The following is a 118,704-nucleotide window of genomic DNA, read 5'->3' as shown; positions in this document are numbered from 1 at the left end:
ACTGTGAATCTTGGTTAATCACAGGTTTCATCAGTGATTCGTGATTATTCAGCGCATAATCAATCTAATCTTGAGAATTAATCACTGCTCTGCAAAAACTGTGTTTGTGATCAGGCTGCTCTGTTTTCTGGTTCTGTTTTCTTGGCATTTATTTGTTTTGACACTGTCAAAAGTTTGGAAAGGTACCAAAACAATTAAACCTTACCACCCTTCTTTCTTGGCACCTTTCTGTTGAGGTATGACGCATTCCTACCAGACCCCAGATGATGGAGCAGTACTAACAGCAGTCAGTTGACTAGTCCAAAGGATTGTCAGTGGTTGACAGCTGAAAGTAGTTATAATGGCAAACACCATACACACCAGGTCTAGATTTCAAGAAAATCATTTGATGACAGTTTTTTCAGTGATAGCACACTCAACTCATGTTAGAATAATGTTTTTATGAGTCTCTAATGTGGTCAGTTCTTTGTGATCTCACCTGTTGTTTTAGGTTTCTTATTATTTTGCAGATAATTAGGATAATTGGCAACAGAACAGTAACATGGCTGGGTATAAAAGGAGCATTTTAGAAAGGCAGAATCTCTCAGAAGTCAAAACAAGCAGAGGTTCGCCAATCTGTGAGAAACTGTCTAAAAAAGGAAGAATTATTTCATAAAAGTGTTCCTCAGTGTAGATGTGAACATGATTCAGGAATGCCGCTGTCTTCTGGCCCAAGGCTCATTTAAAGTGGACTGAGGCAAAATGGAAAACTGTTCTGTGGTTGTATTAATCAAAATTTGAAATTCTTTTTGGAAACTACAGACGCTGTGTCCTGCAGACTGAAGAGGAGAGGGATCATCAAGGCTGTTATCAGCACACAGCTCAAAATCTTACATCTGTGATGATACGGGGTTTCATTAGTGCTATGCAGACGACACACAGCTATTCCTGTCCTTTCCACCAGATGACACAACTGTCTCAGCTCGGATCTCATCCTGCCTTGCTGATATTTCTAAATGGATGAGGGAACGTCACCTTCAGCTCAACCTGCCCAAAACTGAGCTCATTATCATCCCAGCCAGTCCCACTATTGAACCGCAGATCAGTATCCAGCTTGGATCAAATAATCTCTTGCCCACTAAGTCAGCCCGGAATCTGGGTGTCATGATTGATGACCAGCTAACCTTCAAGCTCCATGTGGCCTCGATTGCTCGGTCCTGCCGTTTCGCCCTCTACAACATCAAGAGGATCAGACCCTACTTGACAGAGCATGCTACACAACTCCTAGTACAGGCTCTTATAATATCACGTATTGACTACTGTAACTCATTACTGGCAGGCCTACCTGCATGCACAGTTATACCTCTGCAGTTGATCCAGAACGCAGCAGCACGCCTGGTCTTCAACCAACCCAAGAGAGCTCATGTCACGCCTCTTTAATCTCTCTACACTGGCTTCCAGTTGCAGCTCGCATTAAATTCAAAACTCTAATCATTGCTTACAAAGCAGTAACTAAAACTGCTCCTGTTTACCTGGAGTCCTCATCCAGGTCTACACCCTTCTCGCCCACTACGCTCAGCCAGCGAAGGCGCCTGGTACTTCCAGCACATCATGCTCCTAAGTCACTAGCTCGACTCTTCTCCTCTGTTGTCCCTAAATGGTGGAATGAATTACCCAACTACATTCGATCTACAGACTCCCTGTCTACTTTCAAGAGAAGGCTAAAGACCCAGCTCTTCAGAGAACACTTTGCACTTAGCTAGGCAATTCTCTACTGTTGTCCCCAGTAGTAGATTGAGTCTCAGCCAGACTATTCTCCACTGCTGTCCCCAGTGGTTGAATGAGTTTCCCAACTATAGTTAGCTCGCACTGTCCTGCTCTACTTCTGGGATTTCTTTGCCCAGCTCTTTGGGAATGATCCAGCACTTGGTACTTGGTAAATAGTTGTTGTGAAGCCTAATGAATGGCAATTAGTGATCCCACATTTTCCTTGATTCATTGTTGCTGTCTAAAAACAAACAAACAAAAAAAAAAACAACAAACAAAAAAAAAAAAAAAAAAAAAAAAAAAAAAAAAAAAAAAAAAAAAAAAAAAAAAAAAAAAAAAAAAAAAAAAAAAACTACATAAACAAGGTATATTTTGGTACTCTGCCTTAAACTCTACACGGCAGCACTTGCGTCCAATTGAACCTGAAGCACTTGATGGCACTTACTGATGTTGTTTCTTCTTGTCTAGATCATTGCTTGTGTTGTTCTTGCTCTCAAATGTACGTCGCTTTGGAGAAAAGCGTCTGCTAAATGACATTGTAACATTGTCTGCTAAATGACATTGTAACATTTTTCCCCCATGCATGTTTAGATTGCTGGGTTTTGTTGTTTTAGTGTGGGCTGTAGTTTGCCGGTAGTCCTGTTTTCTCATTGTTTTCTTTTTCAATATTAGACAGTTACTTTATTTTTGGTTAGGAAGTTTTAGTTGGGGTGGTGGCTGGTCCCATGGCCCATTGTGAGTTAGCCACAACCACCACCCCTCTTTAGTTCTTTTAGGCCGACGCCTACAGCCCCTTTTTGTTTCACTGTTTTGAGTGTAACTGAATGCATTATTAGTTGTTTATCAATAAAGCTTGGAATTTCAATTTTGAAACTCGAGTTCTTTGTTTGTGTCTGTTTGTATTTATTACCGTTCTCTTTCTGTTCGAGCCTTATTTGTTGTCAATTAATTTAAGACACCGTAACACTGATATTCTGAGTTTTTTTCTTCGTAAGTTAACTTTATAATCTAAAAAATATATTTTTTCCCCAAAAATTCACTTTTTCTGCCCATAAATAAATGGATACTCTTTTTTTTACTTTTAGAGTGGCCAATAAACACTGTTGTACATTATGCTTCTAATCATGATTTAGAAAAAAAAAAAAAGGTATAAGCACCCCTTATTTTGACAACATTAGAGGGACAGGGTAATGTCTTGGAGTCATTTTGGCTGGCCGACCACTCCTGGGAAGGTTCACCACTGTTCCCAGTTTTCTCCATTTGTGGATAATGGCTCTGATTGTGGTTCGCTGGAGTCTTAAAGCCTTGGAAATGTCTTTGTCACCTTTTCCAGACTGACAGATTTCAGTCACTTTGTTTCTCATTTGCTCTTGAATTCCTTTGGATCATGGCATGTTGCATTTTTTTTTTTTTGAGATCTTGTAGCCTACTTCACTTTGTCTGACAGCTTCTATTTAAGTGATTTCTTGTTAAACAAATCAGGTGGTAACCAGGCCTTGGTGTGGCCAGGAACTGTGGTTAATCACAGTTAATTTGTGATTTAACAAGGGGGGGGCATTTACTTTTTCACATAGGGCCAGATAGGTTTGGATTTTTTTTCCTTAATGAATAAAATCATCATTTAGAAACTGAATTTTGTATTTACTTAGGCTGTCTTTGGTAGATATTAAAGTTGGTTTTGATGATCTGAAACATTTAAGTGTGATAAATATGCAGAAAACTCAGGAATCAGAAAGGGGGCAAATACTTTTTTCACTGTACTGTATGGAAAAAAGTGCATTTCCTTATGTTGGACAGACTTCATAGTTTATTGACAGATATACAGACATCAGTCACATACGTGAGTGGAAATGCAGTGTGTCTTTATCGTCATGATAAAGGCATATTTATGGTTGGTAGCTATGAGTCCTCTCATCTAACTCAAGGAAGCCATTAAGTGTGTTACACAAAATGCCAAACTGTCCCATCAAAGATCGAAGTTATTAGGTGAAAGAATGTTTTCAGACTTGAAGACACTCGATCATCCATTTTGTCCCTGTGAGTGAATGCTGGGATCAATACTAGTCTTATGGCTTTTAAGTTTGCTATATTTGCAGCACTCATGGTTCACTCTCACCTCTTGACCTGCTATTAATCCACATTACTGGGAGTGAGGGGAGCATTGCATGAGGCATTCAGCCTGTAATGAGGTTGATTTGTGCCTCCTTCAGCCTACTATTATAATCACTCTGTGATGTTTAAATGCGGCTTCTAGCTCTGACCAAACCAGCTTTAATTACACGTGCTTTGAGATATTCAAGCGAGACCAGTCTGGCTCATTCTCGCTCCCTATTGTTTGGTTATTATAGCTCTGTGAATGTATAATCAGCTATGTGCACTTGGGAGACAAAGGAAAGGAACAATGACCTTTGGGGTACAATGAGCTCCTCGAAAGCAAATCACACAAATTCCCCAGAGATTCAGCAATCTATTTCTGCCGAGACCACTGGTCACAGTACGTCCATCACTGCAGCCTCTATTTGACTTTACACACCAATTTGGATGTTACCTTCCAGGTAAATCACAATTCAGGAAAAGAATCATTTCACAGTAGAAGAGTTTCTTTGGTGCAAAGTGAGGATGACTTCAACAGGCTTTCTTTGGCACACAGTAGGTGGGTTTACTGTCTTCTAAGCTCCCTCTGTCTGTCTTCCCCACTCTGGAGAAGTATTCTTCTGCCTGAAAATCACAGTAAATGCCGACAGAATGAGTCAGCGGCGGGAAGAAACAGAGAGGGAGGATTTCTGTCACGATTTGAGCGACTGATAGGGTGTCACAGAAAAAGGACTGGTATCATATTGTCCTTGTTTCACTCTGTGTTTCCTGCAGGGCTTCTGTGCAGCTGTCAAATGACGTGCTATTATGTGACACTTATCTGACCTGTTTAAGTGTGATAAATCCTGTGTATCTTTTATGTGTCAGTCTCCTTTCAGGGAGACTCACTGTTTAACACCAGGCCTGTCTCACTTTGAAGACTTCACCCCGTATCTTTATGACATCGCCATTTGTCGCTTTCTTCTTCTAGGAACACGAAAGCCAACATAAAACCTCCTCTCTCTGAAAATCGACATAAATGCGGGACATTTGAGATGCCAAAGGACTCTAGGACTCATGGTCTCCTTGACAACAGTCTCCAAGCAACCACTACTCCTCAAAGCATCTCTCCAACCCCTTCTCTCTCTCCGCCGACTCCCCGCATCCCCTCTGTTTCCTCGCCAGTTTGCCTCCCTTTCAAGAGTCCTCCCATTTATCCTCTTCAGATAGTTACTGTAGCAGCATCAGGAGCTCAGCACCGCAGCTTTTTGATGTGATCTCACCTGATTGGCTGCAGGGAACAGTGCTCTCACCTTACACTGGAATAAAGTAGAGAGGAGGAAATGGAGGGATATTTTGCTATTGTTTCTGGAAGCTCCAGCCATGAACTAAAATGCTCTTTTAATGTATTTTGTCTTAGGATTAGACCAATTAAGTCATGGTTACCTGCTTGTGATTAGGTATCAATCCCCAATTATTTCATAATCTGTGGTACTTGCTGCAACAATAGCTTTGTTTGCATATCATTGGCTTAGGTCAATAACCACGTACATCCATTTATCCATCTATTTTTCACAACCTCCATTTTCCACATACAACAGCTGTCCACCGGCAAAACCCACTGTGGAGCAGTCGCTCCCTCTCTAGTCAGGCCTGCCCACAGATGTGGCTGGGCCCCAACAAACCCAGAGAATGGGCCCTCCCCAGTTGGGAGTCATTGATAGTTTCAATGCATGTCTTCATTCAGCAGTGGCTTTTAACCCATTTTTGCCACTGTACACCAATTTTGCCACACTTTAACCCCTTTTCACCACCTTTTTTTCTGCCCATTTTTGCTGCTTTTAAATTAAACCCCCCATCCATCACTTTTTCTACCAATTTCTGCTACTTTTAGCCACTTTCCACCAGTTTTTTATGACTGTTTTGCAACTCTTTTGGCACTTTTCAACTATAGTTGCCTCTGTTGACCCATTATTGTCACAATTAAGCCCTTTTCACCACTTTTCCCATCCATTTTTAGCAGTATTATTTGCCACTTTTCATCAATTTGGAGCAATTTTTGCCCTTTTCCTCTTTAAACTCTTAAACTTCTGAACCTCCTCTTGAACTATTTTTGCCACATTTTAACCCCTTTTCACCACTTTTTCCACCCATTTTTGCCACTTTTAAAAACAGATCCCATCTCACCACATTTTCTGCCAATTTTTGCCACTTTTTGGCCTTTTTTAATTAATTCCACAACTTTTTCTGACTGTTGTGCAACTTCCAACATTTATTTTAATCACTTTTCAACTATTATTGCCTCTGTTGACCATATTGCCACTTGAGACCCCTTTTTATCACTTTAAACCAATTTTCACCACTTTTCACCTCAATTTTTGAATATTTTAACCACATTACACAGAGTGCTATGCCCATTTTTGCCACTTTAAACTAATTTTGCAACTTTTTGTCTGTTTTTTGCTTTTATTATCCAAATTTTGCTAGTTTAAATTTTGTTTGCACATCTTAAAATCTCATTTCACCACCTTTTCACACATTTTTACCACTTGCAAATCCCATTTCACCACATTTTCTGCAGATTTCTGCCATCTTTAAGCCATTTTTTGCAACTTTTGAAACCCTTTCCCTCCCATTTATTGGCCACATTTCACAATTTGCTTCGCCAACTTTTGATACTTTTTCCCGTTTTTGCCACTATTTGCAATGCACATTTTTGCCACTTTTTACTCACTTTGTTCTTTGGCATAGAGTTGTAAAGACTTTTAATTTCCCACCATCCTCAGTACACAGAAAGAAGAGAAAGAGAAAGATCCAGAGAATCTGGAGAAATCTCTGTGCACAAGTCAAAGGTTAACATTCAATGCTGTTGATCCTTGGCTCCTCGGACAGCACAGCATTGAAAACAGGCATGATTATGGATTCAGGAACACTTCCAGGAATCACTGTCTGTTAAAATGGTTCACCATGCTTCCATCAAATACAGTTAAAGCCGTATCATGCAAAGAAGAAGCCATGTGTGAATGTGATCCAGGAGTGCTGCCGTCTTCTCTGGGCCAAAGTTCACTTAAAAATGGACTGAGGCAAACTGTTCAGATTGTTGCATGTTATTTTATGTACAGGAACAAGTACTCCGAATATTTCATCATTCTGAAGCCATTTCTATGATTAAAAAGTAATCGGATGCACAAAGAGTTTCTGTAGAATGTTGTTACAGTATTTTCAGCACTTTTCTTCCCACGCTGAAACAACCCTCAGGAGAGAGGTAGAGCTATTCTATGCAACATCAACACTACGTCTCGTTTGAAGACCACAGTACATAAATAATAGAAATATAGCCGTTTTCAAAAACATTGTGAGTCACAGCTGCAGAAAAAAAGCCATATCAGGGTCTCTTCTATTTAGCAGATGTACTGATGCAAGCTTTCTGTAAAGTTTGTTGTCTGCAGACGGATTATGTTTTAAGGTCGGCCACCTTTAGTCACATGGGAACCTATTCTGTCTTCTTTTGTATTCATGTATGTTAAATAATGAGCCAACGATTTAACATACCTCTATTTAAATTTCAGTGGCACTTTCTTTTAACGGGCCCTAATTATCTTGTCATTTTATTTTCATTTTCACTCAACCTTTATTAAAGTCTAAAAAAAATCATTGAGGCTAGACTAAAACATATGTAGTTTTTGTGAGACATTTAGAATACATGATATTTGTCAACTGTGGGTAAATCTGTCAACTCTGTCAAATCTGCAACTGAATCTCTTCTGCCTCTCAGTTGTAGAGAGCAGGGACCCCAGGTTTGGTAGAACACACTACCATGATTTAGGCAAGAAAATAAATGCTTGGACTAAAAGTAAAGACTAAAATGTGAGCACTTTTTATGGACTAAAATTAGACTAAAATATTTTCGGGTCGGTCAGGTCGGATCGGGTGGGTTTGTTCATTTGTTTGAAAAAAAAAACAAACATGTGGTTCAGATCTGATTAAATTGCAGCTTTCCTACAGCTACATATGAGCTAACAGCTGGCGCAGCAGCAGACATTTGATGCACCGGCAAACCCACCCATAACGACCGCAAAACCATGCCAAAGGAGGCTGGTGGAAGAGTGATAACATCTTTTTCATCATTAAAAGCTCTCAGTGTTGCCCTTTGCTTTTAAATAAAGAAATATTGTCCAGTTCTAATAAAACTGCTGCTGTAGCTACATCTGAGCTAATCACTCCACTAGCAGCCATTGTATACAGGCACTCACAGTAGCCTACAACTAACCCCTACCCTGTAGCTGTCACAAGTTCATGCCGAAACAAGTTGGCAGAAGAACAAAAATATTTTATATGATGAAAAGCCTTTGGTGTTGTTTTTACTCTTTATTTCACGTAGAAACATGGTCCAGTTTTAGTAAAACTGAAGGTACATACAAGCTAATCATCGCACTGGAGGCAGCCATTGCTATAACCTTTCAGTACAACTAAGCCCCACCCATTGCTACAGCTTCATTCTTCTCAATTTGCTAATTGGTCCAAACAGTGTTCAGATCAGTACAAATGTTGTAGATTGAACCTTTCAAGATAGATTTGCCTGACGACAGACATGGAGTCTGGCAAACCCGTCTGCTTTGGAAGGTTATTATTAATTATCAAGTATTTCCTTGTACTATTGTAGCAATTCTCTGTTGATAAGGTGGTGATTTATTTTGACCTTAACCCTCTAACTTTACTCAAACCCCTAACCCTTACCGCTGAAATATTTGGGCAATTCTCTGATAATTAGGTGGTATTTTTTCAAGTTATTTCTTAGAAATAAGATGATAATTTTCAACAGAAATTGCTTGATAATTCACGGGTAACTTATTTACTTTGGCCTACTAAATTAAAGGGAGTCCTTCCTGAAAAATTTTTAAGTAATTTCAAGGGTCAGGGTTAGGGGGTAGTGTAAAATACTACATAATAACCAGATAATTGCCTTAATATTACAAGGAATTATTTTAAACTTAATACAGTATTAGTAAGTAAATACTTTCTTAATATTATTGCATTATTACTTGGTAAAATGCCAACTCATTACTATTTAATGAAACTTATTTATGAGGAATTACAAAATAATTGCAATTATTACAAAAAAAAAAAAATAATGGGAAATCAGGGCCTACTTAGATAAAGTGCTACTAAAATTTCTCTCTCAACACAACTGAGGTAAAACAAAAAGCAGTTGTGATTTCCTCCATCACTGGGAGGCACAATGTAATGTTAAAAAATGTAAGGGAAGCATCGTTTTTGTGAAACAATGTCCTTGTTACTGAAAATCATCAAATATTTATTTTAGTGGAGAGACACAGCCCTTATGAGAAATGTTCACAGCATGCTCAGCTGATAATTTCTAAACTGTTTTTGTTATGACTCACTTAGGAAATAATTTATGCCTCAGAATGAATTAATTTTCAGCATTTTGAATGTTAACAATGTGTGGACGATTGGAGCGGGTTTAATTGTAGTTTAGTTTTTATACCCAGCTGAGAGCTTCAGAAAGCTCTGGCTCTCTCTTCTCTTGCCTCAGTCAAGTCAGCTTGTTTTATATTTTAGGTGCCAGATGCTTTCTGAATAATAGCTAGAGTTTAAATAGCTCTGCAGTATCAGGACACTCACAGATCTTTCAACATTCAGCAGTACTTAGACTCAAACATGTAAATCAGGAATCAATTCATTAAACATCCTAGAAGTCTAAATTTAACTGAATGCAATGATTAAGGGTTTCATAACTCACACCTGCATCAGGCAAATTTGGAAAATGCCATGATAAAAGGTTTATTTAACTTTGCGGTGTTTTTTTGGTCGGTGCATGCTGGTACCCCAGATGGTATGAGCAGTTGCCAAGGGCTATGTTGAAGGATTGTTGAAAGGCTGAATTATTTTTGGTAAAAAGTAAGCAATATAATAAAAAACAGTCCAAATACTTAGCTCAATGAAATAAATATAATCTATTAAGTGTACTTGACATGGTTTGGTTTGCCAGCGATAAAAAGTGTAAGTGGTTGGTGAAAATTGTTACTAAACAGGCTAATGGCAAATTGGTAAAAGCTGTTTGCAGTCATGTGATCCCAAATGTCCATCATGGGTCAGGTAGCCAGAGACAGCCATTAGGAATGAATGGGAATGGAGGAAGTTAGTACTTTACAGCTCTAAATTGATCTCCTTGCTGCAATCATCATCAGAAAATGTCTAAATAAAATCTCTACAAATGACCGAACAGTGGTTTTTACCACCGTTTAACCAACTTACCATGTGTAAAGGCAGTCAATGGTACAAATACTCAGTCCTGTAGACCTCCTGGTGTCTAGCGTCATCTTGCCAGATGAAGGGAGAGACTTAAGGAGTCTTTCACTGAACTAAGAGGCTAGCTGAGCCTCTTTAATGTAGAAAAAAGTGCACATTTTGTTGCAAACATGCTTTTGATTAAAACTATGTACTTTCAACTGAATAAACACTGTGATGCAAGCAAACAAAGCGACATTCAGAAATGAGCCTGTGCTACAAAACAGCTCTTTAATGTTGGCTGCAGTAACTTAGTCCTGTTTGAGTGCCAGTTTCCTTTCCTCCATCCTTTATCGTTATTTTATCCACATATATGAAGCCAAACTGTTACCAAATGAAGAGAAATTTGGGAGCCAAAAAAAAAAAAAACTACTGAGCTGAGGCAAATGATCTGGATCTCTAAATGGAAATTAATTTAGCAGTCGTAAACAGCTCAAAACATGTCCTTTTGTAAGCATTTTTCTATGCAGAAATCATTAATTGGCCCCCAATGGGAGCTCTCTGCTGGTGTGATGTCATCTGGAAAACACCTATAGCAGGCTTATTCAATTAGCAACCCGGGGGCCACATGCGGCCCAGAACCAACCCCCAAGTGGCCAAGCCTGTGATCATGCCAGAGATGCAGAGGGCAACCTGTTTCACAAGTTTTCATAAATTCCCACAGTATTTCAGACCATGAATGCAACACTCCTGGAGCCTAGCAACAGTCTACCTAGAATGCACTGCATCGTTTTGAAGTGTAGCTGGCGATGCTGACAGAAGTAACCCCAAAATACAGAGTATAAAACATGTCCTTTTCAACTTTTATGCACTTTAACATATCCCTGGGTAAGATGGGACCAAAATTATTATTTACAGAATTTCATTTTATTTTTCATTCTATTTATTTCATTTTTATTTTGAAAAAAAAAATGTTGCTACTACCTCAGGTAATGTTCAAATACAGCTCTGTTGTTGTGCTTTTATTGCACTTTTTGTTGTGCTTTTGTCACATTGCCAAAGTTGAAAGGGAGACTATGAATAAAAAGTGCATATTTTTCATCAAACTGATCTGTTTTGGTTTGAAATTTGATGTTAACAGCTGCTTACTGGGCACCAAACATGTCTGGACCAGCTACATTTCTCAATTTTAAAATTTGGCCCTGTTGAGTTTGTAATTGAACAGCCCTGGCCTATAGGTTCTCAACGTTGTAACGCCAGCCTACAAGCTTTTTTTAATGAGGAAAGTTAAAGAAAATGACCTTTCTAACACTACTGTAACCTGACACAACAGACTCTTTCATATATCCACTGCATTTTGCATCGATGAAGGAAACCCCAACAAAGTGCTTGGGAAGGACAGGACTCTTCAAAAAAAAAAAAAAACAAACCACTGAACGAACGTTCTGTCACATTTAATATGCACCAACAAGTAACATGAGCTCAGCAGGAAGGTGCTGTAGTAGTTACCGAATGGTGGAGCAAGCTGGTGGATCAAACTCATGCCAAAGCTGGTTGGAAGAAGAGAAAAATAAACAACTTCCTGCTAAGAAAAACTATCATTGTGGTTCTTTGCTCCTCTTTTAATCAAGAAATGCTGTCTAGATCTGCTGCTGCTAAATCAAAGCTAATCACTTCACTGACAGCAGTCATTGCTACTCAGCTTCGAGTACAAGTAAACTCTACTGGTAGCTACTAGTTTGATGCTGATTGGACAGGTCCATTCTCTGGCTGAGCTCAATCATTTTAGATTGAACTTTGCATGACAGATGACAGACTTGGAATCTGGACAATCCATTGGCTTTGCAAGGTGAACACTCCTGATACCTTGTCATCTACCTCTTTCCTTTCTCTTCATCTATCTCAATGGGAGCAACAGTGAAAAAAGGGACCGGGGGATGAGGGATGGACGTGTGTCAGGCTGCATTAAGCTGGGCAGCACCATGTCATACTGCATTGTTTGCAAGCTTTCATGATGCTACAGTAGGACTCGGTGTAATCAAGCTAATTTTGTCGCTCACTCAGTCGTGTAGCTGGGACATGATGTAGAACTCTGATGTTTTGTAATAAGTTAAGATGCCCAAAAATAGTGGATGCTGATTACTTCTTTCATCAAAAGCTGCTCAAGCAAAGATGCCAGAGTGTTTCATAAACTGAGTTAGTCACATAAGCAGCTGGCCTTGCTGTTTCTTTTGTGCAGGCTGAAAATGAAATAAGACACTGCAGTGCTAAACATTTCAGAGATGTGGTGTTTGAAGATGATTATTTAAAAGTCTGTATTTCAGTTTGCCGATGTCTGTATTTGATTGAATCCGTGTATCTTTTTTCACCACAGCACACTGGTTTTCTTTTCTGTGTGAAACCATCCTTAATACATGCAAGCAACTAGACCAACAGACCCCCTCACACGTCTCTGCTTCTCTGCTGGCTGACCTTTGACCTCCTCACTGTCACTCAAACCTTATTTGGGTTTCACTCTTCCTGACCCTCCTCTCTGTCTCCCTGTCCTCACTGTTGGAGGGAATGACCTGAACAGCCCAATCATGTCTCTCCTGACTCTTCAGTCTATTTCCTGTGAGTATCAGACTATAGTGAAGCAAAAGCATTAACCTGGATCATCAATATGCATTCCAGAGCATCCCCTTCCTTCAGCAGGATATTGCACAATCAAAAGTTATCTGACTTCACAATACTGCCCAAAGCAACGACCCAAAAATCTTCAATGAAACACGTCAACATGTTTAAAGATATTAAAGAAGTATTAATCTACCACTTTAGGGAACTGTACTTCCTGATAAATGGCTCCAACTATGATCAAAAGGACTACCTTAAAACGTGTTTAATAAAATATGGGTGTCACTTTTCCTTACAAAGCTAGACATGATGTTAGGCACTGGCAGAGCTAGGAGGAGGCTGACAGGACTTAGGCCTCTAGATCTTTAAGGTTATTTATACAACTTTAACTCAGTGCCATCCACTCTACCCAAAACATGAAGATAAAGATGTGACTATGAGTGCTCAGGTGGGAAATGGTCTTGGCATGGCTATATGCAGTATCATCAGAATCACTAACGTTCATCATTAAAGACGCTGTAAAGTGAAATTCAAAATTTGTGTCTTAACACTCTAGATATATTGGAATGTGGTTGCTGTAAACATGTGAAAACACTGAGATCTACATGTGACTGAATTCTGGATTTAGATGTTAGAAAGGTTTTCACCCCTTTCCTGGCTTGGCTTAATTGGGCGGGGCAAATATGTGGACTCATGATGTCACGGGCCCACAGTAGGCAATGACCCCGCCCCTCTAACACTACAATATAAAACCACAGAGCTGTTTATCTCAGTACAGTCTGTTGTTAGCTGATGTCACTACCTGCACTGAAAGTTAACAGTCAGTTAAATGCTGTTTTCTTGTTCACTGTGATGAAAATTTGCCAAATCTATCAGCTACAGTGGCCTACAGGTCATTGAAAGCATCATAACAGAGGTTTTAGCCAGAAAACAGACTTTGTCTCTTCTTCTAAGGTCAACAAAAGGTCAAGAGGCAGGCTAATGGCATGAGTGCTTTTCTCAATTCAGATTGTAGCATTTTTTTAATTGTGAGGATCAAATGAGTGGGCGTGGCTTCATCTGATTCAACAGACACACCCACACCATCCTGGAGCAGATTTTACTACCTCATTTTTCATGATTTTAAAGCTTGATTTTATAAAGTTAGAGATGTTTTATTTGACTTAAATTTGACCATTGGGTTTATAACACAGTGGCCTATATACAAAAAACCTAAATACAGATTTATTTTAACTTTACAGCAGAGGTGTCAAACTCAATCACAGAAGGGGCCGGATTCTGAATTATGGTCTAACCAGAGGGCCTAACAGGGTCCACATTTTCCCATTAACTGTCAACCTCAGTTTACCCAGTAATAAAACTGGGGTAAAAATCAGCACTGATGATAAACGATTTTGAGATTTAAAAAGTCAAAATGATAAGTTAAAAGGCTGGAATTCTGAGATAAAAAGTCAACCTTATTAGTTCAAAAGGTCAAAACACGAATGAGATGTTAAAATAATGCTTTTGAAAATCAAATATATTAGAAAGGAAAGTCACAATCATGTCTCTAAGGAAAAAATATCACTTAGAATTTAAAATGGTGCACCTAAAAAGTCAAAATATGAGTCAAAGTTTGAAAAAATGAATTGAAAAGGTAAAATTATTACATAAAAAGTCAAAATCATAAATTGAAAAGGTCAAAATATGATATAAAAAGTCAAAATAATAAGATTACAATGTCAAAATATGAGATAAAATGTCGAATTTATAAATTGAAAAAGCCAAAACTATAAGACAAAGTCAAAATTATAAGTTGAAAAAGTCGTTATGAGATAAAAAGTCAAAATAAATTGAAAATGGTAAAAAAAATATGAGATAAAAAGTCAAAATATTGAAATGTCAAAATACTGAAATAAAAGTCCAAATAATAGATAGTCATAAATAAATAGTCATAATTTTTTCACATTTTTATGACTTAAGGGTATTTGATATCCTCAAAATTAAGTGTACAATTTTATACTGGACAAAATCTGCAGACCTCATATTTTTGGGCCAGTTATAATAAGAATATGATATTATCTTGTGGGCTGGATTTGGCCCCTGGGCCTTGAGTTTGACAGCCCTGCTTTATAGGGTCTTTAAGGGGATATGGGGGGTACACCAGCAACGGGCACAGAAGAATGGCAGGCAGAACCATAGAAATCTGATTGTGATGTAAATTGGCCATGACACTGTCATGACTGAGCAGATAATTAGAACTGTCCAGTGTGTATCCAGATAATTTGACATTTCATATTGTTATCTGGGACTATATTCTCCTCTGGTTTAGATATGTGTTAGTAAGAATCAGGTGTCACAGTACTATTACCATTCAGTGGTCATGTGTCAGGATTATTTCAAATGTAAATCAAAAGGAGGACCCAAATGCAGAAATTAACTAGTTTTAATTTAAAAAAAACAAAACAAACTTACTCAATCCAAAAGAAACAAAAAACACAGTCCAAAAAAAAAGGAAACAAAAAACTCACAGGAGAACCCCTGGAGAAACACTAGGAGCTACTTGAAAGATACTCAGGGAAGACATGTGACAATCAAAGACAAAGGGAATCACAGAACCCAAACATGCAGGGAGTGATTACAAGCAGGGAGACAGGTGTGACAAACGAGACACAGGTGAAACCTGGTGAGGGTAATCACAGTGGAGGGAAAGTAAGGCAGAAAGAAACTGGAATCACACACAATAAAACAGCAAACTTCAGAAGAGAACAAGGAAACAAAACAGAGGGAGGGACAAGGATTACATGATAACACTAGATACTAGAAACTAAGACCTAGGAAGAACTATTACACAAAGAACACTGGGAGCTAAAACTCTAGAAAGTACAAAGTCAAAACCCTGAAACATGAGAGACTACAAACTAAACCCATACATTCTTTCTACAGTGTAAATACTATTACTCAGTCACTTAGCCCTCAACGTTTATCTGGTTTATAGCACATCACTATTTCAAAGGGAGGGAGAAAAGCTGTCAAAGAGGCATAGTTAGCCTCTTAGCTCACTACAAGAGTCCAAGACTCTTGTCTCCCTTTACCTAGACATGTAGTAGGAGGTCTGCAGACCTAGGTAATATATGATAATATGCTGGGTAAAATGGTCCACCAGTGGGAAAAATCTTTTTAAAATGCAGTGACCGTGTATGTATACATTTTGTAATGATAAGTGCAGTGTGCAGGTCCACATAGAGCTTTTTTTATACTCATTTTCTGTCTTTGCAGTGTGAGAACTCACACCACTACTACCAACTGTAACTCTGTTTCGATGGCAAGGGGGTGCTCAAAAATTAGGGGTAAGGGTAGAAATGCAACCAAGTGCAAATTTGCACAACAAAACTGGGAGCTATATTATGAATAATAATGCTTTTTAATCAATTACTTTAGTCTGATTTAGGCAATTATTGCTTGTTATCAAAAAGGGTAATGAATGGCATTGTTGTATGATGGAAGCATAAAAGCAATATAACTGTTGTTGATGAAATCTTCTTTTTCTGCAGACAAAACACAGCTTTTTGTGTTTCTAAGCAAAGATATTAAGTATAATTCATCCTGCCTTTGAGGGCTCATTTGAGTGGCTTGATTTCTGGGCTACAACAATCTTTTCGTTATGAAGTGTGAGGTTTTTAAGAATCAGTTGTATTGTGAAAATCCAAATTATTAATTCTTTTATGCCTCTTACTTATTGACAATCCATTTCCATTATTTATTCTATTTCAGCCAGAGACAGAGCACCTTTTTTTAGCTACTTCTTCCTAAATGGACCAACTGTCCTCAGAGACTGTCTTACAGTCTGTCCTGTGAGTCATCTCATGACCTCTTCTGCTTCCTCTCCACCAAAAAAAAAAAAAAGCCTGTAATGAGACGTTCTTTTCATAACATTGTCATAAAAAAGACAAGAGACTTATTCAGGATGCCAAACAAAACTTAATTTATTCTCAGTGGAAAGACAAGAGTGCTTAGTAGACGGTGACAAATGAGTGAGCATGTGTCTGTGATGCTGCCGCGCTCAAAGCTTTCCAAGCAACGTTTCCAGAACGTTCTCTTTTGGGTCACATGTGCGGCCAGCCCCCACAGAATTCAGTCTCAGCACACGCACTAACATCAGCAGGTTAAAGGAGATGAATGCGGGCACCAGTCAGCCACAGGTAGATTAGGTTTTCTCTTGTTTGTCCTTCAAGATCCAAGAGTCCAGAGACACTACTGAAGAAAAGTTCAGTCATCCCTGCTGACGTCTTCTTCCTTGTAGCCATTTCAGTCTATTTCCTGTCACTCCTCGTCCACAGTAAAGGGTTCTCTGTGCTGATTGCTCAGGGTGCATTCAGCGGAAATATGGCTTGGACGCTGAAGATTTCTATTCTTGTATAAAAATCACACATGAATATACCACGGGTGGTGTCATCACACTTCTTCAGATCGGTACGGGACACTAAAGGTGGATGAGGTGCAGAGAATGTGTCTTACAAAAGGCGAAGAGAAGGAGTACTTCTTATAATGAATAAAGGGTCCTGCCTTTGACATGGCATTGCTAGAGACACTAGCTAGATTGTGCATTAGCTATTAGCCACTGGGATACAGTCGGTCCAGTGTCACATACTGTAAAACCTACAGGGTCATGTCTAATCTGCATGCTATAAAAACAAGGTTTACAATAGGTGTACATTAGATTGCTATCAGTCTCTACATTATCAGTGTGTGCTACTTGGATGTGTGTTTAATTGTGAGCCCCTTCCCCCTTCAAATGTGTGAATCTGACTCCGTCTGCTTTCACTACATCACCAAACACATGGCAGCCATTTTCCTTTGATGTTATCCTCAGGGAGAAAAGCTCAAACGCTGCTTTCATTGCTCCAGGCTGCAACATATAATCTATGCACAAAAACTCTGACATTGTTGTTGTTTCTGCTGTACAGTTATCAACTACTGATCAGATGATGGAAAGTTAAAATAAAAAGAAACATTGGACCATAGTTCAAGGTAGAACAATGTATTTTAGAACCTATAAGGTAACTCAAGACAACATGCAGCATTAGCTTTTATAACTAGCTGACAATACCTTTAAGCTAGGAATTTTTTAGCTACATGTGAATAATGTGTCACCTAGAGAGGGTTATGTCAGTCAAAATTCAGTTGGATGTTGGACTAGCTATATTTCATAGTAAAATTATAAGCTTTAGCCTGTATTCTGTTATCAGCTAACAATAGCATTACATCCCTCCTAAGCAACATTAAGACCCTCAACAAAGCTGGGATGTATGTCTTTAAAGCCTATATTTAAATTCCATATCAACTGTGAAAAAACTGAATAGCCACTTCAGAGGAATAGGGAGCCAAAAACACATTAGTCAACCCATGTAGTACCTCACACAGCAGCTAGCTTGAGCATCCTAACACTAGCTAAGCTAATGTTACTGTTTAAGATGAAATGTGCCTTTGTGTATCTGAATTCCATTCCAACCCTGAAAAATAATGGACAGTTAAAATCAAGAGAGAAACTGAACCATATTTCAACTTTCAAAAGCCAGTTTCAGTTAGTTACACAGCAGCTAGTAACACCGCATTTCTCTTGCTAACATAATTGTGCTTTTCCACTATGGCTTTTGGCTGCAGCGAGCCAAACCAAGCCAAGCCATGCTGATTTGCTTTTCCATCACCAGTTTGGCTGAGCCAAGCTGCAGCGTGCCGCGCTCAAAGCAAGACATCCCCACCTCTAAGCACCGCGCTAACGCCAAAGCAGGGTGTGATTTGTCAGGGGGGATTTACCCCTTCTGCCACTGATACACCCTCTTCTTAGTTTTTGTTTTATTTGTAAAGCTTAGTTTTTAGTTTCACTTTACTAAAATGTTTTTTACATTTTAGTTTTACTTAGTTTTAGTTATCTATAGGGTTGCACGGTGGCCGTAGGGGTCAGTGCTGTTGCCTCACAGCTGGTTCGCTTCCTGGTCAGGGCTTTTCTGTGCGGAGTTTGAATGTTCTCCCTGTGCCTGCCTGGGTTCTCTCTGGGTTCTCCGGCTTCCTCCCACCACCAAAAACATGCTCATTAGGTTAATTGGTGAATCTAAATTGGCTGTAGAGATTGAATGTGAGCGTACCTGGTTGTCTGTCTATATATGTCAGCAGTGTGATTGACTGGTGACCAGTCCAGGATGTACCTCACCCTCTTGCCCAATGAGGTAGGATAGGCTCCAGCCCCCCTGTGACCCCCAGCGGGATAAGCGGTATAGAAAAAGGATGGATAGTTAACTACAATAACCTTGGTCCTGATGCATGCTACCCAGGAAATTTTTGCTTTGAAATACACTACTTTCATACTATACAAATGTAGATTTTTCATGCTGACAGATCAAATCAATAATTTACCTCCTAAAAACCATCCTATAGAGCCAACACTATTATTGATATCGGATTTCTTCATCTTGTTAAACCAACATGTTGAAAACCAAGTATTTTCACTTCTGTCTCTTAAAAAGTTGAACTTAGAGTTATATAAACAGTTTGATTTGGTCAGTTTAGCTACTGAATGAAATCGTCATGTTCTTTCATTTATTTATTTCTTTTGCATTAAGATATTATGACTGCCAGAGGATAACTACTTTTTACCCAGCTAACAGTTCAATTTTCAGGGTTTAAGCCCTGTAAGCCATCCCCTGGCTCCGCCTCTGGTCAGGAGTTACTTATTTTAAACAGGAAAATGACTTTCAGGTTGCCTTTTAGTCAGAAAACCATGCAAGCTCTAATAGCAGTTTCTTCATGTTTTTAAGACTTGCAGCCTGGAATAAAGCGATGCAATATTGTTCTTGTGATATCAGTTTCCCACCTGAGTATGTCCTCAAAGGAAAAAAAAGCTGCAGTGTTGTAATAATTAATTTTCTTTCTGCTGCTCGCATCAGGAATCGGCCCTTTCGGTTCACGTCTTTATCTATTTCTGTTTTCTCTCAAACCTCTGGTCTCTATCTCTCTCAAATTGGTTTCACTGATCAGAGGAAGATAAAGGCTCACTGTTGTGGTGCTGGGGGATTTTAGCTTCTTCTTTCACTCTCTGTCCCTTTTCTCCTCACTTGACCTTCCATCATCTTCTTTCATCCCTTGCAGTCTTCCACTTTTCCTTCTCTTGCTCCATGTCTTTCTCCTCCCCCTTCACCAACATCCTTCATCCTGGTGTGTGTGCATGTGTGGGAGTTTGTCTCTCTGCCCATGCGTGTTCATGTGTGTCACAGTGCACTGAGGTCGTGGCAGGAGCGAGACTTCTGGCGGAGAATCTTGCTGCCCCGGTGTCGACTCATTTCCCGGTAGCGGCCTCTCTCTCGGTCTCGACAGTACGAGCGAGGTACAAGCCCGGCTAGGAACCTTTTCGCACGACTGGTCAGGCTCTCCCTGCGGGCTGCTCCGGGGTCACCGTCGGTCCAGCCGGGGCCTACGCACTCGCCCCGTGCAGTTCTGACTGCTGCCTCTAACAGCTCATTGGTGCCGTGGTCCAGGGAGGCGGAGAGCTCTAAGTAGATGCAGTCGAACATCATCGCGCTGGACTGGGCCTCTGGTGAGAGAGAGGAGAAAAGGGTTTAAGAAAAATGCTTCACACACTGCCAGATGCAAACAGCAATTAAAGGAAGCAGTTTGAAATTTAAGAACAGAAGATCATAAAGCTAGTTGCCATCTGCAGTCAGTTTACGACCCAGCAGCTGTGTGATGAGAAACTTCACAACATCAGGCTTCTGCTTCCATAGCTTGCACACATCTGTTTATAAGACTCTATTAAACTATGAAGTGTTAGCTTGTCTCATCTTCTGCTCCACATGGTGACAAATAGAGTCAGTCTAAAGCATCTCACTTAGTAAAAAAGTAAAAAAGAGACACTCCGTTCTGTTAAGTGTACTTTGGTGAACGCTTCCTAGCCATGGAGGAGGCATAAAGGGCAAAATGTCTGCAGGAGACAATGATTTATCAGTGCATACACCTGAGGCTTGTTTTAAACTCAAGTATTACACTGCTCAGTTTCACTGCATGATTTCTATCACACTTAAAATAACCATTTAGTTTAACCAGACTTTCATTCCCTAACAGGCTTTTTATTATCTTATGGAGTCTGCCCATTTTTCATGGGGCTTAATCTGTTTGTATGTGACAGAGCAACCTCCATCTACGAGGAATGTCAGATACGGAAGAAGTTTTTAAGTGGACTCGGTGCTGCTTTTTATGTGGTAGGACTGGCTTTAGCTCAGGGGTGGAGGCAGAGCAGTAGTGCAGTGATCATTAACTGGAGGCCTGGGGGCCACATCAGGCCCCCCAGGACTTCCCATAAGGCCCCAAGGTGATTACTAAATCTTGAAAATTTCAGAAGGCAAAAACAAGAAGCACACTGGTATTTCTGTATTTTGGCAAACTTATTGTTATCTTGATTAAAGTTGCAGTTTTTCACATCAATTTTCTACTTGAGGCTCTTTGAGAGTGCAATTTTCCCTGCTGAGAATCTTCACAGAAAATCTGTTTCCTGCTTGGCCAATGACAACACAGCATATTAGCAACTGAACTCAAGACAGACATTAGGAGTGCTTCAGATATATATAGCTAAAATATCTCAGTCGCCCCCTTGTGGCCGGCTGCAGTGTAGGGACTGATCTCACCGTTTAAGGCAGGTGTCATCAAGTACATTTGCACAAGGGCCAGATTTAGTCTTGACAGAGTCTCTGGGGGCCGGACTTCCAAATAAAGAAAAATTAAATCAGTATTTTGTTCTGATTAACATATTATTTTATTAGTACATGTATTTTCTGTCAAATCCCACGACATTTTGAGGCATTACCAACGAGATCTATCCTCATCTTGGCTGGGCTCCTGAAAATCCCAGAGAATGGGTCCTCAACAATTATGATTTAGCACCAATATGAACTCATCTCATACACTTTTCACTAATTCACTGCTGCATTCTGCCATTTCTGCTACACTTTTTGCCACTTTTAACTATTTTATCACTCTTAAATCCATTTTCCTGCCTTTTCACTGTTATACCATCGAATATTTTGTATCATTTTGCCACTTTTAACCCATTTTTGATACTTTTAGCCCTTTTACGCCTTTTTAACCCATTTTTTGCAATTCTTTAACTCTTTTAAACCACTTTTCCTGCCTGTTTTATCCCTCCTTTATCCTGTGCTGCCACTTTTCGTCTATTTTTTTTGCCAATTTTCATTACTTTTTTTCACCATTCTTGCCACTTGTAACCCATTTTTACATACTTTTTGCCCCTTTTCCCTTTTATACTAATAGTTTGGCACATTTGAACCTCTTTTCACCACATTTCCTGTAAGTATTTGTCCCTTTGTGCCACTCCACAACCCATTTGGACGCTTATCACCTAATCCCTAACCACTTTATCTGCCCATTTTTGCCAGTTTTAACAGATTTTTAAAAATATTTACAAATAATGGCTGACAAGTGAATTTCTGTTACAACAGATCAAATGTTGTCATTCTAAAACTATTTGAATATGAATTGCTTTTCTGAATTTAATGATCTTCTGGGGGCCAGACAGGAAGCTATGGGGGGGCCTGATTTGGCCCCCGGCCGCCAGTTGATGATCAGTGGTTTAAGGCTTAAGTTCCATTAATTCTGTGAAGGAATGATATTTTTATAAGAATGTGTTAATTAGAAGACTTCAGGATAGTTCAATGTCCGGGCCCGACAGCGCTGGTAAACAAAAAGCTGGCTGTTGTGAAATTGTAGTTGACGACCCCTGCAGTGTTGGTTGATATCTCCCTCCTCTAGTCCACGTCCATTATCTTTGTGTAAGATACTGAATCCAGAATTACTCTCAAAGGCATAATCATCCGTGAATGGATGTGCATAAATGTGATTAGATTTTGTCCTGATGTGAAGTTGTGGCTTTGCATATTAGTTTGGCTCATCAGTGTTTAAACAAGTGTTTTAAAGAGTAAATGTGCCGTGCTATTTGAGTGGTCAGGAGAGCGGAAAAAAGAGGCACACAATGAATCCCTTGAGCCCTTTCACTGTGAATCATCATATCGGTTTTACTATGCACAGAAGTGCAAATGTTCTGTTTGTCTTTTTCAAACTCTGGCTCATTACTTGGAGATGGTTTGGGTTCAAAGTTTTAGACAAGGAACAGTTATTTGTTATTGGTTTTAATATTTTTTTACTGGATTATTTGATCATTGTGTTATTTCTCTTTTGAAAAAGGCAGCAATAAAGAAAAGTAGATCCAGAAATAGTCTCTTCTGTAGAAGAGCATTGGGATTTTAAACACTAAAATTGAACAATTGATTCATAATGACTGCAACAATCGTAAAACCAGGTTTATTCCTCAGTGTAATCGTGCCCTCAAGATCCATAATCACTGCATCCTGAGTCTAACTGAAGGTCATCCTCCAGACCTGTGTGTTTATCGACTGCAGAAGTTTGCACCGCTGAGCTTTCAGTTTAATAAGGGAGAAAGCAGAAGAAGGATCACTGCTGTACGTGAAGTTGACTCATTCTGATAAATAAAGGAAAAGAAAACACAGACATCCAGTGTCATAGACAGGAGAGAGGAGAATTAAATATCAGTCCCACAGCGAGGGACAAGTGGAGGAGGCGTGCAGCAAAAGTGATGTTTGCTTACAACACAGGTAGAGTTGGTTATTCTGGTGCTCTGAACAAAAACCAAGACAGAAAATAATAACAGAGGAATAAAAATAGCAGGACAAACTGGATCTCACCACAGAGGAGAGCTTCACCCACAAACACCCATGAATACATGTAGTTGACTCATTAATGCTTCTGCTACCATCCAGTCTGTTAATTATGAATGCTTAACAGAGATCAGGGAGGAAAATCCTCTTCTTCTGCTGTTTCTGACTGATTAGAGGGGCAGGATGGGGCATTTTGAATCTCTATTAGGGCTGGGCAGAAGTTGTGATATTTCTTTAACTTGAAATGTGTGAAAATACCAGTTCAATACAACCGTTTTGTTGCAGTTGCAAAGATTTTATGCACATAATGCAAACATGTAAGTGTCATTTTCTTTAGAATGGTTTACAAAATCCTTCCTTTTGTGTTTTATGTATGTTTTTTTCACAATCAAAACAAGTGACATAAAAATGGTAATCCCCTTTAGTAAATCTATTGATGACAAATTTGCATAATGAGCCAGATAACTGCACCTAGATATATTTTTCAATTGTTCTGCCCTTGTTTATTCTATCTAATATTGATGAAACTTAAAGACCCTGTAAAGTGAAATCCAAAGTTTTTTTTTTCTTTTTTCTTTTAACACACTGTAGTATATGGTTGTTGTAAACATGTGAAAACGCTGAGATCTACATGTGGCTGAATTCTGGATTTAGACTATTAAGGAGTTTTTCACCTCTTTCCTCTGCTTAATTTGGGTGGGGCAAATATGTGGGCACTACAATATAAAATCACAGAGCAGTTCATCTCAGTACAGTCTGTTGTGAGCTGATGTCACTGCCTTTATTAAAGGTTAAAGTCAGTTAAATGCTTGTTTTTTTTGTTCATTGTGAGGTAGATTTACCGAATTTATCAGCCAGCATCATAACAGAGATCTGAGCCAGAAAAAGGACTCTCTGGCACAGAGCCAGGCAGCTGCAGTCTGATCATAAGGTCAACATTCAGATTGTAACATTTTTTAAATCTGAAAGGATTGTATTTCTCATGAGTCAGCATGGCTTCATCTCATTCAACAGACACGCCCACACCATCCTGGAGCAGATTTTACTGCCTCATTTTTCTGCTTTAAAGCTTAATTTTATAAACTTAGAGATGTTTTAGTTGACTGAAATCTGATTTAGGAGTGCATAACACAGTGACGTGTCATACAACAAACCTAAATACAGATTTATTTTCACTTTACAGGGTCTTTAACGTTAGTTCAAGGAAGTCATGCCCTCAGCTACAATCAGCTGATACCAGTTAATGCCTCCCAGCTCCCACAGCCAATCACAGCTCTTTCTATAGACACAACAGTCTATATAACGACTTCTCACTAATCTCGCTTGCATTAATGCAGATGCACCACGCTGCTGCTGCTGGCAAAGCTTAACCTCCTCCACCCCAGCTGCCTCCTTTATAGCATAAAGCATGTTGCAACATCATTTTTAGATTCATGCTACTATGGATTAACTGCTTCTGAAACATTGTTTTCTGTTTTCAATATCTAGTGTCATTACTGTATCTATTCATGTGGGTTTCTAGCTATGTGCTCTTTTAAAAGTCAAAGCAGCTGCTTGACTAACCCAGGGAGCATCTTTGGAGCAGAGCCTCTCTGCAGAGTAAGACTGCATATCTATTTTGCAATAGCATGGTTGATGATAATGTTCCTGACTAAATGCAGGTTAAAAACACAGAATGATTTATTGCTTGAATTTGTTAAAAAAAATACACAAGATGAGGAACCTCAAAATAATTGCATGTTCAATCTCAATATTGGGAAAAAAAAATGCTATTAGGTTATTTTTTCAAATCCCTAATGTCCATACAGCATGGTTTTAATTAAACTGAATAAATTCTGTACATGTAAACATACAGTAGTTAGTGTCTGTCTTATTAAGAGATGGAGTTAATGTTGCAACCAGCCGAGCTGTGAGCTTAAATCTCCTGGCTGTGGCTCAGATGGGAAACTGTTTCTGTCTCAGCGTGACTCTCCTGGATGAAGACAGGTGACTTAAACGCGATGCTGACAGGATTCAGCATATCGGCTAAAACAGCATGTTGTTTCCTGGTCAAACAGGCTGCTGAGATAAGGAAAGGCTGACAGATATGGATCATTCTGCAGCAAACACCTTCATTTGCAGTTCGAATTGCTTTTTTCTTTTTCAAACATACCTCGCTTTTTTCTTCTTTCAGGGACGTTATCTAAGAGCTCTCGAGCAGCTGAGAGCAGAAAAGGCTTTCAGGGTTTACTGTTGATATTCATAATAACTAAATAAAACTCAGAAAGCATGAGCTGCAAATCAATGTAAAGTATCTGCAGCAGGAGGAAGACACTTCCGTAGATAGATTATTTTTGTAGCTTTCAGAGAGATTTCCTTTTAACAAGGACCTTGATTCATTTTTATTAATCACTGATGATTCATGCTTTCATTCAAACGCACAATAAAACCCTAGAAGCACTCAAAGTATCAACACAGAGTGATTAAAACAAACGAGCATACTGTGATTTTAAATCAAAGACGCTACTGAAGAGACAAAACGACATGTCAACATAATTCCTTCTCTTGTTTTCTGTTGCTTAATGTGAAGCAGTAAACTAACACTGACTGCTGTGTCAGAGGCAATTCTAAACATTAAAACAATTAGCTGAAATGTCAGATGTAAAGTGTTTGACCTATTCTTCCGGCTGTGTTAAATGAAGAAGCAGCACAAAGGATGATTGCCTTTAATAGCTGAGGAAGGCTCTTGTTTATGTTCCATCCAGGTGACAGGTCTGCTAAACACCACCGTCATTTATGTTCCTGTGAGTATATAACATGCAGCATTCAAGAGATTACAATAATATACAAAAATTAAACCCTTCTAATGCAGACCCAGGGGGATCCAAGTCTTTAGGGATGCAAAATAATCATGATCGGCTGATATTGCAAACATTTGTTTACCTCCTAATTAGACTACACATTCAGAAACAGTAGATGGGGTCATGGTATGTTGCAAGACCTGGTTTTAAGCCTCAGAGCAGATGAATAAATGGTCACAGCACTGAGATGAATCAGTGCATCTAAAAACAAGGTGTCCCTGACGAAGTTATTCAGTGTTTTAGAGGAGGATACATCCTCAAGGGAGAGAAAAAGTCCCAGAGTTTGTTCACAATGGATCTTATGAGTCACATAATCAGAAATCAGAATCAAATTTTTTGGTCAAGTATGCTTATGCAACAAGGAATCTGACTCTGGTTAGCTTTGCTTTCAGTGTGCAGGAATCAAGCATACAGGGCTGTTTTAAAACAAAATCAGGGTACCAGTAAAGAAGCAGGGGTTCACTATCTTAACCTTGCAATAATGAGAGCTTCTGAGAAGGACCCTGAAACCAAGGATGTGGTTGCTTTGTATTAAGATTGCCGTTGATGTAAGAAAAAGTGAAATAGGTGCAGGGGTTGGTTGCATCTCTAGAAATTTTGTGTATGACGTGTATAAAATGTCTCATATTAATCCTCTTTGTCAGTAAATGCTGTTTGATCATTTTAAAGAGGATCTTTGTTGCTTGGGGTAAGACCGTGCTGTACAGTCAAACATCAACTGTAAATACACTATACTTTAAGACACTACAGATGGTCTCCTAAATACCCTTGTCTCATTAAGTCCATTCTAACCCTTATGAATATTCTGTACTCTGGTAATTTCTTTGTAACCTGTCAAAGCGTTTTTTTTCTTGCTGCTTTTACACAGCAGGAGCACAAAGTGCAAGCAGCAGTGTGTCACAGGTACACAGAATACACGGAGCTAGATTTAGTCTGGATGTAATAATCCAGCCGCACAGCAGCTGTCACCTAATAGTGGGTGAGGTACGAGTGGTGGAAAAAACACAAATCCCAAACCAGATCAGCGGGGCTTATCCTAATACCTACCATCTCTGATTGAATTGAACCGAGTGTGTTTAACCTCTTAGGAGAGTTTTGGAGAAATTGAATTGGATAGGAGACAAAACAAGACAGGAGACCAGAGGAAAGAGGTTAAAAGCAGATCAGAGGGAGCTAAAAGAAATAAAAAAGGTACAAGGACAGGAAACACAAAAGGAGACAATGACACAAGGAGAGAACAGAAGATTAAATTGAAGGTAGAAGAGAAGAAAAAAGAAAGCTGTTGAGAAATAAGGAGAAGAATGAAAGAGACAAGTAAAAAGATGGGGCAAAATAGACCAAGAGAGGCAACATCGAGAGGAAGCAGAGAAACAGAGTTAAGGAATAACTTAAACTATAGCCTGTTGCTTATAAGCCTCTAAAAGATGGTGAAGCACAGTAGGGGATCAAGATGAAGACTGGAGTGTTTTTTAAAATAGTGTGATAGTTTAAGTTTAGGTGCATGTTCTGTAAGGGACTTTGAATTGCAGAGCTAGAAAAGTACAAATCAATTTGAAAAAGTTGGGGCACTGTGTAAAATGTAAATTAAAAGGGAGTGCAGTGATTTGAAAATCTCCTAAGACAGGCCATCTAAGCATCCTTGAAATAACACATTTGAAAGCAATCGATGTATATATGTCAAAATGATCTCACATCTGTCCTTTAAAATAGAATCAGTTCAACCTAAAGTTTAACTCTAGGCTTGTGGCAAAAATCCCTGAATGCATTCTTGAAATATTTTACAAAAAAAAAAACACTATAGTTCAGAATACCTCCAAAATATATACAATTTATCTTTGAGTCAGACTGGATAGTTGTGCAAAGCTTTAAGAAAATTCCTCAAAGCATTCCTAAGATATCATGTTTACAATCATAGGGTGAACATGAGGCCCATTACCTTGAACTTTGATCTATGACCTCAAGCATCTAAGTTAATTCATGAGTCAGAGCAGGCATTGTTGCCAAGTCTGAAGATGAGCCATCGAGGCATCCTTTAAATGTTATATTTGCAAGCAAGGATGAAGATTGACCTTAACCTTTGAACTAGACCATCCCCAATGAGGCCAGCCTTGAATCAGAGGAGACATTTGAGCAATCACATTTGCAAGCAATCAATGAATATATGTCCCAATGATCTTACATTTTTCCTGTTAAATAGAACCCGGTTCATCCTTTTGTCAGAGTGGACACTGAAGCAAAGTTTGAAAGAATCCTCTATAATATTCTTGAGAATTCACATTCACAGTCCTTCAGGTTGTCTGGCCTCTGGCTATTACTACAGAGGAGGCATTAGAAGAGATGAGGGGAAAGGAAAGTTAACAAGAAAAGAGCTGAATCCAGTAGAGGGTGAAGAAATAGACATCAAAAAGAGGAAAACCTGAGGACAGTCAATGGAGATGGAAGAAAGGTTGTGAGGAAAGAAGAGTGAATAACAGAACAGAAAAATGAAAAAGTGAAAGAGGCAGTTCAAACAAAGTCGAGGGGAAACAAGGAAACAAAACATGAGAGCAGAGGACACGAGGGAGATGGAATAGTTGGTTAAAAAAAGATAAAAGAAGAGGACAGAGAGAAAAATGAGACAAAGAAAGAGGCTTTTGCTGACTTATACTTAGGAAAAGCTCCAATGCAGTTAAGTTGTATTCCAGGTTGTTAGACTATATGTACAGCGTGGTAAAGCAACAGTTTCTACTGTTTCTACAATCTGCACTTTAATTCATGTGATTTGTTTCTGATATTGACGGACCACACTTGTTTGGCAGACCTGTAAGTTTAATAAATCAGTCAGTTTACTGTGATTGAAGAGAGATAAAAATGTTTCATTTATGATCTAATTTCATCCTAGCCCACAGGCCTGGACCACTGAAGACTAATTTATGTTTAATCTATCTAATCTATTCATATGGGACCCAGTTAACATAATTTTGTTCATAGACATACTGGAGAAAATATGGGCACAAATGGATTAATTGTACAAATATAAAGATCAACACATAGCTTGGTAGTATGAAAGACACAGTCCAAATGTTGTCCAACGATTGCTGTCAACCCCTTCACAAACCAAAATACTCTGCTGTGTGGAAATTCTGTAAGGTATAACTTCGCTCATGGTGCACATGTGTCTCATGCAGTCAACAGCCAAACACAACTAAACACATCTAAAACACAACTAAACACTCTGCCCGTGGGCATGATGGGAACCTTTGCTCACACATCCCCCTAGATTTAATATCGCAGTTGGCAGGGCTTCAACCCATCGACTCTGATTGCTGTGCTAATAAAGCCAGAGCCATGGCTAGTTACCTCTGCTGGAGTGTGTACTTTGAACCATTTCTTACTGAGCATATTCAGTCAGACGAACCTGGAAAGTTCTAGCACACGTCACGCTAAATCAGTTCAAATATTGCAGCTTAAAAAGGCATTTGCACAGAGGAAGAGGTATAACATCACTCGAGTAATGATGGCCACAACGAGTTCTTGTACCCATCACTATAAGGTAGAGGCTTGAAAATATGGAGAGGAGATTAAATGAGGTAAGGAAACAGGTGAGGTGAGGTAACACAAAAGAAGATCAGAGGAAATGAGAGACAGGAGGAAAGGAAGTAATGAGGGGCATCCCAAGGGCCCCTACCTGTGTGCTGACATGGAGGAAGGAAAGGAGAGAGACAAAGTGAGGGAGGCATTTTGATGAACGGGCAAAAACATGTGAGTCACAGAGAGTGAGGAAGGTGATGCTGAGACGGGATGACAGGCAGAGAGGCTGATGAGATGAACTAGGAGGAGGAGAGGCAGAGACAGAGAGACTGACGGATGGCTGGAAAGATAAAACGTTGACTAAGCAAACTGAGCCCAGTGCATATTAATCAGAGCACACAGAGGGAAAGACCCACACCACGGCCTTATTGAGCGTGAGATAAATATGTCCACAGTGTGAGAGGCTGTGTCAGCGTGTGTGTTAGAGAGATGTAGCAGAGGGAGGAAGGTGAGAGATAGCAGAATAAAAGTGTCACTGTACATGCCGTAAATAGACTTTATGACTCCAGCAGCAGGCTGAGGCTTCTCCAGCCTCTCCCCCTGTGTGTTTCTCCCTCTGTCAGACTCACATATCAACAGGAAAACATGCGGCCTATTCAGAAAGAACACAGCAACATCCTTGTCAGTTGCCTCAGGAATGGAGACGGGGCATTTCCATATCGCTGACCACATCTTTGCCCCGGGATTTTTTTTATTTTTTTTATACGAAGGGAGAACATGCTGAGTATAGGCATCTCTCATTATTCAGTCCTCACCCCCTCTGTCTATCCCCTGCTTCCACTCGTGTTATTAAGTGTAAACCCGAGCTGTGAGCGAACCTGAGTCGACAGCGTGTGCAGGCATCGATGTGCACACATTTCACACTCGCTGCCTATGTTTAACTCGCAGAACACAAACATAACAAACCAGTTTTGACCTCCAAATTGTGTGTTCAGAGCTTCAGCACAATAAACACAGACGCTCACACGCACTTTTCTAATCCTAGGTCTTTATGAGAACCCTCCACTGATGGGATTATTTCTCTCTGTCTCAGCCCTCTCTATTAACTATAATCACATCCTTGTTTCTAAAAATAAAATGACCTCCTGTAGGATTAGGCTTTAAGGCTATGGATGAGTGTTTGATAGTGAAGATACAACTGATGATTATTTCTCAGAATATATTTAAAATCTCTGATTTAAAAATGTTTTTTCAGACATAAACGATAATCCTTATACTCATTTTGCAATACAATAAGTGGAAAACATTAAAAACACGTTCTATACTTTTTAAAAATGTACTAACATTAGACCTAGTCCCTAAAGTTCAAAGGCTCAATGCTGATTTATTGAATCATTTCCATTGTCATCCTAAAGCTCTAGACAGCTTTGCAAGTCCATTTATACACAAATACCATTAAAGTTGCAACAGTTTATTTTGTGCCTGGGTACTTTCTACACATAAAACTATTGTGCAACATCCTGCAGTGAATAGTAATGATTTTAAAACAATAAAAAGTAACTTTCATGTTACAAGCTGTATTAAAAAATATCTTAATGGGCATACACTGTCCTGCACCTGCTCCCACTTGTTGCTTTTGTGCATTAGATGTAACATCCCTCATCCATGTGCTACCACTGTTTAGCAGAAGCTTCCAACAAAATAACATAAAAGGTGAAGAGAGTGTCACTGGATTTGGTCAGCAGGCCAGGGCTTAAAATTTTCATCCTTTAATTTTCATTTTTGACTGTTGTTTTGCAATGCAAACTCTTGGTGAGAGAGCGCAGAGAGTTGAACTCTCAGTGTAAAGCTAGGCATACACTGTGCGAATTTCATCTGATTCAGCCACAAATTTTGAGTTGCACTACTAACTCCAAAGCCACGGCAACTTTTAGTCAGATGGTCTGTCGTTTGATGTGTTGTGTACATGGGGATATGACTGACAACTAGGACCCCATCGCAGCCCGATCAGCTGCTCCAGACTGGTTTGATAGATTTCGAACATCTTTGATATTTTGATCTTAAAACTCCAGACAATCCCACAGTGAAAGCAGAAAAACGAGCAGAATCCTCAACTTGGGGGTATATTTTCCTCGGTAATCTGTCACACAGCATCTTAAATCATCATGACAAAAGCAGGAATGACCTTCTAATACCCCCTCCCCCAACCCTCCATGATAAAGGAAACAAAGGTACAGGAAATATTCCTAACTACAGACCTGCAGCTGACACTGATAGTGATGCTGTTTTTGTGTGGAAAGGAAACTCCACAGATTTTTTTCTCACTCCATCCTGACTTCACTCTTACAGAATAGACATTCAGGTTTAGCACTACTATTGGAACGTACAGTGTGAGCACATGAGTGATGAGTGATGGTCGTGATGTGCAACTGATGGGATTCAGTTGCACAGTATGACAATCTGCCATGACTGTCATAGAGTCAGCTTGGAATCAGTGTATGCCCAGCTTTAAACATTTCAGAGTTTGGAGAGTCAATTGATCTAAGCTCCATCCATTGCCAATTCAAGGCAGGGTGGAGCTTTCCCATCATGCCTTTGGGCAAAATATTTAGATATGTTTAGATGTGTTCAGATGCTGCCTGTTGTACACGGATCACTGCTGGGATTCCTTTGCTCTTATTGACAGATTATTTCTGTGTTTGATGTTAAACACTTCTGCACCATGAGTGAAGTTGTCCACTGAGTTATTGACTTCCCACCTGTGGCAAGGGGTGGTGGTCAGGAAAGTGTGGTGTACTGCTTCTCATCAATGGGTGTCTTCCAACTGTGCATTAGAGTAGAGTTGGTCATCCTGCAATCGAAATGCCGTGGATTCAATCCCCAGCTCTTCAGTCACATGTCAATTGGGCCTCAATTTTCTCCCACTGCTTCGGTGTTGTGAAAATGTGTATCGATGTGTATGAATGTGATTAGCTGATACTGATGGACAATTCTCCATAGCAACCCCTGCCATCATTGTGTGAATGTGGTGTGAAAGGGTGTGAATGGGTATGTGTGACCTGCGGTGTGAAAGTGCTTTGAGTGTTCAGACAACAAGAAAAGCGCTATGCTATGCCAATAATACTTCAAAATGTATCCATAGTAAGAGGCTATATGGACATCTAGGATATTGCTGATGATTTTGCTAAACTAAAGACTCATTGGATGCCATTCAGATGAGGATAAGTGCTTTTAAAAATGTATTTGGGATATCTGATTTGCTGCTACCCCTGTTTAAGAGTTTGTTATCACTTCAGAGTCAGGTCACCCCCAAACGCCTGTTTCATTTTGAACATGTGCTTTTATCTGGGTAAACTGTGTGTGCACCTCTATAGCTGGTCTGTTTTCAGGACATAGTGTTATTTGTTGACAATACTGGAGCTAGCTTCCCTCTTATCTTCTTTAATATTTTGCCTCTATGTGGAATAGGAGCTGCGAGTTGCAAGGTTATTGTTTTAATATTTCTCATAAAAGTCTGCAGTCATTTCAGCACCACAATGCAATGGACAGCTCCTCTGTGTTTAGGTGATAGTTGTCTCGGAACTTTGCAACGCTATCCATGGTGCTGAATGCTTCCTCTTTGACCTCTTTACTTTGCAAATACAGTTGATCCACAATTTGACTCCATAATCTGATTTTAAAAAGTTTTAAGGTTACATGTGGAAACCTTCATACTAACAGCTATGCATTAATTTTTGCTTATTTTAAAAATTCCTAGCATGAGACTGAATGGCCTTACATTGTGAGGACAAAAAGCAGTGAAGATGACTGTGGTTCTATCTCCCCTTGAAAAAAGAAATTAAAACACTCTCAGTCTATCTACTCATGACAGAAGCCTTTGTGTTCATAGGTTATTTGCGCAAACATCATGGCACTGTGCCAAAGACTACAAAGCCTGTTGGAGAGATAGAGGGCATTGTTTCAGCTCAGTACTTAGGTTGTTTGCCGATGACGCCATATTGCAGTTTCTGCACATAGAAACTCATCAGAATGCCACCGTTTTATGCTGTTTACAGCTGTGCAAACTGTTCAAATTGTGGGAAAAATCTTGAGTTACTTCTGAATCCTGAGAGTGTAGAACAAGTCTAAAAAGCTCAAAGAGAAACAGCATCAGCTATGGATATAAAGCCTCCATCCAAAGTCTTGGAGGAGTTGTGTCTGACAACACTCTCATATGGTCCATTTCCTCAGAGCCGTCCAGTTTGGTTCAGTACAGTTTGTCACAGTTTTGGCACCATAAAACCCTGATCTGGCTTGTGTTCCCGCAGCCGATGTCTTGGAAAGCCATGTCTTTTCAGAGATCTGGATCATTTGGCTCAACTCAGTAACAACAGTTGGTCTTTTGGCTTGCAACAGCTCTTCATAAGAGTCTGAGTAATGGTGGATGCCACAAGATAGGAAACTGGTCCCTTAGACAGCAGCCAACTCCCGTGGTTCACATAATACAGCCATTCCGGTGGAACCAGCTTGTTCGTGTATGATATCATTCCTCGATTGCTTATCTCACTTGGTTTATTTAGTCAGTAGTATAACACCGTTTGCATAAAATACATGTTTATGACAAAATGAGGAGGAAAAGCTGTTAATAGGGTGTAGCTAGCCTCATAGCTCAAGACTCCTCAAGGCTGTTGTCTCCTTTCATCTGGCTAGTAGGAGGTCTGCAAGACTGAGTAATTAGTGATACTGATTGCCTACATCCAAGCTAAATTGGTCAACCTATGGAAAGAGATCATGTTTTTGTAAGGTCGACAGATTGCACTCGAGGTCAGTAAAAAAAATTCTTATAATACCTGCAGTGTGCACTTCTTGCCCTCATCTCACATTCTCATGTCATCAGGATCACATGTATTATGTTGTATTGTTGAAGTCTACACGGCGTTTATAATTATGCCTGCACCAAATACCACTGAGATTGGGAATTAATCCCGCCTGATATAAGTCATTTCTTTCAGTTTTTTAAACCGATATTTTGGCTGTGAATATCAGCATATATCCACTTTACATTTTTGCCAGTTTATTTAAGGTTGGAGCAACAGACCCAGGTCTTTTTCTTTTGTTTATTCTCAATCTTCAAACTTGAGAGTGTGTTTTAAGGACTCAAGTTTGTATCTTTGTTCATCCTTATACATTAAAATGTGTTTAAATTAATGGAGTTTTGGGGTCTGAAATACATATTTGAACATGAGTATCGGCTAAAATAAATCTGTAAATATTGACATGTTGAATATCAGCAAAAAAATCCAATATTGTGCATCCTTAGTCCAAACTTACATTTGAGAGGTTCAACCTTTCTTTCTTTTTTTTTTAAATTTGGGTCATGATCTCTCATAAGGGGGTGGTGGTGGTGGGTCCTGATGATACCTGACCAGTAGACTATTCCTGCTCCAAACCACTTGGACAAATAAAAGATGCAGAAAAAGAAAGTGAAAAATAAAGATGAATGAAAAAGCAGGCTCAGTGTGAAACAGCCTTTAATGGATGCTCCACACTGAGTCTGAGTCATGGTTGGTACCACATACTGTAAGTATGCCTTATTATTTGTGCACATGTTGTGTGCGAATGTGACTGCATCTTTGCATCTTATGAAGGACGAGAGCCCTTCATAAAGCCTCACTGGGGCCTGTCGCTACCACCCTACGCCATCCATCCCACTATGGTATTTTTACTAATGTACAGCCTGAGTCATAAAGGCTAAGATGAGTGAGAAGAACCAAGAGAAAGAGCTAGAATTTAAAGCAGCTGAGATGACTGTGAGTCCTCATTTCACATCACAAAAAGTTCCTTAAATTTGTAAGGATAGAAATAGTTTAACTAAAAGCTGATTCCAGTGACGGCTCACATAACCTAAACAGATTCTTATACCAGGAAGTTAACTTCACCTTTTGGTGACAACAACTTTTACAGACTATAGATATAACTTTACAGCCTCTCCAGAGGTAAAAAAAAGTAATTTCCACATTACTGCACAAGAGAGAAATTTAAAAAAACTGAGTGGGCAAGAATCATTTTTCATTTACAAGGAAAAAAATAACCTCTCATAATATCCACGGAAGATATGGAGACTTACTCCATCTATGAATGGAGTTTAAATGACCTCCCTGATGAATAGAAGGACTGCAGCACTGATGTTCACCAGCTATATGTCCTGTCTTTGTAAAAACATCCTCATTCTGAGGTCTAAAAGCTCAAAGAGCTCTGTCAAGGACAACCAAACAAGCCTTACTCCTCTTCCTAAACACAAACTGCCTTCCTTACATCTCTCCACGCAGAGCCTCCCTCTTCATACGCACATTATTGTCACACATTCCTCCCTCCCTCCGTCACTCCTCTTCTCCTCGCCACTCTTATCACAGCCTTTGCTTTGAAGCATCCGGCTGAGAAGATGGAGCAGATGAGGCTGTATGGCTGCATGTTTGGGCGTCCTCTGTCTCTCTGTGTGTGCATGTATGGTGACTACAAACATACATAAAGATAGTCGAGGCAGCGGCAGCCTGTAAGAGCGAGATAATCCGGACAGAGATGTCCCATTTGGAGGAAAAAAATAGACAACAGAGGGAGAGTTAGAGATGGAGGCCCCTCCAGAGGATTAGACAGAAAAGAGGTGATGTTTGCCACAGCAGAAATGTGAGTGTATATTTGATTTATGTGACAGGAGATACCTTTAAAAGCTAAATGTGTGCTCTAAAGACTCAGAAATCGCAGGGATGACCGTGAAGCTTTGGATTTATACTGCACATAAAGCATGAATACAAGTTCAAATCAAGGTCAAACTGTGCAAATTGTCATTCTTTCCTCCCTTCAGCTGCAGTCGCTGTGCACCCACGGACTTTCTGAAACATTAATGATATTCACACAATGGGACAGCCTGCCAGTGATGCATAAAACATACCCTCATAAAGTCCAGAAAATTACAACCCGCCTGTATTCTGTTCTGCAGATTTCAAGCATTGCTAAACTGATTTAGGACATAGTGTGTTTCTTCTTCAGTCGATTTGATTTGCCAAGACCTGGCTCCAATAATGCATGCCAAAATATAAAATGACTAAAGTGAGCACTTAGATTCACATGATTTATTCATTTTGCATTTAAATTGTTAGTTAATTTACATATGCCTGCAAAGATAATCATCTGTGGAAAATTTAGGATTTCATGGCATCCAGCATGCAATGCCTTTGATACACAAGACTGAACAAAACTTTAAAAAGACTTGTAAAAGACTGACACCTTACATTCTCTGAAACACTCATGGTTTGTAGTCACAGATGAGACTTTGCAAAGATTGCAGGGTCACTATAACTGCACTACAACAATTCTATAAACTAGATTACTTTTGAAATTACTTCCATGGTGCCACTGATAAGAATGATCAACTTTTGAGCAGAAAACCCCCCCCAAAAAAAGGAGGAGAAATGGGCAGATTTTAAGAGAGAGTGGGAATGCATCTTGGGTACATTTCCCTTTATGTCATCAGTGTTCATTTTTACAGCTCTTTTTATTATCAGTGTTAACTATGGCTCCAAGTTCAATCAGATGCGTGGACTGTAAATTGACCAATAAACTGCCAAAATTGTATACTTTTCCTTTATGATCTCACTTCCTGTGCATTTTAGAGGATGGCCCTAAGAGGATTTTCTGTTCGTCTAGCCATGATACGGATGATTTATAAATTACCCCATGTTGTCATGTTTGGTGTGGGGCATCTGCATGGTAAAGTCTATAATGCACAAAAAATGTACATATTTCTGAAAGAAAACTTAAGGGTGCATGGCTGCAGCAATGAAAATGCATTAATTTTACTCCTGAAATTCATACAAAAAATGCAGTGTTGTGCACATCATGTTCTGCAAGTTTTTTTTGTTTTTTTTTACCTCTATGCATATAGTTTTTTGTAACATCTTTAGATCTGTAGCAAGCTGTCCATGACTAATAAACTAGTAAACAATATCCTGGAAGAGAGAGAAAGTCGAACATCCCTCCCGTTAATCTATGACAAAGGGAGACATCTAATGTTAAATATATAATATAAAAATATGAAAAATGAAAAGTGAGGTTAATATATTTTTTATGCAGTTGATGCTGTTGATGTAGTTCTGCGCTGTATAAATTTGATCATTATGCATCCACAACAGCTCTCCTCGTGCAGATCAGCTGTTGCAGCCTAACCACTGAATGTGGAGTGGCATATTTCAAATCATAAATTGTGTTTTGCAAGAAATGTACAGTTAAATAATACTGATATAAGATCAAGCACTTGCAAAGAGAAACTCTGCCATAAACCCTGACCAGTGAAGGGCTGCAGTGACGGTTGTCCGTCTGGATCTTTGTCCCATCTCCGCAAAGGCTCAGTCACAGAGCAATCATGAAGGTTGGGCTTGCAATAGAGTCCTGGTTGTGCCAAACTTCTTCCATTTAAGAACCATGGAGGCCACTGTGCTCTTGGGAGCTTTCAGCCTTCCCCAGATCCGTGCCTGTGCAACAATCCTGTCTCTGAGCTCTGCAGGCAGCTCCTCTGACCTCATGACTTGATTTTTGCTCTAATGCATCGTCAAGCCATGAGGCTTTCTATAGAGAGGTGTGCCTTTCTAAATCAAGTCAGTTTAACCAGAAGTAGACACCAATCAAGGTGTAGAAAAATCTCAGCAATGATCAAGAGAAGTGGGAGGAACCTGAGCTAAATTTCAATTTCAAGTATTTTTGCAAAGGGTCTGAATACTTATGTACATGTGATTTTTACTTCTTTTTAATTTTTTATAAATATGCAAAAATTTATAAAATTCTGTTTTCACTTTGTCATGTTGGGTTACTGAGCGTAGATTAAAGGGAATAAAAGTGAAATTTTTCGACTGCAGCATCAGGCTGCAACCTAACACTTTCTATCACTATTTTATAATGTTCTTCCTCCAATTCCTGTTCAGAAAAGTCATCCTTTTTATCATTTTTGTTTAACTTACTGTTCACTAGATTGGGGCTCCTAATAACCATAAAACTGTCCTGGCTTTTTAAGCTTTTAAATCACTAAAGCTCCCATTTTTCCATTACCATTCACTTTATGGAACATTTTCCCCCAGAAAGGAGCGGTGCTGGCAGTGTTTAGGCAAAGTGCAAGTCCTCCTAACAAGACTCGAAAAGACTTTAGGGGACACTGTGATTTCTGTTATTCCTTCCACACTCAATCATGGTAAGGGGCCCTCAAATCTAAAAGAGATTGTTGTTCTCTCTACTAATCTACCACTTTCTCCTCCATTTCCACAGCACAGGAGAACCCTACATTCTCTTGCTGACTGCTATGCTTACAAGTTTATGGCTTCCTGTTCAGTGAACAACACAATTTGCATATGACAATACTTAAGGCATAGGATAATATTAAACATGTTTGATTTTATCATTGGACAAGATGAAGAAACTCTGCATTTTATTCCAATTTGAACATTTCCTGTGACTTTATTTGGTGTAAGGCCAGCACTATACACATACATAAATAAAGTTATTGTATTTTATCATATTGTATTGTATTGTATTGTATTGTATTGTATGCCACACCAATTCCCCACAAAGCAAGAAAGAACATATGAAAGTTATGAAAATATAAAATAAATATAGTGTCAGGAGTTTTTGCAGGGACTGGGGAAAATCAATGACTCATATATTCAGTAGTCTTGGTACTCATTTGTCTAGGATGGGCTTGTCTGCGTGGTTTAATGACCTTTAAATCAAAGTTTAACTTCACTAAATAAATCTGATTGGACGTTCAATCATGCCCATATAAGTAAACTCGCTGATGCTGCTGTAAAAGTCAGAGATGATCAAAGACAATGAGAAGGATAATGGCCTGGTCTGACTTTATTGTAAGATGTAAAACATCAAACTTTTTCCATTACGAACTTTTAAATATGGCTATAAAACCAGAAAACCCAGCAACTTTTTAACTATGATCTCTGGGCAGAAAAGCCCTGTAAGCACAGAAGGTTTTAACGGCACTGAGCGCACCGGGAGAAAAGGAAAGAGAAATCACTAACATCTTTTTTGTGTACTGATGTGAACGGAGAAGAGTTGTGTACTTTGTATTCTTCATTAGCTTGCTCCCCAATCAGCAGTGTTTTCTTCTACATACACTCCCCGGAGTGTTTTGTGTAGTTTAAGTGCCGGATATTGGCTTGTAAATATTGGGCATTTTAAATATTCATGATCTGGTGTGGTTTCACTGCTCTTCCTAGCTCATCAGAGCTCTCTGCTGCTGCTTCAGACGGTGCATGCTGGCTGTGTGACTGCGGTCTGTCGTTCTTCACAAGTTTTACCTCAATAAATCTCTCTAAAAGTGGCTGGATTTATTGTTTAACTGAGCTGGAAGAATTCTGATAAAAATATTACAAACAGTGAATTCCTCTTCATAAATGTAGAACCACACAAACCAGAAGTGTAATCTGCTTTTTGTGCTCCCTCTGACTTATTTTACCGTGTGGCATGTCTGCTAAAACAAGGTAAATATGGCTCCCTTTATCCTTCTCTTTGCTAGGAGATGCACAAGACTTGGGGTAAAAACAGGCGAGCCCCCTGTTCTCTAGATTCTCGACACATGTGATGCCCTGATCAGCTGCATGAAGCTCTCACGGTCTGAAAGCCCTGCCTTGTTAACGTGCATTCAGGATAGCCATGTACCTAGTCTCAATCACCTGTTAACACAATTATTTTGTAATGTACACCCCACTTAAGCAAGGTTTAATCCAGCTAATTAGCACAACTGATGTGAGGTTACCCTGTTAAACGAATGAGGTAATGATATATTTCAGGTGATGTCCATAGTACATCTGGTTTGAAATATGTGTGTCTTGGAAAAACTTGGCATCAGATGATGCTGTTGAGTTTATTTGGTTTACATGTGAAGCTAGTGTCTTGGAGACCAGTGCCCCCCTTTGCCCTATCTCTTTTTGTCTGGTCTGTTGACCAAAAGTAATGCTGAGATGGTGCTTCCAGAAACACTACTGCCATGGCTCAAAACAGCTCCTCAGAAACCACTGAGTGACCCCAATGACCCCATCGCTACACCAGTTACTCTCATATAACAATGTTCATTTTGATATCAGAAATAAGCACAATTACAGCCTGCTTTAAAATGGACTTAGTCTAAAAAGACCATCTTTTAAGTAATCAAAGTTCAAGGGATGGATGCTTTTATAATTCGCCTATTTTGATGATTTTAAGGCAAAGAGTTACTCCTAAAGTTGCATAAATGGGGTTCACTGGAATTATTATCTTACCAGGAGGCTGAGGGCCTGACATAGTTCCAGCTCTATACCTGTTTCTAGTTTGAATTAATTTTTCCAGAGGTAAAGTAAGAGTTATTCAAAAATAGTCAAATGTACTCTTTTGAGTGTATTCATTAGCCACTGTCAGCATTGGAGCAAAATAGGAGGTTCTGCTGGAGTAAAACTTGAACCAGACCCACATCAGTTCAGCTGCCATCACTCATGGACGGTCACGGCTGCAGCTCATTGGCTGTCCCAGCTGAAGATAATCCTTGGCAATTAAGATCTCCTCACCTGGTTTCGGACTTTCAGACGCCATTGTACACAGCCTCTAGTTAGGTAACCTGGTTCCTCTTCAACCTTTCAATCTAGTGATTCAGAGAGTTATTCGCCTTGTCTAACTCCACTTTGTCCTCTTTTTTACAGTGTCGCCTCCTCTCTACCAGAGCTTCTGCCAACCACCAACCAGTACATTCATTGTTATCTACACTATTGATATCAAATAAACTCCTTTAACCTTGCTACCTTGCCTCGTGCTCTGCTCCTGGGCCATTGTGTTTATCACAATTGTTACTGTAATATAAGAACATTAAGTCTAATACCTATATGTATGCAAAAAACTTCTTTTTTTTTACTTCATTAATAGGTGGAAATGCAGCAGAATTAATTATTTAGACTACAGCTCTACATAAAGTCATACCTATTTTCTATATGGAGAGGAAATTATTCTATAATGAGAAGGAAACATTTCTATAAGGAATGACAAACAGCTCTATACAGCAGATCTGAAAGGGTTAAATACAACACTGCATTGAGTAAACTATGTTCTGTGTTTCTTTGTATTGAGTATAGTTGCTGTAGAGCTGATTTTATTTTGTTCATCCCAGAGTACATAACAAAGTTATAATAGTTTTTTCATTTTTTCATTTTTCATTAGTTTTTTTTAAATTTTGTTTTTACTTTTTGTTTTAAATTTCAGTTTGGTTTTGTTAGTTTTCTTTTCTGGTTTGTTTGTTTAGTCTAGTTTTCATTTTGCAAAAAATGCTTCGTTTTAGTTTAGTTTTTATTAGTTTTAGTTTCACTGGCAATATGGGGAACTTGTTAGGGGGGAGACGCAAAAAAGCTCTTTACTTTTCTCTTTAATTATTTCATTTTTGTGTTTGCATACAACTCAAGACCCAAAATTACCACTGTAAAAGTATCTCCAATCAAAATCAGTAGTTTTTACACTCTCCAGGCTTGGGTGGCCATGTCATTCATAATGCTGTTGTCAAAGACTAAAACTAAGGAGATTTTGTCTCTAATTTCATTTCATTTTAGTTAGTTTTGTCAGCACAGAATTAAGTTTCAGTTAGTTTTCGTTTCTTTTGTAAAGCTTAGTTTTTATTTAGTTTCAGTTAACTAAAAGGATTTTCACATTTACTTTTAGTTCACTATAATAACCTTGGTACATAATCACCATTTAGAGTTGAATAAAAACACTTTTTCAAGTTAAAACAACTCTGGAAACAGTACTCTGCAAGCAGAGTGAATTTTTTTCTCCAAACAGATTTGGACTGGCGACCAGTCCAGGGTGTACCCCACCTCTTGCCCAATGAAAGCTGGGATAGGCTCCTTTTGCCCTTAAGACCTATTGTTGAAAGTGTTGCGGTTTGACAGTATTGAATAATTCAGAAGCCAGTAGATGACATTACAGAGACTACGTTCATGTTTTATAACAATCTGTGGTAAAAACTAGTCCTCTTTACCCAGAGCTTTAATCTCTTTTTGGAAGAACTCTTAGAAAGTATTCATCCTCTGCAAAGTAAAACTGAATGGAATTTGTAAGTCTGAACTAATCAGCGACTCAACCACTGATTGATAGTTCCTACCTGTAGACATATTTCATGGAAATCTACTCTATTGGTTTGTTATGTTTTAAAAGCAGTGCAGTAAATCACTCCTGTTAATCTCAGCACAATGGAACAGGGCACAGTTACATTTACAGTCTCATTTTCTTCAGTGAATGTTGACACATTTGTGACTTAACGCCTTAAAATAGCCACTAAAGAGTTGAAATAAGCTATTTATGTGTTTTATTTACAACTAACCCTGGTCGAATAGTGGTTCTGTTTCTTTTCTTGCATACCCAGTCCCTCTAAAAAAGGCCAAATTAGGCCCAGGGGTAGTTTTATTATAGGATAATAAAGATAAGACTGTTTGTGTTTCCTGCTCTTTATGGCCATAATGGATGATTGTATTTTACTCCCGTATAATGAGCTTGCAAACAGAGTATTTATTCTTGGATACTGTAAACAGAGATTGATTTTCCTGAATCAAGGATGGATCCCACAAGAGTTTTTCTCATGTCTGCTTGTAAGGAAGATTTATGGTGTAATACTGTGCTACAGAGACAGATGAGCTGAGCCAAACAAAGTCAGGAGAACAGGGTTTATATGGGGAAGAGACGGGTAACTGCACAGAGCACACAATGGGGGCTATGGGGAAATGTGCTTGAATGTGTTTATCATCTTCACATTTACATTTTAAGCATTCAGCCACTCTTATTCATTTAAGTAGGTAGGAAAGGCATCAATATGTGTCAGGACTTTGTAACTTAAAGACATTTCTCATTGCAGATTTTCCACTTGAAGAGCTGCTTAAAAGGAATCTGAGGACGGCAATCAAGAGAGAGGATTTCAGATTCCCCTTTTGTGTTTCTTTTTCCTTGCATCATTCAGCAGCCCGTCACTGCCCCAGTCTGTTTTATCAGCTGAATCTGTCGGATGCCAGGCTACCTGTTTGCTAAGCTCAGCTTTTCTGTCTCACTTTGACCAGAATAAAAACTCCATGGCTTAGCTGAAATTTTTGTCATCAGCTGAACTTTCAGTGTTTCAGGGTGACCCATTTTAAACCTAGAGCATGCAAAAGGAACCTTAAACACAGGGAAAGCACCCATTTTTCATCTCATGTATCTAAATGTCTTTCATTTGTATTTCAAAGGCCTGTCAAATGTTTCTTTAATTTTTTGAATCACACTGAATATCAGACGTAAACAATGATTCACTGCATTTTTTAAATATTTCATTTTACCATTTAAACCTTCCTTATTAACAATGCAGAGCAATTCTTACCAGTGTTTTGATTTGGGAATCAAATGAATACAAAGAGAAGCATGATCTTGACTTTTAGATGGATTATTTAAACGAGTGCTGCACTGCTACGCCACTGTAGTCAAATTCAATGGCTTAGAGGAAACAACTTCTAAGAGCTTATTCTGCCAAATACAGACTATTTTTAATAGGGTATCACTGCTATATATTAAAGACCCTGTAAACTGAAAATTAATCTGTATTTAGACTTGTTGTATGACAGGGACTGTGTTATTAAACCCTCAAAGAATTTTAGTTGTGAAAAACATCCATAAGTTTATAAAATCAAGCTTCAAAATCATGAAAAATTAGGCAATAAAATCTGCTCCAGGATGGTGTGGGTGTGTCTGTTGAATGAGATGAAGCCACACCCACTCAGGAGAAAGACGATCCTCTCAGATTTAAAAAATGGTACAATCTGCTCTGTGATTTTACATCATAGTGTTAGAGAGGCGGGGTCATTCCCCCCTATGGGCTCATGACATCATGAGCCTACATATTAGCCCCGCCCACATGAAATCAAGCCAGGAAAGAGGCAGAAACTTTTTAACAGTCTAAATCCAGAATTCAGTCACATGTAGATCTCAGTGTTTCACATGTTTACAGCAATCATACTCCAACATATCTAAAGTGTGAAGACAAAAACTTTGGACTTCACTTTACAGGGTATTTAAGACGTATGCAGGAGTGCATGTACAAAACAAACCCCAGATAAAAAAGCATTTTCACTTTTTCAGAAATAGCAATTGTTGCTATTTATGCTGATTTAAAATGAAACTTGTAATATCATGAGTAGTAAGTAGTAACAGCAACATGGATACATCATAAAAAGCTGTCAGAGTGGCTCTTTGCTCTTGTCTTCATAAAGAAATGTGGTCTATTTCTGGTAAAACTGCAAGCCATCCGGGCTAACAGCTGTAATGGAGGCTGTCATTGTGAATCGCACACAATAAACTTAACCCTGTCTGACCACCAACCACCCCGTTCTCCTCAAATGATGCTGATTGGTCAAAATCATTTTCAAAGGTTGTGGATTGGATCTTTTCAGGTTGGGTTTGCTTGATGACAGTCTGGCAAATCCCTCTGCTTTGCAAAGTAGCTCATTCCTGTATATATTTTTAAAATAATGGGTAATATGTACCGTTTAAAATAATTCTGTTTTTCTATGTTTTTGGAAAGCATCCTGCAACCCTCACCATGGTGTCTCACGACCCCCTGGAGGGCCCTGGCTCCCACTTTGGGAACCACAACTGTTCTTGAAGTCTTTGCCATTTCTGAGAAGGTGGTCAAACTACAACACAACTCTAGATTTCAAAGCTTTCTGAAACATTCAACATAATGTTGTGAATACCACAAGAAGGCAGGGTTTACGGTCTTTTCTTGTAGTAAATATGATTCCAAAAATCAAATACAAGGTTATGACACAAACCCACGCATGGAAAATGTACTTTAGATCAAAAAGTAAAAAAAAAACAGTTAAAAGTAATGGTACGGAACAAATACATGTTTGACATCACAACACGCACATTGCAATTAACACAGTTACCACTCAAAAAAACATGCAACCTCTTTTCTATGGTACAATTTTGTTCCAGGAGTTCAAAATCTTGCAAGATGAAATCTCTGCAACAGCAGGTGCAGCAAACTCATACACAACCCTACTGGAGGAGATGAAGACTAGTTTCACAGCATGCCACTAAAGTAGTTGGTAGAGAATATTTTTGTGGGTTTTTTTCACATTAAATGAAATAATGATCACATTTTGGCTGATCTGCCCAGTACAAATTCTGTGAAGTCTTTGAAAAGTTGGGTGTTCGGAGGCTGTTGGTGATGATGGATCTTTCAGGGGAGTTTGTAAAGTAGGTTACTTCACTCAGAGCGAGTTCTTACTGGCAGCAGCAAACACTATGATGTGATGTGAGCTCAGTCTCATCTGTATTCATGCTGCTTCCTCTGCATTCTGTTTGAAAATACAGCTTTTACATTGTTGGCAGGTCGCTTTCATCTGTGCCTCTATTATCTATTCACTCAATTAAATGACATTGTGAATTTATTCTTTTAATGTGAATTTAATAATGCCACTTTTATATTTGGTAGAGGCTGACAGGTTTTTGTTCGTTTAATGAAAAAGTGGCAGCAAAATAGAAAAGTAGTGCGTAATTGTCGCTCTAAATAACTGCAGAGATGACGAACATTGAACTCTATATTAACACAAAGCAGAAAGTGAGTGGTTACTGAACTTGAAAACTGATTTAATGAGGTTTAAATTAATGCCCAAAACTATTTGAATATTTGCAAAACTGCAGACAACTGTGTCATTATTGTCATGTTTTTAATTGCTAAAAGTATGCTCTATTGTCCCAAAGGTTTTTTCATGCTTTGAGCTGCATGTGTAAAAGAAAATAGCAGACTTTTTACCCTGACTTCTACTGAACATTCTTTAGCTCCTGAGTAAGATTACAGATCCACAAAACTTGTGCAATAATGCAGCAGGAAATAGATGACATCAATGTCACACATATGGTGTGCAAACAGTAGAGCTGGACTGACTGTTGTAATGTGCACATGTGCAATAGTCACAGGGCAGGATGAGCAATGTTTGTCATGTGACTTTTAGCATGTCCTGTATTGCATCTGTGCTGTTTTGTGGAAACCAAAGGCACAAAATTGAGCTATTTTTTGACAAGTCTACAACTTAATGTGATGTGATGTGCTGCCATCACAGATACACCAGCATGACTCTCGAGGCAGTCACTCAGTCATATGAGGGCTGACTTTAAGTAAGTGTTTTGTCACTATCAGCAGCACCTCAACCCAATACTTGGTGTTCTGGCCAGTAAGATGTGCTGCTGATTTTTAACATTACAGCTGCATGTGTGCTGCAGTGTGTGACAGTCACAGCAGCTGAGCTTTCATCTAGTAAGAAGCTATAGTCACAGGGATGATCAGGTAAACTGAAGATACACTACAAGGAAAAGGATTTGGCTGTTTTATCATTACACCAACTGGGACTGTAGTGCTACTGCATTCAAACAGATGTACTTTAAGGCATTGGTTCCCAACCTGGGGTCTGGGATCCCCCAGGGGGGGCGCCGAAGATCTTAGGGGGGGACGTGAGGCTTTGTCTGCTCTGAGGCTGCCAAAATAAGATTTGCAAATATTGACTAAAACCATTATAAAGCCGTTATTTAGTAGTATATATAAAGGTCTTTTGATAGGAAAAGCATGCATAGGCCTGTTGGGGGGGGGGGGGGGGGTGAAACAGGGAAACATTTAAAATCTGTGTTGATTTTTGGCAGCAGTGTGTCATTTTTTCTTCTCTCTTGGGTCCTGGGGGGGCTCCGCTTTTCATAGGTACATGTAGGGGGGTCCAAGGAAAAATGGTTAGGAAACACAGCTTAAAGGATACTTTGGGATTTTTGAAGTTGGGTGGTATCAGTAGAGATCCCGTGTTACCTGTGGTGTAGGTGTGGAAAATGCAAACCCATGCTCTGGATCTCTCCTGCTCAAAACTTTCACATGAAGTTTCTCTGTGCTCTCTTTCAGCCCGCTGACTCCTCATCTGTATGTTTCTCTTGTTCTCATTAAGCTACTAGGATAAAACGTTCCCATCTACAGCCATTATGCCACGGAGCTCTCTGAGCTCGTAATAACCACAGGATCAACTTTCACAGAGATCACTTGAGGCTAATGCCACTACTATAGCCAAGTACCTCATACGACCCAACTTCAAAAGTCCCAAAATATCCCTTTAATATGAAGTTGGACCCTCTTTTGCAGCTGTTAACAGCCTCCACTCTTCGTGGAAGGCGTTCCATAAGATTTTGGAATGTTTTTGTGAAAACATGTGTTCATTCATTCTGTAGAGCATTCATGAGTTTAGACACTGATGTTGGGCAAGAATGCCATGTCTTTATGGTCCTTGTTTTGTGCGCTCCGGCACAGTCATGTTCACAGTCAATAGAAAAGGGCCTTCCCTTAACTGTTGCCACATAGTTGGAAGCATTGTCCAAAATGTCTTGGTATGCCTAAGCATTAAGACTGGCCTTCACTGGAGATAACAGTCCTAGCCCAAACCCTTTACGCACCATGTGCCACAGCAGTTGCTGACCCTGCGCTGTGATTTTCAATGGCCTTCTGCTTCATGGCTGAGTCACTGATATTCCCAAATGCTTCCACTAAGACCCAAATGCGACAAATATATTGTTTAATTGAAAATCTAGTCAATGTACATAAAAAGACTGCATTTATTAGGTATAGTGTCCTTTATTTTTATAAAAAAATAGCAAAATAAATATTGCTGAACACCAAAATATCAACATGTCAGTTTTTTTCCCCAAAATTGTTCAGTGTGGATGCTAGCTGATTCTGCTGTTAATCTGTTGCACCTGTTCATCCCTATCAAACAGTGAGATCTTCATGAACATAGCAAAGCTGCTTCATACTACAGATGTTGTAAGAGGGCTCCTGTAAAAGAGTCAAACAGGCACCTTTATTTATGGGATCATGGGGTCTTTGGGTGGACAATGTGAAATGTGTCTGCTGAGTATGGCTAACATAAGCAATGCTAGTGCCTCTGTACGTTCAAAATATTTTAAACAATCTCTTAGGAAATTAATATTTCTTTTCCTTTATGTTGGCCCGAGCAAACACAATTTCTCACAAGCTCTAGAACTTCAGAAGTTAAAGCTGCAGCTTAATAACAGAGGGGTGCATAAAAAATCTCTTTAATATCAGCAGGACAGACCAGGCTTAATTCTCTTTGGGAATAAATCTTCAGACAGCAGAGATTACAGACAAAAAGTTGGAAAAGAACTTTAGAAGAAAGCATGCATAAGAAGCAAAATCAAGTAATGAAGTCTTAGATTTTCCAATCTTCACTGAAATCACAGCAGTTAAATCTTTAATGGCCAGTCTTTTATTCAATGCTAGATTTCCTTTGTAATTTTTCACAGATAAAGACTAACGACTATGTTTACTGAAAACTATGCATCCAGGTAATTACTGCATCTGGAGCTGCTTTAGTATAAATTTCCCCAAATGCGTGAAACAGCAGAACAGGGCTGCTGATGGACGAGCCTCCATACAGCAGGGAAAATCAATCAGTGTACGTGCTCTCAGTGAACAAGGATTTTTCCCACACAGTCGGTAACCCCACAAAATGAAGTCACTCTTCAGCATGAGAAGGTGAGCCGGGACAGAGGAGGTTCAAAAAGTAATTTCCTGTGACTTTACTGGGCTCATTTGAAGCTAAGCTCTGAGCCTTCGCTCTTATGGGAGAAGTGAATGTGAGCATGTATGATGACAGACTGCTTCACACACAGTCAGCCAAGTAAATACAGGAGACATCTTTATGAGCCACACTATCTGTTTGTTGGTAACGCAAATAACTCTTCTTGTTAGATCTGGCAACACAAATATCCCTTCTTACATGACTAGAGCGGTTTATTTCTCTCGTCTCTGCTGGTTGGTGGACTTTAAGCTGCCACCACTCTGTTCGACCAGATAAGCAACAACTTCTATCGCCTTTTTTATGTCCATATTTTTGTGTTTATTATTTCTGCTTCGCCCACCAAATGTCCATCTTCTTGGACTTAACCTGACATTCTATTTCAAGAATCCTTTAAGTCTGTTTTGTTCCCTGTTTCTCAGCATAAAAATCTACAGTGAATTCAGAAGGTGTTCAGTCCCCGTTTATATTTTTTCAGTGTTGTTATGTTGCAGCCTGATACTACAGTTTGAAAGACAGTTTTTGTTCTTATTAATCTACACTCAGTACCCCATAATTATAAAGTCCACATGGGGTAGAATAAAGTGACAAGACATGATTTGGAAAGGCATACAGCTCTCCCAAAACTCCAAATGAAGGCTAAGTGGGCTTTCATGTCTTTTGTACTGAGGAGAGGCTTCAGTGGTTCCCACACTTTTTCTGTCGGCCCCCTAAAAATTTTGTTTTAAGAATCCAAGTCTCTGAAGATGAAAAATTCCCTGGAAATAAAAATATAATGGCATCTTTCAGATTTATACACATTTTCCTGCAGTAACTTCAGTGACCACTGGGGGTTTATTTGGTGCTACAGATCTTCTTGGTCCTGGGTGCAACTATGAGTCTGCTGCTCTCTGTTCATTTTTAGAATCAAGTTTTGATTTGTTTTTGTATCAATTGAGGCAACAGCTGAAAAACAACTACCTCACACTGGTAGGATGTTACAAAAGAACAGAATGTGGCCAAGGCTCTCAAGCTTAGCAGTGGATACTGCACTGCTTTTCCACTCCAGTCTAAGATGAGAAAATGTCTTGGACTTGAACTGCAATAACATTGTTGAATCTGAGGTGACATCAATGAGCTCCTCCTCTTCTGTAGTGCTGAAGCCATCAGCTGGTGCTGCTTAGTCTTGTCTTGCCTAACCCCCCCCCCCACCCCCGTCATGACGGACTTTGGAAAGCCCTGGTCTAGCCAATAAGCCATACAGCCCACATCAGTGGAGGGCTGCAGTGACGGTTGTCCCTGAACTTTATCTCATCTCCACACAGGATCTCTGAAGCTCAGTCACAGTGACCATCATGGCCTTGGTCACCTCTCTTACTAAGGCCCTTCTCCTGAGAGCTGATCACTCAGTTTGACTGGGCGACCAGCTCTTGGAAGAGTCATGGTAGTGCCAAACTTCTTCCAATGGAGGCTTATGGAGGCCACTGTGCTCTTTGGTCTTCCCCAGATCTGGGCCTTGCAACAATCCTGTCTCTGAGCTCTGCAGGCTTCGTTGTCACTCTGATATGCATTGTCAGCTGTGAGGCCTTCTATAGAGGGGTGCATGCCTTTCAAAATCAGGTCCAATCAATTTATTTTACCACAGGTAGACTCCAATCAAAGGGTAGAAACACCTCAGCAAAGATCAAGAGAAATGGGAGGAACTTGAGCTACACGATGGGATACTGAGTGTAGATTAATGAGAATAAAAAAAACATTGAAAAAAGTGAAGGGGGTCTAAATACTTTGTGAATACACTGTAAATAACAGAGGAATATAAAAAGCCCTTAAAGCAGGAGTGTCAAACTCAATCACAGAGGGGGCCGGATTCTGGATTCAGGACTAACCTGAGGGCCAAACAGGATCACCATTTTAACCATAAACTGTCAACCTCGGTTCAAAATTTATAAGTTAAAAAAGGTCAAAACATGAAATTGAAATTGAAAAATAATGTTTTTTAATGGCAAAAATATTAGAAAGAAAGTCAAAATCATGAGTTTAAAAGGTCAAAATATGAAATAAAATTTGTAATCATGAAATTAAAGTCAAAATATGATTCAAAATTTTAAATTGTGAGTCTAAAAGGTCAAACTATGGGATTATGAAGTCAAAATTTGGAGTTGAAAATATGAGGTAAAATACAAAATAATTGGTTAAAAAGGTCAAAATATCACTTAAAATTAGAATTATGAATCTTAAAGCTCAATACATTATACGAGAAGTCAAAATTATGAGTTGAAATGCTAAAACTATGAAATTAAAAGTTAAAATCCAAAGTTTAAGACCTAATTGTGAGATGCTAATTTGAAAATGTGAAATTAAAACACAAATTAATTTCTTTTCCCACATTCCTGACTTCTAATTTTAATGTTTTTACTCCTTACTTTTTCAGATTTTGTGACTGTGAAGTTTATCTTAAATAATCAAGGACAAAATCACATTTTAATACTTGAGGAAATCTGCAGACCTCATACTGATGGGCCAGTTATAACAGAAATATGAGATCATCGTGCGGGCTGGATTTAACTGTTCCACGGGCTGGATTTGGCCCCCGGGCCTTAAGTTTGACACCTGTGCCTTAAAGGGTTAATTTCAAGAGTGCTGCAATTAGGTGTCAGCTTTACACTTTTGTAAGTTGCTATTCGGCTGTCGTCTTCGCCTTTAATCCTGCTGTCAACTTTCTTTGTTGGCCAATTAGCTTCAGTTTCCCTTACCTTCATCCGTGTCGTAAGCCTCAGACTCTGGAAGCAGTGATGTTGAACGTCATTTGGCATCTCTTTTTGATGAAATATCAATATTTGGCATCACTTACAGTTGTATCACATGAATCAGGTCAGTGATAATGCTGTATAAATATTTTGTCCCATCCTGTCTTCCTAGTGGATAATATTATGAGTAATGGCTGGAGACAGACTCAGATTTAATTCAATTCTTGCATGCTTAAAAAGGCTGAACCAGACACCACTTATGATACTCTTCATTATTTCTACATGACCACTGCTTCAGAAAGCAAATAAATCCATACCTGGATGGACTTGCCATGTCTTTTTACGCCTGCTAAGCTGGAACTAGACATTCAGAGTCCAGGAGACGCCGTCAGCTGACAGTTTATTGTGTACATGTATGACAGTTTTCCATCAAAGACTCCAGCGTTCCCGCCCTCCACCTACCCTCTGAGCTGATTTCTCGGGAGCGGACGAGGTCGCTCTTGTTGCCCACCAGGATGATTGGTGTGTGTGGCTGGGACTCCCTGAGGAGGAGGCGGAGCTGGGCGGTGCGGTGGAAACTTCGCCTGTCAGTCACGGAGAAGACGAGGATGCACACGTCGCACTGCAGAGTGGACAGGTCCTACAGATGCAAACACAGAGGGGCACATTAATAAAACAACACCTCAGAGGGGGCAGATTAGTCCTGAACACATGAGGAGGAGATCCAATGACAGCAGGATTAGTGTCGAATGTCTGATACCTCACACAAAAACCAACAATCTTTAAACCTAGAGTCTACCTCCAGCCTTTGTTTTGTTGTTTCAGCTGAGCCACTGAGAGGACATCAGAGCAGAAGCCAGGCAGCCACCACTCAAGTTTTTATCCTGGTCCCATAGGAGGACATGGACGAGTCTTTGCACAACTTGCCTGTATGCACGTCACGCTTCGCTTTGAATCTCCTGACCCTTTTAGCAGTGACCAGCTACATCCCGTCGGGGCTTCCTGTCACAGACGCTCAATTAGCTGGAGTGGTTTTTGCAGGGAAAAGCAGCTTGAATCAGCCAGGGACCATCTTTGTCCTCTCTTCCTGTTTTCCTGCTACATTTGCATACCACTGAATAAGTAAGATATGTAATAATGAGGTCTCCTGGATAAAAAAAAAACAAACAAAATAATAATAGCTGAACAGACTTCATAATTCAATTCTTGTCTGTTTGACCTTTTACTTATCTTTGCCCCTAAATAATATCATTGTCTGAGTGGCTGAGCTGTAGAGACCTAAAAGGCAGGGACTTTGTGGTTCAGGATTTAGTGACTTTGAATGCCCTGAGGATGTGAGCAGCAGAGTAGAACATTAATCCTGAAGCTTTGGGTGATTTGGATTAGGTATGCACCATTTGTGCCCCACAGAATTGTAGTTTTTATGTGATTTACTTCTTTTTGTTCAAAGCATAGACAAAGCAGACCATACTTTAGCCAAGTGGCTTTTTCCTTCAAGGTGCTCTGACATCTTCTATGAGAACAATAGATCAAATAAGTGATTTGTATAAAAGAGGTCTGTTATGACAAGTTCACAATGAATTATCACCCATTTCCCATCAGTTTCAGAGTGTTTTCAGCTTACTGTTCTATTTTTAAGACCCCCAAACTCAGCTTTTATTGCCGTCATCAATCCTGTGTGCAGCAGGTAGCTTTATTCAGGGGGAAAAGCTCTAAAACTGTAAACCAGTGGCAGCAGTGGCTTTAAACTGTGGTTTAGTGAGAAATACCTACGATAAGTCAGCCATTCTTTGGGCAACTGTCTCAGTGGGTAGAGCTGGTCTCACAATCGGAAGGTTGTGGGTTTTGATCTCCAGCTCCTGCAGTCACATGCTGATGTGTCCTTAGTTTAGACAATTAAACCAAGTTTGCTCACTGCTTCTTCAGTGGTGTTTAAATGGTTATGACAATGGCAACCTCTGCCATCAGTGAATGACTACGTGAGTGAATGAAAAGGTAGTTGTGGCCTGCGGTGTAAAAGTGCTTGGCAGGCAACTGGAAACGCTCTATTTACCTTTTACCATTGATGAAAGCCACAGTAGCTAGCTCCTGCTTGAGTGCCAGTTTCCTTTCCTCCATCCTTTGTCGTAGTTTTAGCCACATTCAAAAAGCCAAACTGGTACCAACTGAAGTACCGTTTGGGAACCAAACAAACTGTTCTACTGCGCTGAGCTAAATGATCTTAATCTCTTAAACGAGATGGATTCTTGCCACAACGAAGAAGACTGGATGGACATCAGCTGAGGAAACCTTGGCAAGATTAGAGTTCAACAATTGTCTTAATTCTTCACAGCCATTTTGACAACTTTGACAACTACACTTTACTTTTCTGTTGTCCTTTCTGTGCATTAAGACCTTTGAAGCCAAAGAGGTTAAAACAAGAGACATTTTACCTGAAGTTGAACAATCAATACAAACTATTTTTCTCCTAAAGACAGAAATCTGAGGCCAGACAAACAGTGTGTGGTTCTGTGTCGATAAAACAGAGAGCCATTAGCAGACGTACAGAGAAATGGTTTTACATCCAGACGGGTTTCTTGTGGTGAAACACAGACTGCATCTTCAAATACATTCTGAAATATTACCACAAATTGTTTCTGTTTGTGTTAAAGCTCAGAGGCTTTTCACTTCACTCAACTATAAAATTGCCCACAGAGACTTGGTAAAATTAAATTTCAGGATTGGTTTGAGCTCAATCAATATCTTTCTGTTGTGTTATTTTTAAAAACAGCACATTTTTCATTTTTAGGAAAGCAAAGATGATCAGATTATATTTGAACTGGAAATAGCCCTCTCAAGCAGTAAACACTGGTGAATAAATCAATATGAAAACGTGTTATACCCTACAGATAACCCAATCTGCCTCCAGAGCAGGACTGCATTTTTGTGCTTTTTGTGCGTCTGTGTGTTTGTGTGAGAGCGTGGATGCCCTTGCCCTACATCCACAGCCCCGGAGGTAACTTCCTGCCCTCCAGAGAGATTCAGACGCTTGAAAAATTCACGCTGTCTCACGCAGCCAAGTAGTATCGGATCAGGCCCCGGAGCAGGAAATTCACGGGGAGCCCCTTGGCACTGCGTGTGTTTGACGGAGAGCAGGAACAGACAGCGAGCGGGGAAAGCATTGGCGTGGAAGCCGGCTAGGCCACCTGTCACTGTCTGATTCAGGGATGAGGAGGAAGAATGAAAACAACAAGACAGAGAGAGAGACAGAGTGAAAGGGAGAGGAGGAGAGCAAGTAATCTTTAAGCAAAGGAGTACAAACATAAAGTGGGTATCGATCGAGACACCGTGATGGAGCGTTTTAGGAGGAAAATTGTGAGAAGGTAAGTATCCATCCATCAAACAGAGGCAGAGCAACTCAGGACAGAGCCAACTCTTTCCCTCTCTCTCCTTCTCTAGATTAAGCAGCTCCTCTCTGTCCTCAGAGAGCAGGCCATCTGTCAATACCCTCCACACATACACACCCACAGTCATTCACTCAGACTAAAACAGGAACACAAAAGCCAAGCCCACATGAACAATAATCCACAAAAATATCCAAATCAGACTTAAATACACCCAGATCACAATGTAATCAGGCATTTTAATGCATCTTTTTATAGCCTGACAGAAAAGGTTCTTTACCCTGGATGCTTTATACTAAGAATGGGTGGTAATACAGTAATACTGGGGTATTTAAAAACAGCCAAAGTACTGCTTTGATTACCTGTTGGTCCAACCTGCTTCTTGTATAATGTAGTGTTTAAACACCTGGCTGTAATACTGTATACGGAAGGAACATTTGGGGAAGGTTGGACAAAGACTATCCAACCTTACTATGCTATGCAATATGGCCGAAAGTGTGCCGTAACCAGTTAGGGGTGTGCACAAAGACCCAGCCAATGATATGCTTAGTAGTCCAGAATTACCAGGATTCATAAGTATGTAAGTCAGAGAGTTTATAGCACATTTAAAACAGCCTTATCTCCATCCAACCAAAGTGCTTCCTAATGTAGGCACCATAAAATAGTGAAAAAACAATACACAGACATAGTAACAATGCAAATTTGGCACAAATAGATACGTTTTTTGCATCAAAATCCAGGGAAACTGTGGGTTTTGAGCCGAACCTTTAATGAACATACGTGTTTGCATTTCCAATAGGGCTGGGCAATTAATCACAAATTAGACTAAAAATTGCAATATTGCCTGCTTCAATTTACAAATCGCAACAGTTGCAATATTTCTTTAACTTGAAATGTCAATGCCAAATCATTTTGCCCTAGCATATTCTATCTTATATTGTGTAGGTTATAATAAAGAATGATTTATTGCTTGTATTTATTGGAAAATATATAATACGAGAAACCGAAAAATAATTGCATATTAAACTGCAATCACAATACCGGGGAAAATACTCACAATAAAATTTTTTTAGCAGTCGTTTGCATTATCTTTTGGGTACAACGGATTCAAATCTCAGATAAATAGCAGGGAGTTAAACCATTAAGATACAAAAATTAGTTATAACCTCTTAAAAATTATTCTAAAATAAAAAGGAAGCAGGAAACCCAAAGTTATCAGCATACATTTCTAATAGAATTTAGATTAAATGTGGAGCTTGATCAGTTCTTGTTTTAATTTTACCTGATTCCTTTACCAATATCAATACCGGTATTATTAAATTTATTCAGACCTGAAAATTTCAGTCCTTAAAATACAAAATTTAAATTTTGAGAATGGACAGATTCACAGATTTCAGTCCTTTTGTGTAAGGAATCCTGATGAATAAAGAAAAGAGTTCAGCTTTAGGTCTGTTAGCCAGCCTCAACTCCACTAACTTATTTGTTTGTACGGCCAATATTTACAGCTGAAATTTCATATATAATTTGATGTATTTTAAATTCTAATTACTGACACAGTGCAATTAACTTTCATACAGAATAAAGTTTTCCACCTTGCTTTGAACACATGAGGCAAAGTCAGGTGTCTAATGGCAAAGATGAAGCGAAAAGACCGATGCAGCACAACTACATCCTGATCTGAAAGTCAGCAATCTACTCTTTGTTGTAGACCATGTCCTGCAACAGGCAGGAAGTGACCAACTTAGTGGATATCTTCACTCATGGTGCAGAAGTGTTTAACATCAAAGACAGTGACAATCCACCAAAAAAACAGAACAGTGTTGTTTAGGCGACGACAATGTATAAAAAGTATTAAAAAAACACAACAATCCACAAGAAACATGGCCAGAAGAACCCACAGCATCAACAGGCAACATCCAAGCACAATTAAACACATCTAAACACATCTAAACACACTGCCCAAGGGTATGATAGGGACTTTCCACACACTCCCCTAGATTTGAAATCGCAGTGGATGGAGCTGACTGTGCTGAAAGTGGGCATGCATTACCTACATACATTTTATTTCCTTTTTCTCAATCAGAATACTGCCTAAAGAGCTGAATACTATGACATTTACTTTGCTTGTTTTCATCCAGGTAGTAGGGCTGCAAGAGAAAGTCATATTAACCAAACTACAGCCAGTCTATACATAGCTGGTACAGCCTGGACATAATATTTAACCCACACTGAAGTCTGACTGTAAATATCCATCAATCTATCCATCCATCTATAATCTTTACTGCTTATCCTGCATGGTCACTGGGGACTAGAGCCAGTTGCAGCTGTCACTGGGGGAGAAGTGTGGTACACCCTGTCATCAATCACAGCTCTGACATATAGAGACAAACAACCAGCCATACACTTCAGGCACCAATTAGCCTAACATGCTTTTCTCTGTGAAGTTCACAAAGAAAGAACTTTGGGGGAATTTGAACAGTAACTTTTCTGCTGTGAGGCGACAGCTCTAACTACCACATCACTGTGAAGCCCTAACTGTAAAAGTGTGTGCTATGAAAAATATTCCATCTTTTCTTAGGGGTTGCAAAGCAACATAGCAATATATATTTTACCCACATTTTAAGTGAGACCCTTTTCTTTTACTAACACTGGGGAATGATCTTCTCAGCAGTTTCCTGGAGGACATCTATATGCTTCTCATTTCTTCCACGATAATTCCTTTTTCCAAAAACCAAGATAATTACGAAACACTCCAACTCAAATAATGCTTCCTGATTAATATTCAGAGCACAACTTACAAAGCTGGCTGTATTTTGAAATTATGAATAAATTATGGTCTTATTTTGGATGAGAGTTTGTTGCTTTGGGCTCTTTGCTGGCGCAGCTCTGCCAGATATCTTATGTAGTAGCCCGTCATTTATGACAGTTTTTTAGATGAGATACAAAACCTAAGGTTACTCCATCACTGAAGTCATCTCTGCAAAACACTCTAAAAGACTTCTACAACATTTACATGATTTAAATGATAATATAATTATATGTCATCTATTTTTCTAATGCAATTTCAGCAATGTCCTGCACATCAGACAGACAAACATCCCAAAATCATATCTATGGCTGGCTATGTGCCTTTCAGAGGCTCGAATCTTTATAAAGGTTTGCTCCTGCTCTTCATTTATGAGGATTTTTTTGTCTGCTACACATCCAAATTCCAAAAAAGTTAGGACATTGTGTAAGCTCTGAATTAAAGCAGAATGTAGTCATTTGCTCATTCTTATCAAGCTATATTCAATAGAATTCAGCACAAGATTTTAGTGCTTAAACTGAGAAACTTTCATTTTTTACTGCTTTTTTTACTCACACTTTGTATTTGACACCTGCAACATGATCCAAAAAAGCTGAGATAGGGGCAAGAAAAGACTGGGAAAGTTGTGAAATGCTAAAAAACACCTGGAACATTCTAAAAGAAAGTAAGTAAAAGGTTTCAGGTGATAGTACCATGACTAGGTAATGAAAAATCACTCCTTAAATGCTAAAAAAGAAAGTGATCTTTTACCCCTGACTGCAGTCAAAAGTAGCATCATTCTGTGGTGCATATTACAATGTAGGCTCAGGAAAGGCTTTAGAAAACCATTCTGAGTTAGTGCATCACTGTATCTACAAATGCAAGTTAAGACTCTGCTATGCAAAGCAAAGCCATGTATCAACAACATCCAGAGGCACTGCTGACTTTTCTAAGCCCAAGCTCATTTGATATTGACTGATTTAAAGTGAGAAAGTTTGCTGTGGTCAGATGAGTCCACATTTGAGATTGTTTTTGGAAATGAGGGTCGTTGAGATCTCCGGGCTTAAGAGGAAAAGGACCATCCAGATTGTTATCAATGAAGAGTTAAAATTCCAGCATCTGTGATGGTAAGGGGTGTATTAGTGCTCAAGGTATGGGTAACTTGCACATCTATGCAGGCACTGAAACTGAGTTACATCAAGTTTTTGAAGCAGCACACAGTATGCTTCATCCAGATGGATGCTACTGCTTATTTTAGCGACACAATGCCAAGCCACATTCTGCAGGAGTAACAACAGTATGGCTTCACAGTGAAAGAGTGCAGGTATCCCAGTGGCCTGCATGCAGTCCAGATCTATCTCCCAGTGAAAATCAATATCTCCCATTATCAAGTACAAAATACAACAGAAATCCTGCAGTTGTACATGAGGCAAGAATAGAAAGAGTTCACCTTTCAATAATTTAACAATGAAGTGTCTTTAGTCCGCAGAAAAAGTGATGTATGCTCCTGTCCCAACTTTTTTTTGTCTTGCAGGCATCAAATCCAGAAAGTGTGTATGTTTTTCTTCTTTTAAATAACGCCCCTACTTTTTTGGAATTGAGTTTGTGTCAATTAGGTTTTATATTTAGATTCCATTACATGAAATAACTTGCATTCATAGCTTCAGTAAACAAATCAAAAGAAAGGTGCAGGTGGATTATGATATTATGTACATATTTTCATAAGGGCCGAGCGCTGTTTCTGTCCCCTAATGGCTCATATATCTGCAAATATAGATAAATCTATAACAGCTGCCTACATTAATGCTATCATAATACAGTTAAGATCCTCGTTTCCACATTATGTTTTTTTTTTTTTTAGCTGCATTAATCACGCTCTTTCACCTTTGCTCACCATATGTGCTCCCTTTTTCCCTTTTGGTTAACTGTAGTTGAACTCCTTCTGCAGCTGCAGTGGTGAAGAAACAATATCACTGTGTTTCTGAACAGAGGGATGGCTTAGTCAACAATTCAAAAGTAGTATGCACCTAATAAGTCATTTCACTTAGGGCTATATCCTTTGAGCTAATGGTATCATATTGCAGTATTACAAATCAATTACAAACCAAAAGTGATTGTGCATTTAAATGTGAATTCATAAGTGACAACCCTCCTTTCCCCCTACAACAAACATGTGAAAGCATACTAAACTAAGCATGAGATTAAAAAAAAAAAAAAAAGTATTTTTATGAGTCTGTGTTCACCTCTTTGGAACTTCACCTGGAGTTTTAGGTTTCATTTCTCTCCTGTTCTCAATAAAAGCACTGATAAAAATAACAACTCTGGACGTTTATTGTGGAAAACGTATCAGAAGTAATATGTTTATCATTGATTTAACTTTGCTTTCGCAGAAGTGCTGATGACTGTGCAGCGCTTCAGTGTTTACATCTGCTTCTCTGACCTTGTTGCCTGCTTCTCTGGATCATCGTGGACTTATAAGAAGCACGTTGACACCTTTAAACAGTTTGAGATGTTATAAAATGAATCGCTGCAGTGCTGGGTTTTAGTCAAACTGAGTTGATCCGTTGCAGCTCATAGCTTGTGTTAAAGCCCCAGACAGGCCAACGGAGATGCTTTGTGATGTGGTCACACTCGCTGTATGTTGCTGCTATTACAGACATCAATCTGACACAAATCTGGCTTGTTACATAGCTGTTCTTTAGTGTCAGAACAAAACATGCTGATGATAGGACTCAGACTGAGCTGTTGTCTGTCATATATCACTCTGCTAAGCTAATGGCGGCATTAAAGATGGCCACCTCTAATATCACTTACTCCTAACCTTTAATCAAATTTACAATCAAACACTTCTTCTTCACATGGCAAGATTTTTTAGACTACACTCATCCAGTGGCAGAGGTGACAGGCAATTACATACAAATACTGAAATAATTCATGCTCCCCTCAAGATTTTTTTTTTTTGCTTTCAGGTGCCATAGAGACATCAGCATGATTTTAATGTAATACTGAGCACATAAAAACTTTTAGACCCTCAGTGTTAATGTAAATACAGCCTTTCCTGAGAACTGGTAAAACAATGTAAATGGATTTTAAAGTGGAAAAATTTTAAACTATTTTTTATAGCGTATCCCCAGAACTAAACTGTCACCTAAGTGCTTTGAGTTTGAGCTCTGCCCAACACATAAGTATACAGGTGCAGCTCATCAGACTGATGCTTCTCCAGAGTCAGCAGAGCACTATACAGGAGAGTGCAAATAACCACAGACCTGTGGGAGAAACTGAATCCAAAACTGCAGAGCCTTCTAAATGGGTGGCAACTGACTGCAGGCCGGTGAGCACGGCAGAGGACTTGGGTCTAAATGATGTACTCAGGCTGGCATATGGAGAACAGATAGAGTACTGTGAACAAGTATTTGCCCCTTCCTGATTTCTCACTTTTCACAATATATATCAAACTTAAATATTTCAGATCATAGAATTTTATCATGATAACACAGGTGCATACAAAATGCTGTTTTAAAATGATGATTTTATTTATTGAGGGGAAAAAAAGCCAAACTGAACGGGCCCACGTTTTACCCAGAACATCTAAAGACCTGCAGGCCTCGCTGGACTCAGTTTAGGTCATTGTTCATGATTGAACGATAACAAAGAGACTGAGCAAAAATAGCACCCATGGGAGAGTTTAGAGGCCAAAACCACTGCAGACCAATTCCAAAAAAATCTTGATGCTCTCCAGGACTTTTGGGCAAATATTCTGTGGACTGATGTGACAAAAGTTGAACTTTCTTGAAGGTGTGTGCCCCATTATATCTGGAGTAAAACCAACATAGCATTTCATCAAAAGAACATCATACCAATAGTCAAACATGGTGGTGACAGTATCATTATCTGGGGCTGCTTGGCTACATTAGAACCTCAGAAGTCAGAAAATTCTGAAGGAGATTGTCTGGACATCGGTTCAAGACATCCAGCTCAAGCATACTTGGGTTATACAGTAGGATGATGATCTAAAACAAATCAGCAAGTCTACCTCTGAGTGGATTAAAAAAAACTAAAAGAAGGTTTAAGAGTGGCCTTGTCAAAGTCCTGACTTATATCCAATTGAGATGCTGTGGCATGATCATAAGCAGTAACCTTGCGAAGCAGATGGATTCTCCCACTTCTGTGTTTCTCACTGGCGAATCAATCTTGCAAAGCTCCCGTCTGTTTGGGCCCGGTTACAAAGTGGCAGGACCAATCAGTAACGAGGGGCAGTACTTTCAGGCACGGCAGAGTTGTGACATATGCAAGCAGCAACAAGAGGCCAGTGACATTATGGTGGAAGACATTAGCGTGGATGCTGCTAAAGCACCAGTTTTATCAGAACTTGATGACATTTCTTCATTAAAAGAAGAACAAAGAACAACATCGAGTTGTTTTCTGTTCAAAAACGACAAAAGTCGTGTACTGATGTGTCTACAGTCACCATGGCGCAGTTCTCTGTGGAGTTTACTCATTGGTAGCGGCTAGGACGTCACATGTTTTGTTGCTCTGATTGGCCCGTAAAGATGTGACAGACAGAGCGTTCATCCAATCACCTTCCGAGTTTTTTTTCAAAGGCTCTGCCCCTTCCCAAACAATGTCTATGAGTGATTTTCAGATGGATGTTTGAAAGGAATCCATCTGGCATGTCAGGTTACATAAACAGGCCAATCATGCTAAAGCTCCTATATATATTCAAACAAGAAGAGTTACCCAAAATTCCTCCCCAGTAATGTGAAGGAGTCATTGCCAGTTATCACAAACACTTGGGTTCAGTTGTGGCTGCCAAGGGTTGCACAACCTGTTTTATTAGGTTTAGGGGGCAATTACTTTTTCACATAGGGCCAGGTCAATTTGGATTGCTTTTCCCTAAATAAATGAAATCAGCATTTAAAAACAACTCCTTTTTGTATTTAAATGGGTTATTTTTGTCTGATAATAAAACATTGGTAATCTAAAGCAATGAAGTGTGAAAAATATGCAAAAAATCTAAATCAGGAAGGGGGAAAATACATCTTCACAGCATTGCATATGCAATGATATAGAAAATATTGATTAATCACAATTAACAATCAAAATTCTGCAATTGATTGCAAGAAAAAACCTGACAACCCTTATCATGTTAAAATAATGCTGATAAATTGATTTAAGGTGCCAAACAGGAAGTACCCTCATGTTAATTTTGCCGCATGTTTGTGGGGGTTTTACAGAAAAAGTTAAATGAATAAATGTTCATTTAAATAATATAACAGGATTTCAACAGCAGAGCCAGGAGGCTTATCTGCAATAAAACATCAAAATACAGGCTTTGTTAAACTTAATTTGCTATGTAGTGTCCTATTTCTGCTGCAGATGTAGATAAGAAGAAACACATCCAATAAAAGTTAAGTGGAATCATGGTTTTCTACTTCGTCAATGCAACTTTCATGTCTGACTTTTCTGTTTGTAGAGATTTACTCTGTTGGTCCAGTGAGAGGATGAGGCTGAACTTCTCTCAGCTTTCAGCACAGTTATGGATGGAAAAAAAACAGCCTTTAACAAATCATCAAAGTGGAACGGCCTCAGAATGAATTTTCACATATTTCTAAAGCCTTTTATTAATACAGAAACAATATTCATCATACACACATACTGTTACAAGCACTCAAAAACAAACTCACGCACCAGCCTGAGCCAGTCAGGGCCCGGCATCAGAAGCCATTAACAGCGAGGGCGATGAATCACTTATCAGACTACATTTGCATAACATGTCGTGGCTGTGTGAGCACTCAAACTATTATTCCTTCCAGTTGTGAAAAAGGCGGCAGAAACACGGCGTTTGCCTGGAGATTAAGAGTGTGACTACATGTCATTATACAAAGCCCTCCTCGCTGCCCTGGAACACTGAACCTAAACTATTTCAATCTATTAGCTTCAAAGCTATTCACTTTGCAGAACAAGACACACGAGTAAAGCAGCTTACGGCCTTCACATGGAAACAAAAGGTCAGACTACCCTCCACCTGCCTGCTCACACATCAGAGAAGAGGAAAATAAGGAACACTCATGCTTGGAGTTTACAATACCAAGCTAACTTTTCATGCACCAGGATGGTCCTGATAGTTTTAAACTTTGATAGGATATAGTAAAAATCAAACAATACCAATACCTAATTAAATACCAAGGCAACAAAATTAACAGCCTTAGGCATCAAATGTTGGGTAATTCCTAATCTCTATTTACAGATTGTATGCAGAGATGTAAAATCTGCACACAGCAGTGGGGATTTTCAGGATGTTACGTTCCCTGGTTTCAGTTTGAAGTGCCAACTACATTTGTAGGCTGAGCTGTATTGATCAATCCCGTATCAGCAGGCTTTGGTGTATACAGATAAAACACTCAGTGTTGACAACAAACAGCAGATCTTTATCTGTTCTAACCAGCTCCCATTGATGATATTCTAATGATTTATTCAAAAAATCATCAAAAAAAAAATTAAAAAATGATGTTTTTTTTTTATGTTTTTACTTTGCCTCCCTCCTTACAAGCATACACAAACACTTCAAGATCATACCAGGGACGACAGCCTGGGGATATGGTTTGAACGAAAGAGTCCACAGGTAAGCCTCAGCCTCTTAAAGTTATTGATATTATGATAACTTATAAACATTTGTCACTCACTCATTCAACAAGCTGTTAGTTCATGCTTGTTTTCAGACTGACTTGCACTCACGGATGAACACACAAACTATCTCTCCTCTCCGTCACACACACACACCCAACTGCTCCTCTAGCCCTGTGACTACAGCTCACGCTTTTCCTTCCTCTCTCCTGTTTTTAGCAGACATTTAAAACACAAAGTGAGGCAAATATCATAAATTATATGAACGCCTGACAGTCCATTGCTATTGTTTTTATGCAGACTCATATTGTGACAGAAACTAAACTAAAGATCTGCTGGAGTTTTTACGTCAGCGAGCTATTTATAGATCGCTAGTGTCTCATCTCCATCATTAGGCACGGTTGATGATGAATAAATCTACTTAATTTTTTCACTAAAAAATCAGAAAATAATCAGAGAAGTACTAAATCAGTAAATTAGTAAATTAATTGCCAACACTTTTAATTATCAATTTTTATCGATCTAATTGATTCGTTGTTGCAGCTCTACTCACATGAATTGTCAGAGGTTTGGTTATAATGTTATGTAAATTTTAAATGTCATATCTAATCTATTATTGCCAGATTAACACTGCACAGTGAGTGCACTGATTTGAAAATGTGTATAAATGAGCTGAGAGCTGGCATGGAATTTTAGTGTATCCTCCGTTCACATTCATATTGATAAATGTTGATGTGTGCATGGAAAAGACTACACCCAGATTTCTGCTGTGCACATGTTTGATATATGAGGGCCAGTCTGATAAAGGACTGGGCAGTGGTGTACAGTATTACGCACAGTCTGTGCTCAAATACTTGCGGTAGTTATGCCTCAGATACGCAGCTATTAAAATAAAAATAATACAATACAGACATTTAAACTTTAATTTTTCTATGATATTTGTCTCCCTTTCATGCAAAAATTCAACATCCGGGCTATATCCAAAGTTAAATGCTCTCTGCTCTGTCTAGGTAGCTTAATCAGCTCATAAATACACATGCACTGACACAGCTTATCTGGCTACATGCCAACAAGTAGGAGGGAAACAGAAACTGTGCACGTTTCTAGGATTTTCTCTTTTCGTTAGTTTTTTATAATAAAGGTCAGTTTATTCAGCAGTGAATTACTTTGATGAAAAAGTTACAAAAACAGATGCCACATTATGTCACTCAAACTACAGACTTTTCTGTTATGCATAACCCTCAAAGCTGATCCTAATGTGCCGTATCTTACTGTTCCATACATCTTTAAGTTTCATACCATAAAGCATTGTTAGCTACCCTCTGATTCCCAACCCTAAAATATCAGAGACTGTATCAGTTTAAGCATGGTATAACAAAATGTCAGAGTACTGGAAAGTCAGACCAACTTAGTGCACAGTTTTTGGTTTGCAGTCTGACTCTGACTGCCTTTAAGAACAGAATTAAAGAGCAGGTGGATCAATAAAAAGCAGGGCTGATGAATGGAGGAATGAAGTTTAAAAAAAGAAAAGGGAGAGAGCAGCAGAAGAAAGAAAAGGAGCAGAGAAGCATCTTGTCTGGGAGCTCAGTCAGAATCTGATAATTGGATGATGAAGCTTAGTGTGAATGCTGAGTTGGTGGGCTTGCTCTTTTTCTCTCACTTACTTCTCACTCTGCTGCACTGAGACAACCAATGCTACCCCGCAGAAGAGTGTTACAGAAGAGTGTTACAAAAGAGCGTTACAGAAGGGTGTTACAGAGGCCATCTGGCCAAGCAGGGCACACATAGACACAAACAGACTCACAAACACACCTACGTAAGCTCTGCAAAGTGGAGCAGTGATGAGTGTGGATGACAACATCATCACCTCATGCAGCTGACATCATAGCTTAGTTAAGAGTCCAGGCTACTGGATGCCATGATCACCAACAACCTCCCTCATGTGCACATAAAGAAAGAAGCTGAAAGTCCCTCCACAGTCCAGATTCCACCATTAATATGTCGGTATGTGGTCTCTGCCCCGCTGAAGTATCCATTAGAAAATCCCTGGACTCCTGCAGGTTTAAGAGACGCTGTTCTGTGCTGATCTCTGACCCCACATGGAGGGAGGATAAATGAGGATTTTCCTAACGGAAATCTGCTGAAAACTAAGGGTGTACATCTCCTTTAAGACAGACAGATTCTGGACATACGCGCTGCAGTTTGATTCTCAAATTGAAGTCAGTAGAACTAGAAAATATGACATGCTAACACTGGTAGTTGTATACCAGCTATTATAGGAGACTGATATGCATGTGTATGATAGTCTGATTTAGAACTCTAGAATGTTCCAAACTCTTGTGGTAAAGTGCCAAAATCTGAGTTACAGTTTGGTTTGAAAGGTATCAGATTTGTGGGTAGAACCATATTGGTTTCGTTTTTCAGTAAAATCCTTGCACGCAGGTCCCCATAATAGAAAACTCATAAATGGACTTGAGCTTGTATTGCATTTTTCTAATTGTTCATATACTCAAAGTGCTTGTTACACTGCCTTACCTTTTTACTTATTTACATATTTACACACTGATGGCAAAGGTTGCTCTATAGAGCCATCAGTATTAGCTAATCCTACTGATCCCATTCATTCACATCCATCCCGAGATACCTCTCTTACAGTTGGTTTCTTGTAGGCCTGTGCTCAAAAAATCTGACACGTGTATTTTAATCAGGTGTTGCAGAAATGATATGGTTGTAAATGCTGAAGTTGGTTTCAAAATACCCAGCCATCATGGTGCAGTTAAAAAATAGCCAGCAGGTGGCAGCAGACACTTTACTGCTAATGCCATGCAAAGCAAAGATACTGGGTTCAGGCACCAGAAAGTCAGGAGTTGGACATGAGTACTGCAAGCATTACAGTAAACAAGGTAAAACACTGCAGCAACACCATTCTTCATCGACAAACGACACCAGGCTAGTTTGCAGTTAGCAACAACTGCTAGGCTTACTGAGCTAGTCTGAATGACACAAGTCAAAATTTGCCTTAACTTCTAAACAGTATTGGGGTATCATAAGTAGCACTTTTTGCTTCATTTGCAAAGACTTGAGCTGTTTAGTGTCCTCACTGGTTGGTTTACTGCAGAAACAACTGTGCCGTTTTATACAGATGTAAAGCAAAAAAGTCATTCATCCAAATGCAAGTGGGCTTAAAGTAAAGTGAAACCACATTATTATATAAAAAGTATGAAAAACGACAGCAAGAGAGACAACAGAGAGGGCTATTTCAAGCTTGAAAAGTTAAATATTACTCTACTGGCATTTAATAATAGCTTGATGATTATAAATATATTAATTGAGTCTGATCTCAGGAGATCTGCGTTTAATGTTATATTGTACCATGAGACTGAGAGATACCCAGCCATTGTTACTGCAATTAATGGCAAAACAGTAATGGTAAGCAAACATTAACCCCTCATAGTATATCATCTTTAACCCTTTAAATCCTAGCGCATCGCCGACAACGCGCTGTTGAAGCACACTTTTCATGACCATAATTGCATGACTGTTTGTGTTATCGGAAAAATTCAAACAGTTTCTGAAAACTGAAAGACTCTGCTTCACAGCCAGCATGTGGTTATTACTGTAATTTCCCCCCTTTCTCACTAAGATTCTAAATTTTATAAAGTTCCCCTGTTTTTTGTGTTTTTTCATTTTAAACTGTTAAAACACTCTTAACATGCAGTAAAATGTATTTTATCCATGTTAATTTTTTTCCGTTGTCGAGTTATGACTATAAGGTTTTTCTCCGTTTTTTAAACGTATTCGGCCGGGAGCTCCTCGTTTTAGCTCTCTACAGTCTCATCTACAAACCGGAAGTCCCAACATGCAGTAAAAAGTAAATAACTGCCATATAGTAAAAGTTCTAAGTATTGTGGAAAAATGGGCAAAAGCACGTACTCACAGGACATTTTCTGGGCCTTTTATGGTTAAAATAAGAAAAGAGTCCAGAAACTCAGGTTTTAAAAGGTTAAACATGACTAAAATTAGAAATGAGAAATTATGGATGCATGATATTACAGGCATAATAATAGTACTGGCATATATGAAATGTCTGCAGATATACCACCCTCTCCTTCCAGTCCCACATGAAGTCTGTCACCAAATCTGCCTTCTATCATCTAAAGAGCATCTTCAGACTCCGACCATCACTCCCTGATTCTATGGCTGAAACACTCATTCATGCTTTCATAACCTCCCACCTGGACTACTGTAATGGAGTCCTGTCTGGAGTTCCCAGCAAAACTCTGGACAGGCTTCAGTACATCCAAAACTCTGCAGCTAGAGTTCTCACCCGCACTAGACCCTGGCAACACATCACTCCGACCCTCATCCACCTCCACTGGCTCCCTATCAAGTCCTGCATCAACTACAAAGTCCTCCTCCTCACATACAAATCTCTCCATGCTCTGGCTCCTCAGTACCTTTCTGATCTCCTACATCCATACACACCATCCCACAACCTTCGATCTTCAGACACCGGCCTACTTTCCATGTCCAAAACCAAACTCCGAACCTATGGAGATAGAGCCTTCAGTGCTGCAGCTCCCACCCTCTGGAACACTCTTCTTGCAGACATCCATAGCGCTCCATCTCTGGACATTTAAAAAAAAAAAGTCTCAAGCACCACCTGTTCACCACAGCCTACAGTCTTCACTAAACCACCCCTTACAGTCATCCTTCCCCTCACATAGTTTGTCCATGTCTATGTGTCCCTGTAAGGCGTCCTTGGGTTTCTTGAAAGGCGCTATATAAATTCAAGATATTATTATTATTATTATTATACCATGCCATACATACTGGCATACATGTTGGAATGGTTGGGTTTGTTTAAATCTGAAAGGATAAGCCTCTAAAAAAGGGGCAGAGCCGACTGTATGCCAGCAGGTTGTCGTATCTGCTGTTTGTAGCTCTCAGGTAGGCAGAGACCTGGTTTACTGTTAGCATCAAAATTATATATGTATGATGAACATATTTCAAAAACATTTCATATTTTCAACAGTTAATATCTGTATTTAAAAAGAACAAATCAAACATTTATGGTAGAATTCAAAGTTTTCTTGTTTTATGTCTGTTTGTGAAACAAATACACCTTTATAATAAGAGGGACAGACCAGTTTTAGAGAAAAACTGTGTTCATTACAGTTATATCAGTGTCAGTATCTGCCAAAATGTGTTTGGAAGTATCTGCATAGCAGGTATCGGAGGAAGTCCAAAACCAGGCGTCCCTATCTGCAATTATCCAAGCCAGTTTACTAATTACAGTTTCAATTCACAACAAAAAAAATATGTGCGAGGATGTTAGAGAAACTCAGCTTTTCACCAGACCTGATTTTAGTTCACACTGAGTGCTCTTACAGAAATGATTCGAGAATTGACTCCCAGCTGAGATGAAAACAAACAAACTGTTAAAGTATAATAGCTTCTGTGGATCAGGGCCAGAAATGAGAAACCCCAGAACTACTTCTCATAAGGCTGCAAAAACAGGAAACAGAGAGAAATTTCCTGGGAAATAACTCCCTGTAGACAACACCAAAAATCTGTCCCTGCTCTGAGAAGTGGACTGTGGAATGATGTTTTTATTTCCACTTAAATGAGCTGAGGAATGTGGTCAAGCAGCGATTATAATCTTCCAAATTACATTCTGGACTTTTACTCTAATTTGTTCTAACGTAAAAAACAATCCTGTCCTCCAGGGAAGCGGATGATAAACACACACATACATCACTGGCCCACATTTTCCAGGCCTGAGGCTGCACCTTTAGTTTGTCTTTGATAAATATTTAAATTCAAAGCTATTGAATAATAATGCAAGATTTTGGCAAATGGGCAAATAATCAGAGAAAGGCATAAGAAGGTCCAGTAGTCCTCAGTGACCTTAATCTCACTTTCATCCTTACATACAAAGTCCAGCTGGCTGTTTGAGAGATACATTACACAACCAAAGTCAGTCTACAGGCAAAGGACAGAACAGGCATGCTAGGTCAAGGCCAAGTGTGCCAGTGTTTCTATTTCAGGCACACCGATGACTTATTTAAACCGTCCAGCCCCCGTGACATCAACAACACTCACTACATCCCAGCGTCTGGCTGAGCAGACTATCAGCCTTCTGTGCTGTGCTGATGCAGCATGTGCACCAACATACACAAGTTTGAAAGCACAGTAAATATATAGTAGCAATGCTTTTTAAATGATGATTTCATTAATTATGAGGAAAAAAGCCATCCAAACCTGCCGAGCCCTACGTAAACAAGTAATTGACCCCTTGTTAAATCATGAATTTACTGATTAACCACATTTTTTGGAAAGCTGAGTTCAATTTTACAAGCTGCACACAGGTCTGATTAGTGTGAAACCAGTTGATTCCAGAAATTGATTAAATAGAACCTTCTGACAAAGTCAAGTAGGCTGAAACATCTTGAAAATCAACACATCATGCAATGATCTAAAGAAATTCAACTACAGATGAGAAACAAAGTCACTGGAAAGGGTTACAAAACTATTCCTAAGGCGTCTTTACTCCAATGAACCACAGTGAGAGCCACTATCCACAAATGGGGGAAAACTTGGATCTGTAGTGAACCTTCCCAGGAGTAGCTGGCCTACCAAAATTACTCCAAAGGCCCATCACCGACTCATCCAGGAGGTCACAATAAACCCAGAACAACATCTAAAGACCTGCAGGCCTCACTTGACTCAGTTAAGGTCAGAGTTCATGGTTTAAAAATAAGAAGGGGCTAGGCACAACAGGAGAGTTCCAAAACCACTGCTGTCCAACAAGAATGCAAAGGCTTGCCTCGCATTTGCCGAAAGTCTCTTGATGATCCCTTTAGGATCTTTAGGGAAAACATTCTGTGGACTGATGAGACAAAAGTTGAACTTTTAGAATATAATAATGGATGGTTTTGAATTGGCTTTTTAAAGTCTGGACTTAAACCTGAGTGATGTAAGTTCTTTGCTGATGATGTCACACAGCTAATCCCCCCATACCCATTAATGCCTCATTTCTGTCCCCAACTTCTTGACCCCAAAAGCATCATCAGAATCAGCAGACAGCAAAGAAACTATACTTAGGCATTACCTTAAACAGTCTGTCTTTTTTCCCTTAATAAATAATAATATTAAACAGCATTTTGTATTTACTCAGAACACCTTTGTTTTATATTAAAATTTGTTTGATGATCTGAAGCAGAAAGGAAGGGGAAAAATACTTTTCTCAGTGTTTCTGCGCTTTACAGTAGCTCTCCTTTCTGTTTGTTTTGAACCGCTTTCTTCACTCTGCTTTGGAAAATTACAGCTCCAGCCAAACCTTCATGTGTCAATCGGCTGTGAGTCAAGCCAAGAAAGCACTTGAAGGAACAATCGCTGAATGTGGCTGTAACAGTTTTTCATCTTTTTTGGCAGTTTGTGTTGCAGGGGGATGACGAGGCGCTGAGCGAGCCGGCCAGAGAATGCAAGGAGCCCCGACAGCCAGCAGCGTCGAACGTTGACTGATCTTATGCGTGAGTGAGTGATTAAGTCAGCCCTGAATGAGCGCATGTGTCTTTGTTTGTTGCCATGGTATCTTTAGGTGTAGGTTAGGGTGCCCCGTGGAGAACGCTTCCAGCTCACAATGAGGCCAGAAGTCTCCTGGGATCGGTGCTTAATGCCGTGCCAACTCAAGGCCACAGAGCACGTTGGACAACAGCTGGACAACATCTGTGAGCTCATCTGACTGTGTGTGAGGAAGTTCGTATCTATCTGTGAGCATTAGAGCAAAAAAAAAAGGCAGAAAAACATGAGCATAATTTGGCGGATAATTTGGGATGCTGTCCAGTTCTCTCTGCCTCCCCCCACTGCTGACGGCCCTGGAGTTATTCCAAGCTTCCCGCTGGCCTGCGTCTGTTGCTGAAGCCTTAATGCCCTGCCTAGTATTAACACGCACAGAATAACAAATGTAATTAACTAGCAGCCAGATTTTAAACATAGCAGAAAAGGGCCAGGAGAGAGGGAAGAGCAAGCAGTGAAGAGAGGGGACAGACATAGAGATTTGCAGCTGAAGACAGCTGCAGTAGAGGAAATGTTTTTATGGTTGAAAAGGAAGAAGAGAGCCAACAGAGAAGAGATGAAGAGGTGAAGAAATGAGCCGGCTTTCAGTGGAGTCCCCCAGAGCTAAATGTAGCTGTGTGTGAATAATTCAACCTTAAGGGGAGAGCCCCAGAAGGCCGAGTGGACATCTGGAATAAGACGCATCAGGGATGATCCTCCCCTCACTCTAATTAGGGGGCTCTCCAGCTCCATCTCATTATTATTGTGTTTTAATGAATGCATGTTTTATAATTTTCACATCATGTGCTCGGTGTCACATGACTTTTTTAACGAGCTGTTACTACAATAGTTTGGGATTTTTCATTAGTTTTATTTTTATTTCATTTTTTTGAGTTTCAGTTTTGATTATTTTTTCCTCCTTGATTTTAGTTTATTTTATGGAAATACTTCATTTTTGCTCAGTTTTAATTACTTTTAGTGGTTAATTGAGTACTGATCAGGGGCAAAAGACCCAAAAGGGCCAAAAAAAGCAAAGATCTTACAATTTTTAAAAGTATATTCAAAGAGGCTTTCTTAGTCTTCATTTTATTTATTCAATTCAGTGCAACTCAAGACCTACAACTACACAACATAGACAAAAGTATTTGGCCACACTTGTTAATTATTGAATTCAGGTGTTTCAATCCGACCCGTTGCTACAGGTGAATAAAATCAAGCACCTAGCCTAACATTTGCGATTCAGCATGAGTCATTCTGAAGCTCAGAGACTTCTAGCATGGTACCGTGATGGATGCCACCTATACAACAAGATCCGTTCATCCATCTTCTATACTGCTTATCCCGTTGGGGGTCAAGGGGAGGGGGGGCTGGAGCCTATCCAAGCTGTCATTGGGCAAGAGGCAGGGAACACCCTGGACTGGTCGCCAGTTAATCGCAGGGCTGTCATATATAGACAGTCAATCAGGCATGCTCACACTCACACCTACGGCCAATTTAGAGTTGCCAGTTAACCTAATGAGCATGTTTTTTGGTGGTGGGAGGAAGCCAGATTAACCAGCTAGGCCTTTCAGACTGGCAGGGCTCTGTGCTGGTTCTGGTTCCTGAACCTAATTTGGAACTGGCCAGCGCGTTCAAACCAGCGAAAAACTGGTTCTGAACCTGAAAAGTTGGTCCTCAACTGGAACCAAAAACAGTTCTTTCTTGGAGACGTGACATCATCAGTGGGTGTATCCCACTCTAGGTTGTGAAGACGAGCAGAAAATGGAAAAAAACTGCTCTGCTGGGGAGACAAAATGCTTGGTTGTAACCTGGGCATCGACAGAATTCCAGGTAAAGCTGGAGAGTAGAACAAGGAAGAGGAAGTTATATGCAGAACTTGCGCAAGAGATAGTGAAGGGCTGGGTTCACCTGAACACCAGAACAAATAATTAATAAACTCAAGAAACTGAAGAAGAAATACCAGAACAGCAGGAAGACCTGGGCAAAAGTGGAGCTGGATGCATGTCCATCATGTCCTTCACTTTGGTTCTGCTTACACTGGTGTGAACACGGGCAGGGTCACCAGAAAGAACCATGGTTCTGAGACTCCACAACGGAACCAGAGCTAGAACCAGAACCGTGTCTGTCTGAAAACACCCAGAGAGAACCCATGCATGCACGGGGAGAACATGCAAACTACGCACCGAAAGGCCCTGACCAGGAAGCCAACCAGGAACCTTCTTGCTGTGAGGCAACAGCGCTAACCCCTGCACCGCCGTGCAGCCCTGCAATAAGATGGTTTGTGAAATTTCTGGATATTCCACAGCCAACTATAAGTGATGTAATAAGAAAGTAGAAGCATTTAGGAACAAAGGTCACAAAGCTGAAGACCACGTAAAATTAAGGCTCCTGCTGCAAAATAGTCGCCAACACTCTGCTGATTCCATCGCTGAAGAGTCCTGAACTTCCGCTGACATTAATGAAAGCACAAAAACTGTGCAATAGAGCTTCATAGAACAGGTTTCTGTGGCCTTGCAGCTGTATGCAAGCCTGGCATCAGCAAGTCCGATGCCAAGCATCAGATGGAGTGGTGTGAAGCACACTGACACTGTGGAGAAGTGGAAACGTGTTCTTTGGAGTGACCAACGATGCTTCTCTTTTTGGCAGTCAGATTGACAAGTCCTCCAACTGGAGGAGGGATAATGGTATGAGGCTGTTTTTTAGGGTTTGGGCACAAAGCAAGGACTATAAAGACATGGTTTGATGAGTTTGGTGTGGAAAGAACTGACTGGTCTGCACAAAGCCCTGACTTCAACCCCACTGAGCACCTTTGGGATGAATCAGAATGGAGATTTCTGAGCCAGGCCTTCTCATCAAACATCAGTGGCTAACCTCAATGCTCTACTGAATGAGTGGGCACAAATTCCCACAGAAACACTCCAAAATTGTGTGGAAAGCCTTCCAAGAAGATTGGAGGCTGTTGTAGCTGCAAAAGGGGGACCAACTCCATTTTAGAGTACATGTAATGTACATGGAATACGATGCCAATACAGTCCCCGTTGGCGTAATGGTCAGGTGGCCAAATACATTTACAGCGTATGCACATACTATTCATTCACGTGTGCACAGAAACTTGATGCCAGTCCTGCACAAGTTCATAAGACACTGTTCAAAGAGCCCATTTCTAACTTCTAAACCATAATGCCTGAAGAAAATTTTGTGTCACATTTTATTTCATTTTAGTTAATTTTGCAATCATAAAACACAGTTTTAGTTTTTTTGTACAATATTGTTTCTAATTTGATTTTTAGTTTTAGTTTTAGTTATTTCATGATAACAGCTCTGTAAAAAAGTCAACTGCAGCCAAAAGAAAAACTTTTCAGCTCAAAAACCATCATCACAGGCTCTTTTTAACTCGTCTCAGCCAAATGGTTGATGACGCATAGCAGCAGCAATTTAAGCACTTGCCAAAATGTTCATGTAGATTTGTGTTGAATCAAGGTTAACAAGAGACTGATTTCCTCTTTTCTGGATGACGGAGCTCTAAAAAGCTCAAGTACTGTGAGCACAGCTGTTCCTGCCGGATCCCCCTGTACAGTGTAACACACAGACGCACACTTCTACACACAAAAAGGGAACACACTCTTAACACTCGAGTGCACACAAATAATTTGCCCATCAAAGAAATTGAACAAATGGCTTTTCCCATTTCTTCAGTGCGAGTCAAAACCAGAGGAAGTTAGGCACAGAAAGACCCAGAAGCAGTCTAATCCGTCTGAAATAAACAAGACAGAAGGAGCGGAGAGTGAATCTGACAGCCTGTTACTCACCTGTTTCCAGTTGTCATAAATTATAACTTTGCTGTCTTCGTCGTCGACTGTCACATTGCACTCGTAGCCTTCACCTGTAGGATGACACAGATGTCAAACACATCAGCTAGCATGAGGGGGTGAAAAACAACCTGCACATACTGCCTGGCATCACCATTATATACACAGAGCAACGGTAAATTAGGCTAGTGTGCAGCAGTGAGGCTGAGAAAATTGCACTATTGACTAAATGTCAGCGGTGTAGCTGCTGCTTAACAAAGTTGACGAGTTAATCTAAGTTTATAAATGATCTTGACCTACTCCAGAAATCTTCAATCAGCTTTCTGAAGTTGTTCAAATTGGGTCGTGTGGCCACCTGTCATTTTTGGAAAAATGTCGTTGCAACCAATTTTAGACATTTTGATCTTTCTTTTTATAAGAACACTTTATCCATCTACTTAATCCCAACTATTGTTATGAAAGAATAAACAAAAGTACTGTAGTGTGCATTTCAGTGGTTTCCATCTATTTCTGGCATCCACCTCAAAGCCAGTTTCCCTCCTTCTGAAGATATAAAAGCTGAAGAAATGAGTACAGATATTTATACAATTCAAAAAGACTCAGTGATTCCCCAGAACAGCTGGGCACTACACTTTCTAGCAAAAGTCTCTCATACTTGAAAACACTTTGTTGTGGACTTTCCTGGCAAATGTTAGCAAGGCCATCCATAAGGGGGGAGAACATGGGGGACCAAAGGAGGTCAGCATGAACCATATGGTTAAACCACGATAACTCTATCTAATTTCAAAGGTGCAAGCCTGGAAGAGTTCTTTAACTCATGACTCCATTATTAAGTCCATGATAGCTTTAAACAGGGTCATAGAAGCAGGTATAAACATAGTTGCTCCATACACTCAGTGGCACGTATGCTAAAGCTATGTTAAATCAATAATAAACACATAAATCTGGTGTTGTCAGAAGCACCTTGACACACCTCAGCAGGAGAGAAATGAAACTTAAATTCTAAGCATAATATGTGACCTTTAAGAGTTCAGGAGTGTTCAGGTGTTAATGCTCTACATGCTGGATAACAAAATCTTGTGTTTAAATCTATCTGCCATCTTGATTCCACTGGCAACTAAATCATTTTAGCCCTGACTGACATCAGACTTAGTACTGTCAGATACATGTCACCATCATGTAAACATTGGTACAGATGTTTCTTTTAAATACAAAGTAGCTTTTATGTTTTTTAATAAATCATTTTTAATCAATGAACTTTTATTTTGCCTTTATGGAAACATGTATGTCTTGTGCCGCCCTTTTTATGTTTTGTCATCTGGACCTTGATTGTGTAATAAAGTCTGAAATTGAAAAAACGAGGTTGATATGCAACCTTTGAAGGTACACTGTGAAAAACAGGAAATATTTGTGACCTACCAGTCAGATTTAAAGTTGTGACGCTTACTTTCAGTGGTAATTGTGGCAACATTTCAATTTTTTAAAAATGTGTATCTGTTATTTTGGTCCCTTCTGTGGTACTGTGGAAACATGCAAACACAAAAATACAAGATAAAGGTGTCCATAAAGGCTCATCATAAATAATAAACTCAGCAAGTAACATTTGCTTTTCCCATTGGCAGATTTTTTTATTTCATTACAAGAAATTGAGACCTTCTTTGTTTTTCATTTCTTGACATATGGTAGGTTTATTTGGACTTTAAATGTAACTTAAATAGATAGACAATGCACTAGCTCTGAGGATTTGCAGCATATGATAGCAGGATCATACCAGTTGGTTGGATTTGGAGTTATATTACCAACTGTATCACTACAGAACCTCTATGGCACAAAGGAACAAGATATTTCCAGGTTTTGTCATGAATTGGATTCAGTAACATTCATAGAGAATAAAGTTTAGACTCATGCCAAATTATCTTTCCATGTAAAGTCATAGTTAAACTGCTTAAAAGGTGAAAGCTGTATTTGTATTGTTAGTTGACCCCATCGGTATGCTGTAAGCATATTCCTACCACAAAGTATGCAGTAGCTTTTCAGTGACAAAAACCACCTTTAAAAAGGTTAGTGAAATCAGCCGTGATGAATGACAGGTCTATATTGAGGTTTGAGCAAAGCTCCTGCTAATCAGCACCTTTCACTGATAATTACTTGGTGAGGGCATATATTGATTGGTTAGGTGGTATCTCGCTCACAGCGCTAACTCTGTGCTGCAGCATCTGCTCTAAACTACCATAAAAGTGATAATGAAGAAGGTGTTGATGAGTGTTTTTTGGCACTTTATAATTTCACCGTGTAGCTTGTGGAATATTTTAACACATTGATGAAATCCAAGAGGGAGACAAGAGCACAATCTTAGCTGAGTGTATCAGCCTCTTGGATGAATGTTCTTCCTTTGTGCATTTATGATGCATGAATCCGAGTGTGCCACATGAGCAATGATGAATACTGCATGGTCTGAGTCAGGGGCACGTCAGCTTTGTGCAGTTGGATATTTCAGTGACACTGGCGCATCGATTGGCAGGTTGAGGCCAAGAACTGATTACTTTCAGTGTCACGGTGAGATGTATGACAGACAGACTGACTGAAAGACCAAAGAAGCCCAGAATCAGGAGATATGGTTGAGGCTGTTTTAGGCAGCTTTCACAGGAAATGAGCAGCATTAAGGTTGTCAAACTTTCACCAACCTAGTGTTCACAAATGCATGGACAAGGTTTCCAGTATGAGACGAGATGTGCCTGATTTTTGCAATGATGCAAAGGTGAAAGAAGGCTGTCTTTAAGACATGCTTTATGTGGGTGTTGAGGGACATATCCTGATTAAATAGAACTCTTACATTTCTCACAGTGGTGCTGGATGCCAGGCTAATCCCATCTAAGACAGTTATGTCATTAGAAAAAGCCTCACTGAAGTGTTTGGGGCTAAACATAATAACCCCAGTCTTGTCTGAAGCAGTGCATTTCTGGTCACCCAGATTTTAATGTTGTGTAGGCATGCTTATGGTTAAAATAACTGATTGCTGTCATCAAGCTTCATGGAAACATACAACTGAGCGTCATCTGCATAGCACTGAAAATCAATGGCATGGTTCCTACTGGATACACCAAAAGAAGGTTTCATTATGGCTGCAGTGTTTTCCTTCCTATGGAGGGTATTTCAGTTTTAGCAGAGAAGACAGAAAGAAGTTACTGAAATGTAGATGGAGATGAGTTTAACTTGAATGATGTGGGAAGAACTCTGCAGCAAGAAGGTATTACTTCCAGAATGCATTGCAAAAACATGACAGCCTATGTTAAAGTACTGAACCTAATTGGTTCTTTACACAACACTGTGTTCATTTAAAAAATATCAACATTTCTTAAAATGCAGGGTTCCTTTTAAAATGCAGGTACACATATTCTTATTCCTTGTTTTTTCTTGAAATAGTTCATTTCTTTATATACTGTAGGGAGGGTGAATTTTTCATGTCATGCATTTGTCATCATTCTGCTCTCATTCTGCCTATTTTAGCTTTTTGTGAATGAAGAAAAATATAAAAGCGTAAAATAGGCAGATATTTTTTGTATGCACGAGAACTAACAGGGTCAGGGTGTTCTACGGCAGCTTTTCAGATTTTTTTGGTCATTATTTTCATATGATGTTTGTTCCACTTTCAAACTATGAACTGTAAGTAAAGAGCTCTAAAGGGCCCTGGAAGGGCATTTGCCATCAGAGCCTCTCGGCTTTGGCCTCACCTGCCTGAGGAGATAAGGTGTGCAGAATCAGAGTCTCCTTTTAAAAGTCACTTTAATGTGCTGTCACCTTCACAGCTGCACTTCTAACCTCTCTTTTCCTTTATTCAGATGCTGCTCTTGATCTTTCGATCAGTTTCCAGCCCTTATTCTTATATTCTGTTCCTATCCCCATCTATCGATTTTATTTATCTACTTATTAATCTTCCCCTATTTCTCTGTATTTATCTTGACCTTGTTTAATTGACCCTGATGTGATGTTTCCATTTTATAATGTTTTGATTCTCTTTTACTGATTTTACTTTTAGTTTTTTCTATACTGTCTTGAATTTATACTTAGGCTGCCTGTCAAGGCATGCCCCTTTTTAATCCTTTAATTTGCATTAAGTCTCAATGACTTTTTCCTTGTGTTCCTGCTTTTGTTTTGTCAAATCATATTCTAAAAATCTGATTTTGAAGCCACTGTTCAAAGAACCTAAGGATTATTTTTATTAAAGGTGGGTGAATGGTTACTCTATTTTAAAGGTGCAGTGTGTAATACATTGCCTGACAGCATTTAGCAGAACAAACTTGGTCTAGATGGAATACAATACTTTTAAGTTGCCCTGTTTAAATTAGTGTTAAATCAACTGAATATATGAAATGGTTTAATTTTATTAACTTAGAATGAGCTTTTTATTCATGCAAAGGAAGTTCCCCTCAATGGACTCTGCCATGTTGGATTTCTGACCAAATAACATCCATCCATTTTCTATACCGCTTATCCCGTATGGGGTCGCAGGGCTGAAGCTTATCCCAGCTGTCATTGGGCGAGAGGCGGGGTAGACCCTGGAGGGAGTGGTTGCAAGTCAATCAAGCATGCATACTAACACTCACACCTACAGGCAATTTAAAGTCACCAATTAACCTAACAAGCTGGTTGGGTATGAAGCCAGAGTACCTGGAGAGATCTACAAATCTGACAGGTATGTCGCTTGTATCCCCAGTCACACACACCACCTTTGTGTCCCTTCTCTACTTTCCTTATTAAAACTCCAAAAAGGTTTTATGTCTTTTAGAATTATTTTAGAAGGAATGTAATGTATTTTAATATTTTTTTTTTAGTTCTGTACTTTGGTTTTGAAGCACTTTACAAGCAGGACTTTGAAAGATGCCCTTTAAATAAATGTCTATATATTTAATGAAGTTATTATGTTTATAATTAAGAAGGATACTTTGCAGTTACTCCCTCCTTTGCCCTGAGGTGCAAAGAATAAAACATCTGTCTACTTGTCCATTAAATAAAAGGGTTAAAGCTAGGAATTGGTTTGCTCTGCTGAGCACTTAGACATTGAAAATTAATTTTGGCATTTGCTGACTTTCAATTGGCGACATTGGCAAAAACATATGAAGTGTCACTTTATTAAGCTTAGAGGTTCTGTTTGGCACATTGAGTCTGATAGAGCTGGGCTAACTTCAGCTTCAGGTAAGCTTATTGGCTGATAAGCTTTAGATGTTGGGTACAGAGATAAGAGCAGTATCATCTAACTTTTGGCAGGTATTGGAGTATTTTAATTTAGCTTTTCCAAAAATAAACTTTAAGACTGATTAAAAGGCCTCCCTGTTCTGACAAAGACACACAAACAACCCCACAAAACCCCCTCCACCCATCCCCGTCCAGGTCTTTACCACATGCTTGTGTCTCAGAGTCTATAGAGAGCGATCTGTCCGACTGCCCGGCCAAAGACAAGGCGAGTGATGATTTCCCCACACCGTTCTGTCCCAGCAACACTATCCTCAATGCTCCACCGTGGCTGTGGTAACTTGACTGGGCAGCTGCTGATTGGCTGAAGGACTCATCCCGAGGCACCCCTGTGTCACTGATAGGCAATGTGGCGGGTTCGTCCAAACCGGGGATCCAGTCGCAGTCGTCTGATACGGCCTCTTCCCTCCTCAGCTGGTGTTTGACGGGTAGGGGTGTGCTGCCACGCCTGAGGGGGGGCGCCGTGGTGAGAAACATACTGTACTGGAATGACACAGAAAACAAAAAAGTTTAGGTCTGAAGTGGGTCATTAAGTGAAACACATGGGGCGTTTTGCTCTTTAAAACAGTCAAGGACAGTCCAAAGAGGCTGCAGATCTACCTGTGACACGATCTATTCTGGTGTATGTTATCACGGAGGAGTGGGGGAGGGGTGTTTCCAATGTGTCTGTGCAAAGAGGAAGGAGCTGAGAGGATGTGAGGCAGATATGTGGCAAAGATGCTGTGAAGACTCCCAGCATGTCTAAAGAAAACTGAAAAGAGAGGGAGGAGACATGGGGAGTGAGTTCGTGTGACTGCAGCGGCGTATAATAAGGTCATAAATGTGGTCAGGTGAATCTAAACCGTCGTGTTCCCATGACAACTGGTCAAAAACAAAAAGTCTCAATCTCCCTCCCTGGAGATTTAAAATGGAGAAAGCAGTCAGCGATTCTCTCCAGAACAAGAGTTTGGCTGAGAAAAGAGTGTTTTGTTTGTCGGTCTATTTGCATAATAGTGTGTGGGCATGCAGCCACAGCAGGTCAGCCATAGATGACCCTCATCAATATTAATGCAGCAATTAATCCAGCTCCAGCCACACCCCAGGGTGTCTGTGGCCTAGCCTCTGCCTGTGGCAAAGCTAAGTGGAGTACTGATGCTTAATTATAAAGGAGGGAGACAAAAACATCAACACGTAAGGATATAATGCGGACCAATCGAGCATCCTCACAGAGGAGAGTCTCAGCGATAACAGAGAGCTGAATCAGCAGCTCTCTGACACATTGTCAACAAACACTGGCGATTATAAACTTCACACAGTCAGGGTTTATCTCAGGACAGGTGTATTACATTTCATTATTGTGTGTAGGTGGAGAAGTTGGGACAAAGTCTACTACAACAACAAAAAAAATTTTCACTTGTTTTCCTTGAGAAATTGTATTGTAATGTTACCACTGACACTTTGTTGGCTCTCTTATTGATTTGCTGACCCACAAATTGGAGAAAAACTGGGCAACTTCCAGTTAGACAAACTTTCTCCAGGTCCATGTCTTTTCAATTAGAGATGTCCCAATACCACTTTTTCCTTCCTGATACAGATTCCGATACCAAGGTGTTGGGAATCAGGAAATAAGGAGTACTATTTAAGATGTATATTTGACTCAGAACATGGCTCAACAAATAGAACCACAATGTATAGCATCTCTATGATGTTTTTCTGCTGATTTTTTTGAGTTTTATGACTGAATATTAAATTAACAATAGGGCTGCATCACAGGCTCTATCTCCCTCCATAATGCTCTATTCAGGCAGCATGACGTTAACAGCTGACAGACACTCACAAAGGGTAAACAATATGGCAATTAGCATTCAAGCTAGTGGTAAAAAATGATCGAAATTGGATTAATATGGAAAAAAATATGTTCCATATTGCATTTACTGGTGTGGATTTAATCATTAAAGTCCCAAAAAGTCACACAAGTTCCAGGTCTGCTAAAAATGCTGCCACAAGGGATTCAAAGGCATCAACATCAATGGGAAGGCACAACAGCTACAGTAGCTTCAAGTGGAAAAACAAGCAAGAGGCAATGATTTATGGTTCAAAAGTTATCTAACTTTTGATAAACTGTGTCACTTCTTGTTGTGTACGACAGCACTGGTCTAGAAGGGAATTTAACGATCACATTCAGAGAAAAAAATGTCACGCAGCCACCAGTCTTTGCTGCTGCAGTGGTCCTTTGCTTTTTCTTCGCTGCTCTATGCACGGTCGCTCTTGCATGCATTGGTTTCTGGCAAGGAAGAAGAATATAATCTGTTTTTTAACGCAAACATTTAGCATGGTTAAATGGCAGTCGACTCGTGTACTCACTGATACCCAGAAGTGGAAAAAGTACCAGACTCAAGTAAAAGTACAGTTACTCTGGTTAGAGTAGAAGTACTCACCAGTATTTTAAAATTTACTCAAAGTACTGAGTACTGAGTTGCTAGTTTTGATATCCAAGGTGCTTTCACAGTAAAATATGGCCTGTCTTTAATGTGCAACAACAACAAGAAAACATGGGCCTCCAACCAGGTTACTTACTATAAGGTTAGATCTAACCTAAAGTACAATGAAACAGCAGTTTTTGGAAGAAATATGGAATCCTTCTCTCACTATGTGCATGTACTGACTGTCACGTGTTGTGAAAGCCAAACAACTGGTCGATTTCATGTTGGCAGAAAGTTTGGACCTCCTTGTTGTGGCTTTTATTGTTTATTTTTTTTACTCAGTAGGCTACTGTATGCTTTATAAAATGTTATTCAGTAATACTTCACTCAAAATATACTTAAGTTAAAGTCAAAGTAGTGATTTTAAACCTACTCAAACAAGTACAAGTAGACAAAAAAGCTACTCAATTACAGTAATATGAATAAATGTAATAAGTTACTTTCCATCTCTGCTGATACCAATACCAACATTTCAAGCAGTATGGACGTATTTCTGATACTAGTATTGGAATAGGAACAACTCTATTTTCAAAGTGTTGCAGTGAAATTGTGGCCTTAATTCGGTTACCTAAACTTTACAAAATATGCTTGGGGTAACTGGAAGAGCTGCTGATGTAATCCACATTGTTTTCTATCCTTTTCCCTAAACCGAAGCTTAATTAGGAAAATTAGCATCTTGGGATTCAATGTTTTTGACAACCACACTGGCAATTCTACCCATTAACAATCACAAAGAATACTTTCATAGTACTCACAAGGTAGGAAAACATTTTCAACACTGACAATACGTGATCTGCTAACGCTCAGTATCTATAATGTAATGAAACTGGACACTTAACAATTGGCTCCAAGTGTTTCGTCGGTAGCATGTTAACGGGTATGGATTGAATGGGACTGGAGCAATCCTTGGCATCAGTGTCTGAATATAAAGTGAATGTGTGTGAATGGGTAGCTGTGACCTGCTGTGTAAACACACTGAGTAGTCAGATGCCCAGAAAAGCTTTATACAACTCAAGTGCATTTACCATTGCATGTAAAGTATGCATAGTTTAATGTTAATGTTGCTACTATGTAACGTTAGCAGACTAGTTCATGTACATCTTAGCAACTTTAAAAAGATTATGCTAGTCCAGTAGCACAGATCATAATATTTGACAAAAACAAGCCTTTGTTGATGTGCCACAAGCATTAGACATCAGTAACATTTTTCACTATTTAAACAAGTTCCTAGGGACTTTGAGTTATCCTCATACAACTTACTGTAGCTTTATACTTTCCTTGAGGGCAACTTTAAAAAGGAATTTAATCAAATAGACAAGTTAAAAATTTAGTAAAATCGAGGCGTTTTCTATTGTTTTCAATGAGAACAAGCTGCATTAACAGATTTTTTTCTAACCTTGTAACAGTAACTAAGGAGGGCAGAGCCTGACAAAGGGTCATACTGCATACTTTTAACCCAGAAAGTTTATTCTAGTAGTATCATTGCAATAGAAAAGGATGAAGTTTGTTATACTGCACAGGTGTTGTGTATAGCATCATGTATAAGAGTACATTAATTAATGTGCAGTGTAGTGAGGCGCAGTACAACATATTTCAGTATACTGTGATTGGCATTGTGTTTTATTTTGTCATATAGTAATAGGCAGCAAAGTGTAATGTGTAAAAACATGTGATATAGTATTTTATAAAACATAAGATCATAATTTAACAGGTAAAGAGTATTGTGTGGGTTATTGTAGCATAGAAAAATTTAGTAGAGGGACGTGTTGGTTTAGTACATGATAGTGCTGCATAGTATATTACAGTAAAGTATAGCACATTATTCTGCCTTGTCATGCTGCAGTATAATATATGATAGCCTAAGTTATACACCGTTTTTTTTTAAATGTATAGTAGTTTATTAGTTTATGGTAGTTTATAAAGAGGCATAGTACATTACACTACACTTTAGTATGATATAGTATAACTATTTTAAACCATGATCTAAGTTCATATTGTGTATAGCGGGTTCCTTAATATCAGAAAATTTGACACATTGGTCAAAATGCCACATTGAGCTGTTAATGTCAGAGTGAAACACCTGCTAATGAGTCCATTACTTCTAAATGTGGCTGCTCATTGTCTAATAGGACATAAATTTAGCTTTTTTTCTAATCTTAGATCAAGGTTCAGAGCCTGTCTTGGTATAAATATCCTCATAAATATCAATTCTGAAAAAAATATGTACTTGTAATCAGTTTCAAATGCTCCATGAGAGATCAAGAGATTAGTTTTTGCTATTTGTAAATGCATTACTTTTATATAATCCATAATGTTGTGCTTTCTATTCTACTCTGCATTGTCATTGCCCTGCACTTCACAGCAAAAAAATGTGTTGCTTTATTTCCCTTTGAAGTAGTGTTGTACTCAAGACCACACTATCCGAGACCAAGACTTGCCCGAGACCAGAGTGCACTAAGACCAAGACAAGACCAAGACCATTAAAATCAATAACATAAAAAAAGGAAACATGACAAGGTTGAGCAGTTAAAGAGCAGTCTCTCTTTAACTTTAGTTTTCTTTTTAATACATTTGAAAGATAAAAAAAAGGTGTCTGCAAAGTAAGTGTTCAATTATTTCTGACTAAAAAATAAAATGGACCGCTGTCCAAGTTTCTGCACGTGTAGCTATTTGCTGTTTTAATAAGTGATCCTCCTTATTATCAAATTAACGAAGTCGAAGAACAGCAGATCAGTGCTGTCTCGGCTGGTCTTGATGGAAAATCACGAGTCTGGCCAGTCCAAGACCGAGACAAGACTGAGTAAAAATGCTCTCGAGTCCGAGACAAGACCAAGACATTCAAAATGTGGTCTTGAGACCAGTCTCAAGACCAAGACTGTTCTCAAGTACTACAGTACCACTTTGAAGAGACACAAACAAGGTTTGTTTCCTATGTTGCAAATGGAAATATGGATCAATGAGTGCAAAAAAAGATACTCTGAAAATGATCTTGCTCATGGTTTATTTACAGTAAATTCAACCCTTGACAACATAACTGCAATGGAGGCTTTAAATGGCCAAAATTCAAGAAACTCAATAAAATATATATATATTTTTTGGTAAGTATACTATTGTAAAGGTTCGTATTGTATAGCAGGCAACACTTTATTTTAGTGGTAATAGCCTTGTAATTTTGTTGTGTTAAGTTGTAAATATCAAGTTTTTAGATAATAATTTGGCATTTTACCAGGGAGGAACTTGGAATATGGTAATATTAATAAAGTATTTCCCTAATAATGATGTATTTATTATAAAGTAATTCCTTAAAATACTGTGGTACTTCTCTAGTAATTAGGTGGTATTTTATCCTAACCCTAACCCCAACCTCTAACCTTAACACCCTAACCCTAAATTAGGGTTAGGGTGAGTCAGGAAGGACTCACTTTGATTCAGCTTACATAGAAAATTTTCATCTTATTCCTGAGAACTTACTTGGTAGAAACACCCCTGTCAGAGAAATGCCACAATATTACACAGGTTAGGGTTAGGGTTAGAGGGCTACAGTTGGGGTAAATACTACGTAATTACCAGAGAACTAACATAATATCATGAGGAATCACTTGAGAGTTAATACATTATTACTAGGTAAATATTCCCCTAATATTACCAATTATAACTCAGCAAAATGCCAATTTATTAATAATTTTGTTTCAAAAAAATAATGTCTGCATATAAAGACAACAGGCTTATCTGACTTTACAAAACAAAAAATATAGTTTTTTAAAATTTGTATACATTTTGAGTGTTTCTCAGCCAGTTGGTAGGGGGTGTGCAGTCAATTAGAAATGGTGTCAGTCGTTCTAAGATGTAACGTGTAGTCCTTATTTTGATGTTGGACCACAGGAGCTTGTTAAGGCCAGGTATGAATCAAATTTCCACAAAAAGTTCTGGAGATCCTAGAAAACTTCCTTTTGAATATAAATTCCCCAAAACATGAAAAACCCTAAATTCCCTAAAAGTTCTAAGGCATTATCAAAAAACTTCTGAGCAAGTTAAATAATCCCTCATACATCTCAGTAATCTTCTCTGAAAAAGCAGTAAGATTTACATTAAATTATCACCATGAACATTCCTAAAAAACTTACAAGCAAAATTCCCTAAAATGTCTGATAAAATTCACAAAAAAAATCCCCCAAAATTCCACAGAAACTATGGTAAAGAAAGCCCCCACAATATATAAATAAATTCCTCAAATTCCAATGAAAATACAGAAAAATTTCAAATGACTCTGTCCTCTCAAACTCTACAAAATATAAAGACATATTACCCCAAAATTTAAGAAAATTCAGGAAAATTTCAAAGCGAATTGTCCAGACATTACAAGTAAGTTACTTAATGGAAATTTCAGACAATTATCTCTAAAATTTGAGGGGCAGAATTTGCTTCTATGTTGCAGGAAAGTTAAAATGTAACAATGTCCTTGTATGTGCACACAGGGTCTCAGGAGGATATACTCTTGAGAAATTATTAGATAATTAACTCTTATTACTACAAAAATACTTTGTAACAAAGGCCCTATTGAATATAGTGATTTAGTATAATATAATATAATATAATATAATATAATATAATATAATATAATATAAAAGTATAGTATAGTACAGCACTGGTTTTCAACCTTCCCAGCCCACGACCCCCAAAATAAAGGTGCCGGAGACCGAGGACCCCCGCTGTACCTGAAGGTGGTTGAACACAGCCATGAACATTCAAGAATAGTCATGTGCAGACAAGGCTGCCCATGAAGAGGGATAAAGGGGAAGGTTTCTGGAACCCAGCCAAACTGGGGGCCCATGGAGGTCAGCAAAATCATGGCTGATTGTGAGGTTAAGCTGTGAAAACCATATTCTATATTTGACCTAAATAATAACCACTCTTATCACAGAAATAAATATCTCTATCTATTCATTTATGTAGTAAATAGCCTTCTTAAAATGAAAATAACTTTGTTAAAAACATATTTCAAATGGGGGAAAACTTGCTTAAATTAGTTAATGATGGCAAAAATGTGGTGATCTCATCTGTTCTGGTTTTATTTTGGTGATTTCCAGTTCCGTTTTGCTGGGTTGTTGTGGGTAACTTTACTCTGCTTCTTTGAGGCTGCTTCCCTTCCCCCGTGGCGCTGAGGCTAATTGTTCACACATGAGACTCCTCTGCAATCAAGCTCGCCCTGAAGAAGGCTGCAGACTTTCGCCTCAGCGCCAGTGTATTGTCGACCTCTCACTGTGGTACATCGGTACATCGGCTCCTTCTGGTTACCTCCTGTGATCTATTTTGAGTGAAAACTATTGAACTGATTTTAACTGTGACTCTCCTCTTTTTCTTCCAGTGCCTCATTTCTGCCTCACGCTAGCCCCAAACCCAGCACACTCTCACTGGATCCCCTCACTATTCTGGACTTTTGGACCCCCCCCCCCAGCACTGTTATCTTTGTCAATAAATCTGTTAAACCGATCATCCTCGTCTGCTTCTGGGTTTTACTCACAACCCACACGTAACAAAAAAATTGTGAAAAAAGGTGTTGAAATTGGATTTTTAAAAAACATAAATAGATTCAACTGGCAAAAACAGGCACAAAAAGCAGTAACAGGGGATTTAAAAATGGCTGAAAGTGCTTAAAAGTTCAAAAAATTGGGGGAGATAAGGTAGATTGGGATGAAAAATTGATGTTAACTGGCAAAAATGGGATAACTGTGGTTAAAATGGGCAAAAAAGGGGTCCAAAAAGTGGCTAATAGTGACAATAATGAGGCAACAATAGGCAGATAATTGGTTTGGAGGTGACAAAAACAGGCAGAAAAAAAGTGGTGGAAAGGCTATCAAATTGACACAAATGGGTTTCAAGTGACAAAAATGTGCTAAAATTTGAGGTAAAAAGTAATGAAAAGGGTTCAAATTTGGTAAAATTGTTGTAAAGTGGCAAGAGAGTAATTTAAAAAATATTCTTAGTTTTTCTTAAGGCATTTGGTGACCCCCTCCAAGTGTCTCGCGACCCCCAGTGGGGTCCCGACCCCAAGGTTGAGAAGCACTGTAGTACAGTATAGTATAGCATAGAACATTATTGTACAGTATAGTGAAACGTATAAAATATTTCATAGAAGTATTCAGCCATAAATCATAGTATAAAATAGTGAAGTATACTGTGTCATACAGCATACTATAGTATAGCACATCATTCTACATTACTGCATGTTATTGCATGAAAGTGTAAAGAAGTAGTAAGTAGCATTTCAGTTGTAGCCTACATTATCATGGTCATACTTAAATTGCCTGTATCCTGTAGTATTAGTACCTAAGTAGTCCATATGGTAGTATCTATTTAACTAATGCAGCTGAGGTGTGGCTGCTAGTGTCAGTTATAGCTGCTTATTCACACTACCCCACTCACTCACACACACACATCACTCACACAGGCTCAGTGAGGTTGCTCAATTAGGTTAATTGAACGAACTAATCAATTAAGCATGGCCTTTATAGTTAGCGGCGCTCAGGGGAGCTGTACATGCAGAGACAGGAAACTGTGACCGCGGGCTGAGCCGGCGTGTCAGGGGTTAATCTGCTGCTCTCGCCAGGCTGTCGACAAAAACTAGGGCAAACAACAGTGCACAATACAAAATTAATACTACAGGCAATGTTTTTATGCTCCCCTCGTTACAGCCAGATTACACCGCTCGCTGCTCCTCTGCCTCGTGCAGCCTACTTCTGTCTAAAGCACTTTTAATTCTGCTGAAACATGTTTACAGAGCTGCTCATTATGCCTCATTATAGACGATCTATGAAATAATCCATGATGGCTAAAATGGTCCAGAGAGGGATATCGATGGATCGAGCACCTTTAAGAACTGTAACCCTGGTTCATACATTATAGAAAGACTCACTAACCCTGCATATAATGACAAAAGATCCAATAAGAGGGTAAAAATAGCAGCTGTGAGGCGCATAAAGGTTACTATGAAGTCACTGCTGAGCGGCACAGACACGCTGTCTCCTCATAAAATCAGAGAAAAGATGAAGAAACGCTCCAGAGTCTGACCTGAATTCCCCCACAGAGACACCGTGACAGAGAATCCAAAGTGTGCTGTATGTAAACACTGATTAAATCCCGTGTTCTTCTCTTAAAGACAGATAAAGAGGGTGTGTGTAGTCTGGGCTATACCTGGCGCGCGTGCTATTGTGCAAAGCGCACGAGGTGGCTTCCATGGAGATGGACGATAAATGTCGCCTTACCTGGTCAGCCATGGTTATCAATAAGTCTTCTCTTTGTGGATGAAGTGCTGTTGTAGTTGCAACCGCCTCCTTTTGCCCGGTTCAAGTCATGTGTGCTGCTGCAGACCTCGTGCCGGCTTCACACTCACAACGGCGACTCAAAAGAGACGCACCACATTTCACCTAACATGATGTTTATCTCCATAAGCCGGCGCGTAAAATCCTCCTCTGGTGACAGTAAAGAGAGCTAAGGCGCATGGGAGATTTGAGAGAGGAGAGGAGGTGGTAGTAGAAGTAGGATGAAGGATAGATGAAGAGGCTACACCTGCGTGTCCGTAAGGAAGAGGAGGCGACTTCCTATAGGAGGAGGAATGAGGAAAGCCATCAGCACAACAACACATCCCCTCCTCTTCTTTTGGTGTCCCAGCGGCCAGTGCGCTTCCCTCCCCACCTCCACTAATACCTGCACCCTTCTCTCTCTCTCTCTCTCTCTCTCCCTCTCTCTCTCTCTCTGTGTAGATATATTGGGGGCGCGTCCTTGAGTCACTCTGAAGTGATCTATGGGTGGTGTTGGAGGTGGAGGGATGTATAATAAGGGTAAAGCAGTGACCCTTGCCTCTATCCTCCAGGGTAAATATCAGCCCGGATGAGCCGCTCTCCTTCAGATGTGTGTCTTTGTCAAACACCGTTGGGGCTTTTCCCGGTGCGATTATTATAGACAATCAGGTTTTGTAATTGTGGCGTGGCGCCACCACTAGAGGGAGCCAGAGAGACGCCTCCTTGAGTAGATGCTGACATGGAAAAGAGGTTTTACAGCTTCTGCTACCTCAAATAGCCTGAATAAAGAATATTTTCACACTAGGACCACTTGTGATAAAAACGTGAATGCAGGATGATTTAAAAGGATTTTAGACCACTGAAATTGTTGGTATTCTACCCCCAATTCCAAAAAAGTTGGAGCACTATGTAATGACAAAAGAATGCAATGATTTGAAAATCTCATAAATACAGATTTTATTCACAAAAGAACACGATGTTAAAACAGGGACATTTTACCATTTCAGGAAAAATATTAGCCCACGTTGCATTTAATGCCAGCAACACATCTCAGAAAAGTAGGGACGGGGCTGTGTTTACCGTTGTGTATCATCCCGTCCTCTTTTGACAACTAAACAGTCTGCAAATATCTTAACCTGACACACCAGATGGATTTGTTTCAAGCTTCAATAGGAAACGTTTGGGAAAAGGCAGAGGCTTTGAAAAAAACTCGGAGTGTGACTGGATGAACGTTCTGTCTGTCACACCTCTATGGGCCAATCAGAGCGACAAAACGCGTGACGTAGCCGCTATCGAGCTGCGCGTGCGCAGCTACCAAGGAATGACGCGAAACATGGCGTCCAAAGACATGTAAGTACTTGACCTTTGACATTTTTGAAAAGAAAACAACTCACTGCTGTTCTTTGTTCTTCATTTAATGAAGAAATGTCGTCAAGTTCTGATTAAACTGGTGCTTTAGCAGCATCCACGCTAAGCTCTTCCACCAATCACCTATCGCTGTTTTCTGTTTACGTCACAACTCCGCTGCACCTGAAAGTACTGCCCCTCGTCACTGATTGGTCCTGTCACTTTGTAACCGGGCCCAAATGGTTCAGATGGGAGCTTTGCAAGATGGATTTGCCAGTGAGATACAAGGAAATGGGCGTATCCATCCACTTTGCAAGGATACAAATATCTGTGAAGTGAGGAGACCAGCTGCAGAGGTTTTGGTACAGGAATGTTCTCTGATATAGGAGTCTTGCTGCTCAACAGTCCTGGGTCTTTGCTGGATTTACGTTTTATGGTGCGGTAAATGCTTTCTATTGGTCTGCAGGCTAGCTCGGCACTCAGACTCTTTTACTGTGAAGCCATGCTGTTGTCGTGGATGTGGTATGCAGTTTAGCATAGTCTTGCTGAAATATGCAAGGCCTTCCCTGCAAGACACGTCTGGATGGGAGCATATTTTGGTCCAAACATCTACATTCTTTTAAACATTGATATTCATTTTCCAAATGTGTAAGCTGCCCTTGCCATAGGCTCTAATGCAACCTCAATACATCGGAGATGCCAGCTTTTGAACTGTGCTCTAATGACCAGCTGGACGATCCCTTTCTTCTTTAGTTCACAGGACATGGTATCTGTTGTTTGCAAAAAGAACTTCAAATTTTGATTCCTCTGACCACAGAACAGTTTAACATTTTTCCTCAGTCCATTTTAAGTGAGCTCTGACCCAAATAAGACGACGCCGTTTCAGGATTGTTTTCACATATGGCTTCTTCTTTGCATGATACAGCTTTACAATGATTTCTGGAAGTGTTCCTGAGCCCAGGCAGTGATTTCCAGTAGTCAAGCCTGTTTTTAATGCAGTGCTGCCCGAGGGCTGAAATCCAATATGGTTCTACAATTTTTAGATGCAGTTTTTTGCAGATTGGTGAACATCTGCCCGTCTTTACTTCTGATAGACTCTGCCTCTCTGACACTCCTCTTATACCCATACCCTCTTACCCTCCTATACTGATCTACTGCCAAAATTAAAGTACCAATATTAGATTGAAAAGTGTTTTATTGTTGTACTAGTTTTACAGTCAAGCTAATGAAATTAGTTCAAAGAAAATTATTTTTAAAACTAAAAATAAAGACTTAATTTTAGAGCTTTATATTGACTAAAACTGAACTAAAACATTTTGAAGTTTTAACTGACTACAACTTGACTTTTAGCACTTGAAATGACTCAAATGTCATTGATTTCATATGAAGGCTAAAACCAAATTTAATTTAGCGGCCAACATTGATACTGGGCTAAACCTGGCAGCTAATTAGCTAATTCCTGTCTCAAAACTGTGAAGTTTTTACTTTTTTGTTGTGGCAATGGGGAGCTGGCAAACAGCTGACACATGACAAGTTAAACCAGCTGTGCAACAACAAGAGGAAATTTAGGCCCAAGGAATAATCAGAAAATGAACCAATTTTAAGAGTATAAACCATAAGAGAAAGTATTTTATGTCTCTTAAATTATTGACAGGTCTAGACTTTATAGATAAAAGGACAGGATGCTTTTTAAGGAGGGAAAATCCAGTGAGAAATTGCAACCTGAAACATTAAAACTTACAGCTTACTTGAGCTTTTATTGTTCCCTGAAAGAACAACCCTGATCATCATCATGATTATTCAATTACTTCCAACCAAGCAGCCTGAGTGAACAGTAAGAAGCAGAGCTGATTAAGAGACAACATTACATTTAAAATTTTAAACTTCATTTCTCTTTGCATCAGCAGAGTTGATTCAGAATTCAGATCAGTCCTGCAGTGTTTGCTCTCCCATTAAATGTCTGCTGTTGCACTGTTATAACAGCGTTCAATCATAAACTGTGGTGCTTAACAATGACATAGAACTGTTAGCATTAACACATTAGTCACAATTTATTAAGTTCCATATTTGGTGCACTAATTGCATGCGTTATTTCATTTGATCAAGCCACTGCAGAGTCTCCCTGCAGTCACAGTGATGTAAAATAACTCCACCACTGCTCCTTAAAGTCTCATTTCACTTTAAAAACCTCAAAGACAGGTCAGTGGACAAGTCAGAAGTCACCTGCATCTTATGATATCAAACATTTCATTGTTCCCTTAGTTTTCTTTTCAATCTACAACAAGTTCCTTTTTCTGTAGTTGTCATAATCCTCAGTACACCTAAAATTCCTTATTTTCTTCCAAAATAAAAGAAGGTCTGTATCTACACATGAAGTCAGTTACCTCTAGATTAGAACAGCACAAACACCCAAAATAAGATGAAATTTGAGATTAATCAAGATGTAATCATAAGTGTGGGTGTTTGGGTGTGTTGTGTTTTCCTTTTTACTTCATTCACATGTATTAGTCAAAAGACTGCATGCATAAACACAAATCTCTTTACACCCCTACAACCAAACAAACATTTTGGGGGATTTTTATACTCCATTTTGGCCATCCTATTTGCATTTTAAATACTCAGATGATCACTTAAAAAAAATGTTGATGGACACATTTGAAGCATATTTACACTATAGTGACAAAAGTATTTGGCCACTTGCCCATAATGTGGTGACATTTTATTCAAATACATATATTTTAATACGGACTTTGTCTTCTTTTACAGATTTAAAAGTTTCAACTCTTCTTGGAAGGCTTTCCACAATATTTTGGAGTGTTTCTGTAAGAATTCACAGCCATTCATTCTGTAGAGCAGGGGTTCTCAGCTGGTGGGTTGGGACCCAAAAGTGGGTCACAAAGCCCTTTTTAGTGCATCACAGATGTGTGCCTGGGAAAAAACTGCACCAAAATGAGACTCTATAAAACATGAATGTTTTGTCCTGTTTCATTGTTTTGTTACACCTTTTGTACTGTCTTAGGTCCAAGCTCTATTATTTTTTATTAAATATATCTGATTGACCCAAATAATCTCCAGAATTTGGGTTGCAATTCTCCATGAGGAGTTGATGGTGGGTCCTGTGACCTAACCAGTTGGGAACCACTGCTGTAGAGCATTTATGAGGTCAGGCCCTGATGTTGGCTGAGAAGGCCTGGCTTGCAATCTCTATTCCAGTTCATCTCAAAGGCATCCGACGGGGGTAAAGGTCAGGAAAGTCAAGTTATTCCACTCTAAACTCATCAAAACATGTCTTTATAGTCCTTTCTTTGTGCACAGTGATGTTTGATTAGAAAAGGGCATTCCCCAAGCTGTTGTCAAAAAGCTGGAAGCACAGCATTGTCCAAAATGTCTTAGTATGCCAAAGCATTAAGATTTGCTTTCACTTGAGATAAGGGGCCTAGCCCAAACCCTGAAAAACAGCCCCATACCATTATCCCTCCTCCACCAAACTCCACATTTGGCACAATGCAGTCAGGCATGCAACATTTTCCCAGCATCCACCAAACAGAGAAAAGTGATTAATTCCATGAAGCTCCCACTGTAGTTTTGTGCTTCTGAAAGTGAAATTTCAGAACTCTTCAGCTATGGAATCAGCAAGGTGTTGGCGACTTTTACGCACCATGCGCCTAAGCAGTTGTTGACCCGGTTCTGTGATTTTACCTGGTCTTCCACTTTGTGGCTGACTTGCTGCTGTTCCTAAACGCTTCCACTTTCTAATGATATGACTTACAGCTGACAGTAGGGATAAAATTTCATGAAGCTTCTCATGGAAGAGGTGTTAAAGTACGACAGTACCATGCTAGAAGTCACTGTTTAAAACACCTGAATTCAATAATAAACAGGTGTTGCCCATCACTTTTATCCATATAGTGTATACTGCCTGCTCCTTGAAGCCTCCCGGTGCAGGAGGCCTCACACAGTTACCTACCTTTGTGACAGAGGTATTGAAAGATTAACCAATGTGAATTTAAATGTGTTTTACCTTGTTCTTGTTTATTCCTGATGACAGAGTGTTTAAAGGTCACTCCTGTGCGTCCTTTGCTTCGTTATAATTCACTCCACATTGTGTCTACTGTTTCTATTTCAAGCTCACAAAATGGCCAAAAACAAAATGATAAAAGCTTTTTTTTGCAGAGAGGGACATTTCTGATGTTTTCTACCACTCAGTTATCAAGTCCATCTGCAGCGCTGTCTGAATCTGTGGCTGTGTGCATTAGCTAACTGGCACTCTGACTGGAAAATTCATCACTTCAATTTATTTATGACACGCCATTTCAAACTGACAACATCTCAGCCCCTGATCATATCAGTCAATTATGTGGGGGATAAAATCTGCCCACCACAACACATCAAATCTTCCCTCCACATTCTGTCTCCGAGTTTAGAACTTATTTGGTACTCTTGGTGCATTTCAATGAGAAGTATCGGCTCGACTCAGCATGACTTTAATCTGTTTGATAGCAGGTACTTGGTTTTACATTAAATTATATCCTTTGGCCATATCTTCTCGTCTGTCATCATTGCAGAGCTGATGACGAAAGGGGCCTGACTCATGTTTTCCCACTTGAGATGCCCTCAGTGGTCGGCAGTGTCTTGACGTCACATGGTAGCAGTGTTGTGAAGATCTGATTTGGTTTTGTGGTAATACTCCATAACAAGGGTAATCTGCTACATTTTTCATCAAAGTAATCCAGGCTGTACAGCTGCGTTGCCTCACAGCAAGAAGATTCCTGGCTCCAGGCTTTGTTGGACAGGTCCTTTCTTTGCAGAGTTTGCTTGTGGGTTCTCTCTGGGTACTCTGGCTTCCTCATACAGGCCAGAAATGTGCTTGTTAGGTTAATTGGTGACCATAGGTGTGAGTGTTGGTGTGCCTGGTTGTTTATCTCCATCTCAGCCCTGTGATTTACTTGCGACCAGTCCTGGGGGTACCCCTGCTCTCACCCTATGACAACTGGAATAAGCTCAAGCCCTCCATACCTAAAATGGGACAAGCGGTGTAGATAATAGACAGAAACAAAAGTGTCTTCTCCTTCCTGATTTGTTGCCAAACAAAAAGAAATCCCCAAATATATGCACTGTTTCTGTTTCTCTCCTTCTTGTTGACATGTAGCTGCATGCAAATGGAGGGTAAGCACAGCTGTGTCAGTGAGTGTGTGGCTAGCCTATTAAAATGGCAGAGTGGCCAGCATTTCACTGTGTAGTTATCCCCAATATTCTCAATGACAGGATCAAGAACATCCTCACAAGATTTGAGTTCAGACACTCTTGTTATATAGCTGGCTGTGCCTCAGAGCCTTCTCAATAAGTCATACTAAATTATTCACAGCCTGCGCGTAATGAACAAAGATAACGGTAACTCTGTATGCCTGAGCTGTAAAAGGTTATCATATAGGTCAGGGATGGGCAGCTTTGGTCACCAAAAGGCCACATTAATTTCATTGTCTATGCCAAAGGGCTAAATTTTTACTCCATTTGACCCCCTGTGATGACTAATAATTCGATAAAAGGAAGAATATTCTGCTTTCAGGATAAATAATTACAACAATATGTATGTTTTTAAACTCAAGTGCAAATACTAATAGTTAATTTAATGATAAAAATCAGTTCAAAACTGATTTTTAAATGTAATGGACATGTCAGCTACACGTTTTCTATCGAACATATTTATTTCTATCTAGTGCATTTAGTGATGCATATGAAAAAGTTTCAAGAAACACTTGATGACAATTAAAACTAAAAAAAAGAAACTAAAATAAATAAAGACAAAAAAATTGAACTTAAAAATAACTAAAATAAATCAAAAGTTGAGAAATAAATGTTTTAATGAAACAAAAACACAGAAAATAAATTGTAAAAAAAGATAAGTAAAAGAAAAGAAAATGAAATTAAATAACTACAAATAAAATGAAACAAAAACAAAAGAAAAAGGTGAAAACAAGTTTACATTTTTTTAGATATAATTTTTAGAAAATGAACAGTTTACCAGTAATGGAAAAGTCATAACAGAAATATTTCTGTTATCATGCTTTCAGGCAGATTTGTCCTGTTTTCTTAAAGTTTATTACATATTAGTATTTGAATTGACTTGTGGTTTTTTCTCCTAGATAACATAAAGAGTTACTTTTCTCAGTATTAAACACTGTTAACACTTTAATCTAACAAGTAATATTTAAAGTAATGCAGGCAAACACTGATTATACATGTCAAATTGTCGATAAAGTTAATTTAGGTAACTTTTGGTACTTTTAGGAACAAATCAAGAAAAGATTTGGTCAAAAAGAGAGCAAAGATAATGTTGAATTTTGTCTTTTGTTGTTGACTTTCTGTCCAAATCTTTACAGTTTATTGAATAATGGAAATTAAAAGTCACTAGTCCATCTATTTTCTTTCAAATGAATGCTACCTACTATATATGCTTTAACTTAAACTGTTGTTTTATTGAATGCAGATGCTTCTCTATAGCTTTGAAGCACCTCACTTGTTTACTGCTGATGCTTTAGGGATGTCCTTGCTGTTGATGTTGAAAGGTTTTAAATGTTTTTATTCTCCTTCTCAAGGTTAGTCCTGCATTCACACCACATATTAATGCTTTCTTCCATCTATAAGCTTCTTGACTAATCTCTGTATTCATTGAATGCTTTTCCTCCAAGCACACCATTAACAAGGCTTATGCCTCTTTGCATGCACATTGCTGATCCTGTTGCCGCAGATTAGCTTACAATATTGTCAATACATTTGTGTGCAATCCACGCTCCACCTTGAGGCTGACCTGATGTCTGCATGTTTAATGCTCATATATGCCATCGGATATAAAATGGTTTAACATGTATTAGACTGCCCTACTTACAGACTGGTAGGTGAGGTGAATATACTCACTAGGGGGAGAAAAATGACCCTTACTCCTAGTGTAAACAAGGCTATTTCTCTGGCTCAGGCTTATTTTATTTAAGATGGCTTTTTACCATGAGACATGTGAATGTTTAATGCTTTTCAGAGGCAATGAGCTTTATATCACATAACATAGGTTAATGAATTAATGGACTGAATCTACTGATTCATTTATAACTACTTGAAGTGACCTGTTGGTAGGTCTTCTTTCATTGTGTTATGCAGGAATATTAATCATTCACAGTCAATTAAGACATTAGCCTACAGAAACCCAGTTTACTTCACCCTGAGACAAACTAAGAATACAATTAAGTGAATTAAAAATAGGCACCAACTATGTAAATGAAAATTCCTGGCAGTATTTTTATACAGAAATGCCCTGGTTTTCATAAATTTGATTCAGGGTGCTAAAGTACAGGAAGTATGGAAAAATATGTCTTTACAGGCTTATTGAATCAAAAAGTTACAAAGACTAGAAGTAGTCTATTTTACTCAGAACCTCAGAAAGTTTGAAAACACATTTCTAAATATTCATTAAAAGCAGTCAAATAAAATGTATAACTGTTTGCATATTGTATCACCAGCAGTAATATTCAGTGGTTTAACTTTGTGAGCAATCTAGAGGAGTTAGCCAGTAAAGAGAAATATTTGTTTTCTGACTTTACTGAAGACAAAAAAGACCTTAACAATCAGGATTTTAGACGATTTACCTCCCAGGGCAGAAACACAAACAATACAAGTCTTAATTAATGAAAGCATATGTCATTTCTGCCGCACCTGATTGACAAAAATATTCATTTGATCAAGGAAAACAGAAGGTAAGATATACAAGTCAAAACTGTTGATTTCTTACATGATACAAAACTTATAGAGTGGGCTACATTTCTTAAACACCTAACTGTCAGGCAGATAAAGACATGCCAATATGTCCAGCTGGGAAAATGTAAATTAATGGTAAATTATTAAATATTTTATTTTCCCAAGAAACGTTATTTATGAGTTGCATAAATAGTTTTAATATAAACAAGAAGTCATTTTTCTATGACCGACTTTTTTGTGAGTGCATACTCCTTCCTGCTCAGTGCCGAGGTTTTTATTGATGTACATAAGCAGCACATGGCTAATTAAATATTCACGAATTCAACACAACTGTAAGAAGCTGTACTGGCCTTAAGAGAGTCGTAAATCTACATGTGGCCAATTCTCAAACAAGTGGGACTGTATTCAAAACGGATTCGAGTTAAGTAGGACCACATGGACCTTTTTGGCTGTGGAGGCCAGCCCACAGTTCATTACACGAAGCTGGTTACCATGATCAGGGCTGTCCAGGCTAACAGCAGTGAAGACATAACTTCAGCTGCTGAAGGGCTGAATTCATCAGCTTATGAGGATCAGTCTCGTCAATGGGTAAGCAACAAAGTTCATTTAAAATGCAGAGTTTTAACACGGTGTCTGACACTATCCTGCTGATGGTTAGCGGGTTGGTACAACGATTCGTTGGTGTTTTCTGTGACGGATATTTGGCTGTTAGCTGCTAATGGTGGCTGATGGGCTATGGGCTAACTGGGAGCTAAGGTGATAAGCTATGTGTTGTTTAAGGTACCAAACGCAACAGAACGGCATATGCAAGGAACAGTTGGTCACATTTTATGATGTTTTATACTTAAAATACTTGCAAGTATATGAAATTATGACTTTTCTAAGTCATTTTCAAGTTCCGGTCATGTGTAATCTGTGTCATAAGACAGGCTGGAATGACAGGATGGACAGCTCGAGTTACGGTTTGATTCTGTTGCTACGGTTTTGGGCTCAGGTCAGGTTTTATACAGACATATGTGGCTCAAGCCTTGCTCAAATGAGATATAATAGTTGATTAAAGTGTTTGTATTTTTGTCTGTTATTGCTTTTAAATCCAAGCTGAGGTAGGTCAGCTACAGGAGTCTCCGTGAACTCTGGTCCTAAGTTCCCATTTTTACTCTGTTTCTGAAGTAGATATTAGACATGGGTAAAATATCTTTAATTTGTGAAATATAACTGAAGTCGTGGACCTCTGATTACGGTACCCTTGTGGTATTATAACGTTTTTATTCCAAACTTCTCTGCTGTTGTCACAGCCAGCAGGTGGCAGTAGATGCAGCACTTTCATCACATGGCCGCTAAAGATGGCGGCGCCCGCAAATCAGCCACAGAATTCGTTTATAGTAAACGTGATGGAATAGGACGTCCTGGTTCAGTGTGCTCCTTTCACTTAATGTCCTTAAATTGGACTTCCTTTGGTGGCATAGATGTGCAAGATTATTGTATGTGATAGAAATAAGGAAAATTGCTGTGTGTAATGATTTAAACAGAATTTGAAAGTGTAGGAAAGTTTTCACAGTGTAGTTTAACTTAAAAAACTGAGGTTAACCCAACATAAATGTACAAGTAATGATTGCTCAAAAAATGATTCTTCTACTTAAAAACATTGGCGTACTCAGTTTTAACAAAATTTTTTCGCAGTTTCAATTCATTTGGTTTTACATTGCAGATATCCAACTTGTATGAACAATTTAGGAGTATTGCTTGCTTATTATAAGACACTTTGAGTTTATTTTCTGTAAAATCACTGACAGATATTGTCAGCCATGGGTTGCAGTTTCGTGGGTTTGTCTCTAAGGTGCAGTTGCTTATTTTGGCTTAGCTTGCACCCTGTGTGAACCCCTCCACCCTGTCCGCTGGTTATCGCCAGCCCTCCTGTTCCCCTACAGTCACTTTTTATTTATACATAAGGAGGGTGGTCCTCCACAGACTCATTTACATAGCACCACAATGTTTGTACTGAGCCACAGATAATGCTGCATTCCATTTCCTTCATACAAGTTCCTCTGTGTTTCTGAGTCAGAATTCTCACTTGAGGGGAGGATTTATCCACCTGGCATCTTTAAAGCTGGGCATGCACCGTGCAGTTCATTTGATTCAGTCATGAATTTTGAGCTGCACAACTTACTTGGTAGTCATGCCTGCTTTCAAGATAGGGTGTTGTTTGTCGTGCTGTGTATAGAGGGATATGACCCCCAACCTCAACCTGACGGTGCAACTAGCTGCTTCTGAGTGGTTGGATGGATTTCTGACATGTTTGATACTTTGGTCGTACGACTCCAGACACTGCCACAGTGAGAGCATAAGGTTGAGCAAAATCATCAACTTTGGGTAGGGATGCACGATATTAGATTTTTGCCAATATCCGATAAGCCGATATTTAAAGATTCATTTTAGCCAATACTGATATCGATACCGATGTTTAAATATGTTCTTCAGACAAGAAATTTCAGTCTTTTTGGACACTTTAAGGTTTGAGGATGACCAATAAAACATTTTTAGTCCTTAAAAACACATTAAAGTTTAAAGAATGAGGATAAATAAAGAAAAAGACCTCACCTGACAAAGGTCTGTTGGTTCAGCCTAAAACTCCACTAATTTATTAGCAGGGTCCAAAACTAAAGTTTTTACCAGCCAGGCAGATATTTTACCAGCCAACCAAATAAAAATTGCTTTTAAGTGTTGTAATTTGCTATCAGTATTATTTAACATGTCATTGGGTCTTGTATGTGATTCTCAATCAATATTTTAACAGTATGCACTAATACTAGCAATAATGTATGCTAAAAGAGACCAAAAGTGAGTAAAAAGACCCTTATTATGTGTAGAACAACAAATGAACTTGCTTCTGTTGATTCACGTTTTTATAACTTCACAATTCCAACCCTCCTTTATCTGGGCTAGGCAAAATGACTTAAGAGATACTCTGGCAGAGTAACTTTAAATTTTATTTTTTGTTTATCATTTATTTATTATTCTATTTTTCTTAGAAGTTTAGTTTTCTTATGTTTGGTTTAGTTGTAAACCTTATGGTCCACTTAAGAGCCTACAACAAATACATTTTTTTATATATACAGTGCTTAACACATTTATTAGACCACCACCCAAAGTAGGGTTTGTGCCACAGCTGCCCTAAATTAACAGCATTGGTAAAAACTGGTAAAACTAAAATCATTTTTTATGTTTCTGCAATGGTTAATACACCAATATGTAGACGCTCTTTAACCAAAATGATATTTTTAATGCTAAAATATAATTATTATTGTTATCCATGAATTTTCAAATTTACTGATTTAGTGAAAAACTGAAAAAATAGTAAAGCACATTAATATTTCTTGATTAATATGTCAAATTATAGTTATTTACTTGCATTCCTGAACAGACAAATGAGTTGTAGTGGTTGAATGTTATGCTTGATTCATTTCTGACTTCTCAGAGAAGCCCTGTGAGCCAGCTCAAATTTGGGTATAAAAAGGTGAATTCAGTTTTAAAATTCCTCATTCCTGTTCAAAATGGTAAAAGTGGAGAGCTCACTGAAAATGAAAGAGTCCGCATTAAAGCACTTCATGATGCTGGATGGTCTCTGAGACAGGTGGTCTAATAAATTTGTTAAGCACTGTATATACAGTCTTCATTAACAATCTAAATGGTCCAAAAAGAGACAATAGAAAAAACTGTCAAGGCGCCTTCCCAGCGCGGTTGATCTGTAGTCTGGACATGGAGGCGTGAGCATCTCCTGCTCTGACCGCGGCTGAAAGGGACTGCTGGGTGAGGAGTGGGCTGCCTGTCAGTGCTTTGGGGCAGGGTAGGGCCCACGGCAGCAGCCGCGGCCCAACAGGCGCTACAATGATACTTGCTTTCATGTCAGAGTCTTCAAAAGTCTCCAATAACACCAGGCGAAGACACTAGATTTGTCGCCAGTTGCTTTTTTGAAAAAGAGTCACTAGAGGGGTCTGAAAACTCACTAAAAAAGCGACAAAGTCGCTAAGTTGGCAACACTGCAAGGAGGTGCAGGTACAGTAACAATCAGCTATCCACCTCGGCGCGCTGTGAATGACGTCATGACTGACGCACTTACGTGACCAAAGATCATCTCGGCCTGAAATGCACATTACTCTGCCAGGAAACCAGGCGATACCAGCATCGTTCTCCAGTAACAAAAAAATTTATTTTTTGCTGGTAAAAAAAATAACTCGCCAGAGTGGCAAGTAGTCTTAAAAATTTACCAGCCAGAGACAAAATCTACCCCTAACTGGCGAGTGGCAAGTGTTAGTTTTGGACCCTGTTTATTAGTATATATGGACATTCCTAACTTTGGGGTATACTTTCTTGTTTAAACTGTCAGCACAGCATCATGAATCATCATGTCAACAGTAGGAATGACTTTCTAATGCTCCTCTCCTAATGCCTATCCACTGACCTGCAGCTGACATGGATGGCGATGCTGTTTGTGTGTTAAATAAAGCAGAGAGGAAACTTGAAAGGATCTCACTTCAACCTCAGTGTATGAGACTTTTCCTAAGGAAATTGCACAGATTTTTGTCGCAGTCCTGACTTCACTCCTACAGTGTAAGTACTCAGGTGCATGACCATTGGACCGTTCAGTGTGAGCACACAAATGGTGCATGATGACTGTGCATCAAGTGATTAAGTTGCACACTATGAGCCGACATTCCACCATGACTGTCATTGAGTCAGCTTGAAATCACACAGTGAATGCCCGGCTTAAAGATGTTGTTGATATTCCAGCTTTTTCACACTGCGCCTTTAAAAACTCAACCTGCGAGCAATGATGAACACACAAAGTCATAGTACCTTTCTCCTCAGTGAGGCTAGCAGATACTTGACGATTTTAAAACAAAGTAAGACAAAAAAGATAGTCATTTTACAGGTTTAAGCACATTTTAATTCATTCATTTGAAGAGCTTGTTTTCTCATAGGTTAAATCCCTTGTTTCTCCCATGAGATCTGGCCACTCTGCAATTTACTCTAATGAGTTTTTTATACCACATTAATAGAAAAGATACCTGGGTTATCCATGAAAAAGAACTTTGAATATTATGGTATATGGTAGAGGGTGTAACGGTTCACAGAGGTCAAGGTTCGGTACACATCTGGTTCATTGATAAAAAAAATTGCCCCTCACCTATTAGCATTACGTTTTCATTTCCTTACATTAGTGCATACCTTTTTTACATGTTCAAAATAGACATTTGAATCAATCAGTCAGTCCTTTTTTGTATCTAGTGTTAATTAGAGCTGTCAGTGGTAGTTGGTACAGCCTGTGATATTTCAAACATGAAATAAAAAAGTAGAAAACAAAAAAACATAATGCAAAATGAAAGGCACCACAGAAAACAACCTTATATCTCCTGAATTGATAAAGTAAAAATTAACATAACACAAAATGAAACTTAAAATGTGTGCATTGTAGAGCAATATATCAAATTTATCATTACGAAGTGTGCTATCACACCGTTTTTAATAAAAAGCCGGTGCAGTGGATACTCATGCAAAATCCTGACTCACGTTTGTCGGTAATGGATCACAGACTTGCTCATGTAAACACAGGAAGAGACGTTGCAACGGAGTCTGAGCAGGGCGCTTAATAAGGCTTTGTTGCCAGTGTTTCTGCTTCTACCAGTCCAAGTACAGTCATTAAAATGTATTAGCAGTGGTAATATCATTGACCCTCTCTGCTTTCACATCCAGGAGCTTTTTTCTTGCAGCTTGCTGCAGAAGCCAGCCTAGAGCGGACTTTTCTTCTTCGTGTGTTTTAATATGCCGGCTACTTCCTCTTTGTTGATGGTTTAATAGCGGTTAGCAAACACTTACTGGCATCACTGCCAGTATTGTATTATTTTTTACCTCCTTTTTAGCCGTTCAGAAGTATACGTCGTGGAACTACGTGCACCGAACTATGACCCTCAAACCATCATGCAAAAATCGTCACACCCCTTGTAAGTTGATTGGCTCATTTAGCTCATTGACTCACTCCACATTCACACACTGATTGCAGAGGGGGCTGTGGAGTATTAACTAATCCCACTCATATGCACTCATACCCATTTACACACCAGCAGCAGAAGTGGGAGCAAATTGGGGTCAAGTGTCTTTCCCAAGGACACACCATTATCATGTGACTGTGGAAGATGGGGATTTAACTCATGACCCTGAAACTTAGATCGAGGTGAGTATAATCCAAAAAAATATGGGAAGAAAACTAATACAGCCATGTGACATCATTAGACTGCACGATAATAGCAGCCTACATGTGAACCTTTTCTGTGAATTTTCTCCAAAATGTAGAACTCCATTGTTTTATTTTGCATAACTTTAATATATTATACACTCATGTGAAGTTATTGATTGCAATATGTTTTAACATGCAGGAGTTCCAAGTTTACTTCATCACTTGTTATCAGGTAAAAGTATGAAAAATGCACATTACACTGGAAAAAAAAGAAAACCAGCAATCGCGTAAAGTACAGTGCAGAGAAGATGCCACTACCATCATTCAAAGGTCTTTTCATTTAGCCAGTGACCCCTTTTTATGGTCCTCTACATTAAACTTTCTTTATAGTGGGTAGAAAGTGTTGAATGAGTGAGTGATTCCAGACATATCCTCCTCGTCTATAGCTCTTTGTCTTAAAGAAACCCTCTCTTTGGGATTTAATCAGTGTTCAGTGACAGAGAATGAGTATTCGTCCCTTTATGGCCATTAAGAGGTAAGTGCTCGTTCACCCTTGTCACACTTAAATAATCAATACTGCTCCTATATGACCATTCAGACAGAGGAGTCCCTCCTCTTCTAACAACCTCCTCCCCAATCAGCTGTATATTAATCTCCTCTCTCCTCAGTTTGAAGCCCAATCTGCTAACTCGGTGTTTTCACAAACTACATAGGGCCTCCAGACACGTCAGAACTCAGCAAACACACTGAAAGAAAATGAGAGAGATCCTCTCAATGGGCCCACTGAGCATGACTTATATTTAAGGCTTTTTACTAATCTGCAGACTTAATTAAGTCTCATCAGGACATCAGAGCCTCGCTCTGTGTGAGCGGATCACAGCGCAGACAGATGACAGAGATAAGTGCTCTCATTAGACACCGAGGCGGCATCCACGAATACTGCCAGTTCCCCGCTAATGGAAATACTCCACTCTGTCATTACAATGTGCAGTGGTGCATTCTGGGAGATGTCAGGAGGTTAAGAGGTAACAAAGGTAGGATTTATGCCTGACAGTAAGGTGAAAGCCAAAAGGTCAGGGATTACTTTATGTATTTTTCACGGTCACGCTATAAGAGAATTATTTTTTTACATTCAGTGATATGAAGCTGGTTTAAGCCATGTATCACTAATATTGACTGCCCTTATATAACCTATCTCTACTCTATAGTAACAGTTGTTTCATTATTGATGATGCCATGCAGAAACCCCTATTATCTTATATTTTCTCGCCAGTGTTCAAGAAAAATAAATAGAATAGTCAGTGTTGGACGAGCTACTGGAAAAATACAGTGAGCTAAGCTACTTTGTTTCTCTACAGAAAAAAAATCAAAGCTAGCAAGGTATACTACAGTAACATGGCAAAAGTAGCTAGCCACATCTAAGCTACTTTTTGCTTTCCCTCCATTTCTTCTTCAACTTCTTCATATAAATAGTAGTAGTAGTAATCTCAGTAGTAGTAGTATTCTCTGTACTGAGCATTAAATAATAGAGTCTGGCCAGTAAACTTCAAAAACAGATTCTTCACCTGAGTGAGATCTGAATATCCTTAAACAAGTTCATTTACTAGAACTGGGTGGTTATATGCTAGTGATGGGAAATTAGGCTCTTTTCAGCGATCCAGATGATTTAGTTCGGCTCAGCAAGAAGAGCCGGCTCTTTCGGCTCCCAAATGTCTTTTCATTCGGGTACCAGTTAAGTTTGTTTGACCTGCTAGATTTAGCAATGTCATGACATATGATTGATATTGGTGCTGGTGTTTTAGTCCAACAAAGCTCAATTTTTTGAATTGATGAAAATAACATGCTATTATTTTTTAAATATACTGCCCCCCCCCCCCCCCCATGAAACCTGCTCACTAGCTGGGCTGTATGATACACCTTTTATTAAACATTAATCTTTATACAATCAACCTTGTGCCCCTAATGCAGTGATACTCAATGTTTGGCTCTTTTGTGATGATTTGTGGCTATTTTATTTCTTAATTTGAAATATTATTCCCCCAGAAAACCTTAAAAAAGGGAAACTATAACTCAAAAATTAATCAGTTTGTTTCCCAGACTTATACAGAAGCCTTTAATTGTCAAACTTAATTGTCCCATTTTTGCCCTTTTTCACCATTTTTCACCACTTTTCACTGAATTAAGCTACCTTTGCCATTAAATACCACCTTTTTTCCTATTTTTTGCCCATGTTTGACACTTTTTCCCATTTTTGCCCCTTTTCACCATTTTTTCCCATTTAAAGCGACCTTTTGTAATTAAATACCACTTGTTTCCTCTTTTTTTGCCCTATTTTGTCACTCTTGACTACTTTTTTGCCAATTTTAGTCACTTTTCTCTCATTTTTGCCATTTTTTTGCCACTTTTGGACTATTTTTTGCAACCTTTAACTTATTTTTTATTGCTACTTCAAGCTGTTTTCTGCCACATTTCACCACTTAGATTGTGGCTCTTGCAAAGGTATTTTTCATCAAATTTGGCTCTTTGGTTGAGCAGGGCTGAGTAACACTGCCCTAATGTAAGATGTGGAAGTGTATGTAGAAAAGACCATTCCTGCTAATCAATCACATAACATACAAAAAAATAATCAAAGTAATAGTTATAATGATATAAAACAGCTCTTGAACAGGATCCGGTGCTTCTCTTTCACATAAAAGAGCTGTCTCTTTGAACCGCTTCATTCATGAACGACCCATTACTATTATATGCCTCCAAGTCCTTGCTAACTATTGCTGGTGTTCTGTTATATGTCTCTTTATGTTTGTATAAGTCCAGAGTCATGGCTCTCACTATGGCTCAAAAGTGGGTTGCGAAGCCATTTTCAGTGGGTCGTGGATGTTTGCCTGGGGAAAAAAAAAAGCAAGAAGTCTCTGATGGTCTTTCTTTTTGTAGGCTATGCCTCCATCTGGACAGCAGTTGTCTGACAGCTGTTGCCCAAACTTGCTTGTTAGGTTAGTTGATTACTCTCTATAGTGGCTTTCCACACTGAGGGCCTGGTCCCGGATCTGAGTACACTTGAGCCTAAAGTCTGGTTTGTTTCAGTCAGTGTGAATGTAAATGACCTGTGCCCGGGTGTTGGGCCCACTTGGGGAAGTGATCTTGGTCATGGTTCAAGTGGACTCTGGCATGGTTCAGAGGAGATGTGAACACAACCGTGCCCAGATACAGGCCAGAGAGTCATATCAGCTTTATGATGTCATCATAAAAGCTAAACTTCTTTTCCTGGCAGTTGTTTCACATTATTCCTCAATGAGAGGTGGAAATCGTCAGAATCAAGTCAACAACCGGTCTGTTATGACTCACCTTACCGACGAACAGAAGTAGAAGTCAGTCGAGATGAGATGCTAAGTCTAATTCTCCTGTTGCCTCAAATACCGCTGTATCTGTGGATCGCGAGCCTATATAGGACAATGAGCTGGATGTAGATGTGTAAAAATGAAATGTGACTTTGCCTGCATCTCAAAAAGGGATTTTAAAAACATTCATGGCAGGATGGACTTTTTGCCCTGTCTCCTGTCTAAACTGATGCAGCACCCTTACTTTCCATTTCCTCCGATATCTCCTATCTTTTCTTCTTTGCAATAACTGCAGCGTAACCAGATGGTCAATACTCAGCTCAAAGTTCTCACTTCACAACTTAACATAATGGGTTAAAATTTCTCCCTACAGGAGTTTGTATAACTCACTAAGATCATGTGCTGTTAGACAGATTTTCTGACATGTGGGCAGAGTTTGAATTCTATCTTTCTGTCTCATTAAAGTCTTTATGCTAAGCTAAGCTAGCCATCAGCTGTTGTAGCTTCATATTTCCCTCGAAGATGTTCGTAATTTTGCACATTAACCCGAGCAGAAAGTGGTTGAACCCTTGCTTTAAGTATGTTTTGGACCAAAATATGGAGCCATTTCTACTTTAGCTGCCAGAAAAACACATCAACATCAACATGGCAGCTCAAGTGATTCAATCTTTGTTCTACATCTCTCTGAATGAATAGACTCACAACAAAAATCCACTTACTTCAACAGAGGTAATTTGTCAGAGTGCCTAACAGCTGCATCTGCATGACATAACCTTGACATGCTGATATTAAAACCCCTATAGATGGGCCGCACTTTTGCACAAGTCAATTTCCTCTGACATTAGATGTCAAAACCCTTTTTATTGTATTCAAGCTCCAAACTAGACAGGTCAGGGTTTTATTAATGCCCCTCATAAGTCAAACAGGCCTCTTTTCACAGGCTTGTTGAGATGACATTGAGGAGCTTTACTGGGTGCTTTACTGGGAGGCAGGCTGTGTCCCTTCAGTGTCAGACAGCTTAGTAATAGGGTTATGAGGTTGTGTGTTTTGTTGTAATCTGCTGCCTGCTTTGTAATGACTTCCTATGGAGGCTTCTAGAAACAGACAAAGCTCTTTTCCTGTTGTATATTGTAATAATCACATGCCCGTTTTCTATGAGTCCATGATGGTTGCCTAAAAGCTCCACAGAGATTTTGACTTCTGTTTGCTCGGATGCCTCATGTCAGTCAGGGTGAGTTCAACAGACATCCTTCACCCGCTGAAAAAAGGCTGTTAAGATTTGTGCACGTCCCTTGTGGGAGCTCTTAACACGTCTCTTTGAGTTCACTGACCTGGTTTTTGCAAACGGTGATGTGCTCTTTGATGTAAAGATGGAATACAAAAGAAGCAGCTGGTTTATCTGTATTTCATTTGAAACGTATTTTAAATGATCAGCTCTTCAAGCGTCATTCTTTCTGAGCGGTGAATTGCCTGGCGTCTCTGGCATCCGTCATGTTTTATGGTACAAAGCTTTCAGTTTATGGTGCACATATGTCATTTATCTAAGAGTCTCATACACTGCTGCCTGGAGCCGTTTCTACATTTATGGTACAGCTTGGAAAAAGCACAAGGCTGTGATAAGCATCCAGCAAACACAGCAGCATGTTTTTATTGTACAGCAGCATATTTCTCACAACAAAGACAACAGATCAGATTTTAACAAGACTTTTTTAGTATTTTGACACATTGTGAAGTCACAGCTGAAGTATTTAGCATCATGAAAACATATTTTATAAGATGAGTGAATGTTATTACTGTTAAAACACATTTGGACTATTTTTTTTTTTTAACATTTTTATGATATTTGTTATGTTTTAACAGACCTTCCCATATTATACTTTGATATGTTAATGATGTTTCTCCATATTTAAACAAGACTTTTAATGTTATGATCAGTGATTTTGATGTTGTGACAAGATTGCTTCATTTTGCATTTTCACAAAGCAGATGGATTAGCCAGACTCCACTCCTGTCATCAGGCATATCTATCTTAAAAAGCTCCAATTTGGAACATCTGTGGAACATCAGGTCTGAAAACGGATCTAACCAATCAGCATCCTTTGAGGACTCAGAGGTGGTAGCTACAGGTGGGGTTAAGTTGTACTGAAAAACACTGCTGCTAGTGTTAGCTCAGATCTAGCTATTATACAGCAGCATTTTTAGCAGAAATTAACCCCATTTCTTTATGAAAAAGGGGCAAAGATCGGCACTAAAAGCTTTTTATGTTGGAAGTTGTTTCCACTTTCATCCCGACCTGCTTCAACATGAGTTTGCAATAGTTACAGGCATGATTTAGTTGCACTGTAAAGGCCCATTTTTGCTCCACGTTCGAACCACATACAGATACAGCTGGACCTTTCAGTCTGTACTCTTCATTCATTTCATCCATCTCTCAAAGCTTCTGCATACGGATCAAATGTTGCAACACCACTGCCAATCATGGGGCAGTGTTGAGCAGTGTGGCCAACAGTTTAACCCAGAGTAGGAAACACAATGTAGAAGAAACATTTAAAAGCACTTTATCAAGTTTTCTGAGGAAATATAGACAAATAATGAGTGAGTTATTACAAAATACATTCATATCAGTGATGTTAGCTCACTTGGGCACAAAGACAGACAGCTACAAGAGTAAAGCTGGGCAGAGGACGGACCGTTCTTTCTTCAGTCTATGGGATGGATGGAGCAGCTCGGTGAGAGATGACCACCTCTAGCAGATTAGTTTTCAGCGTCCACTCTAAAACAATAACTTTAGGTTTTCCACGTTGGAGTATATTGTTAAAACACTTGTTATGTTACAGTACAAATAGTGTTTGATTGTGTTTTGATATATTTGATAGTGTTTTGATATTGAGAGATATATATCTAAAATTGAGAAGTTTCGAGGTTTTACAATTTTACATTTAGGAACATTTTTCTGAAATTGTTCCACAATTTTTAGACACAGTTTTTTTGCAGATTTGTTGACCTTCTGCCCATCTCTACTTCTGAGAGACTTGTAAGATGTTACTGACCTGTTGCCCGTTAACCAAATCAGTTTCAAAATGCTCCTCCAGCTGTTTTTCATTAGTACCACTTGCTTTTCCATCCTCTTTGTGGCCCCGCCCCTACTTTTTTGAGATGGGTTACTGCAATTAAATTTAAAATTAGCAACTTTTTTCCAGAGATGGTAAAATGTCTCAGTTTCAACATCTGGTATGTTGTTCATGTTGTTTTGTGAATAAATGGGTTTGAGGTTTGCAAATTATTGCATTCTGGTTTTATTTAGCTACAGTTTACACAGTGTACCAACTTTTTTGGAATCGGGCTCTTACAATTTATGATTAAGTTACCTCACCATCACATAATTTCCCCCATTATACTACAAGATATGATTAGATAATATATTTTAATATACATTATACATTCCTATGTAAAATGCTGAATATTTTGTGCTATATGATTTGGCTCATGTTTACAGTGAAACAAAGTCATGCTATGAGAAGGAAAGCCTTGTAACTGAGTAATGTGTCATGATTTAATATTAAAATGATTAATCCTATTCTTAGCCTGGTGGACTTAATCTACCCATACTTTAAGCATGTTTTGACTCATGTATTTAGATGCTCAGTGTTTTTGTTGATGTGAAGCATGACTCTTATGTCTTGGGGATATGATTCAGCAAATTGTGTCATTCCAGCTTTACTGAGTCAGCCTATGTGTCAGAGTTTGATGTGTGAGCGCAGACGGCTGAGGGTGTGGCAGGCGAGGGGGAGGAGCTGGAGCGATACTCCAGGGCTGCACGGGTTTTTTTCCCAGGTGCTTTTGAAAGAAAGACGGCAGGAGAGCCCGGAGCTGACGAACAGCCGGACGTGACAACAGGAAGTAGAGGGGCGGGTTCCAGCAGGGAGCCAGACACACTAACAAAATAGCAGACAACGATGCCACCTCCCACAGCAAGGACACGCTCATCTCTGAGACCTCAGTGGGGTCAGGCGAGGTGACTGATGAATATGAAGGAGACAAAGTTGAAGATAACTTTCGCCCTAATCTTCTAACAGGAGAAGCTGCTGAGCTGACATGAGGAGACATGACATTAAAAAACTCCAGAGCGTAATACGGCAACCAGCTGAGGGCAAACACCAGCGTGGAGGCGATGAGCAGAGCGGTGGCTTTCTTATTGCGTCTGTCGGCAGCCAGAGATCTCCTGCAGCCATGTAGCTGAGAGATGATGAGGCCGCAGTTCACAGCGATGCAGAGCAGAGGGGCCACGTAGTACACCAAGAACGCTGGAACGAGGAAGAACAGCCACTCGTCTTGGCCCACCGCCCACGTGCAGCCCACGTCGAAGTTGATGTAGGTGACCTTCGGTAGTGCCATGGTAACTGAGACCAGCCAGATGATTGCAACAGAACGAAGCCTGGAGAAGAGAGGGGTAGAAAGGTTCAGGAAGACACAGGTCAATATATACTGCAACAACAGATCTGATGGGAGAAACTCTGACAATTTGATTTAGTAAGATTAGCTGACAGCTCTTTCTGTAACGTCCGCATTGACCTGTGGTTATAAGGCTACTAAAGCGCCTCTGAATCCCTGCTGGTGTGCGCTTCGATTGAGTTTTGCATTATTTACATGCATGCCAAAGTCTGATTAGATCAGAGAGTCACTGGAGTGAGAGTCTGAGAAAGAGGTCTTGTTTAATGTGTCACAATCACATTTCAATCTGTACAATGGATAGAGCTGATCTGTGTTGAATCTGCAATAACTATCCCTCAGGGAAAGTTGGAGAAAAAATTCTCTTGAGGACAGAAATGTTTTTGTATTTTTCATCAAACCTATCTCAGCTACTACTGTAAATAACTACTGAAAAAATAATGACATGTAAGAGTGGGGACATTTTCAAAGCCAGCATGTCCAGATGGGGCCTGAATGGATTGCATATTGGATTACAGGGCTTTGTATGAGTGATCTCTACATGTACCAACCTGGTCACAACCCAAGGCCTTTTCCACATGGAGATGAACACAATATATATCAGTTTCGTTTTGAAATAGTTTTCCGTTTATTCAGGATCGTTTCAGGAAATGTCCGCATAAGTACGGAACCACTAACCTGACACCCCAGATGGATGTGTTTTACACATCCATCTGGAAAACCTCTCATACACAGTGTTTGGGAAAAGGCAGACGCTTTGAAGAAATTCTCAGAGGGTGATTGGATGAACGTTCTGTCACATCTTTCCAATCAGAGCAACAAAACAAGTGACGTAGCCGCTACCGAGGAGTAAACTCCATAAAGAACTGCATAACGCGAACCATGGTGACTGTAAACATGTCAGTAAACAACTTATGTCGTTATTGAAAAGAAAACAAATCACTGCTGTTCTTTGTTCTTTAATAAAGAAATGTCGTCAAGTTCTGATAAAACTGGTGCTTCGTCGCTGATTGGTCCTGTCACTTTCTAACTGGGCCCAAACAGTTCAGACAGGAGCTTTGCAAGATGGATTCGCCAGTGAGAAACACAGAAGTGGGAGAATCCATCTGCTTTGCTAGGTTATGGAACCACTGAAAACCAATGAAAAAGCTGTAGTATTTATGCCAAGCCTGTAGGTGGGTTACACGATGTATGGCGTAATTGTTTCAAGAAAGATGCAGGTGGCTGTCCACACAGAGGCGTAACGGTAAGTTTTTACAGATTTGTTCACTCTGGGACCCGATTTCATAAAGTACGGCCTGTACGGCCTCCAAAAACGCCGTTTCTGTGTGGATGAAACTCTGATATGACAAAAAACGTTTGCATATACTTCTGAATTTGTCTCCCTGTGGACGGGGCCTAAGAATCAGACTTACTGTCATTGCTAATTACTAGTGTGGTAAGAATTTTTGATTAAATTTAATTAATAAAGGAGTGATTAAAAATGTATGTTGACTAATCCTGTTGCCATCACACAACTGGCTAAAGTAGCTCTCTAACTTTGTTTGGAACATGTAAAAAATAAATAATTTTATGGATAAAATCCATAATCTACAGATGAACACCATCTGAGATCGACTAGTAAGTGGACAATCTGTCCTCTCCTTGTTTCCTATTTCAAAAGCTAGTCAAAGTTTTGATGCCATTCAGAAGTATGTCCTCTCTGGTTGTTTTATCTTTATCAACATATGCGGTTAATTAATCACAAAGCCTACAATTAGATTATTCTGCTCAGAAAGCAGACATGTGTTAGATAACTTGAAGGAAGTGCTTGAATTGGTGTGGATCAGTTGTCCTTTTGTTGAACAACTGCTATGAAAATGCAACAAAGGACATCACGACGTGTTAGCCTCAGGATCCTGTTTAAGATTTTAACACTTGTTTTTAAACTTAACATAGGCTGGCACTAACCTGACACACCAGATTGACTGTTTCATATGTCCATTGCATGGATATATTTCATATTCATCTGGAAAAGCTTCCATAGTAAGCATAAATTTTGGAAGGTGATTGGAGGAACGTTCTGTCTGTCACATTCATGACGGGCCAACCAGACAAGACAAAGTGACGTTCTATATATGCCCTATTCTTGAGCTGACAGGCTACCAATGGCGGAGCGTCTCGGTGAATAAAATTCATGCTAAGGCCAAGGCTGGTCAGGAGCCATGCAGAAATATCTTCTCTGCCAAGACAAGCTCTCAGTGTTGCTCTGTGCTCGTTTTAACAAGAAATGTGGTCCAAGTCCGATTAAACTGTCTCTTTCCTGCTGCTACATCCAAGCTAACAGCTACTACGTTAGCAGCTGGGCTTCATAATTAGATCCAGGAGGTTAGGGCGTTGAATGGAGCAAAACCATAAGGCAGACTGATCACAGCACACATGGATGCTGTGGGTTTGGGAGTACCACAGCACCACGTGTGCTAGACTGATCATGTCTTCTTTAGTTAATATTAATGTTTCCACAGCACACGCTATTGGGTTAACACAGTTATCGGAAATATGAACAAAACTGCCTGCTGTGGAAAAGATAATACTGATGATACTTACAAAGTCAAACCTGTGTAACTTGCTCCTTTTATCTGCTAAGTGCTGACAGTTTAAAAAGCTATCACAGCAGTTTCAAGGCAAACTGCAGGAATCTTAGACAGCAGTGTTGACAGACCATTTGGGTTGTTAGAGGCTCAGTTTTGACAAGAATGGGGAATATGTGGAAAAAATGTTTCTGGTTCTGCTGCTTTGATGAGTCTAAAAGAGCTTGTGTGAGAAATCCCTTAAGTGCACATTTACAGTTCAAGACTTAAAGTCCTCCTTTTGAGATACTCACACTTGTGTCAGACTGGCTGGCAGTCTTGTCCGTGGTGCAACAATGCGATACCTCAGCACCGACAAAGCTGCCAAGCTGAAGATCTCCACTCCCACAGTGACTGAGGTCATGAACCCCAGCAGCACGCAGGTCCCTCCACCAAGCTGCCAGTCCTGGAAACTTGCACTCAGGAGGACGCAGGGCAGAGTCAGCAGGGCGCCCAGGTCTGCCAGGCTCAGGTTCAGGAGCAGGATGGAGCTCGGCTTGGAGCGACAGCGAGGATTTCTCACTAAAACCAACCACAGCAAGAGGTGACCACCGACTCCGACCAGGAGAGAGACCAGGCTGAACATGGGCAGGAACACTCTGAAGGAGATGGTGGTGTTCGTGGAGACGACGTTGAAGAGGAGGTTGACGATGGCAGGCATGGCGAGATGAGGCTCTAGTGGGGATAAAAGTATAAGATATGGTATGATAACTGGTAACTGGTTAATTCACCAGACAGACAACAAACAAGTAGAAATGTAAGCTATTTTAAATTTAGTCTAAGTCTTTAGATGAAAAAGTCTTTTAGTTTGAGTCATATTGTAGTCGTTCTTAACCCTTTTAGTTTAGTCATTAAAAAGTCTCTCCCTTTTCAGACTTTACTTTTAGTAAAGTCATTTATTCTCTTTGAACTAATTTGATCTGGCTTATTGTGAATTTAATATAATTATATAAAACTAGCATTAATGCACCATCAAGACTTCAGTTAATTTAAAACATACTAATGGAAATACTGAGATATATGTACTATGGAGAAATATCATGGATTTTGCATTTCCGTTTTGGTCTCTAGTTTTTATCACCAAAGATTTTTTTTTTTTTTTTTTTTTTTTTTTAAGCTTAGTTTCATCTTCCTCATGGATAAAAGGTGGCTGACCAACATTTTTGGTGATAGATTTAGTCAGAGAAATATCTGCAACAAACATCAGAAGACCAGCTCCTCTCGGGTTTTGGGATGTGGTGTAAAATGGGAATAAAAAGAGAAAAGTTTAATTTGTTACAGCATAAAGAAAAGATATTTAATGTTTAAACTCATATAATATTTTTGAATTCCCAGAGCTGTAGGAAAGTGTCAGTTTAATCAGACTGGACCACATTTCTTGTTAAACGAAGAGCATAGAGCCAAACTGAAAGTTTGACTTGGCAGAGAAGACGTTTTTGCATGTCTCCCAAACAGCCTTGACATCAATTTTATTTACTGAAAGCTTTGCTGATAACAATCTCCAGCAGTGGTGGCCTGTCAGATAAAAAAGTGGCACATGCGTACGGCATTATTTGGTCCTGTTGCTCCAGCCGTATGGGAGCTTTCCCAGATGAATGTGAAGGCTTAAAATTATGTAGTATGTCACCAGCCTTGCATACTTTTTTTCCTTACAGAACTCCTTAAGTGTGTGGAGGACTGGAGACACTAATTGTTTA

The 118,704-nt window shown here is 39.3% G+C and overlaps 2 protein-coding genes across 3 annotated transcripts; both read right to left on the bottom strand.

Annotated features, from left to right (window-relative positions):
• Positions 1-18,879: 18,879 nt before the first annotated feature.
• Positions 18,880-91,644, bottom strand: rem2 (RAS (RAD and GEM)-like GTP binding 2). Of its 2 annotated transcripts, none has more exons than XM_041804077.1 (5): positions 91,254-91,644; positions 81,676-82,012; positions 76,280-76,353; positions 52,581-52,758; positions 18,880-20,248 (listed from the first exon to the last, which is right to left on the bottom strand). In XM_041804077.1, exons 1-5 carry the CDS (start codon positions 91,263-91,265, stop codon positions 19,926-19,928), a joined length of 924 nt encoding a protein of 307 aa, XP_041660011.1. In that variant the 5' UTR covers positions 91,266-91,644; the 3' UTR covers positions 18,880-19,925. The 2 variants fall into 2 exon arrangements, with proteins under 2 accessions (XP_041660011.1, XP_041660012.1); XM_041804078.1 differs by lacking the exon at positions 91,254-91,644 and adding an exon at positions 82,130-82,179.
• A 22,022-nt stretch (positions 91,645-113,666) lies between these two features.
• On the bottom strand, positions 113,667-117,668 carry si:ch211-119o8.4 (somatostatin receptor type 3). Its single transcript, XM_041803616.1, has 2 exons — positions 117,262-117,668; positions 113,667-114,384 (listed from the first exon to the last, which is right to left on the bottom strand). Exons 1-2 carry the CDS (start codon positions 117,666-117,668, stop codon positions 113,667-113,669), a joined length of 1,125 nt encoding a protein of 374 aa, XP_041659550.1.
• Between the last annotated feature and the right edge of the window lie 1,036 nt (positions 117,669-118,704).

Source organism: Cheilinus undulatus, linkage group 13, assembly GCF_018320785.1.
Source record: "Cheilinus undulatus linkage group 13, ASM1832078v1, whole genome shotgun sequence".
Classification (NCBI taxonomy): domain Eukaryota; kingdom Metazoa; phylum Chordata; class Actinopteri; order Labriformes; family Labridae; genus Cheilinus; species Cheilinus undulatus.
The sequence above is the reverse complement of the archived record's forward strand: the minus strand, read 5'-3'. Positions and strand labels throughout refer to the sequence as shown.

Excerpts from the sequence above, each read along its gene's own strand:
- rem2 (XM_041804077.1), bottom strand. Across the intron at positions 76,354-81,675 it reads CTCTGAGACACAAGCATGTG|GTGAAGGCTACGAGTGCAAT; the intron begins GTAAAGACCTGG and ends GTCATCCTACAG. Across the intron at positions 20,249-52,580 it reads CCGAGAAATCAGCTCAGAGG|AGGCCCAGTCCAGCGCGATG; the intron begins GTAGGTGGAGGG and ends CTCTCTCACCAG.
- si:ch211-119o8.4 (XM_041803616.1), bottom strand. The coding sequence starts at position 117,668 with ATGCCTGCCATCGTCAACCTCCTCTTCAACGTCGTCTCCACGAACACC. Across the intron at positions 114,385-117,261 it reads CCAGCCAGTCTGACACAAGT|GCTTCGTTCTGTTGCAATCA; the intron begins GTGAGTATCTCA and ends TCTCTTCTCCAG.